This window comes from Triturus cristatus, chromosome 3_1 (genome assembly GCF_964204655.1).
Source record: "Triturus cristatus chromosome 3_1, aTriCri1.1, whole genome shotgun sequence".
NCBI classification, from domain to species: domain Eukaryota; kingdom Metazoa; phylum Chordata; class Amphibia; order Caudata; family Salamandridae; genus Triturus; species Triturus cristatus.
In genome coordinates this window covers 635,523,029-635,667,207 of record NC_140583.1, presented here as the reverse complement: position 1 = coordinate 635,667,207, position 144,179 = coordinate 635,523,029, and the positions used below count along the sequence as shown (strand labels likewise).

Here is a 144,179-nt window from a genome sequence, read left to right as displayed (position 1 = left end):
CTTGACTTTGAATATAAACTTGCAGAGGACAACCGATCCAAACATTCATAGGATCCAATCTCTTGATGGGACAGCATCTTCAAACTAAAGCTGTACAATTTCTTACTAAGACTCTTCTAGTGGGAAATTTCTTCCCACATTTCTTTCAACTCCGTCTTTTCTGATTTTGTTATGTATGACGTTACATACTGAGCAACAGCAATGGATTTATCCGCAACATACTGGATATCCATATTAGCATTCCACATCGACAAAATAACTGGATTATAATCATTAATATACTTTGATTGTTCACTTCTTTTCAAATTTTAAGTATTTTTGGGAGATTTTCTAGTGATGGTATTTCTCACTGCTGACATGAAACTGTTGACTCTTCCTTTGGATATTACTGGACGTGGAAATCCAAAACGACATTTGGTAACATTTGGTATAAAACTTGTCCTTCAACTTGTATTTCCGTCGACAGTATTTGCCACATCGATAAGTTTGAAACCGTAAAACTTGTTGCCTTAAGGTATTTTCTTCTCTTGTTTTTGGTATAGCACATGTAACATAGTCTTCAATAAAAGATAAAACAGTCTCATACGAATCAGTTCCAAATTTGGGTGCATCCTTGATCCAAAAAAGCATATTATATGAGGAGCAACTCTAGCTTGTTACTTCTTTCTCCAAAAGAAATCAATAACTTCTCCAAGTGGAGTATTGTTTTTATTGCAGATAAAAGACATCATAGCTTGAAACCTATGATTAAAATATCTGCACACATTTACAGGATCCAATAAATACAGTTCTCTTGGTATCTTGAATTCAATGTTTTTAATTTTTGAATTTGCTTCTCGAAGAAATTCAAGTAAATCATCCCATGCGTATTCAGCACAGCTTAGCGTAACAAACCACGTAGGAGTTCCTAAGTTCCTTAACATACATTTAAGTTCTCCATGACAACGATGCCAATACTCATTAGTACCACGTTGACACGCCATCAAATTAATCAATTGAGATTGTAAATGATCATCTCTCTGGTGTACTTTGTCCAAGAGTTCCTTTGCAGAAATATTTTGAAGATGAACCCCCATCTTTAATATGTGGTTCACTGCATATGAAAGTCCAGACAAGTCACTTTCAAACAAAAGATGAAATATATATGGGATTCATTGTCGAAATCTTGGATCTTCTGAGTACAATCTTGTTGTCCGATATTCTGATGCAGGAATCTGTACTGGTCGTTCTTCATATCGTTCACCTTTTCCAGTGGGGAAGAGCTGTGGAAAAAAACGAGCTTCTAAACTTTTTTCCCAAACACTCATGGGATTCCCCTTCGCTTTCTTCATTTGGAATAATTCAATAGCATTTCCCATCACTTCTTTGGAATGTAAAGGATGTACACTGTAATGTTCATACATTTCTTTCGTTTTTTTTTACATGTCCACTTTTTCAATTTGGCCACTTGAAATTTCGCTATCATCTCCTTAAAGTATTTCTTCTTCTTCCACATACAAATTTTTGTAGTAATCATTGTTTTTTATGAGATATAACATAGCCTTTTGCACTTTGCTCACATCTACTAATTCTTGCCATATGTTTCGACTCTTCGTAGGAACACCATTAACTAGAATAACTACAGTTTCAGTTTCCTCTTTCTCTACACCAATAGTTTCAATATTTTTTTTAAAATCTAAAGGTAAATACACAACTCTTCCTTTTACTCCTCTTTGTAAATCTGTGGGAGGCAACTTACCTGTTTTAGGCTCCATACAAACAATAGCCTGAAACGGATGCACAGATTGACTCAGAATGGACTCATAAGTATTTAAATCTACCAGCTCTAGAGGAATAGCTACCAACTCTAGGTTATTATGTACAGCTCTAGCTGGCATTTTGTTATCCTCTAATTTGGTATAACAATATTTACAAATACGTTGATCACTACCCAAATCAAAGCAATCTTCTACTAACAAATAAGTTTCAAATTCCTTCCACTTATCATTGTTTTCTTTTTTACTTTTTAATTACAAATCAACATTCCTAGTTTGATTTTTATAGTGAGTTTGTCGACAACAAATACAAACATAATTTGGTCTTTCACAACACACTACCTTAAACTTTGTAATTTCTTCTTGAAACTTCTCAGTACTACTATCTTGTACGTCTTCTTCAACACCTACTTCTATAAATGTCTCACGTTCTCTACACTCTTGTTCAGGACCAAAGTAACAAAACTCTATTTCATCACAAACTTTTTTTACATCAGATACTGACCCATGCAAAAGGGCACTGTTTAAGTGACTTAAAATTATTGCTGGACTTTTTGCGTAATACAATCTTCTGACTAACTTCCGCATTTGAGAGTGATGCACTGCTAACATTCTGAAATTATGAAAAACACTTTGACACACTTTTCTAGAAAGGCAAGCCAGAGAATAACCTTGCAAACCAGTATTTTTTCTCACTTTGCAAGGATCTAGTCCTTGCAGCATCTTAATCTTTTGTTGAACACTTTTTTTACTATATGCTCGTAAGAAGTTTCGTAAAATATCAATAGACTCCTGTCGTATACTACAAATACAACTACAATCCCAAGTATATGCTGGGGCTTTACTATGTCTCCCTAGAACTTCATCAGCATCTCACTTCTTCTACATTTCTAGGAACCATCTTTTCTCTTTCAATTGGACAATCATTCTTCACTTCATAAGCACAACCACTGGTATCAACTGCGTACACTAATGTATTGGTTTGAAAATAGCTCTCTCCATTAAAGAAAGGCTCTGAACTTGAACTGTGCTTCCATTCACCCCAAAAAATATCACAAAAGTTAGTTCTGTTAATTAGTCTCTTCTTTTTACTTTTGACCTTCATAAAATGTATTGCCTTATCTAATGATCAAATTCTGTTTAAAACTAAAATGAATAATTTCCTTTTTAATTCAAAAGCCTTCTCAACAATAGTTTCAGTCTGTTTCTTCTTTTTATAAAATGCTGATCTTTTTTATATTTTTTGCAATCTTTTAATAAATTAAGTACTACTCTATTGTGAATCATTCTTTTCCTTATTTCATCAAATTAATTCTTTCTCCTTTTATCGTAGATTGTTTTTTGAAAACGTGATTTCCCATAAATTTCCCCTTTTTTCTTTTCATTCTTCTTTGTTGTTGAGGTATTCTTTCTACTTTCTACATTGAACAAACTGTTTCTAGTCTTTGAAAGACTTTTAATAAATTATTTTGTTCTCTTACCGCAAGATTTTTCTTTTTTCCCACATGTTGTAGTTCATCTAATTCTTGCTAGTGTCTTTTCTTTAAATAATACTCTTTCTTTTGTGGTTTCCTCCTTACTGTTTTTTTAGTCATGGTAAGTCTTTCTTAATGATGGTGAAGAATATCTGTAAAACAAAAGTAATATTATTAATATAAATCTATAAAAGATACCATTCTATTACTAAACAAACACTTCGACATAAAAACCATTTAAACGCTTTATTTTGAAATCACAATGCATTTTACTGCAGTACACAGGTACTAACTGGATAATTGTAGGAGTGAATGAGTAGTGTTTAGGTGTTTAGAGGACTGCATGGGCAGTGGATAGAGGATTATATAAGTGCATGTATTAGTACCTGGGTCATTGCATACGTACATGGGTAGTGGCTGGATGATTAGAGTACTGCAAGGAAAGAGGATGGTGAATTTATAAGTGCTTGGGTTTTGGCGCAGTGATTAGATAAGGACATAAGACTGGCTGGGTGATTGGAGGACTGCATAGGTAGTAACAGGGAGATTACTGAACTGTATGGGAAGTGCACAAGTGATTGTAGAAGTGCAGGTGTTTGTGCCTGGGTTATTGCATGAGTACATGCATACTGACTGGATTATTAAAGTACTGCAGGCTGAGTGCATGGTGAATTTATAAGTGCTCGGGTTTTGGCGGAATAATTAGATACGGACATGGCACTGTCTGGGTGATTGGAGGAGTGCATAAAAAGTAACAGGGAAATTACTAAACTGTATAGGTAGTGCTCAAGGGATTGTAAAAGTGCATGAGTTACTGACTGGGTAGTGACTGGATGATTAGAGTACTGCAAGGTGAGTGCATGGTGAATTTATAAGTGATTGGGTATTGACGGAGTGATTGGATTAGTACATGGTACTGGCTGGGTGATTGGAGGCGTGCACAGGGAGTGCCAGTGTGATTGCTGAACTGCATGGATACTACCCGGGTAATTGGAGGAGTGAATCAGTAGTGTGTAGGTGGTTAGATGACTGCATGGATAGTGCACATGTGATTGTAGCACTGCCAAAAATTCACAGAAAAGAAGTCACTCGGCCAGAAATTGGAACCGTGTCAACATCAGTGACTTCTGTTCACTATTAACTGCCACTGCCCCTATGGCACAGGAGTCTCTTGACATTCAGGCTAAAAATATCGAGAAGTGGCTTGAATCTGCCAGCGATCATCTTGCCCCCCTAAAGAAAATCAGAATTATGCAACCACATGATGCCCAACGTTGGTTTTCCAATGATTTGAAACTAAAAAATTGGCACTAAGGCAAGCTGAACGCCGGTGGAGACAGGACTATTCCCTGGACCAAAAAGCTCTCTATGTAATACAGCTTAAAGAATATTAAAAAAGCCATTCTGCAGACCAATGTAAAAACAACAGTTGATGGACAGAATGCAGAACAATGTCATACATTCACCCCAGTACAGAGATCTGGGTCTAAATCCATTGTTTTTTTGCTCACCATGCCATTCCAGTTTGAACCCAGCCAAAATCAAATCAGTCTTGACCCTGTGCCTCATGGGAACAGTCCAGCCCGAACTGCCAAGCCAGGTCCTTCCTGGACTGGAAACAAGCATCCTAGGACCGGTTTCAGGGTTTCACCCCTCTTCAGCCAGGATAGCTTGATTCCAGTGGCATTGAGAGCACAGGACCCAGGTCTGGGCATACCCGTCCCACTCGGGGTGACAAATGCAAAAACAACAGTTGATGGACAGAATGCAGAACAATGTCATACATTCACCCCAGAACAGAGATCTGGGCCTAAATCCATCGGTTTTTTTGCTCACCATGCATTCCAGTTTGAACCCAGCCATATGCAAATCAGTCTTGACCCTGTGCAGTTCAGGCTGGACTGTTCCCATGAGGCACAGGGTCAAGACTGATTTGCATATAGCCAGGTCCAAACTGGGGTGGCATGGTGAGCAAAAGAATGATGGATTTAACCCAGATCTCTCGACTGGGGGTGTATGTTTTGATTTGTTCTGCATTCCGCCCATCAATTGTGTGTCTTTTGTATTCTTCAGAGCAAAGCAGAATATTTCTCCTTAAAAATCATAAACTCAGCTAATAAGTCCAAAGATATCTTCTCTATAGTGGACGAACTCATCAATCCAGACAGAGTCACTATGAAACCTGTTCCATCGCAAGCCTTATGTGATTCTCTCAATTTTTATTTTATTGAGAAAATCGCTACTATCAAGGCTAGTATCTCTCCTCCCATGTCTACACTGCCATCTCCAGATTTATGTAAAAATCCACTTTTTCTACACCAAATCCCCCAGTCTCAAAGGAATTTCTTTTCACTCTACTTAAGAGTCAGCTCTGGTTCCCCCACTGACTGTTGCACGCCTCATATTCTACGTGAAGCTTTCCTTACCTCTCTGGATCCTCCCCTTTTATTTCTCAACAATTCGCTCAAATTGGATATCGTCCCCAGTACCTTCAAAATTACTGAAATTGTTCCCATCTTGAAGAAACCCAATTCGGATCCCCTGGTCCTCAGCAAGTGCCGCCCCATTTCTCTGTTGCCTTACTTAGCTAGAATTTTAGAAACCCACGTAACAGACTGCCTTTGTTCCTTTATCGAACAATCTCACTTTCTTGACTCTCGCCACGCAGGATTTAGACCTGCCCATTCAACCGAGTCAGTCATTCTTGCAGTTCTGGATGAGCTCAGAAGGGAAGCTGACAAGGGCCTTACCCAGGCTCTGGTACTCCTGGATTTATCGGCCACGTTTGACACGGCCGATCATGGTCTCCTGCTAGACCATGTTAGCAAAGCATGGGATCCAGGGCCTGGTGCTAAAGTGGATCTCTTCCTATCAGTGACTTGATGAATGATAACCACTTGAAATTAAACCCTGATAAAACTGAGCTTATTCTCACAGGTGGAATTGCTAATTCGTGGAATTCTAACTTTTGGCCTTCTATGCTGGGCAGCCCTCCACTCCCAGGAAGCTCTATTAAGAGCTTGGGGGATCCTGATTAGTAGTGACTTATCCATGAAGGCCCAGATCATCTCAGTGGTCTCCGCTTGTTTTTACAATCTACGAAGATTCCGTAAGATCAGTAGATTCTTAACCACTGAGGCCTTGACTCTGGTCATCTTAGCATTAGTAATTGCACGCATTGACTATGCTAACTCATTATATGCCGGTATTCCAGCATACCAACTGCATCATTTACAGTTGGTGCAAAATCATTCGGCAAGGCTGATCGCCCGCCAGCCTATACAACATCATGTCAAACCTCTGATGAAGAGTCTACACTGGCTCCCGGTGGCCAAACGCTGTACCTTTAAGCTGGGATGTACCATTGTTAAAGCCTTAGCCGGGAATGGTCCAAATTTTATTTCCTCGAGGATCCAGCACTTTATTCCTTCTCGGACTCTATGCTCCTCTAATTCAAATCTGTTGATTACCCCCTCATTTAAACGCCGAAAACATGGGGGGCTCAAATTTGCGGTCTTGTCTCTGCAATTTTGGAACTCGCTCCCTATGGAAGTGAGCTTGGCAACCCCCGATGTGCAGTTCGGGAAATTGCTAAAGACTTTTTTATTTTCTCAGTCATATCAGTAAGCCTACTGTGTTGCAAATGCCACTTTCTCTTTTGCTCTTAGCGCCATGAAACCGCTTGGTGTACGTGCGCTTTTTATGCACTTTTAACATAACATAACATAACATGTGTTAGTGCCTGGGTCATTACATGAGTACATGGATAGTGATTGGATACTTAGAGTGCTGCAAGGAGAGTGTATGGTGCATTTATAAGTGCTTGGGTTTTGGCAGAGTGATTGGATAAGGACATGGGACTGGCTGGGTAATTGGAGGAGTGCATAGGTAGTAACAGGGAGATTACTAAACAGTATAGATAGCACTCAAAGGATTGTAGAAGTACATGAGTTAGTGCCTGGATAATTGCATGAGTACATGGGTACTAACTGGATGATTAGAGTACTCCAAGAAGAGTGCATGGTGAATTTATAAGTGCTTGGGTTTTGGCGGAATAATTAGATAAGGGCATGAGACTGTGTCACGATGGACCACCTTTGGACCCGGAAGAAGGAGATAGCGATCCCTTACCTCCTTACATTTCCCCTGTGTTCTATTTGCAGTCACCCGCGACTGGAGATGGTGTTGAGCCCTTTAATTCCCCACACTTCCTGGAACACACCTCCAGTCATGTGACAGGGTCACATGCTCCAATAGACATCGCCGTAACAGAGGAGACCGGATTTTTAATGGAACCACGGTGGAAGGAAGACGTCCGTCGCGAGGCTGAAGCAGGAGGGAGTCCTTACGGAGGGCATCCGGAGTGGAGGAGCAGCGAGTACCCGACGCGACCTCTCACGCCAACCGTGGGCAGTGAAGAGAAGACGCCGTTCGAGACTACGGGACGCCGGGATCCAGAAGTGCAGAAAAGGGAACCGGACCCTCTCCGGCATCACCAGCTGACCCGCCGCGCTCCTGGAGGAGCGTGGCTACCCGAGGAACGTGACTCCGGGACTGGTTTGGGAAGGGGAGGCCTGCAGGCGGAGGTTCCGGTGAAAGGGGAGGCAAAGGGTGACTGGTCCTTGCCCAAACCGGTTTTCTTTTTTTTAGTACCGGTAGCTTGATTTAAGCAACAGTGTGAACTAAAGAAAGCACACGGTGGTGGTATACTGGGGTCCTTCCCTCACTCCCCTTCTTCCCGTGAGTCTGTTACATAAAACGCCTTGGTTCACTAAAACGCATGTTCTTTATTTCTTTATGCCGAGCTAACTCCAGAGATCCCTCAACCATCAAAAACACCCAGAGAAGAGAAGACCACATCACTTCCCCTGACAAGAAGACGGAAGCTGTTTAACCTCTTGTGTTTATTAGTGTGAAATCGATACAATAAAGAAACCATTGTTTTGACCGAAATTCCTTCTCTGTCCCTCTGTGCCCATTAAACATGGTGGAGAATGCGGGCACACCTCCATTGAAGCAGTAAAATGGAGAACTTGATACAACAACTAATAAAGGGACAAGAGAAACTTGAATGGGCAGTAGAGAGGCAAATGACTGCGTCCCAAGCCGATAGGGAAATGTTCACTATCTCCATTACCCAACACCTGGAAAGCCTCCAAAGGATGTCCGCTCCCCATCACCCGCGTTGGGTCCCAGGGTGGTTTCCCCTCTGTAGCCCTTCAAAAATACGTACCAGGGGATGACCCGGATGCGTTCCTTTTGAATTTTGAACGCACTGCTAAAGTGTCAGGCTGGCCTGAACAAAAATGGCCTTTCTTTCTAGCCCCACTATTAAGCGGCGAGGCGCAGGCGGCTTACCAACTCGCCAATCCCCAAGGCAATACTCCATATAAAGAGGTAAAGGAAATTATACTAGAACACTTGGGAATGGATGCAGAAGCTCATCGTGTGCGCGTCCGAAAAGAGAAGGGGTGCCATGGGGATAGTCCCGAGCAGTGATTAATTTGAGCCGGTGCTGTCCGGTGCTCAGCACCGGCACTTATTTGACAGAGCCGGTGCGATAGATTTCTTTCGCGTGGCAGCGGTGATGAACGTAATTTTTCAAAAAGGCACCACAGGTCTAGGCAACTGTACTTTTTGCCACGTTGTCTGTGCTGCTCTCTCACGCTCATCGATTCATCAAGGCAGGCACCCCTGTCTGGCACACTGGTAACTGGATTTCAACTATTACTAAAAATAAAAGAGCCAGTGGGGTCTCCAAGAAGCGTCTTTATTTCTGCAGTTAACACGCCTTCCCCCTGCCTCGGGCCTTTAAGAGAATAAGAAACGGAAGAAGGCTGGCATTGGTCACGTCTGTTACATGGCACATAGGTCTTCAGTAGCTCCCTATTGGTTACGCAAAACCGAAGGGACTGACGGGGAGGAAGTTTGTATTAGTTCCATTTGTACGTGATTGGTTGCAGACGGAGGACAATTATACAAATGACACAATACTTCACATCTAAAGCCCCAAGCGTGTCATTTTTAAGTGTGAACCAGATTTGTAGCGAGTCGGCATTGAAACCATGCATCTATCGGTAAGTACTTTGGGGCTACAGTAAAAGATGAGTTTATATTACTCAAGGGTCATCACCAGGGCGAAGCAGCTGGGGTTAAATGCCTGGGGCTGTGCATTAGACAAAGTGCAGGAAAAATTTAAAATTCTATTATTTGTTTTTTAAAAAGGTAGCCTCTGAGGGCTCCAAATAAGCCTGGCGCTCCAAGGTAAATTAATCAGTCATCACGTGGCTTGTGAATATACTATGTTTTTTCAGTACAGTGTACTGGGACCTGTAGAATGGAGGGCGAGGAGAATTCTTTCAGTATTCTCCAGATTTTCAGCACACGAAATGATGCAAGACCCGGATATTTTACGTGGTAAAGCACACCACAAGATAGTATAAACGGGAAACCATGGGTCATATGTGTATTCTTGGGAGACAAAACACAAGGGTGCTGTGAGTTCTGCTTGAAAAGGCTCCCTACAACTCATTATTCTGCACAGGAAGGGCATCCTGATGGGGTTTCTTTATTGCATGTGCACCACATCTGAATATTCCACAGGTAGAGGGCCTAGCCTGCACAGTGTCTGTGGAACAATGTTGCTTATGCTGGTGGACTGATACGTTTAATTTTCAGTCTTACCCAATTACATTTCAAAAGAACATGCAAGCAGAGTAATCATTTATATTTGCTTATAATGCAACTATGTGAGTTTTCATCTTCCCGCTACACAGATTAGCAACTGCATCATGGGAAAAAAGCGTACATACTTTTTTGTAATCCGAGAATTACTGAAAATATAAGTTTGAAGCACTTTACTGCTATTATTTATACACCTATGGGTTGAAAGCAGCAACTTGTGGGATAAAGTATTTTATACTCCAGGTGGACAGCAAGCCAGTCCTGTTCAAAAGCCTCTGTGTTGTTAAGTTCCCTGTTTGTGTGTTGAGGGAAGCTTTCATTGCTGCTGCTCTTGCTATGCTCTATTTGGGATCAGAAAGGTGTGCAATAATACCTGCTATATTGTTACTAATGTTTACCTGAGGGACTCTCTCAATTGTATATGGGCTTGGGCATGTGGCTGGCATTTGAAGCTGTTGTTAGGCTTAGCATGACTGCCACATGGTTGGTTGCCCCTTGGATCTGTGACTGATGTATCGCTGACATATCATGGCAGCAACCTAATTAGTACACGCTTGGTGTTTGAAATAGGCATATTTAGTTTAGCAGTCTTTTTATTACGAGTATCACATTTAATTTTGCACTTATTTTATTTTTTTTGCTTCAGTAGTTTTACTTTCTGTGTGTCATCAAAATAAAAGGGTATATGACATCAATTCCTGTAGTGCACCGGGCCTGATGTTCTGTAATGTAGTTTCTTCTATAATCATTGTGGGTGGGACATAGCTCATAGGGCATGTGATGTCACTTCTGGTGCTCCTAACATTTTGGGGGAATTGACGTCTATGGATTATAGATACTGAATCAGAAGTGTATGCATTGGGGTTGTTAATCTGAGCATTGCAGGGCTTAGGCCTACTACATAACTCAACGTTGTGTAAAAACACCAGAAAAGGCAGCCTTGTTGTACAAGTTCTTTACCCTAAATCGCTGTCTTCAAATTCTTGCAGCTCTTACCCTGTTTCTTACCCTGCAGGCTCCCTCCTTCCAGACGACCTATAACCAAAAACATCACCTAGTCATCACCAAGTCATGATTTAAACAGCACTGTCTTTCTCTAAGTAATGTCCAGTTTAGCTCTAGTAACAAATTAACAATATGTGGGTGCTTTCATTGCATAAATGGTGACTGTAGTTATATCGAGGGCTGCTTCCTTTTGAAAAAGCAGCAAAGCAGGGGGAGACAAAGTAAAGGCCCACACTGTCCTCTGGACTCTCATTTCCCGAGCTTAATTCGAGATGGTTGTTGCAGGTGGTGGCCACCAGCATTCGTTTTTGGGGACTGGGACAGAATGATAGAGAAAGGCAGAAAAGGTGTAAGAAGGAGATAGAGAAAGACTGGAAAACAGGGACGAGTGAAGAAAGCAGGGATGAAACAGATCCTGCAAAAGTAAAATAAAGTGACAGGGAACGTTTGTTGACATAAATGTCAGCCCCATGTTCGACAGCGCTGGTAACAAGCTTTTGCCCATATACTTTGAGCCCAGGCACTTATTATTTTACAAATTAAGCACTGGTCCCAAGACTTTGTTTTTTAAATTGAAAACGGTCGCAGATAAGTGGCTACGACCCCAAGAGAGAACCAAAGAGGAGATTATGTCCCTCATATATCTTGAACAGTTTATGGAGGCTCTTCCTTTCCCTACACAGAGATAGCTCCGACAACACAACCATCTATCTGTAGAACAAGCAGTTAAAATGGCAACTACATTTGCCCGGGCTCAACCAAATTCTGACCTATGGGAAAAGCGATAAAACCCTGCGACCCCAATCGATCAAACCAGAAAAGAAATACCCAAAGACCCCTATTGAAACAGCAAAACCCCGCTTGGTTAAATCCGACATAGTGACTACCAAAGGACCTCAATGTTTTGAATGCGGGACCTGGGGACACATAGCCCGTCTCTGTCCACAGAGGAAAAATGTAGAGGAGCCGATGGACGTCAGTTACTTACCCAAACATGTCAAATATACAGAAGAACTTGGGACCTGTTTCTATTTAAGTCTTGTTCTCAATGGAATCCATGTCAGAGCTCTACTCGACTCCGGCTGTAGACAGTTGGTCATCCACTCAGCGCTGGTTAGTCACAAAAATATACTCCCAAAACAACAAGTACCCATTCGCTGTGTTCATGGAGACATAAAAAATTATCCCCTTCCTACCGTCAAAGTCAGGTTACCGGAGGGTAAAGAAGGACAAGTCACCGAGGGGGTCCTTCCTACACTGCCCAAAAAGCTAATACTAGGGACAGAAAACCCCGACTTCATATCTCTCCTCACTCAGAAGATTAAAACCTCTGTCAAGAGAACCCCTGTTCTTCTTACTCAAGCACCCTGGCAAGGGGATCGCCATTTCCGATATGCACAGAAGAATGATCCCACTCTTAGGGCAGCGTGGCAACAAGCATCCTCTCCCGCACCATCCCCTGATACCTATCCCACTTTCATGGTAGAACAAGATTTGTTTTATAGAAAAGGAGGTCCCTCTGACCCGAAACAGTTACTCGTTCCCCAAACCTTTAGAAACCAAGTGCTGTTCTTCGCGCATAGTCATCTCTTAGCTGGGCACACCGAGGCCCAGAAAACAAGCCAAACCATATTGAAACATTTCTACTGGCCTGGCATCCACGCTAACATCATGAGGTACTGCCAGGAGTGCGAGATATGCCAAAAGAAAAACCCATATCGCCCCCCTGCTGTTCCCCTGCAGTCACTCCCCATTATTGGGAAGCCGTTTGAGCGAGTGGGGATGGACCTTATAGGGCCATTACCTAGGTCAAAAAAAGGGAATGTATATGCCCTAGTTATCATTGATTCTGCCACCCGATACCCCGAAGCCTTTGCCATCTGTACCCCCAACACCACCACTATCTGTGAGAAACTGATGGAACTATTCTCCCGTGTAGGATTTCCCTGCGAGATCCTCACAGACCAAGGCACCCCCTTCATTTCTCATCTGATGCAACAAGTGTGTAAATCCCTCGATATCACTTAGATATGAACCTCTGTCTATCACCTACAAACAGACGGTTTGTGTGAAAGATACAATAGTACCATCAAACTAACTCTGAAGAAAATGATGACCGCCGTGGGGGCGGATTGGGATGCGCCTCTCCCATTGGCCTTATTTATCATTAGGTGTCAGACCCAGAGCAGTCTAGGTTGTTCCCCATTCGAGCTGCTATACGGGAGGCAACCGCGTGCCCTTCTTGAAATGACCAAGGATGCATGGGAGCGGGAGGATCCCCAAGAAAATCGGTCCCTCTTGGACTACACCCAAAATCTACATTCGAGTCTCCATAAGCTACGCGAATTCGCCCATGCTAACTTAGAAAAGGCTTGTATACATCAACAGACCTTTTATAACAAAGGAAAGAAGTGGCGACACCTAAAAGTTCATGACTGGGTATTGGTACTTTTGCCTTCTTCCCTCACGAAAACCCGGTCTGAGTGGAAAGGTCCTTACGAAATCATAGAAAAGATAGCACTAACCACATATCGTCTACGATTAAGTAAAACCGGAAACCAGATCTTCCATATAAACCTTCTAAAAAAATGGTTAGGTCCGCCTCCATCGACTGTCTTATTAGGTACTCCTGAAACCAAAGAATCAGTCACCACTCTCCCCGATTTAAACATCAGTGGGACCCTTTCTAAACCCCAGTGAGAGGCACTAGATCCAATACTGTCCTCCTTCGCCCACATATTCACCGACACTCTAGGTCATACACATCTAGTAGAACACTCCATTCCCTCAGAGCCCGGGAAGGTGATCCGTCCCTACCGAATTCCAGCGGCTCAGAGAAAGGCGGTTGAAGAAGAAATCATTAAAATGCTTGCCATGGGTGTCATTCGTCCCTCTCATAGTAACTGTTCGTCACCTATAGTATTGGTACCCAAACCTGACGGCTCTGTGAGATTTTGTATTGATTTTAGGGCGCTGAATGCTATCACTCAGTTTGACTCAGACTCCCTACCAAGGGTTGATGAGTTAATAGAACAGCTAGGTGAGGCCCAGTATATCACCACATTGGACCTCACCAAGGGATACTGGCAAGTACCCCTATCCATAAAAGACCAAGGCAAGACTGCCTTTTCTACCCCTTCAGGACTATACGAATTTACTGTCCTCCCTTAAGGCCTCCACGGTGCTCCCGCTACCTTCCAAAGACTCATGGATGTGGTTTTGAGGGATCACCGTAGATACTAGTCTGCATATTTGGATGATATAATCATATACAGTCCGAATTGGGATAAACATCTGTAGCATTGTCAAAGTGTCCTCCAGGCCCTTGCTGATGCCGGGCTATATGTTAATTCAAAAAAATCCTGGGTCGGCTACCAAAAAGTCCGCTATCTGGGGAATCTCCTGGGTAATGGAATTATAGAGCCACAGGAGGAGAAAGTCAGGGCTATCACCCATACCCCGTTCCCCACTACAAAAAGAGAGATCAGGGCATTTTTAGGTCTCTTTGGGTATTATCAGAGGTTCATTCCCCATTTTGCAGACATAGCCTCCCCTCTGACAGAACTCCTTAAGAAAAACATCGGGGCCAAAGAGTTACACAATCCTCCCCCTTTGGCTCGTCACGCTTTTCAGGAACTCAAACAGGCAATCACCTCCAGCCCTATCCTTGTGGCCCCGGATTTTACAAAGCCATTCATTCTCCAGACTGATGCGTCAAACTCGGGTCTAGGTACCGTTTTATCCCAAATCGCAAACGATAGTGTAGAACTCCCGGGTCTCTTCATTAGTAGACAGCTATTCCCTCGTGAAAAGAACTACCCCATCATTGAGAAGGAGTGCCTTGCTGTCAAATGGGCGGTAGAAAAACTACGCTATTATCTTGAAGGCGCTCCCTTCATTCTATGTACGGACCATGCCTCTCTCCTCTGGTTAAGCCGCAATAAGGGGAATAACTCCCGCGTTTTAAGGTGGTTCCTCTCCCTCCAGTCATTTTCTTTTGAGGTCTGGCACCGTAAGGGTACCTCTAACGGGAACGCTGACTTCCCTTCTAGGGTGACCCAGTTCCCTGAACGTGAACTGGCTGGGGTGGGATGTGTCACGATGGACCACCTTTGGACCCGGAAGAAGGAGATAGTGATCCCTTACCTCCTTACATTTCCCCTCTGTTCTATTTGCAGTCACCTGCGACAAGAGATGGTGTTGAGCCCTTTAATTCCCCACACTTCCTGGAACACACCTCCAGTCATGTGACAGGGACACATGCTCCAATAGACATCGCCGTAACAGAGGAGACCGGCTTTTTAATGGAACCACGGTGGAAGGAAGACGTCCGTCGCGAGGCTGAAGCAGGAGGGAGTCCTTACGAAGGGCTTCCGGAGTGGAGGAGCAGCGAGTACCCGATGCGACCTCTCACGCAAACCGTGGGGAGTGAAGAGAAGACGCCGTTCGAGACTACAGGACGCCAGGATCCAGAAGTGCAGAATAGGGAACTGGACCCTCTCCGGCATCACCAGCTGACCCGCCGTGCTCCTGGCTGGAGGAGTGTGGCTACCCGAGGTACGTGACCGTATCCGGGACTGGTTCGGGAAGGGGAGGCCTGCGGGCGGAGGTTCCGGTGAAAGGGGAGGGGAAGGGTGACTGGTCCTCGCTCAAACCGTTTTTTTTTTTTTAGTACTGGTATCTTGGTTTAAGCAACAGTGTGAACTAAAGAAAGCACGCAGTGGTGGTATACTGGTGTCCTTCCCTCACTCCCCTTCTTCCCGTGAGTCTGTTACATAATACGCCTCGGTTCCCTAAAACGCATGTTCTTTTTTTTTTATGCCGAGCTAATGCCTGAGGTCCCTCAACCATCAAAAATACCCAGAGAAGAGAAGACCACATCACTTCCCCTGACAAGAAGACGGAAGCTGTATAACCTCTTGTGTTTATTAGTGTGAAATCGATACAATAGAGAAGCCTTTGTTTTGACCGAAATTCCTTCTCTGTCTCTCTGTGCCCATTACCGACTGTCTGGGGGATTGGAGGAGTGCATAACAGGGAAATTACTAAACTGTATAGGTAGTGCTCAAGAGATTGTAAAAGTGCATGAGTTACTGACTGGTTCATACCACGGGTAGTGACTGGATGATTAGAGTATTGCAAGGTGAGTGCATGGTGAATTTATAAGTGCCTGGGTATTGGAGGAGTGATTGGATTAGTACATGGTAGTGGCTGGGTCATTGGAGGAGTGCACGGGGAGTGATAGTGTGATTGCTGAACTGCATGGGTACAACCTGGGTAATTGGAGTAGTGAATCAGTAGTGTGACTGCATGGATAGTGCACATGTGATTGTAGCACTGCATGTGTTAGTGCCTGGGTCATTGCATGAGTACATGGGTAGTGACTGGATACTTAGAGTGCTGCAAGGAGAGTGCATAGTGAATATATAAGTGCTTGGGTTTTGGCAGAGTGATTGGATAAGGACATGGGACTGGCTGGGTAATTGGAGTAGTACATAGGTAGTAACAGGGAGATTACTAAACTGTATAGATAGCACTCAAAGGATTGTAGAAGTGCACGAGTTAGTGTCTAGATAATTTCATGAGTACATGGGTACTGACTGCATGATAAGAGTACTCCAAGAAGAGTGCATGGTGAATTTAATAAGTGCTTGGGTTTTGGCGCAATAATTAGATAAGGACATGGGACTGTCTGGGTGATTGGAGGAGTACACAGGGAGTGACAGTGTGAATGCTGGACTGCATGGGTAGTACCTGGGTAATTGGAGGAGCGGATCAGTAGTCTGTAGGTGGTTAGAGGACTGCATAGATAGTGCACATGTGATTGTAGCACTGCATGTGTTAGTGTCTGGGTCATTGCATGAATACATGGACAGTGACTGGATACTTAGAGTGCTGCAAGGAGAGTGCATGGTGAATTTATAAGTGCTTGGGTTTTGGTAGAGTGATTGGATAAGGACATGGGACTGGCTGGGTAATTGGAGGAGTGCATAGGTAGTAACAGGGAGATTACTAAACTGTATAAGTAGCACTCAAAGGATTGTAGAAGTGCATGAGTTAGTGCCTGGGTAATTGTATGAGTACATGTGTACTGACTGGATGATTAGAGTACTGCAAGGATGGTGCATGGTGAATTGATAAGTCCTTGGGTATTGGCGGAGTGATTGGATTAGTACATGGTACTGGCTGGATGATTGGAGGAGTGCATGGGGAGTGACAGTGTGATTGCTGGACTGCATGGGTAGTACCTGGGTAATTGGAGGAGTGAATCAGTAGTGTGTAGGTGGTTAGAGGACTCCATGGATAGTGCACATGTGATTGTAGCACTGCATGTGTTAGTGTCTGGGTCATTGCATGAGTACATGGATAGTGACTGGATACTTATAGTGCTGCACGGAGAGTGCATGGTGAATTTATAAGTGCTTGGGTTTTGGCAGAGTGATTGGATAAAGATATGAGACTGGCTGGGTAATTGGAGGTGTGCATAGGCAGTATCAGGGAGATTACTAAACTGTATAGGTAACACTCAAAGGATTGTAGAAGTGCATGAGTTAGTGCCTGGGTCATTGCATGAGTACATGGATAGTGACTGGATACTTATAGTGCTGCAAGGAGAGCATGGTGAATTTATAAGTCATGGGTATTGGCGGATTGATTGGATTAGTACATGGTACTGGCTGGGTGATTGGAGGAGTGCACAGGGAGTGACAGTGTGATTGTTGGACTGCATGGGTAGTACCTGGGTAATTGGAGGAGTGAATCAGTAGTATGTAGCTGGTTAGAGGTCTGCATGGATAGTGCACAGAGGATTGTAGCAGTGCATATGTTAGTGCATAGGTCACTGCATGAGTATGTGAGTAGTGACTGTATGATTATAGAGCTGCAAAGAGAGTGAATAGTGAATGTATAAGTGCTTGGGTATTGGCAGAGTGATTGGATAAGTACATGGTGCGGAATGGGTGATTGGAAGAGTGCATGTGTACTGACAGGGCGATGACTGCACTGCAAGAAAAGTGCTATGGGGATTGTAGCAGTGCATGAGTTTGTGCTACTGCTTTACCATTCTACAACTACTTATAATGTTACACCTAGTCAAATAGAAAGCAGGAACCGTTCACATGTCTCTGCTATAAGTCTCACCATATTCCTGAAATCATGCATGGATATCTCTGTATCAGAACACTATGTACACCTCATAAATTCACAGAACAAACTTCAAATTTGAACCAAACACCAAACATTATGTGGCATGTTTCAACTGTACCTCTTTAGAGACTTATAAAAACTAGTCTAATCACTAATACCTAAACTCAACATATACACTTCCAAATTCAAAGCAGCAGCAAAAAATTATGTGGTATACTAAAAATGTACATATCCACACACTGAAACAAACTACCATAATCAGTAATCCATATTCCAAAATACACATAATACTATACAGAATCTATATTAAACAACATTTGAAAACATTACAACAAACTGTAGTAAACATTTCTACATTTAAAAATATATGTCAAATTTCAAAGTTCATGATTTATATTTTACCTTTAAAAACAAAGCCAACTCATAATACACCTCACAAATTTGTAACTCACCTTTCAAATTGATGTGTAGATTATGAAGTATCAGAAACTCTGAAAAGATTTTCTTATGCACACAATCAATATAATGCACTGCTCTTAGCAAAGGAAAACCAGGAATGGCAATCTTTCCCTCTCTTTCTCCACACATATACATCTAAATAACAAATCACATTGCTTCCCAGAATATTTCAAATTCTAAAACACATTTCTATTGGTTACACACATGAACCCTTGCCAACTGACTTCTAAATGAACTCAAACTGCTTCTGGAATTTTTTGAAGTCGCGACTCCACTGTGCACCGTAAGCGATGGCACCGCAAATCCATACGGGAGTTCAAAAATATATTACAAATAATGTCACCACTTCTAAAGATAGCACTGACTTGGGAAATCTCACTGTAATAAGGTATTACTTTAATAATTATAACAAATTCACATTTTAATGCCACAGTTAACTTTCAATCCTACCCCCATTCTGCTTAATGCCTGTTTCCATAGTAACAGTTAATGGAACACTCATCTGAATTCACAGGTCACAAGTTCAGCATATTTTCAAGTTCACCACACAATGTTGCAAATACAAATAGCAGGTGTGGTTGACTTTCCAAAATATGAGCTTATCCTAAGTAGTGTACCTTTTAAACTTTCTTTTCTAACCAATAAGAAACATGCTTTTTAGTGACAATAACAGGCACCATATTTTTGAATGTACAATGTTCTTAAACAGCCAATCATTTCTCCTCTTTTTTTTAAACTGCATCTTGACCGCCATTTTCGATACCTCGCATTCTACCAACTGACTACTTCAGCTACAGACATCTTTTCCTTACAGCCAGACTTCCCTTTAAGATGCTTAGAGTGTGGATTGTGGGACACAGCTATGTTTTCTGTTGCAAAGGATATGCTGAAAACAAAGGTATTGACAAAGACCTAGCTTTGCAAAATGTGGACATTAGATTGGATTACACAAAGAGGATTAAAGTGGCACCAATTGATGCCTTTAGTTAAAACCTTTTTACATCTCCAACCCCCTGACCTCATGATTGTCCACTGTGGTGGCAATGACCTGGGCACATTAACTGGGGTAGGTCTGGAAATGCTACTGAAGGACACTTTTGCACAATCGATGTTTCTTTTCCCCAAAAACTGTCTTTGTATAGTCTAACATATGCCAAAGACAGAAATGGAAGTGGTCCAATCAATTCTGTCCACAAATTGAGAAAGCTAGAAAAAATTTCAATAAAGCTGTGTCTGATTATCTCAGAGACCATAGTATGGGCTCCATATACAACAACAATCTGCATTTTGATATGGATGGCATCTACAGAAGTGATGGTGTACATTTCACAGATAAGGGAAACAGAGTCCTTCTCAACAACCTAAGGCTCTGCATCGGCACTTACATGTAGCTACAAAAATCTCCCAATAAACACAAGGGCTCTTTTTAGAGCCACCCAACATATAACTTACTTTTCGAAAAAATGTCTTGATTATTTTTGCTTTAAGTCGCGCACCCACTGTGACTTCAGGAGCCACGTACCCATCGCGTTCACACTAGGGGGTCACGCTGCGAGCTGTGCACCCTTCGTGTTCACACTACGGGGCCGCGCACCCTTCGTGTTCACACTAAGGGGCCGTGCTGAGAGCCGAGCACCCTTCGTGTTCACACTAGGGGGCCGTGCTGAAAGCCACGCTAGGGTCGCGACCCCAATTTTTTTTTTTTTAAACGTCCACTTTCATTAATTTACATCCGCCTCGGGGACCCCATCCCCACATCTACAATCTTTTTTCTAAAGGAGAGAGGCTACGTGGCCCCCATCCCGGGCCACTTTTGGCCCTGGGGACCCCATCCCTCAGGGCCGGCCTTTTGTGTTAGGGACCGCAGCGTTTGAAGCCCCGGGGAGGTGGTGGTCCCCGGGGCACGGGGGTCTCGCGAATCCCTCCCACTCATTTTTATTTCTGTCCCGGGGAGGTAGCGGTCCCCGGGGCTATGTGGGCCTCCTCGGGCCCCCGCTATTATTGATTTGGCAATGCCCCCAGGACCTGGCCCACCCGAGGGAGTCCCGCTGCACTGTGGCAGACCCGAGGTGCCGTCAACTGGTGAAACCATTTTCGGGACAAGAGCGGATTATGGAGGCATTTACGTGTTGCGGAGTAACAGGAGATGCCCAACTACCCACTGGGGTTTTATCGGACTATGATTTGGCATGGGGGTGCACGGCAACTCACTGCAGTAAGAAGAGTGCACTTCAGATACCAGCAGGCCGTGCCAGCGGCCACGCCTACTGGGGGCTGGTATCTAGATGGTATTCAGGTGTACTAAAACTGCAGTCACACGCACTTATTGCTGTAAGCCCATTGAAGAAGTGCAGGAGCACGAAACGCGCCTGGGCGAGACATTTTATTTGGTGTTTGGCAATTCTTTCGAGACTCAAGTGGCAGCCTCCATTAAAATATGAAAGCGAAATCATCTTGTTGTGGGTCCTTCCTTTGCGGGTAACTTTGCGGTATGATGTTGAACGGCTGGCTATATGTGTGTGTAATCCGATCTAATTGCAAATGCGAACTGATCCCGAGAACATGTATTTACTTGTGTGTCTAATTTAGTGACCGGAGAAAGCTAGCGCACACTATGATAGATTGCGGTGCATTCTCTTCAGTGCCCCTGCATACATGGGCTGGTCTGTGTCCGTGCTCCCGGGAACTGTAGAATGGGCCCTTGGAGGTGCAGGTCTGTTATTTTACAACGCCACAGAACCACATTTCTGAGGCACCAAGCGCTATATAAATTATTGTAGCAGTGTGTTGTATCAGTGAGGTTGACATATTTGAATCCGCGTTCCTCAGCAAAAGCCGTAAAGACATTACTACCTGTTTGAAATCTCGCCCGCCCGTCGTAGAGCGCCTAGAGACGACTTCGAAGTCAGTGCGATCTAAAGAAGAGCCCGTATATAGGCTTAGTTTAGTAGATTTTCGTGTTCAGCTCGAGGTGAATGAACCTCGATCGACTGAATGGAGTTGTGAACTGCTTCCATGCAACCCGATAAAATTACTTCGTTGGCTTTGAGACGTGTAGGAAAACAACTAAAACAATTACAGTTACACCCAAAATAAAACATAACAGTAGGCGAATTGGGAAGTCAGAAAAGGCAGAATTCCAGTTAATTGCGGTATTGTTCATTTAATAATTTTAAAAAACCGCAGCTAAATGAACCTGTGAATGGGTGAGGTGCTGGATTGCCAGGGAAGGGCATGCCCTCTCTCCTTTTCCTCCCGGGCGCTCTTTACCAGAGGGGGAGGGGGATTCCGGGGTGAGGGTGGAAGGGATGGGTTTTCCTTTAAGAGTTAAGAAACTTGAGAGGCTGTTTGCTCAACAATCAGAGCAGCGCGGAGCCGCCAGTGTGTCTAGACTAGCACATGGTGGGGGGACAGCCAATGGCTCCAGCGCAGAAGTAGGAGGCGTGTGTGCGTCTCCGTGTGTGTGTGCGCGCTCCACAAGAACAAAAAAAGAGAGCGAGAGGGAGAAAAGGGGAAAACAGAAGGAAAAAACTCTTCAGAGCACTGCTGGAGCAGCCGGGAGCGGCGCCGCCGGGAGGGCCCCTTCTTCAGAGCCAGCCTGGTCCTTCTCGGACGTGCACGGCACCCCGACTCCCCTGCACCCGCTGGGCCTTGGATGCGAGGTCTCGGTTCCTTATAAACACAAGGATTTTACAGGACGTTTCTTGGCTTCCTTGCTCGGCGCTGCAGTGGAAGTGCGGTTTTCCTGCTGTTTTGCTTGCTCCTTGGTAAAGCTGGTGTGCGAGGGGGCAGAGCTCGGAAGCAGCCGAGGGCCGTCTCCATTTCACAGGCTGAGCCCCCGTATCTGTGGCCCTGCACACTCGAAACCTCAGTGTTTTATCCATTGCACTACCAGCGCCCCGAAGACTGTCCACGGCAGAGCAACCACATAGGCGATTGCCTCCTGTTGGGGCCCCTCGGTGGGAAGAGTATCAATTTCAAGCACATGAACTTGAGGGTTCTCTCGGATTTTGGCCATAATTCTATAATTTTGCCACTTTTGGCCACAGAAACTGGAGGGGCTGGTGACGCTCATGCAAAGAGGATGTTGGCACTTTGTGACTCTGTGAGCTGATGGTTTTCCACTTTCACTAAAAGTTCACATCCGGATTTACCTGGTTTTCCTTGGACGTGCTGTGACCCCCACATACGGACGTCACTTTAAACCGAGTTTCTGCGCGCTTCGTGGTGTGCATGTGAGGGATAGCAATGTAGGACACCCCAACCCCGTTTTGGATGATTCCTTGATGTTTGCGGGCTTTGGACGGGCATCTGTTGTTTGCAGTTCGATGGACGGTCTTTGCGGAGGGGCCGGCTGAACGTGTGCTGCCCCCGGAGGGGTGGTGCACGGAGCCCCATGCATCTCCGGGTTCCTGCCCCCGTGGGGGACTAGGGAGCCAGGCAAGATCGGACCCAGGAGCCGGGGGAGGAAGGAGGAGGGAGCAACTCCGGATCCTCGTCGCATGTTCAGGTCCAGACGCTCCAGTCTGGTCCGGCGCCTTTGGAGAAGCCGAGTGCTGCAGCAGGGGGAGCATCGGGCCGGGGGGCGTCATGGGGGCTGCTCTGCCAGTCCCGGGGCCAGGCACGGTGGCGTTGCTGGGACCGACATGGAGCAGAATGCAGGTACTGCTGGGATCTCCTGGGGGCATCATGGAAGCCCTGCTGAGACCCCTGGGGGGTGGACTGGGGACACCTCTGAAACCGACAATGGAGAAACATCTGCGACCCCCGAGGGGCTGGACGGAGGCGCAGCAACGAGTCCGGAGGACTCGGACAGGACGGTGACCTGCTGCCTCTTCCAGGACAACTCTCCCTCGAGCCCCCGCACCCCGGCATCCCCCCAGTCTCCCGCCATGGGATCCCCTAGGTCCCCTGTTCCGCCAGACCCCGAACTGAAAGCCGTCACCTATTCACTTCTCAAGCGCTTACGGACCCTCGAGGCGCTGCTGGAGGCCGTGGAATCCAAAGGAGCGATGGTAGGGGGCTGTGTCCCGCTGCCCCCTCGCTTGGCCGAGTTGCGGGTGGGCGGCTTGCCCGCCTCCCCCCAGTGGCTACTCTGCAAGCTCTTCCGCTGGCCCGATCTTCAGCGCCCTGCCGAGCTCAAGGCGCTATTGGGCTGTCAGAATTTCGGGAGGTCGGTGGATAGTGCCTGCTGCAACCCCTACCACTACAGTCGTCTGTGCGGGCCAGGTGAGCTGGTGACATTGGGTGTTGTGGGAGAGAGGGATGTGGTTGGGGGAAGAGTTAGGGCAGTGTTGTCGGATGTAATGTTGTGTTACTTCTGATGGTGGGCAGTGTGTCTCTGGAGTAGTTACGAGCCACTGCGAGAGGCCATGGCAGTTGTGTGATGGGACATGAGTGCACGAGGTGGCTCGGTATCTCCCCGTGTGGGGGAGGGGGTGTGGGACGGTGCATTTTAGGATAGATCATTGTTTCTCCGTGGGGGAGTACGGGGCACCGTATCTCGGGGGTAGAGGACAGGTAGGGTTTCTCAGGGTGAGTGGTAGTTCTTAGGAGCCGAGCATGGGTGGACAGTGCTGGGGCCAGGGTGTGTGACATTGTCGGATCAAGAGAGGAGCATGGGCAGGGCTTCCGAAGACAACACTCACTGGGAGAGTGCGGGACAGTACTTCTCTGGGTGGACGTTGTTTTTCCGGGGTGGGCAGTATGGGACAGAACGTCTCGGGATGGGCACTGTGTTTTTGGGCGAGAGAGTATGGGTCAATGTTGTCAGTGTGGACAGTGTTTCTCCGTGGCAGAGTACGGGTCATGGTGGGCAGGGCTTTCAATGGCAGAGTACAGGACAGTGTTTGTCGGAATGGACAGTGTTTCTCCGTGGGAGAGCGTGGCTATGTTTTCACATGGTAGGTAGATGGCGTTTCTCAGGATAGAGCCCGGGCACCGGAGTGTGGGCATTGTTGCCCGGGAAGGCTGGGAGTACCCTCGTGGAGTGCTGACCGAGATGGTTTCTTGGGTGCAAGCGATGGGGCAGGGGTATCTGTAGGCTGACGATGGGGCATAGAGTGTCTTTGGAGATGAAGTTGAAGACAGTATTTTCCTAACAAAATGTATTCGGCAGCAGTTTAAGCAGGTGTGTGTGTGTGCTTTTTTTCTGGATCAGATGCCGGGGCGTGCCGTTTGTCCGCCGCTGACAATGAGGCAGGTGATTTGTCAGGGGTCAAGGGAGAAGGAATATGTATTTTTTTTCTCTGGCAGAAGGCAAGGCAGGGCTTTCCCTGGGTCAGGGAGGGATGTGGTATGTGGACTCTCTCTGGAGAAAACAACGATTTTTCTGTGGAAGAGTAGGTACTTGGGTGATTTTGTGGGAGTAAAGCATTTGGTGTCTCAGTGGCAGCGAGTTGATGCTTATGGTGGGTGGGGATTGGGGCATGGCTGCTGGGGAACAGATACATATAAACACAAGTGGAGGGTGCCTTCCAAAACAAGCAGTCACTATGCCCCGCTCACTGTGCAAACTACATGTGTTCTTATAGAACCCACACACGCATGCTAATCACGTTTCATGCTTCATCGTCCGATGCTCACCTGGAAAGTACTCGCCGCCAGGTGGGCTCAGCCTCGCAGTGAGAGGGAGCACTTTGATATTCTCCAGGCGATTAGTGGGATCTCAGGATGGAAAATGTTAAAAGAATCTCCAGGGAACCCCAACCCAATTCTTTTATAAGAGGGGCTGTGTGAGCTGGTCAACAACATAGCATGACACTAGGGCATTTACTGAGCCAGTGTCTATTCTAGGTGGACATGTTTCATCTGGTTCACGCGATGCATTGACTTCATCAGGACCTTTAAGACCCCTGTACTCTTACCCTATGCTGGGGAGTTCTGCATCCGCGCGCGTTCCATGCAAGATCAAGAGATACTTACCCAGCCCTTCTGTACAGGGTGAGTTGATTGAAAACTGGAGATTTTCCATTTCAAGAATCGTGGCAACGGATATCATCCCGCCTCATGGGAGCAAATGCAGGGGCCTGTTGGGATCAAAGGTCACACGTGCACCAATGCCCAGCGCCGACTTCCAAACCCAAGCCCAACTGGTAGTGAGTAGCTCACCAGGTGAGGACCCGGTGATGAAGCGTGCTGCAAGAGTAGCCTGCGGTGAGGGCTCAATTAGAGCCCAGGTAGTGTGTCTGATGAGCACCAAGGAGCAGGGCTTGGTGTCTGCTTCTTTTGGGAGACACTCTCCACTTCTGGTTTATTTAAGTATATCATTTCGGGGAATCTGAGGCACTTTTCTCGTATAACAGTTCCCCTCCCCTCTCATTGTTCTTGGTACTGGGGAACAGAGCATGGGGTAGCTGATTTCTGTGGGTCAAGGGAATAAGGTAAAGGTTGACGGGGTGGTTTCTGCGGGGCAGAGCGTTCTGGAGGAGGCTTCTCTCCGTCACTGGATGGGGTGCGTGTTTTATATGTACTGTGGCTTCCGTGGAAGTCTATGTGCCTTTTGTGTCTGGGGTGGGGCGAATGGTGTGCAGAGGGTGGCGTGTCTGGGGCGGGGAGGAGGTTGGGAGTCTGATGGTTTCTCCGACAGGCGGAATTCTTTGGTATGGTGCAGACGTGCCCTATAGGGCAGTCGGTGTGGCAAATGCCTTCACTGGTACAGGGGCTGAGGCTCATAGGTTCCCTGGGGCATGCAGTGAGGCTGGGCGGTTTTGGGACTGATGAGGAAGTAGTTGGTTTCCCTTGGCCAGGCGTTGAGACCAATGGTTTCTCTAGTTCAGAAAGTGTTGTAAGTGGTTTCTTTGAAATAGAGGATAGGGCAGCTAGCCGTCTCTGATCTGGGAGAGAGGCAGGCTGTTTCTTTTGAGGCGCGAGGCGTAGCTTCCCTGGATCTGGGGGTGAAGCAGTGGTTTCTTCGAGGCTGGGAGTCTAGCAAGTAGTTTCTCTCGATCCAGGAGTACGCTGTGTGGGTTTTTTGGGCTCCTGGAGGTGGGCAGAATATTTTCACTATTTATTTGAAGCAAATCACTCCTCTGGAGCAGTGTTGTGGTTGGTTCTTATCTGGGATAGATGCTGAGTTTGACAGATTCTCCTGTGCCTGGGACAGACATCACTTTTCTCCTCGTGTGGAGTTGTGGACCCTGCATTTTCCGAATAATACCGATGATTTGCTTCTGAAGTGTCCATGTTGTTAAGTCACCTGCTTCACCCAATGGGTACTTAAGCATTTAATGCGTGGGTTGTTCAAGAAAAGATGCAAAGTGTACATCACAATCTAGAAGTGTGCCCAGGGGTGTTCTGATCGGAGTAGGGTGCTGTACCTAGGAGCACTAAGCCCACGAGTGATGTGTTTGTGCATTGCACCTTTGGGCATAGCGCCCCTGTAAGCAGGGGCGCTATGCCCAAGGGTGCAATGCGCAAATCCTATCCTCTGGGTCTCTTAGGATTCTTAGTGTACGGCATATAGAAGTTGTCAAAAGGGTGCTGTACCTTTGAATGCCAGGAGGGTACAGTATGTACCCTTGTGTGCCAAATATCTCCCTTAGGCAGATGAAGAGACTCCTTGGCCGAGTACTGAAAAGGAGGCCACACACACAACTGTGCAGTGATGAACATACGTCACGTCCGCTGTGGTTCTACCTTTTCTTATGACACCCACTGCTCATCCTTTCTCTCCTTCAGCATCTCTCCTGCCTTTTTCCATAGACGTGGACCCTAACACCACCATCCTCAAACAGCCTTTCACTAGGGTTTCTGTACCCTACACAAGAAGCTGCACTTTCACTCATATCCAGCTCTATCGCTTCTGCCTTTCAGTCACCCGCCTGCCACCCCCTTACTGCTAGATCTTTTGGCTGCTTCTGATACTGTTGATTATTGTACTTTAGTATTCTTTGGTAAACTGTGGGCTTGAAATGCGCAATAACATTAAAATGTGTTCTGTACAGGTGCCCCCAAACTAAGTTTCCCGGGGCTCCCAAAATCCTTGACATCCACGTGTGTAGCCTGGGTCAGACTGGGACACAAAATGCGCCCGGGTACCAAAATAAAAATGGCCCCCGTTGGCAAATCTGATGGCTAAAACAAAACGCGGTAACCTTTTTGAAAATTGAGCCGCTTTGAACTTGTAAAGACCCTCTGTAGAGGTGTTTTGTAAGGTATGTGGGAACAAGTGTATTTGTGCTTGCTGCAGTCTATGTTTGTGGTGATTTCATGGACATCAACAGCTCACAAGATAATAAAACGGGCATAAAAACTGGCCCATACTCTGACTTTTCAGAGCAGCCCATCGGGCAGTGCCCGACTGCCCCATACACCAGTTCGCCCCTGGGTGAAGTGCACCCTTGGATTACCTCTGTCCTCATTCATCATGTTTTGTGGGTGGCCTGAGACTCAACAGCAAAGTGACTTTTAGCCGGCAACCGCTCTGACAGGGTTGCCTCCTTTTCGTAGTCTACTTAACCTCTACGGGGAAGTTGTCTCCACACTTTTTTTTTTTACGCCATCTTTATACTCATACCTAGCACCTTCTTTCCCATTGCCTGTGTTTACCCTCCTTTAGGAAAATGGATCTTTCTCGCTGCCATCCATTGCTCGATGCCACTACGTCTGGTCCCCCATGTTAAATTCCCCTCAAAGTGAGGTTCTCTAGTTTCCATCCTTGTCAGCACCCATCATTCTAAATGCCTCCTTCATCTTTCCTTCTAGAACCCGACATTTGCTCACTCCTCTATAAATCTTCTGTTCTTTCCGGCCTGTTCCGGGGAATTGTATTTGATGTTCTGTTTGAATTTCCTAACCCACTACAGCTAAAGCTCCTCCCATTTGACCTGTACTCAGCTCAGTTGAACTGCCAGTCACTCTCACCATCCCACGGTATTTATTGCACCAATTAACAGGATCCTAAAGTTAGTCACTAGAATCTTGTACAACTTACTTATCGTTACTCTCACTTAATGCTGCTACCAAGCTGGGTGGTGCTTTTTCCCCAAACATGGCGACGTGTTCAAAACAGGGGAAAACACTCCCCCCCCCCGCTTCCCAAGATTCAGTGGCACTACAGTCCTACCCTGTGCCATCTGCATGTTCTAGTCCTTTTATGTTAGTCTTTATCTGTTTGTACTCCTAACTAGGAGCCATTTGTGCATACCAGGCACTGAAAAAGCTATCGATTAAAATGATGTTACAAGTGAGAACGTGGAATTCACTAGGTATAGTTAACTGAAGCTATTTTAAACTCGTGCCACCAGCGTGCACAGTGTTGTCATCAATGATGTATTGCTGTTATTGGTGATGTCATAGAATACGTCATGTACAGAAAGAAGGGTACGCTGTTCCCCAAATGGATGGACAGCAAGTGAAAAAAGCCCACCGGAGGGGAATCCTCCTTGTGGGAACTAGAGTCCTCACACACCCAGCAAGCTAGGTGTCACGCTTCATCATATGGACTCACTCCTCGTCGGGTCGGCGGTGCAATACCCAACGGGCACCAATTAAGGGGCTCTTTAGCGGAGATCTTCTGTTCCTGCTGTATGGTGCCGTGGGTGTAAGGGCCTAAGGTGAAGGTGTATATGTGACGAGAGTGAGTGATGTATTAAAAAAGGTTGGATAATCCCCAAAACAAGTTTTAATGGGAAGCTTATCCACCTTTATGAAAAATATACAAGAGTGGCTGCTTGCTGGTTTAATGGTCCAGTGGAGCAATGCTCGGCTCTAGAAAAGTGGTCGACATGTTTCACGGATTGAGCACAAAGGTAATACTCTGCATTTCATCAGGACCTATATACAACAACTATCTACACAGAGTGGTTGGTGGAGGAGTTCCTACCTCCCCCTACTCTTTAAGGCGAGCACGTAGTCCCGCCAAATCTAGTGGAAACCTGCAGGGAGGATGACACAAAAACACAACAGAAATGAACGTGGTGGTCATAACTGGTGTAATATGTGAGGTCTGAAGCGGTGCATGGCGAGGTCTTGGGCTGTAGTACTTCAGTTACTGGTGAATTTCTATGTTTTTTTTTTAAAAAGAGTTTAAAAATGTTATTTTAACTTGCAGTTTCACCTAACTTTAATGTTACTTTAACCTCTGTTTTTTCAGTTAATTTCTAGAGTTTTTTTGTGATGTGAAGTAATATTTTTTGTTGTCATACCTAACTAGGCAAACAGCGGCCAACCCTCACCCTGCAAGGCCTTTGGCATGAGATTGGCAGCCAGAACTGGCACCCAACACCCTACCGGCGGCCGGGCAGCCCGTTCCTGGGGGGCACCCATGGTCATGCAACACCATGTGCCCCCCCTTTTTTTAGGTCTCGCCTACGCAGCGCACATGCGCTGCATAGGAGACCTTTAGCCGTCGTACAGCTCTTTTTCGAAGCCCATACTCGGGCTTGTAACGGCATACGCCTTGCGGGAGTGCGCAGCAGCGCGCCACAAGCACAAGTATGTGCTTTGAAAAAGAGCAGACTGCTTTCCCCAGCACGCGTGCACCCCTCCACCTCTCTCTCCCGCTGCAGCCTGCACACCTTGTTTTTAAAAAAAACTTTCAGCGCGATGCGCACGCTTGTTCTTTTTTTTATTAATCACACGCTTCGCCTTTTCTCTTCTGCTTCCTCCTATCGCAATCTGCTTTTTTATATTTTCTCCTTCTTTCCTCGCCCACTCTTTCCATTTTACTTCAGCTTTTTCCACCTTTTTTCGCCCCTCTGCCTCACACCCGATCTCCTGCCTTCTTTTCCGCCTTATTGTATCCTTTACGTGCTCTCACCTCAAACAATTCTACCCTTCACTTCGAAACTCCCGCTATTTCACCCCTCCTTCCCTCATTCACACTCAATTTCCCGTCTTTTCCCCTTTCCTCTCATTTCTTTTTTTCCTCACACTCCATCCTATCTATATTTACTGATCTCCAGCCCTACTCTTCTCCATCTTCTCACTCAAGTTGCCCATACAAACTTTTCTTCACACGCACTCTGTTTTCCTGCCCATGTCTTACACGCTGCCCCCAGAGTCTCTTCTCGTCGCTGGCAGCCTTGCCTTCTTCCTTCACCCTTCCTTTTCTTCTTCTCACTCTTTTACACGCTCCTGCTTCTCTTTTCATCTTTCACCTCGCATCTCCATCATAAGCTCCCTCCAAACTGTCTGTCTGTATTTATTTTCTCTATCCCCATTCTCTCTCTTCCTCGCGGCTTCCCCATACTCCTCCTCCTCTGTTTAATATTTCTCTTACAGCACCCCCCTCCCTGTCAGGCACGCACCTTCCAATCTTCCCGCCTTTCATTCTTTCTCTCTGTCTTTCCCTTCCACCCTTTTGTCCCTCTTCCACTTTCTCACTGTCAGGCGCTCTCTACTCATTCAATCACGCACTAGATGCATGACCCCCTCCCCCCTCTTTTTTTTAAAAATAAACAAAACTTTTTGGTGTTTCTTGGGTCACACTTATTACCCTACTGTGGAATCCCTTTTCTGTCCTCTGCCCAGAGCAGATTTGGGTTACTGGGCCCAGAAGGGACCAATCCAAGCCTTTTACTATGGATCCCCTTGGGCTTTACCCTAGAAAGGATCCCAAAACTGAGCACCAGGTACACCCTGTTAGCATTTTACTCTAAGGGTACGAAGTTAAAGAATCCAAGGCTTATTCTGGAACGTGGTGTGGGGTAGTAATTCAGAACTCAATGCATAGGGTGACCAGATCTTGAGGGCAGTAATAAAAGAAGGACTCAAGCCTTTAGTCTCACTTTTATATCTTTCCTTTCCCATTTTTTGGCGTAGCCTTGTAAATGTGTGCCTATATGTATGTATGTGTGTGTGTGTGTTTGTGTGTATGTGTGTGTGTGTGTGTGTGTATATATAGATATATATATATATATATATATATATATATATATATATATATATATATATATATATAATCTATATATACACACACACACACATACATTTACAAGGCTACATCTACATTACATTAGCTATGGCTTGACCTCCACCCTGCGCCTACCCCTCTCTCTTCCCAGTCTGTTTCTCTGCTGGGAACAGACAGCTGACTGTGTGTTGCTTGGTAGGCAGAAACAGATAAATTACTTCAATTATTTCAGACTTTGTAGGTGCTTGTGAATGGAGACATGCCTTTGACTTATTCTTGGCTCAAAGACCTAACCTTTGTCCCAAAACCAGGACATTTATTTAAAATTACGCAAAGTGTCTGGCCACCGAGACCAGAGGGGAAATCTGGGACGTCTGGTCACCCTATCAATACAGCATTTCATAACAATCAATAAATCAATGCCCAGACAGTGCTTTTAGGTAAGGAAAAAAAGTACTTTACTTTCAAAGCAGTACTATACATACAAAATTAGAGGGCAGAAATAAGGTACATAGTTATCAAGGCAGCAATCACTGTTTGAGAGAGTTAACTAATATTAAGGTGTTCCCAATGGCACTGTACAACAAGCATTGGCATAGCCAATAGGTCTCGCCTTTGGGACCTTATATGTGTTTAGTTATCCAGCACAATATCCTTGTTTCACAACATCAACTGTTGCATGGCTAAACACTTATAAGGTCCCAAAGGTGAGACCTATTGGCTATGCCAGTGCTTGTTTTGTTTGTTGTTGTACGTTAGTACTTATGTAAAATTATGTGGATTCTGCAATGAGCCTCGCTGTAGTACCGCAAAAAAATAATATTTTGATCCAATCCTCATGGGCATACCTCGATAAACCCCTTATCCTTTATTTCTTGTTTTGTTATCTATGACACAGGCGGCTACATGTTTTCTCTTCCTGTTGCAGCCAGCCAACCAATCTTGTGTTTTGATCTCACGTTACCACGACACTACATACATGAACATTTTGAACCTTAATTTCTCAAAAGCTACTGACCAGATTCAGTCCAAATCCAACGAAAAAGCATGCTGTACTAGAAAAGGCCAGGCCTCCTCTACCTGGCATTACACCTGTGACCTGTAGGCCTAACAAACATATTTTCAACTCCGCCTCAAGCCACTTAGCTGTTCTATAGGATACTGCAGGCCTCAGGGGTACTATGGTTGCGTAGAGTGTTCCCTCCACTTGTATGGCCCCAGAGCTCTCTGAATCCGGGTGCTTTTTATAGTCCTGGGGCTCTTGTGACCAGGTTGTAAGAAAGATAGAATTTTATTGTTTCTGGATATTAAAAACTATCACAATATAAAAACCAAGTCAAAATATATAGCGTGATAATTCAATAAATAAAACAGGTTGCGATTCTGTTGGGGGCCGATTTGTGTGTGTAAGTGGTCTGTTGATAATGTAGTTGGTTGTACTTACTGTTGTTTAGATGTGACTCCTGCATCATGGCTGTCAAGGTTGGGGTACACTAATGTATTGTTTATTGACAGAATGTATTAGATAGTAGCTGTCCAGGCTCCGGTATTGCCCTCTTTAGAGCATTATGGGCATGGGTGAGGGAGGAAGGATGTTGCACTTTCTTTTATTTTGCCGGGATGCGCATCTGCTCGGTGTTATATTTCGAGCATCCTTTTCATTGGTGTTGCTTTGATGCTATTCTGTGTATATTCGGGTGCAGATACAAATGATTGAACGCTCCACGGAGGTGGGTACGCTGCGCCAGCTAGATGGCTTGGGGCAGTTTTGTGCGCATGACTCTGCCCGCAGGCCACGTTACATACACGAGTGTTACTGGCATGTGAATTCAGTATGAGGGACTTCAGGGGCAAGCCAGGCCTAAACCAGACGAGTGCATACAGCCTGGTTATCTGCATGGCCAGGAAAGGGAGCTAATGTGTCAATCAGTGCCACTCAGCGTGCCATACGAGGGGCCTTCAAATGGCGCGACCTGGTGAGCCTGTGAAGCACCTTCAGTGAAAGGTGCCCGGGGTGCCCGCGTGCCACCTGTAGTCTTCTGTTGGGTTTGCTCAACCTTTCACCATAAATAGATAAAAGAAGGCCCTTGAGGTGGGGTTTGGTGGGTGCGCATCTCCGAAGTGGAACCGTGGCAGCATGTACTTTGTAATTACGGTATTGTTAGTGGCAGCATTACTGAGAGGAAGGGTGGCACTTTACGAGCTGTGCCACGAGGTGACGGGCGAGTACATCGGAGAACCCAGCCCTAGGGACACTGTGGTGAATGCCAAGACTGGGAGTGGCTGCGTTTGCCAGTTCGCTGTGCCAGGCCCAGGACGGGCAGCAGGAATAATGCAAATGTACCCTACTGGAATCCTTACCGTAGGCATTTCTTTAGATACTGTTAAAACAGAACGTGGCAGATAACTACGCGTGTATTCTTTATGCAGTAGTAGATTACCAGCGAGATAACTCGGTGGGTTCATGAGTATAGACCAGCCTGCTGGGCGCAGGATTGTATCCCAGCGGCGCTACTCAGCCTGCACCCTCGTGAGGTTGAACGCACGAGTACCGTTTGATTATTAGACAGGGGAAAAAAACTAATTCTCAATCAAGATTATTTTTTTAATTAAGTGCCAACGACTAAAAAATAGCAACTACGGACTAGAAACCGGTGTCAATCGAGAACAAAAGTGCTTGGCTATTTTCTTGGATGGCATCGTTTTGTCAACTCGTCTGGCTGATTTTAGGAGCGAATTCCAAGCATGGCATGAAATACCCGTGAATGCCTCCGTGTCCTCTTCTTCCACATGTTGGTGATACAGGAAGATGATTTTTATCCTCCGACAGGGACACAAGTTGTGCAGGCTGGTGGTAAGGAGCATACATACGGCAGGCACCATGTGCCACTTGGCACGCGAAGCTGCGGGATCAATGCTTGTTCTTTTAGGGCCTGCCACCCATGGGTGCACGTGAGCAGATACAAGTACTGTCCTTGCTGCCCCGTGCTGTAACACCTGCAGTTTTGTTACGTTAGCTTTCGATGATCCATGCAGTAGCGCCTACCATTAATCTATATCACTACCTAGGATGGCGCTAGACAGACCTGTGCAATTAGACAAACCACTTAGCATTTTGGCTTTGTAAATGATGAGCTCTTTGAATAACGAAAAGGGATGTCAGTGCTGCACCTTCATATTTGAGATGAACGGAACGGACCGTGCTGGCACGCTTTTTCTTTTTTGTTATACAGTGCTGTGGAAACAAGTAAGAAATTGTACAATTGGAGAGTATCTGTACTTGCCAGCCTCAAAGCGCTAGGAAGACTAGAGAGGTGAGATAGATGCTCTGTCAGGTGAGAACAGACAGTCTGCAGAATGAGGGTACCACACATAGGGTGGAAGAGATCTCCAGTGCTTTGGAACATGTTATACAAATGCACTGATGCTAAACTAGGCGCGAACAAGACGAGGCGATGCAGGAAGTCATTGAGGGGAGAGGGAAACCTACCAGAGGGAACAAGTGTCATGGGCCGGGGCGTAGTACCGGCCCTTGTGGTACTGAGGGCGGGCTCCTAACTCTTAGAGGTGCCCCCATTCAACCTCCAGGCTGTCAATATCAGTGGCATATCAAGTCTCTGGGCCCCTCAAGACATTCTGTGGGGGGGCCTTATTTTGTGTTGCGCCTTGGACGGTGGAAGAGAGCGGAGCGAGGGCACGTATTTCTTTGAAGGTGGAACTGGACGTCACCGTATGTGGGTCCTTGGACTTCACCCCGCAGAGGTGCATTCACACCGGGTCTCTGCAGGGAGGGCGGCCGCCAGATCAGAGCACCAGGGAGTGATATTCTGGCCCTGGCTGCTAACGGAGTCTGTGGGTTCAAGCCATGGGCCACTTCAAATAAACCAGTAGCACTGAGTGATATGGAGTGAGTGGGAAGCAGGGCCAGTGAAACTATTCAGCAGTGGAGGAGCAAATTATGCTGCACGGATAACTATATTATGCTGCAATAAATGGCAAATTATGTGGCACATTGTGTAGCTATATTACTTTTATGTCATTGCAACATAAATGTGAATACTGTCTGGGCAAAAGTTTGTTTCCTCTTGTTAGCCGTACTGGGCAACATCATGGTGATGCTTTGCAGCATTGCCAAAAGGCAGTGTGCGGGTATGGGAGGCAGATTGGTCCACGTATGTCAAAACCACGGATCCAGTCTGGATCCTTCTTTGTATGACTCTTTGCCTTCTCTAGTGGGACAGTAGGTTCACTTGAAACCATTCAAGGCAACAGCCCCAATAATGGACCAGTGTTGTAAATGAGAGTCATGGCTGGATCCCCAGTTGTCTATGATCTGGCAAGTCTACACATGTTGGAGAAATAACAGTTTATACATGTTCTATACTTGGAAATGTTCTCAAAGCAAAGCTCCTTTTTTCCTTCAGCTCTTCTCAGCCGTCCACTGGTACATGATTGGAGCTGAATGCATGGATTGCTTGTGACTGGTGGATCTCTAGATAGATCCAGGCCCATCTCTGTTCTTGGCCGTGTGATCTTCCGTCCAGCTCTGCACATAGCAATTTGTAGATCTCCTTTCAGGTGACTTTGGAGCTCGCCTCCCTCCCTTCCTCTTTTACAGTTCAGGAATTTGGATTACCAACTGCACAGTGGCACCATGCCCATCTAGAACATTAACATTTTAAACAGTGGGTTATTTTATTGATGGACTTTAATTTCGAAGACTACACACAATACAGTATTTCTGAACTCTAACCCTGGTGTGGTGGCTCTACGCCGCAGTGTTCCACGTGGCTAGAAGCCACAATTCTCTATACAAGGTAAAACTAGTTGGCGTGATGTGAAGATGGGAGGCCGCACCTTTAGTCACACAGCACAATCCTATGTTGGGTTCCGGTAATATCGCATCAAACAGTGGCTAGCATTTCCTGCATTAAAATGTCAAGTTAAGATGCTCTTTCAAAACCTAGTTCATTGAGCTAGAAGTAAGAACCCTTATAGAAACAGCCGTGCACAGGACCGTAGTCATGCAGAGGTGTTGATTGGAGAAATCTACAGGTGTCGCTTACTGCGTTCTGAGGTCCCAACATTGATGTTGCACAGTTGATAAAAAGTCTGCAAGATGGCGATTTGGACCGCATTGGCCCCTTTGGTCTCTACACAAATATTTTGACCTGGTATGCTTTGGAGTCTTGAGTCGACACAAGTGTAAGCAAGCGTAGCTTATGCTTCCTCTCAAGATTGACTCTCGCCCCACAGCCTTGCTGGCTCCTGTTGGCACTCAAAGGAAATTAAGCTCCTTGTTTGGGATGATCTAATGGATTCGTCCCATGGCTCACTGTACATCACCTACATGCTGCCAGGTACGTCAGTGAGTCGGCACTCAGTCTTCCACCTTCTTTTTTCCTTTCGGTGACCCAACAGCTCAGATCTTCCAGCGCTGCAGTACAGCTTGGTCAGGATTTCTTATGATCACCAGTAGACTGTGGACTCCGTGTCAACTGAAGCGCCCTTTCCTCCAGAGTGCGGTGCCACGTGGTGTAGGCGAGGGGTGGGTCCTTTTGCCTTGGGAATGCCATAGGGAACCCGGACGCCCTGGCGGCGTTGACCCGCAGGAAGAGTCGGCCTCCCTGGATGGACCTCGCCAAAGGAAGATGCTCTGTCAGCGGAGGGCTTGAGGAGGGCTTCAAGGTGTAGGCGAGGGGTGGGTCCTTTTGCCTTAGGAATGCCACAGGGAACCCGGACGCCCTGGCGGCGTTGACCCGCAGGAAGAGTCGGCCTCCCTGGATGGACCTCGCCAAAGGAAGATGCTCTGCTAGCGGAGGGCTTGAGGAGGGCTTCAACTTTTTGGCGCAGGTACTGAATGTAGAGTTTTTGTAGAACTCTGCGCTTTTCTTCATAAGACGAGATATGTTTTTGTAAAAACGTTTTCGTGATAGGGAAGCAAATCTACATGTTAAGGTGACTTCTGCCTTCTGCGGTTCCTCTGGGGTCTGGATTTTGCTTTCCAGATTGACTGAAGACAAATAAAAATGTAGCCACAGGGAAACATGCGTGGCCATAGTCTTCGAACTAAAACACTTTATCTTGCAAAAACACAGTACAATTAAAATCTGTAGAAGGCATGTGTAAACAAGCATAGCTGCTTCATGTGAGACACCAAGCTTCTTCAAGGCTGCTCCAGAGGCAAATAGCGGGTGTGTGAATGTAACAACGGGGTTAGATTTTTAACGCTTTAACAGTCAAAATAATGCACCATCCAAATCAAAGGTGCTTCTTGGAAAGAGTGAAAAACGGACTTGCCGAGCCGGGGTTTTATTTCAGACCTGTAATATAAAGATTATGGTCATACAAAGATCTCCACATGACTCATCCTAGTTCCACTGAGCTATCCCACTGCCTAGCCCATGTTCTTTATAATGTATTCATGTGAAATATTTTGCTCCATGTGGGCATCATATAAGAAAATGTTTATAAACTCAGACACAAGAATAATTGAGGTGTTTCACTGGCACTCACCCTTTTATGGAGAGGCTAACTGAATCTAGTACATGGCCTGCTGCAGCACTTGAGAGGCAGACATGTGACTGGCCCGAGCCCCTGCTGTACTGACCTTTCAATGTCCTTTAGTGTCTTGGCCTGTCAAGACATTTTCTATTTTCTTTTGAGGTACACATCCCTCTACGTGGAAGTGAGGTTTAGATGTTGATGGATTTACGCAAGAACGGAGAACCAGATTAGGCAATAACGTTGACTAAATTATGTGGCAAGAAAATGCACATTCTGCGGTATAATGTGGCACAATCTGTGGCAGAATTGTTTTGACATTTCAAGTTAACATATATTATTTACGTCTGGAATTGTTTTCACATTTCAAGTTAACATATATTATTTCCGTCTAGTCAAAATTTCACATTCTTAGTACCAGTTTGTTGCCTGAATACCCAAAGGAAGTGTATTCCAATTTACAGCACTGAGTGTGCAAGGAACAGTTTCCCCAACTTATGTTCCTATAGCCAGGCAGCTTATATATAAGGTAGGACCTAGATCCCTGTTGACGACCAGGCACATATTTGTGTAAACTTTATTTGCCTGAATTCTAGGACAAGATTAGAAAACCCTCTGCATAATTTAAGGGATTGTTAATAGGATGGCCTTTAGTTTGTGCAACCAATGAAGTTGCTTTAACTAAAGAGAAGCCTGGTAATATTTCTTAAGATTAAACAAGAGTATGGCTGTTGAATTCTGTATATGCCACAGTCGATGTATCCTGATCTTGTTCAGGCCTAGGTAGATTGCTTGGTAAAAAATCAACGTGAAAATGAATGAATGAATGCGTCCATCGCACAAATCTTTTGTACCATCGTAAGAATGGGAAGAGCTATCTCCGAGCACCAAGATGATGGTGGCATGATTTGGAATCTTATCTGATAGTCAAAAGAGGGATTATCATCTTCCGTAGTTCGCAGGTTCCTAACCATTTTAGCAGGAGTAGGTGTTGAGCCCATAGACTAGGGTCCCACTTGACAGGGATGACCGATATCTTGGTTCGACTGAATTTAATTTGAGATATAAATTCTGCGTACATGCGCCCCTGTAGCTACACTTGCTCAAGGAAGGTCTGAGGTCTCTGCAGAGGTATGTTGTGGAAGATTGAAAAGAAGTTGCAGAGTAAGTGGCTCTGGGTAGAGAATAAAAATTAACAGGGAAATCAAAAAACTTTCGAGTGCACAACCCACTTGTGGGGTAGAGCTTCCAAGATAAAGGTGATCAGTTGTACTTTTCTCATAAAAAAGAAACCAGTTATTCCATGGCTGTCTCAGCAACTGCATATTGTTTTCATTTATGAATGAGAACTGTATGGCCTGTGGAGAGGAATGAAGAGGATTAAGTCCATCTGGATCAGAATAACAACACCGTTGCCATCTGCAAACACCCAAATGTCATCCGCTACAACGTGCCTCGAGTCTTCCAGGAGAGCTCTCATCTCTACACCGTGTTAAAGCTGAGCAGTGACTACTTTCGCCAGCGTGAGGGTAAATACGGTAGCCTGAATATGTGCCACAAATTGGCTAGGCCAGTGGTACTCAAGTTAGGTTTCTTTGTGATGAGCCTAATACATGCTGCTATCAACTCTGAAGTGGCTACTCCAGAGGAGAACCTCACAAGCTCATCTACAAGGAAAGCAGGCGAAACACCAAATTAAAACACTGCACCTTTTAAAGTTTTCACAATCCGCATTGCTCAGTGAAAAAAAAATGCATCAAGTTTCCAAACTGCATTGCATAAATTTCCGAAACAGTAGAAAGTACATAATCCGCATTGTTTAAAGTGCTATTCTATGGCCATTTCCTAATGCAGAGGTGAAAAGAGAGCCATTGTTCCTTGTCAGGTAACAGTTCTGACCACCACCAGCAGCAGCAGCATGCTGTTCCAAAAGTGGCGGCCACACGTTTGGAATCAGTGGGCCAATGTTATCCTACAGCGGTCAATGTTAGGTCAGAAGGCAAGCGAGTTCTCTATGCTGCACTCTGCCACTAAAATCTTTTTGGGTCGGCGACTTGCTCTTAGGGGAAAACGAGTGCCTTTGAGCTTTAAAAAGTTAGATCCTTTTTATTAATTGTTTGTGTTCACTCCCCTTTTTTTTATTTTATAAAAAACCCACATCTAGTGAAGCAAGGTGCTCCTGATACAGACCAGAATCTCGTCGCAGTGGACAGGCTGGTCCTGGGATGACACTGCACGCCTATCGGCACTGAAGGGAGATGGCCCTTCTGTGCGCTCAGGACATTCGTGTAAATGGGGTCCAGGCTATTGAGTACAGCAGCCTATCTAGGAGATCCTAATACTGGCCGTGCAGGGACGCGACACTCTTCAGCAAGAGCCAGATAGCTGCCATAAGGAGGATGAACACTTTACTGGGTATTCAGTGCTTTGTGAGGTCTGGGAGGGAGCCTGATCAGTAGGAGTGAGTGCAGCAGCACACTATTCCCAGGTACTCATTGACTGATGAGAGAGGCAGCTAAGGGTGCACTAGTCAAGCAGATTCCCACCATTGGGTGCTTAGAAAATGTCTTCTGCAGGTGAGTGGGTCATCCTGTCAGCAGATATGACACATGCTCACCGCACCATTTGAGGGACTTGTCTCAGAGGCCCATAGACTTACTTAGTTGTGGAAATTGCTTGGCTGCCTGTATGTCTTGTATCTGTTGGGGCCCAACTTCAGTGGGCCTCCAGTGGCCGGCTGGAAGGGTCCAGATCTGAACTCTGGCACTGGACACGGCTTTCGGTGGGGAGTCCAAGCTTGATGCACAGAGGCAGGCTGGGGCAGACTTTGGCAGTTTAGGGATAGGTTCCTTCGGTTGTCCCCACTGGGTAAGAAAGTGGGCGCTACATTGGGCATTGCTCTGGAAACATCACATTCTGGATCCTTCGCGACTTCTGGCTCACAGGCCCAGCGCTTATAGGAAGCTTGGAGATGGGCATCCGTCACTGTTCTGCATTGATGAAATTCAGAAGGTCGTGAGCACTAAGGGCCAAGTGTGTCCATTCAGGTGAACTGGACAGGGCTTTCTTGGCCTAAAATGCTTTCTGTGTATGCCCAATAAATTTGAACGTGACCAGACGGAGAAAAAGCACTCCACACTTGTTCCGCCGTAACTTCTCAGTGTCTTTTAGGCTAAGGGGCGTATGACATGTCTGTGATGCCTACAGGTGAATGGAGGATCTCTTGGCCTGGGCAAAAATTTAATTATGTTGGAGTAAACTGAGTAATTTTGGATACTCTTTTGATCCAAAATTACAGAAAATTATGCGATTATGCCCGTTTGTGTAATTGTAGGATTTTGGTGCCCAATTACCCATAACGGGAGCACAGAAACAATGAATTTAGGGAGCGTCTCTTGATGATCGTGTTCTGTTGCATTTTGCACTATTTTCTTAGCACAAAATGCATTCTTGGGTCCATTTTGGGCGTGTGGGTGAAGTTTGCTAAGAAATTAGGCAAAGTGCTGAGTTGCACTTATCGTGTAATTCGGAGGGGAGAGTTTGTGGCTGTTTGTGGGATTTCTGGATTTTAGCAGAGTGACTGGTAGGCATCCAACCTGTACAAATCAGACCGCCCGGTCCCCCGAAAGCAGTAAAGTGCCCCTAGCGGGTCCCCTTCGTACCGCAGGCACTTCCCCTCGGGGTAATACGGTCGGTAGTTATTGCACTGTCCCCTGGTGCCTTACCCTGTGGAGAATGTCCGATACGCTCATCGCACTGCAGTAGTTTACATTTTAATCGTTCAGCCTTAGTTCTATACCTAGTGAGGCAGTACACATTTCTTGTCTGGAGCACCATGCACATTTACATCATCTCTTGGTGTTGTTGGGGGATTTGATGTGCAGGCTGTTAACTGCTCCTTTTGGGTTTTCTTGTGATAGACTGTGCATTTTCCCCTTCTCGGATACCCATGCAGGAGCCTTTAGTTTGTCTTCGGTTTCTCTCTGTGTACCAGTTACTGTCTCTGGCTTTTTCTGTCAATATCTCAGAGCCCCGGTAATTATTTCAATATCTTCTGGGCCAATGTACGTGTCAGTGTCTGCATGGCCCATAGTGCACCATTCCCTGTCCCAGTGGGCGTGCCCGTGTGTGTGTATGGCTGTCAGTCCCACTGCACCAGGGTAGGAGCCAATCATCACTGCTCCCAATGTCTTTACTTCCCTCCGCCGTTTGTTGGTGTCTCTTGTTGCGGTCTGTGTATTTCTCTAGCGAATGTCTGTGTATTCCCTGTCCCATGGTTTGTGTAATTCGGTGTCAATATGTCTCCATTTTCGCTGACGGTGTATATGTCTCGATGTACCACTGTGTGCTGGTCTTCCTGGTCTTTTGGCTTGTGTTGAAGAAGCCTTGCTCCCCTCGCTGTGTTTCTTTCAGAGTGTTGACACGTTAGCGGTGTCCCGGTATGTGTCTCTCTTATCCCGGTGGAGTTGTCAGGTTCCAATCTGAGCATCTGTCTGTCGTTGTCAGTCTGTTCATTGTTTCTGTGTTTATGGCTGCCTGTTCCAGGGTGCACGTGTTGCCCATACTCGGTGTCCCTGTATTGTGAGTGACTGTAGTCCCTTTCCCTGAGTCTGGCTGTCCCCTCAGTCAGTCCATCCCTGTCCTTGCCTGCTCGGTGTTGGTGCCTTCCTTGATTCAGTCTTGATGTCTTTCCAGCCCCCGGTGTCTGCTTGGGCCGCCAGGCAAGGGCCTGCCTGTCCCAGTGACCTCGTCAGTGTCACTGAATTGTCATCCTGGTTTCAGTATATTTTATGTCCCTTTGCAAGGTATATTCTGTTCAGGTGTCTGTCTGCCCGACCCTTTGGAAGTGTTTACATTCTCCAGTGTCGGCGTGTTTCCCGTTGTAATGTATGTATTTTGACGCTTCCAATCGCATATTTCCTATCTCGGGGTAGGAATCTCTTTGTTAACGTGTTATCACGTCACGGGTTGGTTTTGTCCGATGCCGTGTGCATGCCTCTCATTCCCACCGCACCATACGTGCCAGCTTGTCGCAGAGCCACGAGTCGGTGTCCAGGTCTCTGTGCCCACGTCTCTGTGCCCACTTATTGATGTGTGTATTCTCAGACTAATGAAGGGTGGCTCGCGTCCCAGCTTAAGTGTACCAGTGTGTGACTCCATGTCTCGGGTGAGTCCCACGCACAGTGTGACTGTCCCCCTATGCCTTGCTTCAGATGGAGGGCATTCCCTGCCTACCACAAACCCTGTGTATTTCCTGTGCCAATGTGTGCATATTTCCTATCCTAATTGAAGCATATCCCTGTCTCACCTTTTATGTATTTTCTGACCTAGGGTCACTGTATTCTCTGTCCAATTTATTACTGATCTTTTCCGCTTATTGGGTGACATGGTGTTAGTATGTTCTCTTACACAATGCGCCTGTCTCCTTGTCCCAGTGCACTTACATCCAAGCATCCATGCATCATCAACAAAAAACAAAAAAATCACAAGAAGCGCAAAATCTTGGAGCAGTCGAGGCTCTGCACTCCTAATGAATGTTTAGGTGGACTAACCAAGCCAGTTTTCTCCAATAGGAAGACGCTTCAATGCATTTCCCCCATCTTGGATATCCCCAAAAGTTCACGCAGCAAAACGTAAATATACAAATAGTCTATCACAGGATTCCAGTTTCATCCATTGGATCTCCCCACAGAAATCAGAGCGCGGCACCAATATTACTTTTACATCTAAAAATACGTACACACGTCTCCTAGCCCTGAAGGCTCTCCTGGTTACTTGTCACTAGAAGATCCTCGTGTAAACTATGATTTATCACTCAGATGGCAAACAACTGTAAAGATCCAGATGAAAATAACCAAATACTCTTAAGTCTAGGGGTTTACTTTTCCAGAATAGCACAGTGAACAATCATTTCCCCTTGAAATAGAAAATAGGCAACTGCACTACTTGTAAAGGCTGCCAAGATATAAAATTCCCTTCTAGCAACATCAACAACAAAAGAGCATTGGCAATGTCAATAGGTCTCACCTATGCAAGTACTATGGAATTTGCCAACATGTTTTAGTAATGTTGTACACCAGACTGGCTGCTGTTTAGCGTTGTCAAAGTTAGTGGGGTAAAAGGGAATGGCGTGGGGTAGATTAGAGTGGAGTGTTATGGAGTGGCGTTGGGTGGTGTGCAGTGTTGTGGAGGGAGTAGAGTGTCGTAGAGTTGAAGGGCATAGAGTTGAGCCGCATAGTGTGGAGTACAGTGTCAGAGTCGAGTGGAGTGTCGTGGAGTAGTGTGTCAAAGAATAGGGTGGAGTAAATTGGCATGGAATGGCTTAGAGAGAGTTGTGTAGAGTGTTGTAGAGTGGTGCAGTGTCGCAGACTGATATAGAGTGGAGGAAAGTGCTGTAGAGCGGAGTGGCATAGAGTGTCAGTGGAGTCGAATTTAATGGAGTAGAGCATCATAGAGTGGAGTGTCGTAGCGTGGCCTAGAATGAAGTGGCATAAAGTACAGTGGTACAGAGGAGATTGGCATTGAGTGAAGTGGCATAAAGTGTATTAGTTGTGAGTAAAGCATAGATAGCGTAGTGCAGTGGAGTGGCATAGGGTTTAGTGACAGCCAGTGCAGTGCTGCAGAGTAGAGTGTCGAAGAGTGCGTTGGTGTAGAGTGCAGTGGTGGAAAGTAAAGTGGCGTGGAGTGCAATGGTGTAGAGTGACAGAGTAGAGTATGGTGACGTATAGTGTAGTGGTGCAGAGTAGATTGGCATAGAGGGCAGTGGTGTAGAGTGTATTTATTTTTAGTGCAATGGCGGCGAGTGCAAAAGCGTAGAGAGAAGTGGTGTGGAGTGGTGCAGAGTGCAATAGAGTGGCGTAGACTGAAGTGGCATAGCGTAGATTGTTTTAGAATAGAGTGAAGTGGTGTAGAGTGCAGTGGTATAGAGTAGAGTGTCATAGAGTGCAGTAGTGCAGAGAAGAGTTTAGTGGTGTAGAGTGGCTTAAAGTAGAGTAGCAGAGAGTACAGTGTTGCAGAGAATACTGTTGTATGAGTGCAATGTTGCATAGTAGAGTGGCATTGAGAGCAGTGACATAGAGTACAGTGGTGCAGAGTAGAATAGAGAGGCATAGAGTGCAGTGGTGCAGAGTAGATTGGCATACAAGGTATACAGCATACAAACGATAATGCATGGAAATGCCATCACCCAATGTATTGATTTGCTCATAAGTACTGTTCATTTACAGACATTTACATTTTGTGTTAGAAAAAAAAATAACATTGTACAGCCTTCCTCAAGCAGTCCCCAGTGTGATTGTCACATAAATCCTCTCACTTCAAAGTCAGAGAGACAAAAATAAACACCAAGCTCCCTGGAAGAGACAGCCTGACATTTGACTTCTGTCTTTGAATACACACAGCAAATGTGATAAGATCAGAACAAAATTTAAAGTCCTGTTTACAGAAAGCTAGTTCTTGGAAGAATACAGTAAACAAGGTTTGGGCAATAGAAGGGACGAACTTGAGCTGGACAGCATAAAAACCATAACACCAGCAAATAGAAAGCCTGGAAATGTGAGTTACAAACACAAAGCCAATGGTAAGCAATGGGCAGAATGAATTCTTAGGTCAAGTATCTGAAAGTCCACAAGATGTCTTTAGCAATCAAGACAGGTGTGCTGTCTGGTAAGTTGTGACTTTAAAAAACAAGCATTGGCATAGCCAATAGGTCTCGCCTTTGGGACCTTCTAAGTGTTTAGCCATGCAACAGTTGCATAACTAAATACTTATAAGGTCCCAAAAGCGAGACCTATTGGCTATGCAAAGCGGCCGTGCGGCCGTGAAAGTAATTGCGGTAAAGCGCGGTGTGCGCGCCCGCATTCATGCACTGTAGCTCTAGGCTGGCTTGGTAGCACTTTTTGAAGCCCTCTCAATAAGTCTCACCAGACAAGCGCATGCGCTGGGTCAGGCGAGACCTAAAGAGCCACTGAAACCCATCTGGAATTTAGAGGAAAGTTTAAGAGCTGGCTATTCCCAACTGACAATCTTAGCCACCCTGATGTTTCTTCTAAAAAACAGGAAATGCAATAAAAAGAATGCCTGCTCTGTCCACATACAGAAAGACGCTCTGACCAGTTTGTCAAAGATCTTATTGAAGAACACAATCTATCGTACGTGCAGACAGATCTTCTTTCCTCCCAGTGCCTGTGTAATCAAGTACTCTCATCTCACTTGAACACTCTTGCTTTCATTCTACTACTTACCTGCTCACGATTGCATGCACTTCGACAAGCTGCATCCCATTATATTGCAAAAACCCCAAAAAGTTGATTTATGCTCCTCAAATATCTACCTTCCTGTGCCTCACCTGCTACCTTTATTCGACCAGTAATCAAAACTGCATGTCCTCTTGTTTACTTTCCCTTTATATTCCTGTGAATTTATTGCTTCTTGTCCCGCGACCGATTGTCCACAACATCTCCTTTTTTTAAGAAACCAATAATCCACTGACTTGCAATCTATCAGCTCTCTAATCCTCCTCTTCCCTGCTATTTGCTCCACCAATCATTGCAATCTATCAGCTCTCTAATCCTCCTCTTACCTGCTATTTACTCCACCAATCATTTGCATGAACTAAAATACCCCTCTCCCCACTCCTGATATCAGTCTTATCTAAGTTTTAATTCCACCAAATAGAAACTGGGATAAAAGCATGTAGGGTTTCTTTTAAGAACACAAGCCTAATCCCATTACACAAAATACACTTAATTGCCTACTAGCTTTGGATTTCAAAATAGCATGCAACTCAAACACCTTACTACTGCAGAAAAAAGAAAATAATTTTGTGTTTTATTTGTCAGAGACCTAACCTGGCCTTCGTTCTTAGCCTGGCTGCATCTCTGAGAGTTGGATACTAGCAAGTATTTAAAAGGTTAAAACTCATGATCATTGACTGTCAATGCACATTTTTATTAGTTACCTTTTATCGCCTCCTTAGAAACACTGTATATTTTTTTTATGAGAAAGTTTGTATATTTACGTGATAAACTCCATAGCGCAGATTAGTTTTAGCAACTTCTAATTGACTAATAGATTTCTTTTTATTCCTCTCTTTTAGATATATTTTAATAGTTTAATGAATCCAACAATACATTTCCTTATTCTTGTATGTCTTGTAAGTACTATTGCAATACATTCTTATAAGAGACAGGATTGCCAAGCACCTGGCTTGCTTTCATAACAGAGACCGGCTCCTTCCAGTTTTGTCACGCTGGCCTATTGCTGACCCTCACCGTTCCTAGTGCCTTGAGCAATGTGCCTTGAACTGAGGTGAACATCAGACCTACCGTCCACACGAATGGGTACAGTCTTGGTGAGCATTCTTAGAGTCTGTAGGAAAATCAGCAGATGTGGAGAATTTCAATATGCATATTGTTGTTAGCGTGCCATTGCAGACACATTTAGCCAATTATAATGGATTTTGGGGAGATAGGGGTAATGTAATTGAAATTGGTCAGGATTCTGTTATTTCTGATGGGAAGGTGAATTAGTAGCCCCCTGATGCAAGGGATTGTGGTGGCCCGCTCCCTCCACTCGGATGGCCTATAAGGGGGATGCAGAAATATATAGCTGTGCCCCTGTTTTGCTGGATAAAGAAAACATTTCAATAGCATTAACCAATCATCAATAGAGCCCTTTGTGGACTAGGTTTCAATTGTTTGATACTTTGCAAGACTGACCCAATATTTCGACGCCCCGGAAAGTGTGTATCAATTAAATCATAAGCAATAGCACATACTATTAGAGCACCCATAAAAACCCCTGTACGGTGTTTTATAAGTAATCCTTATTGACCCAGTTCTTCTGGGCATCTGCAGCTAGTCAGCTGTGTGGAATCGAAGTCCTACTCTCTATAGCTGGCCTCTTCTGCAGGTCAGAAACAAACAGTTGCTCTCCGTTTCTCATCTTGGGGGGCTTGCTCGTGAGGCATATGTGTAGTCAACACTCTTCTTACAGAGTTCAACTTGTCTCTCCATGTGCAGCCCATTCATCACAGGGCACTACTCCCACCACCCATATATTTACGGCGCAAGACTTTGCTTCACTATGAGATGTTCCTTCAGGGACAGCTGGAGGCAGCACACACTCACCCTTTATCAAACATTTTCCCTAACAAAAAGCCACACGTGTTTGCTTTGCCAGGGATTATTTGATCTAAAGCCAATGATATCCATATCCATCTCAGAAATGATGGAGATCTGGCCTCACCGGCTTCCAGGTTAAGATCTGTAGGCGGGTGGTTGGTTGAATGAGACCAAGGACCAAGGACCCCGACTTGAAATCTCCCGCTCGAGCATCATCGGACGCAATCCGCTCTACCTTGCTGCACCTCCCTTAAGCTGATGTTTTGTTCCATCAGTGCAAGGTTCAGGACTCTCTATTTACAAAATATATATATTTTTTAATTTTGATTGATCGCCTGATTTATATAGATTGCACGTTGCCCCAAGTCAGTTGTGAGTAGTTCTTTAATTGGATTATTTTATGTGCATTCTGAGTATGTACAAGTGTCAGAATATCATGAAAACAGGGCAGGGTGAGCTACTCGTGCCTCATATTCCAAAACATTAGACCTTTTCTGATGTCCAAACTTGATCATTTCACCTCCTCCTGCCCCCTCAGTTACTCTAGGTGCTACTGGCTGCCCATTTTGCTCGGAGTTAAACCTAGGGGCAGAGGAGTGAAAGTATTGGTGCCCTAGCCCTGGAACTTGTTGGGTAATTATATTGTAGCACTTAAGAACGTTTGGCATTCAGAGGAAGTGTGAAATGTGTGAAATGTTCATCTGCCAGCGGTGGCTTTGAATTTGGGGGGGGGGGGTTGCCAAGTATTCTTAATGCTATTCATGCTGCCAGCAGGCGCCACTCATAAATCAGGCAGCTCCGCACAAATTCATTAGAATTACGGTAGTTGATTCAAGATGACCTTGCTTGCTCCCTTTGGCACACCCTCGCTAGTTTTCAAAATGCTTCTGTGTAGCAGTGCTAATAAGCATTTATTTACCCAGCATGTAGCTTCATACTTGCTGAAATGTGGTCCTGGGCATTGAACATAGTCGTTGTCCAAGAAACATAGGAAGACCTGGGCCAGAAACCTGTAATGTTCCACACTGTAGATGCTGTGTTTTAATTTATTTTCGGCATGGCTACATACCGAAAAAGGGAACAACACGCTTTTCCTTTTCCACATAAGTTTTTTTTTTTAACCATACCTTTTATCTGTCTTGTTACTGAGGAAGATTGAAAAAATGATTTTAAGTTTAGCTCTTAATGTCGATGAAGGTACCAGTGGAACCAGTGCCTTAAATGGGCAGGTACTGAGCACCTGCACTTCTTTAATTTGAATGCACATCTGAGCTCTGCTGCAATACATTTAATGAGGGAGTACCTGCACTTTTTTCAAAAGCAGACGGGTACTCGACAGAGTGATTACCTGCACTTCTAAATTTCCATTGAAAGCACTGCGTGGAACAACATACTCCAAGATAAGCGATGTGGCCTAGCAGCCAGATCTGCTGACTTTGGAACTAGGTTCAAATCTCAGCTCTGGCTCAACATTCGGTCATTCTGGGAAAATCACCTCATCGGTCTTGTTAATTTATAAAGCTTTTTAATTTACTCAGGCCAAGTTCCCTCCCCATAAAACTGCAAAAGCAGTATATATTTAGCTCCTTCATTTTAAGCTCAATGACCTTTAGTAAGAAATTGGATTATTATTTGGGATGGGTGACTGCCCTTCTCAACGAATAATCACAGTCCTCCTCAGGATGAACCTTCAAAGACGGCCAATTAACCTGAGCTCAACCTCCTACTAGGTATGGCACAGAGCAGACCGGATTAATTTGGGGAAATGTGTCAAGTATTTATGTAGTACCAAAACAGCAAGAATATAAAAACCATAAAAATCCCAAACCGAATATAATCATCAAAATAAAAAAAAATCCAACAAGGGGAACCGGAGATATAATATTTTTAAGTACAAATAGCCCCAAAAACAAAAACGCACCAGTGAACGTCAGTGGTCGTAGTAGACTGGGACCTAGGCACAGTTTGAGGATTTGCGGATACACCAACTGGATTCATCCTGGTCAAAGATTTTTCTTTCTGACATAGTCTTTTACGGCCCAATGCACCACATAAGCCCCCAGCAACCCCACGCGAGGCCAACAGCAGAGTCTAGTTCAGGTACAGTTGCCACTGGTCAGCTGGGTAGTTACATTAGAAGGCATCTTGCAGCTTGTTGTCTCCCTGTAGCCACCCAAGAGGTTAGCCAGCTGGCCCTGGTAGTTCACTTTTTTTTGTCCTGGGTACAAGAAGGAGTAGGTCTAGTTCATCAGGGCTCCACTCACATCAACGACAGCAGGCCCAGTCCTCTTCTGATCTTCTGCAGGTCCAGAAAGTGTTCTGAAGTGGGTGCCTGGAGAGGCCACATTGTCTGACATTAACTAGTGGGTGGGAAGACTCATGGGCCCGTCCTAACAAATGGGATAAAAGTTCCTTGGGCCAACTCTGCCGACTTGTTCAGTAGTTCCTGTTTGCCTTACTGCAAATAGGCACAAAATGCAATGTGTCAGAGCAATTTCAAGATGGCAGAGGCCTCTGGTCACATGGTCAAATGGTCTCTGAGGGATGAGCTGTGAACGGGGAGTGCACTATGATAATCCTAGAGTGCTCCCACATCGAACACTAAAATCCAGTTTGAGGCAGGCACTGTACCTACAACAAACCTAGAGCTGGAACACTTGAATCATGCTGCAGTGGAGGACAAAGTTATGTGGCAGAGTTGAAAAAAATGATGTTGCTAGAAAAAAGCAAGTTATGCTGCATATTGCGGCACAATGAGTAGCAGTATTATTTTATCATTTGGTTATATTAACACATATTAATACTGTCAGGGTAAAATTCCACATCCCTCATACCAGTTTAACACCTGAAGTAAAAGCAATCAACAACTGAAAGATTATCCGTTAACAATCACAGTACTGCCGCTGCATGCAACAACAAATTCTGCTTTACGTTAAGTAACTTTTAAGCTAGAAACTTTTGTTTGTAAATCCAGAAAGTATATAGCAGGAGCTGGGTTGTGTAGCAAATTCAGCAAATCCATGAATATATGGAAACTGCTGTGGCTACAGAACCGCACAATCCAGTGGCTCTGTCTACCAGCAAGACTCTGAGATGCAGAGTGAAAAATAGCTGATACTTAAATAAAATATCAGGACTGGGAAAGGGTTGCGGTCAATTTTCAGCAACTGTGCAACAGGATGCTGCAACTGACTCCAAACTTGAGAATTCGGACATGAAGCCGAGTTTATTTAGACTTCTTTTTAACTGGGCTTTGGGAAGAAAGGGGTGATCGTCGGGCCCTTATGCTGGACCTGCATAAAACAGTTCCACTGCATTACAGTTGCAAGTTCACACCCAGGCCAATAATCCATTGAGACCCAAAGCGATTCAAAAACAGATGAACGAGACAGCAATGCTGCATTGGAGAAAAATCTGCCTCATCTCTGGATATTGTTAGGCATCAAGTGACATTCAGTGTTCAAAGCATGATCAAGTTTTTGGTAGCCACAAAAAGTTTTAACAGAAAATGACAAATGAATTTGTTAGCAAGGCTTTCTGGCCCAACCATATTTAAAGGAGAGCCCATAAGGAGCATCTTTCGAGGACCAGCCTCCTGAACCTGTTACAACCCATCCAGGAAGAGGCCTCGAGCGTGACGTGGATGGATCAAGGCCTCCTCCATCAGTCGTCTGCACTGCTGCAGGTGCACACAAATCATGCACGAGACACATTATGATCTATTAAAGACTGACATATTTGGGGTGAATATCGGGCAGGTCATCCATCTGAAGATGTATGCCCTTGTTTAAGCCTTTCTTCAGTCATCTCGGGCGGACAAGCATGGTGAACCTATCCGTGCCCCCTCCTTCCCCCCCCAACAATACACTATACAAGTGTCAGTCTGTCTTCGGAAAATAAAACAATGTGTATATATTAATGTTGTGTCCCATGGCATGCAGGGCATTTTTACTTTATTCGTGTCTGCTACTGCTGTGGTGAGCACCGCCAGCCCAGGCGTGACATGGCATTAGAGAGGCAGCTCTGCCATCAGGAAAACCACCATCCACTGACTTGTAAATGGAGCCGGGGAAGAGAGGTGGGTGGACGCGGCAGCCGACAGTTCTTGGTGGCTGTCAAAGCCATCTGCATCAGGCAGGCTGTGTGTATAGGGTGTGTATGTAGGTGTTTTTTTGTAATACATAATGGGTATTTGTACTGTGCAAACATACTGGAGTAGGGCAGTGTGGGGTGGTGAGGTGTGGCTTGAAGAAGATGAGGGCTTGCAACACACCTTGATCTCACTATTTCCATATGGCCAACTACATTGGCTTTCATCAGCAATATTGTATTGCTGGAAATATGCATATATGCGTGGTGGCCACATGATCCTATTTCCATATCTTCACTAAATACTCATGGTAGGGAGAAGGCAACAGTTACAGACCAGGTTCTAAAAACGTTTGCTACCCCTTACACTTCACCTCCATCTGCGTGGAGGTGCGAGAAGTGCTTAGCTATCGAGCCAAAGAACCTGAATGGAAACATGTTCACACTGCAGAAACAGAAGGGGCTTGCCTGTAGCAGTAGTTTTGCAGCTTGAAGCTCGTCTACTATTAAGCTACCTACCTCCCTGGTAAATCACAGTAAAATCGAATTATCTTTTATTTTGCCTAGGTTACATGCTGAATCTCATTTCCAATTTTACTTCGCAGAAATGCAGTTTGTAGATGGCTGCAGTGTGGGTGTGTTGTGGGTTCTAGATTGAGGCCATCATGAGCCACTCACTCTGACCGCACCTGTGGCTAAAAACCCTAAACTTTAATTTGTAGTAAAGTAGATGCTGTTTCAGGCTCAACCTTTCAAAGGTGAAGTAATGCACAACGTGAAGGGATAATGACTTCAAGCTCTAAAACCAGTGTCACTGATAAACATCCTTTTCATCATGCTCTTTCTGCTATCTTCATATTATGTTCTCAATTTCAGAACTATGAGAGGTGTAGCCAACCCACTGCGGCCTGCAGCCTATGCATACTACTCAGCTGGTTGTGCATAAATGATGTTCTCTTGTGCTGTGGGTTGTGAGTGGTGCAATTTTAGTGACGGTGTCAAAACTGCAGACACCACGATGGCTGTCTCTGGTGTTTAAATCATCAGGGGAAAGCTCAGGTCACATGTGACCCAGTATCTCTCCTCTTTTGTTCTTGTAAGGTCCCCACCCCACATTCCTTCCAATAAGTGGCATCATTTTCCAGTGGTAAACATTGCTAAAACTAGAGAGAGATGATCATGTTTGGTGCACTCATCCCCCTGGCCTTACCCTTTACATCTAGGTAGCTATTACCTCAACCTGACAGCATGCTAGCACCCAAGTTCCTATGGTTGATGTTTGAACTGTAAATCCGCCACACCACGGTCATATTATGTTGATGTGGTTGCCATGTTGAGGTCAGGGGATCGTCGGTGTGAAAGTATGCCCCTGTACCCGGTCCTGATGTCATGGCAGTGAAAAATAGTCCTAAAGAGATGTTTGCTAAGTGCTGTAGCAGCCAGCAGCTTAGCCTCTTGGCGCTGTGGCCTGCAAGTGCTTGGCAGTCTTTATCGTCTGAACATTGGTATTTCACTTACTATCTGAACTAAAGAAATCTATGCTCTCCTAATGCACTTTTACCTAGTCCAGCTTGGCTTGGGTGAAATTTTACTAACCCAAAGGCTGTAGCGCTTACCCTGAAATGGCGAATGATTGCCATTTTATGGTCCCCTGGTCTTCCTGTGCCCTTGTTGGGGTAGCTCGTTTATTTCCCTGCCCTCTGCTTTCACTCCTCTTCATGTCCATGTCTCCCTACCACCATGTCCAGTGTGTATGTCTGTGCCTCAAGGATCTGCCCTCATGTCCACCTTCTCAGTGACTTTATGGACCAAAGCCCAGGTCTCTGTCCAGTCATTACTGGCCGGAGGGAGGGAGGGAGGGAAGGAAGCCTGGGGGTAGCTATGAACATATTTTTATTTTTACAAGTACAGAGGAAAATAATTACATATTCACGTTTTAAAATCCATGAGTCGATCAAGTAAAAACGGTTGCCGATGAAATCGGGCTTTAGAGGCGCCTGTCAGTAAAGACACATGTACAGAGTCCAGTCTCTCAAGCGCTTCCATTCCTTTGAAAATTGTGAAATAAACCTTACAGCAGCCCTCGACAAAGTGTGGATAGACCTGGAGACCATGCAGTAGCTGGCAGGAGATGAAGCGAAATATACTTTTATGCTTTAGGGCCAGAACATTATTTGTAATTTTTATAAGGGCAAATGGTCCTTTTTCTTCACCGATAATGGGTCTAAATCCAGCTGTCTTTGGCCGCCCAGAACTTAGGCTGAGTTTGATTATTTTTAAGGGGTACCAAGAAGAAAACGCATGAAGTAAATGTTTATTTTTATGCACGAAAATCGAATGTGGGAAGCCCCTTGGTGTTCAGAAATCGGCAGGAATCACACAAGTAAATGACCGTTTTCCCTAAAAACTGAGTTGTGTTTTCTTATGTGTTTATTTCTTGAGCAACTTTCAGGAAACCGCCTTGGAAAGGGCTGGTTTTGCCGCGGGGGCCCTGGCGAGGGTGGGAGTAGAGCAGATTTGTTTTTTCCTTTCCTCCTCTTTGGCCTGGCATTCTGACGCTCTTTGAAACGAGATCAGTTTCAAGTTGTGCTTTAAAAGCCTTTCCCCCCTTTCCCAAGGAGGTCCCTGCGCTCTTCAGGAGGGGAGCGCTGATAATACACAGTCTGCCTGCTGCTGGCGCCAGCCTGGCGAGCTGTTTATCTGGCTGGCTGCAGAGAGGCAATTACCTCTGTCTCACTTAAAGCCACAGCCTCCTCTTTTAATGCCTTATTTTATGAAAAGAAGAAAAACAATTAAAGGGTTTTTTCCCTGTTTAAAGCTCTCTCGCGCATTTTACACAGAAAAAGAGAACGATTAAAATCTGCTAGGAAAAAAAGTTCGGAAATGTACATTTAAAAAGCTTAGAAGCCCTGTCTGAGGTTAGTAGTCTCGATACGCCCCTTCCGCTCTGTTTTACATTAACTGGTTTCTTAGATGTATTTTTAAAAAGATGTTAGCAAAGTTTCCCACCTCGGTGCTAAAGAAATGGCAACAGTTTGTAACTGCGGAAAGATTGTGCACTCTGCTTCTAAAATGTTTATTAGTGAGCGACTGCAGGAGGTGATGGTTAACTTAGCTGGTTAATGCACCTGCAGTAAAATGTAAAACTAAGGTCACGCGCTTCTAAAGCACGGTATCTGAACGAAAAAAAAATGCAGTGGGTGTACATAGAGCAGGTAGTTAAATAATTTGCGTATTAAAGTGATTGCTTGTGCCACTCAAGGCTACTTGTAGCGCGCTTGCTTCGAGCAGTACACGTGCGTTTGCTTTCCGGGGTACTCTTAGTCTAGGGGTCGTGACATTAGCATTTTTGGTCGAATATTGGCCCTTTACGAAGCTCGCTCGGCAAGCTTGAATAGTCTCTTGGTGGCCTCTGACACGCTGCCTGTCTGTCTGCCTTCTCTCCTGAGCTTCTCCAGCGCTGCTCAGCTAGGACCCGCCCCTTCTTGGAAAAAAACCGTAGTCCCGGAGCCTCAGGCTCCTCCGAGGCAGACATGCTGTCTGGGGCCTACAAAGAACTTTAAGTGGTGGCTGCAAATAGAAGGTGTTGCCCTGTCCAGCCCCAGAGGAACAAATGCAGTTCTGCATTCAAGGTCAAGCAGACAAGAAACATTCCACTCGTATCTGCACATCGCCCCGGCAGCCCTTTTATCGAGGGATTTCAAACTAGAATGGAGACGCCCTAGCGACGAGGCACCCCAGAGTGCTTTCCTAGACTCGCATGCGTTTCGGCTAAAGTTTAAGGGTAGTGATTTGGCGAGGGGTAGTGACGTCACAAAGCCGCGCCGACTTGAAACTGTGGGATGCATACTTTCAGGCGCCAGGAGTCTGCCTCAGTTTGTGGACACAGGGCCACGTAAACAGCTCAGATAGCGTAGAGTCGAGCGTCCCGGTTGTAATAATCCCCAGGGGTGCTCAAAGAGCCTAATAGAACAAAGGCCTAGGTACCTGCAAAAGCTGGCAGTTCACAGGCACTTCTGAGTTCAAAACTCTCCAATGTTTTAGGATGCCATATGAGGGCAAAAACAAACGGTATACGTTTCATATTAGGCCCTGCTGTGGCAGTGTGTGATGAATTTCGGGTATGTGAGCTCTTCTCATCTGACTCGACTGAGACTGTATTTTACTCTTCATGGGTTCTGTGCTCCATGCTAGCGCTCTAAAGTGATAACATGGAAAACATGCTGCATATTTAATTTTTAAAATATTAAACAGTGTGCGCGACCTGACAAACTCAATCCTATTTCCGGTTACTTTTGCTGACTTCCTTTTCGGCAACCGTGACCTCCGTGGAACCACCAATTTTGCAGCATGAATCTTTCTGGATTCACTATGCTGTGCATTATTCCGCCATCTAGTGGTTGGGTCCGGATTGTTTTTTTTTTTGTTTTTTTTCTTGCGGCCCAGGTGGGCGTCGTCATACCACCATTTGGTGTCCTTCGTGACATCGACGCGCTTCCTCCAGAAGGTCCCACCTTTGGTCGCCATCTTAAGATTCTTTTTTTTCCGCCGTTGGGTCTGAATGGTCTGTGAAGGAGAAGGTTGAGGGGGAGGCCCATGTAGCTACCCTACAAATCTGAGTAATCGTGGCTCATGTAACTGCTACAGTTTAAGACATATGTGATGGTAATTTGTAGTGCACACTATCATGCAGGAGGGTATCCTGGTGCTGAGTAGATGCTAGTCTGGCCAATCCTATGGCCTAGTGAGACTATTTAAAAGCCCGGTCTTCAGCTTCTTGTGGACTTCAAGAAGTGAAGAGAAAGTCTTATGGGTAGCAGCAGGACATTCCATGATTTAGGAGCAATGTAGGAGAAGGCTCGACCGCAGAATCTATTTTTCCAGATGTGTGTAAATTAGAATCTGGACAGGCAGAGCTGTCTGTAAGTTTTGTGCAAGCAGATGAGACTGTTGGAGTATGCTGGGCCAGTGTTATTTAGTGCCTTGAAAGAGTGGGCGAGGAGTTGGAATTATGCTAGTTTGTGTCTGGCGAGCCAGTGGTGCTCCTCTAGGTGTGCTGTGATGTGACTGCGGCATGGAAAGTTGACTGATTCTGGCTGCCGAATACTGAATAGTCTGCAGCCTTCACATGAGTTTTTTTTTTGTTGTTGTTGATCCTGGCATAGATATTGTGCCCATAGTACAATCTGCTTGTGGCGAGGGTGAGCGTGGCGCTTTTCCGGATGCTGATTGGGAGCCATTTGAAAGTCTTCCTCACTGTCTCCATGGTATGGAAGCATGAGGCAGTGACAGCCTTGACTTGGGCAGTCATGTTGATTTTGCTCTTGATGATCCCAAATTTCTTGGTGTTTGTAGTGGGCGTGGGTGTCGGCCCTAGCTCTGTTGACCACAAGGTGGAGTCCATGGTGAAGTGCTCTTCCTAAAGATCATGATTTCGGTCTTGTCAGTGTTCAGCTTCAAACAGTTGATCTTCATCCAGTGGGCGATTTCAGTCATGCAGGCATTGAACTTAATCCGGGTACTGGCCGTCTTGTCCTGGAGGGAGAGAATGATGCTGTGTGTCGTCGGCGTGAGCGAGGACGTTGATGTCATGAGATTAAGTCGGGGTACATCCTGGGCGTATGGTGCCAGACTGACTGGGTCCTTCTAGTCAGGAAGGAGCAGATCCATCGGAGTGCTTGTCCTTGGATTCACATACTTCTTGTGGACCTTCCTTGTATCCCCAAAGGTAGAAATTGGCCAGTTGCATTTATAAGCCAATGAAATTAGAGACCTGGCCCATCTACTTATTGAGGAAGTTACTATGTTTTCCCGTTTCTGGCAGGCCCAAATTTGACAAAACAGCTTCTACCCTTCGAAATGATTTAAATATGTAAAATGACTTCATCTCATATCCAAGACATGAAGCCCTCCTTCATCTGTAGATGGAAAAGTATAGAATTCTTGTAAAATTACCCCTTGAACCCTATGAAAATGGGAATTCAAATTGTGAAACACATAATGAACAGTTCTTAAAACAATCTTTCCTAAAACATCTGCAAAAAGTATGCTTCTATGTTAGTGCGCCCAACACTCTCAATCGCCTAGCAGAAGTAATATCTACTAGGAAAAAGGTTTTAAGAGTGAGAGACTTCTAATGTACTCCCTCTAACAGCTCAAATGGAGGATTCTTTCATGCTTCCAGTACCACAACAGGTATCGGACAGTTGTTAGCCAGGCCCCTAAACAACCGAGAAAAAAAACCCATCATCCCTCCGATTTTTCCAAGAACTCCTAATGGACATTATGGATGCCCACTGTACTGCCAGAGTAGCTTCTCTTAGCCCCACTGTAGATCCATTCCATAAAAACTCACGGATGTAAATAAAATCAACAGTGGTGGGATAGAAAGCTTTTCTAGCGCACAACGACCAACAGTGCCCCAAAGTCTTCCATAACATCTAAAGGATTCCTGTTTTAGCACCAGAAAGAGAAGAGGTGAAGGTACGGTTGGTTAACTTCTTTCCTCCGAGATTCTCAGAGCTGTAAACAGAGGAGACCAGGTGACGTGGGGCCCTGTTGGGGCTATCGGAATCACCTGAACTTGCTCCCGCCTCACTCTCTGTAGGGATGCTTTTATCAGTGGAAAAGGAGGAAAGGTATATAGGAGATCCTTGAGTGACCTATACAGCAAAGCATCTTCAGTGCAGGCCTACTTTTCCCTTCCCCTTTTAACATAATTTCAGAATCTTTACATTCCATGTGGAAGCAAATATGTCTCAATGATAGACGTCATCAATGCTCCAAGAGCTCGAACATTTCTGCATGCAGGGCAAAGTCCAGAGAAGAGGGGATCTCTCTGCTTAAGATGTCCGCTACTACATTGTACACTCCCTGTATATGAATCACTGAGAGAGAAATCGGGAATGAGATGGGTACATCCACCAACTCAAGTTCCTTATCACCTGTTGAGTTAGTTTGATCCTTAACAACACATTCTGTGAACTTGGATACCAGATTGCCAGAATCCATGCCATTAGTTTGTGCAGTTGGAATATTGCCCACAAAAGAAGGAAAATAGTTGCTGTTAAATCTCATTGAACCTTTAGCCAGGATAATCACTCTGTAGCTTTCTGTGCCATCAGATCTCTGATATGAGCTTGAATTCTCTTCGTTCTGTTTTCCAGCAACATCACTGTCCCACAATCCATGCTGAATCTTGCTCCTATAAAAGAAAGCTCGTGAAGGGAGTAGATTGAACTTTTTTTCCAATTTATAGGGAATTTGTGCTTTAGAAGTAAGAAGAGTAATCTGTGGACATTGGAAATGACTAACTCCTTAGACGGAGCTTGGATAAGCCAGTCGTCCAGGTATGAGTTCAGAAATATCCTCTGCAAATGAAGAAGAGAAACAAGGGGAGCCAACATCTGTGTAAAAACTCTAAACTGGTAGTGGGAATTACAAACCGCAAATCACAGAAATCTTTGGTGCGTCTTGCGTACTGGGATGTGTAGATATGCGTTCTGTAAATCTATAGATGTAAAGAAGTCCCCTGGATTTATCACTAGTATTCTAGATTGGAGAATCATCATACGATAATGGACAGTCTTGATGCAGGGGTTTACCCATTTTAAATCCAGAATGGGCCTGAATGAACCTGAAGCCTTTTGGACTAAGAAGAGTATTAAATACGCCTTTGTCCTTTTTTTCGAACCTAGCACTGGAATGATGGCTCTTTTTTTCCAACAGTTTCTTGATTTCTTTTAACCCCTTCGATGCTGCGCAGATTCCGCCGCTGTGCTGACGGAATCTTGCGCGGGTGTGGTCATGACGGAATGGTTCCGTCATGAGCACAGCTCAACCGTGGGTCATGACGGAACCATTCCGTCATGAGCACCGAAGGGGTTAATATCGCCAAATGTTTGGGGTTTTCCCTTGGTAACTGAGTATGGATGACACCTGTTTCTGGCAGCCACAATGAGATGTCTATAGCATACCCGTTCTTGACTACTAAAGTAGACCTATTGATTCGGAACATCAATCTCCCAAACCTGAAGATATTTCTGAATCCTTCCCCTCAACTGGTACAAAGCAATAATAATAATACACTCTTTATTGATTGGTTTAAAAAACCATTTACAATTTAAAACAAGACTAAATCGAACGATACAAATGACAATAATATGTGTTAAAAACGGTGGATTTAAAATTACTAAAAGTTAGGGGGACCATTATGTGCTAATAATGGTCTGCTGGAAGACATCGCTCTGGCTTTCTTTTGTTCTGGTCTCCAATTTGATTGTTGAGTCTATTAACTCGGCCGCCATACTAAGATGAGGAGGGTTTGGATGTGGTTATGGTACAAAACCGTATTTCTTCTTGGCTGGCTCAGTACGCTTGGAGAAATCCCTTTTGGGTGAGCATCGTTTCAGCTGATACTTCAGTTTCCTAAAAACGAAGATTTAGCTTCTTTCTTCAAGAAGGATTTCAGGGGGGAAAAAACAAATTTTGGGGAGCATGATTATCCTTGTAAGGCAAAGTGTGCTTGTGTTCTTAAATATCCTTGCGTCCAACTACTCTCCAAATAGCATGCGACCCCCAAATGGAATTTCCAGAAGAGCTATCTACTTTGCTGCCTCTACCTTCCATCCTCCCATCCTTAAGCTTCTTGCGGAAATTAGTGTATACAATGCCATAGCCTTTGTTCTCGTGATGTCAGAGAAAAATCCGCCAACAGCCTGGCCTGCTGTTCAATCGCTGACAATTCTGAACATTCATGGGCCTCCTAGATGGCTACTGCCAACATACCAAAGTCCTTTATTATAGATTTAGCCAAATATGTTGAATAGTTTACTTGCTTTTAACGTGAGATTTTTGTGGCAGAAAACACCTTCTTTAAAGAAGAGTTCAGCATCTTATTCATAGAATCTGCTGGAGAACAATCCTTCAGGTTTATTCAAGTTCTGCCTGGGGGGGGTGTAGTTTAGGCTTGGTGAGGTTTTTTTTTTAGGTGCAGAGATGGATGGTGCGTTGGGTGGTGAGGCGTCAGCGAATTGAAGGCATCCAAAGTCATTGTTTGACAATATGAAGGTACAATTCTGAAGTAATGTCCCCTGAAATAAATCACTGAAATAAATCACTGAAATAAATACCTCAAACAAAAATGTTGCTGAAAGTAAAACCAACAACTGTTGGCGCATTTACACCATAAAAAATAAGCATGCAAAAGCCAATTTGTGCTGCAAATTTCCATTAAACAGTTTAGGTGAGATTGTCTTTCATTGATGGTATTCCAAGAAATCTGTTTTCTATTAAATAACATACAACCGTGCTGGCATAGGCACCGGGGGTGAATGTATGCTCCCCTTTCTCCGTGAGAGGAGTTGGGGGCAACATGGCGATGGTGAGTTAAGGCCCTTTGGCACTTTCACTTTTGGTTTGGAGACCCCTCACAGAGGTGAGACATTAACAAATGAATGAATACACCCAAAAGATGTGGGCACCCAGGAGTCGGTGAGGGCACCCCAAAGTGGGTTTTGATCAGCCCTGGCAAAACAAGAACAATATTTTGGGCAGGTAACTCTGCCAATCCCTCACCCTCCCCCCTTGGGGAGCTGGACACACACAAAAGCTGGGAAAGCTTCCCTCGCATTTAAAAATTGCATGAGGTTTTAGAAATTACGCATTCACATTGTCCTTGATGTCTGCCTCTTAATGTTGCACTGATGTAAAATGTTGGTCTCTTTCTTTTTGCTTGCAGAGTCCCCACCACCTCCATACTCCCGGCTGTCCCCCGACGTGGAGAGAAAGCCACTGGGTGAGTGAGATTTTGATTTGTTGTACAGCAGTGTCCAGTGCATATGTTTTGGTTTTACAGACGTCTCTTGTGCTTTGCTACAGCATGATGCGGTGGACAGTATAAGGTAATGCATAAGCTGTATTGTTATACAGGAAGGTCAAATAGATACTGGTAGACTGGCCACTTTGTCTGGGTTCAAGAGCAGTATCTGGAGGGCTTGGGTGTCCACAAAACCATTATTTGCTCCAAGAGTTGACCGGATGCAGTTATACAGATGTCCATCAGCATTAAACACTAGATTTCAAAGTGAGGTTTATGGAGTAATATGTTGGTAGACCGAGGCCTCCCAAGCGGGGTTCTAAAGCCTACTTCTGGGGATCGGGCCATAAAGAAGCAAGGCCAAAATGAGACGTCCATCTTTGCCCCTTGAATCTCGTAATTGAATGGTCTAAATACCATTTAAATATGAACTCCGCAGCCTTCCATGAACCACCACCACCTCTGCAAAAGGCTGTTCTTTCCTTGAGATTCTACGTTTATGTGGTTACGGGGCAAGGATGATAGTCATTTTAAGGCTTGCCAGTTGTAAAAATGTCCAGTATGTTGTAAACTCTGCTTTTGTACCTCTTTCTCCAGCTTGTTTCACCCTTGATGTGTGCAGTATTGGAAACAATTGGATGTACTTGCATGGTTCAAGCCGTATACGTTCTAATTGTGTGCACAGCACCAACCCACGCCTACTGTCAAGGAGCATCCCATATTGCTACACAAGGTGATAAATTGGTGTTAAAGGTATGGAGTTGGGCCAGTATGCCAGACACACTACCTCATTTAGGAGAAACCCCATAAAAAAGAGACCCTATCCCCAGTCTGACAACCATAAGCTGGCAAAACTCTGATTTGGTGAACATCTGACAAAAAACACAAGATGGAGGTGATAAGCATGATAAAAGACTAATACATAAAGCAGGAGGGGCGGTAAGGATAACATGGAAGCTAGAAGATGTGCTGGAGACAAGGGTGATAGTATGGTTACTAGGGTAGAGGTGCCAGGGTCCTGGTAGGTGTGGTGGATCTGTGGAATAGGCACTGGTAGAGGCATTAGGGCATAGGTTGGAGTAGAGATGCAATGGTTACGAAGTGGCAATAGGGTGGATTTAGAGGTTTAATAGTAAAGGTGGGATTTAAAGAACTAGTTTAAAGGCAGGGGTTTAGGTACCGTAATACAAGCCCAGATAGAAGTTTCAAGGGTTTGTGTATATATAGGGCTTGAGGACCTAGTATAGAGGTGCTAAGTTAAAGGTAGCGAACAGGAGTAAAAAACATAGTCAATGGAGAATTGGGGAGTAACCAGCTACGGTATCTCAAGAAGGATGAAGAGACCTTAAGAGGGTAAATGAGTAAGGAGAAAAAGGGGAGCAAATCGAATTGGTGGGTTCAGTCTGTGAAAGGGAAATAGGTGTTTTGCAGCATGAATCAGTTTCTGGATCCACATGCTGTGCATTATTCAGCCATCTAGTGATTGGGTCTGGGTTCTTCTTGTTGGTCCTATATCCTCTTTTTTTTGTGTTGCTGGGCGTAGTCTGTAGCCATTTGGTGCTATGTCCTTCCTCCTATGACCTCCCTCAGAAGCCCTTGTGCGTGGTCGCCAACTTCATATTTTTTTCCCACCTTTGGGTCAGGAAGCCACAGCTGAAGCTCTGAGGGCATTGAGAGAAGTTACATTGCTTACCGACGGATTGTCAAACAAAAAAGAAGAAAAGGAAAATAACAGAGGTAAGAACACTGAATAGGAGATGGGCCTGCACCGGAAAAGGGAGCAGACTGTGCAAGTCATTTACTACGTGGTCAGAGAATGCACAAAAGGGGAGCGAGAGAACCACCCTGGGGAAACAGAAAATACTCCCTTTAGATTCTGCTGTGAGTGCAACCGAAAATGTGTCCAGAAAAACAACCACAAGGTCTGCAACCTCTGTCTGCTGAGAGACCACGACACTAAGACCTGCAAAGTGTGCTCCAAGTTTAGGCTCAAGACCATGAACATGGCTGCAAGGGAATAACAGGGCAGAATCACCACGCAATCATGCAGATGCAAAAGAATGAGGGCTCAACGCCGAGTGACTGCCGAGTGAGGGAAAGGATAACGTTGAAGAGACAGACATGGCGCAGGCAGAAGGTCCAACATAGTGAAGGATCGTGAAATCAAACAAACTCACTCCTCAATCATTACGCACGCAGCCACTGGGAGAGGTCAAATTCAGAAACTGGGAGCCACACTGGTAGAAGAGGGGAAAATAATAGCAAACACTTGCTTAAAATCTGCCTTCGATGTGGATTACATGGCCAGAAGGCAGATGATCACAGGAATATCCGTGAGGAGACATGCCTGGCTGTGGGTGTCCAAATTCCAAAATGAGGTTAAGGCAACCCACATAAATACAACCTTCACAGGAGAGAACCTGTTTGGAACGGCTGTAAATGACAGTCTGTAGCAGCTAAAAAAGGACAATGACACAGCAAAGGCCATTGGGGCGCAGCCGTTCCGGGTCAACCAACAAGGGGGAACAAACCCAACAAGAAATCCCACGTGCTGAAGAGGCTTCCAAATCACAATAACTCAGCCATCTTATGAGCAGACAGCCCATCAGCAGGGGTTACACCTACTGTGACAGTCTTAGCTGTTGCAGCATCCGTCCTTTGGGAGCAGAGCCTGGGGAAGGTGCAACGTTCCGGAGGAGCAAGCTCCTCCAACAATTGATTTTACGGACCATAAACACTACCACATAACACCAGTTGGGCGGAGAATATAGGTCTTCCTGCACGAATGGAGGTGGGGTTGTCTCCGACAAATGGATACTCCACAATCGTCCAACACGGTTACTGCATAGAATTCATAAGGTGTCCATCGGAGGCCAGACCAAAGACAAGATCACATGGAAGAAAAGAGGCACTGCTTGCAATGAAAAGTTTAGGAACTGCTAGAAACGAAAGCAATGGATAAATTGCCCACAGCAGAAATCAGTTACGGAAACTACTCCACATACTTCCTCACCTCAAAACTGGACAAACTCCTGAGACCAATCCTGGACCACCACTTTCTAAACAGGTTCATAAAAATGTGAAAATTCGAAACGTCCACACTGCAAGAGGTCGTACCGCGACTGTGAGAAAAGCACCACATGACAACCATAGACCTCAAGGATGACTACCTACACATTCCCTTGAATCACAAACCTAAGAAATACCTACGATTCGTTGTCGACAAAAAACACTACAGATTCAGGGTTCTCCCCTTTGGAATGTCAGCACCCAGGGTGTTCACAAAGAGCCTAGCCAAAGTGGCAGACCCCCTGAGGAAAAGGAAAATTTATGTTTAGCCGTACCTAAATGACTAGCCAATAAAAGTAATCTTGTGCTCACAATGCGAAAAGAATACAGGACAGTCATGGACACACTCCACAGACGGTGGCTCACAATAAACTTAGAAAAGTCCTAGGAGCCAGAATCCACATGGTCGAGGGAAGAGCCTTCCCCACTTTCAAGAGGATTCAAGCAGTAATGGAGCAAGCTTTCCTCTACCGCGGGGGTCAGTTTTTGACAGTGAGAGATGTGGGGGAAATAATGAGCATGATGACCTCATGCATTCCGTCGATCCCACATGCAAGACTACATATGAGACAATTACAAGAATGGATCCAGAACCAATGGTCACAGGCAATGGGGAGTTGGGAGAAACTCATTGTTGTAACTCCTAGAGAGCAGAAGGAGATAACATGGTGAAACATGAAAACCATAGAGGTGGGCAGACCTTTCATGCAACCAGCTCCACCAGTGACCATCACTATGGATGAGCCCCACACAGGTGGGGAGCACACATGGAGGAACTACACATCAGAAGACTATGAAAGGTGGAGGAAGTAACCCATCACATAATTTTCCTGGAGTAATGATGGTCTTTCTGGCCCTAAAAGCCTTCCGGACACAGGTAACGGGAAGGAATTTGCTAATCTAGTCAGACAATACAACCACGGTGCTCTACGTAAACAAGTAGGGAGGAACAACATTGTATTTGCTGTCCAAACTAACCAAGAGATCTGGAGATGGGCCTTTCAAAGTGAAATAACCATAATAACGATACACCTGCCAGGCATACAAAGTGGAGAAGCAAACATTCTAAGCAGACCGGTATCTGGCTCACATCAATGGGAACTGAACGAACGAGCGATCAAGAGGTCTTCCGCCTGTGAGTTACTCCAGACATCGACCTGTTACCTACCCCAGACAACACAAAATGCCCACCGATTCCAGGGGAATGCCCTGTTGACAAGACTTGTCAAGGCAATTTGCATAAGCCTTTCTACTGATTCCCCTCATACCTCTAGTGATAAGCACGTGCAAGCTGTCACAGATGACATTGATCCTAATTGTCCTACCGTGGGCAAGACAAGCTTGGCTCTCAAATCTTGTGGTAATGGCACAAGGAAAAAAAGTCACCAGAAATTCATGTCCTCCTCTCCATGTAGGGACGGAAGATCTACCACCCAGAAATGAGCAACCTGAGCCAAGTGCCCTGGCTCCCGAATATAGAGGTTTCACTCTTGAACCTACCTAAACGATCCATAGATATTCTGAAAGAAACTAGAAGGACAAGTACAAGGAAGTGTGCTACACAGTAAAAAGGCAGAGAGATGTCCTGTGGTGCAGAGGCAAAAGAATGCTTCACAACAAAACAGCGGACACCATAGTGATCAGATACCTCACTTACCTGCTGGAAAACGGGCTAGCATATACCTCGCTGAAGATACACCTGGCGGCAATAGTAGCCTACACAAGGGGACAGATATGAAGAAGCCTCTTCCCAGCAATACGACTCAAAAAGTTCTTAGAAGGAGCAAAGAGAGTAGCTCCACCCAGGTCAACACATATACTAATATGGAACATCAACCTGGTATTGACACAATTTAGGAAAGCACCTTTGAACTGGTATACAAGATGGTGCAATGGTTCCTAACCTTGAAGAGAGTCTTCCTAATTGCAATCACGTCACTGCACAGAGTGAACAAGCTGCAGGCACGGACCATCCAAGAACCCTACTTGCAAATACACAAGGACAGGGTAGTCATGCGGACTAGCCAATGTTTCTTTCCTAAAGTCATTTCACTATTCCACTAAACCGCGTGGATATACAAGCAAACACGGAGTCAGAAGTGGGCCAAAGAGTACTGAAACATCTATTTGCAAGCTAAAACTCTTATGACACCACCACTAGGAGTGACCAGGGATACTATTATAAAATCAGTGCACAGCATGTGAATCCATAAAAGGATTCATGCTGCAAAACAAAATGCTTACTTACCAGTTGGATAAGTTTTGCAGCTTGAAGAGTTTTATGGAATAATGTGCAGCGTTCCAACTCCCCAATAAAAACACGAGGTGAGACAAAAAGGGAAAAGATAACACAACATTAAAAGAGACCGAGGAAGCCTGCCAACACAGGAACTTGCCAAGTTGGGAAAAAAGAATCTGAAGATGGTGACCACGGACATGGGCTTCCGGGACGCACATCTGATGTCATAGGAGGATGTACATCACCAAATGGATACAGACTACGTGTAGCAACAAAAAAGAAAAAGAGGAAAGTAGACTAACAAGAAGATTCCGGATCCAACCACTAGATGGCATAATAAGGCACAGCATGTGAATCCAGAAAACTCTTCAAGCTGCAAAGCTACTCCTATTGGTAAATAACCATTTATATCTACTTGATTCTGGCAACAAAAAAAAGTACGAAAGGCATTCTTCAGTCTGAATTTGGTGTTGGGAATGGTGATAATTGGAAAGGTTTAAGGAGCTAAGGGAGGATCTGGCACTGGTGGAAGTATGGGAATCTGGCTCTGATCGACAGCGTCAGGAGCCCCCACTGGTTGGTTTGGTGAGGAGCCAGCACTTATGGGCAGTATGAGGAGCTGACACTGGTGGGCAGTGTGAAACTAGTGGAGATTGTGTGGCTCCGGCACTGCTGTGCAAGATAAGCTGGCAACGGTAGACAGTGTAACAAGTGCAAAGTAGCAGGCAGCGTGAGAAGCTAGTATGGGTGAAAAGTGGCCCTCTGTGAGCATTGTGAGTAGACCTAGGAGGATAGCTGAGATTGACTGCGGGACATTGTAAAGTGCTGCCATCTGCTCACTGTGAGACACAGACACTGGAGAACAGTTCAATGGGATAGCATCGGTGTGGAGCATGAGGATCTGGCATCGGTGTGTAATGAGAACATATAGTGATGTTGGGCAGTGTGAAGTGCAAGTACTGGTGTGGAGCATAGAAGGCTAGCAGGGCTGGGAACTGCAAGGAGCTGACATTTGTTAGTGTGGAGGGGGCAAAACAATCTTAATATTACATCTACAACTGCTGCTAGCTTGTACAATGTAGATGGTTTGGTGCAAGAACGCCAGAGTGGTGAGCTCCTTGTTTCTGTTCTACATTATTTCATATCATGAGATTTTATCGTACACATTTCTAACACTTATGTGAGCTTATGGAAGCAGCTGCATGGAGTCTTTTTGGGGACCCTATTTCCAAATGGTCCCACACTCTGAATAGTGCATGATCCCTGCCTTCCCCTGCCTACCTGAACAACTTGAAAAGGGTGATTGCAATATCAGCATACAAAGAAATGGGTGATATTGGGGAGCAAGTATATTGAGGGGCCACTTTGGTGTGTAAAGAACATTGGGGTATATGGAACATTGCCATAGTTTGTGTGAGGGAAATTCAGCAGGCAAGGAACTGGATTGCATTGACCTGCAAAAAGCAAGTCTGCATATGCATGGTAGGAGAAGGGCCACATCACTGCACAAGGAGCCGGGCCCTGCTGGTGTGATGGGAATTGGGCCCCATTGGCATTGAAAGAACCAGATGCTGTTGGAGTACAGGGTACGGAATCATTCTGCTGTACAAAGAACACTGTCGCATTATTCTGATGAAGCTGACCACATCTGCATGAACGGTTTTGTGCCACGTTCGCACACGAGGAGCTCAATGGGCTAGACCATGTTGGCATATAAGACATTTGGTTATATTGGCATGGAAGAACTAAGGCACCTTAATGGCCAACTTTCCATATTGGTGCACAAGGAACCATATCCCATTTGTGTACACGGCACCCACTCATGATGGTGGAGAAAGGGCTGGACTCTTGTAGGGCCGGATGAAGGTAAAAGGGAATAATTCTGTTTTTAAAAGCAGTGGCAGGGCTGGAGACAAAAGGTTAGATTTCAGATTGAGTTTTGACGGAAAAGCCTCCTATTTCTAGAGAAATACTAAATGCATGGGAGAAGCCAACAGTGGATTTTGGCACATGACCCTACTCTAGATTCACAACAGTGCTGTGTATTTTTCTTCCTTCTAGTGGGTGGGGCAGAAGGATTTCCTCAAACATATGTATAGTTTTTAAACGTAGACGTTGACTGTAGAAGGGGACTGTGTGACTCACAATGTTGACCAAAAGCATACAGTGCCCAGTTCTTTACCTCCGTCGTCAGATTCTTTTTAGGTTTGGTGTTAGCAGGAGACCTTTTGATTTTACTAAATTATGTATAATATGTTTATAGGGGCTCCCAGCCAGCACTATTTATCCACATGAATCTTATTGTGCCATTCACATTTTTTTTCTTCCACCAACCACAGCGTCCAGCCTGGGTTAATGTGTCTGCCCACTTCAGCCATCTGCTTTCTTCACTGTGAGTGATGGCATTCGCTTAAGCGCCTGAGATTACGATGGCAAGGTGTGCTTTTTAGGACTGAAAATATATTTTTGTTTTAGCCAATTTTGAGATTGTCAGAAGCTGGCTAGTTTCTACTAAACGCAAGGTCAGAGAGAAGCGGAAATCTTTTGATTTTACTACAATTATGTATATATATATATATATATTTCTTTTCTTCAGCCAATCCTCTCCTCATCTATTGGTCTATTTTTGTGCCAATCACGTTTAGCCAATGTTTATTGTTTATATTGACGCGGGCCCGGCAGCTCCTCAAAAAAATGCGTTTTTCAAAAACCATGATGAGACAGAACAAGCATTGACAAAGCCATAAGGCTGGCAGCCAACGCCAGATCTATGGGCTCAGCCAATTTGTGTTCCATTTGCACTGGATTCTGAATGAAGCTCTGGGTTAAGTGATGTTGGAGCAGGTTGTGAAATGGAGGTGCAGTGAATCTTGCAGTGAATCTTGCCCTCCTGCTGCATATTTTCATATCCCTCCATTTCAACAAAAAGACAATCATTTTAGAAAGACTGGCGAGTGGACTTGTTAAAACTGCAACTGTAACCGAATATTTGTGGCTTTTTTTCTTTAATTTATGTTTTTTTTTTTTTTTTAAGGGTGAGGTACTAAGGGGAGGGTAGCCCCTCCGAATCCCGCCTGAGCTCATAATTAGAGGTGTGTGGGTTTGGGGCTGGTAGACTTGTTAAAACAAGGTGCGCTGGGCAGGGAGGCGAGAGGAAGGAAGGAAGGCTCACGATAAACAACCTGAAGAATTTTAATAATGGCAATTAAAGTTTACTTGCTGAATTGTTTGTAGGCTGTTACTGTAACCAAGCCCGCACCAGCGCCAAGTCCCAACCTGCTGCTCCGGGATAATACGCCCACTCCTTCCCTCCGCTCTTCTCCCGTTCCCTCCAGAACCGGGTTCTAATTATATTTAGAATTAATCATATCGATTGCGATTACCTATATTCATTGAAACACGGCTGATCAAATAGCTCTTATTGAACAAAATATTTCGTGTTAATCTAATAATGCTGCGTTGGAGTCAGCACGGTTTATGTCTCAGTGTGAGGGCGCTACGAAGTCCAGAATCGGGCGCAAACCGATGTTGTCTCCGTTTTACACGTGTTGGTGGTTACAGGTGCTGTCCAAATTGCGCATCGTTTCGGTTTTTCCCCCTTCTTCAAATTACATCTCAGAGGAACTTGGGTGGCCACGGTGGTGGTAAAAAAAGGATAATACCCCAAAGTGAAACCAGCCACACATAAAATTACTGCATGTTATTCCCCATTGCACAGAGGAAAATCTCTTAATTGGATTTAGAAAATAACAGTCTGATACTACACGGTGATGGGATTTCAACTGGGCGTTTTGTGTGCTTGGCTGCTTGTTTGGTGTTTTGCACTGGCAGTTGCAGTGATGGCGTTGTCTTTGTCCATAGCTATTAGTGCCTTTTGTGCGGGCAGTGCGTGGTTTCCTGCAACCTTAAAGGTTGCTGCAGGCAAAACCACACCAGGACCTTTGAATGCCCCCCCCCCCCCCCCTAGTTTGATTGTTCGACTCAATGGCTCTAATGGCTGCTGATGAGAGGAGTGCTTTTCATTCTTTCAGTCCCAGAACTGTGTTGTGTCTGGCTAGAGCCTTCATTCAGGAGTCCAGTAGGGATGCAAAGGCGATGCCTATTACAGTCATTTTAATATGTGAGGAAGTCACCAGATTGGCCTGAGCGGCCAGCCACAGCCATCCAGAAACGCGTTTCCGCTAAGTATCTGAGAGCTGCGTCGTCTGTCCTCTTAGAGCTTTGTATACTCTTGTTTGCCATCAAATCTCGCGATTCTTTCAGCCATGCCAGCTCCTTACCGTCCCCACAGTGCAGTGAGCTCTCGTCCGCACCTCTGAGTTGTCGGAGCTCTGAACATTTTCCTTTGACCCCTCGAGCTCTGTCCGGGTCCATCGTCTCTGGGATCCACTCTATGCGTTCTGGCTGACTCCCTTCCTTCCCTGCCCCAGAGCCCAGTAAATTATAAACTTTCCATCTGAACACACGAGGGCCCGTCCCGCAGTGAACAAGTGACTTTAAGTAAAGTTACAACTTTACGTTTTTCCTGAGTTATGATCTCTGAACCGTTGTTTAGGGACCTGCATTGGTAAGTTTTGTATGTTCAATTTTTAAATGCACGTTTTTTCTATTAGAGTGTTATAACTAAGATCGACTTGATTCTCAAGACAGAGTCAGCTGTCGATCATTAGAAGATGTTGAACAAAGTACAGGGACAATGGGGTAAGTTAGAACAAGCATTGGCATAGCCAATAGGTCTCGACTTTGGGACCTTATAAGTGTTTAGCCATGCAACAGTTGCATAACTAAATACTTATATGGTCCCAAAAGCGAGACCTATTGGCTATGCCATTGCTTGTTATCTTAACCGTTAACATATAATTCAATATTGCTAGCCAACATCAGCAAAAATGAGTAATAAAAAAATCAAGTTGTTCCAAACAGGGGCCCCCAAAATAGGTCTTCCCCGAGCCCCTAAAATCCTTCCAATACACTAACACTGCAGAGAGGAGAACTTGGATTCACTGGGTGACATGGTGTTTGCTCAAGGTTTTAGTAAAATGACAGAAGCCCAAATCGCGTATTTAAATATATGAAATGCAGTTGGCAGCCACAAAGGTAAACTGAAAGCAACCCTTACAAAGCACTTTAAATTTACGAGTACATTCCAGGGTGAACTTGCGCACTAAGCAGTCTGAGGTGCAGCGAGAATTTAGTGGGGGCTTTCAGTGAGCAGGCGTCGGAGCGCTATATGAAATCTGATGGGTTTCACCGCAGGCCTTACCAATGACGACACACGTGGTCAGCTGACTTAGAGAGTTCTAAAGGATGCTGGGGGCAACAGCTGTACAGTATGAATACATAATTTACGTCTTTTCCTAGTAGCATGTTGCAATATTAACAAGGAAGACAAAAGTAGCGTGTGTCTTCCCGTGGGCTCGAGCTCCCCGTGTGCTGCTGTACGTCAGTCTCGCGCCCAGATTGAAGTGTCACTTTAATCTTGCTAAACGCGGGCTTTGAAGCGGCAAGGGGTGGGGGAGCGCATTCCAGGCGGGGGAGCGGACCCTTTGAAGTAGATGCACGCGCCAGTGGGCTGAAGCGCTTCCCAAAAGTGGATTGCATGGCGGCACGATGCACGTCATTGTGCGCGTGCTCGCCATGCAGTCCACTTTTGGGAGCACTTTTGGGAGCCCCTTACTAGAGTCTCGCATAGCGATTGCTACGCAATAGCTAGGCGAGACCTAAAAAGGAGGGTGATTGGAATATCAAAGACCTTCTTGAGGTCACCTTCACCCGTTAACAGAAGTCACTGCAAAGTATACACATGGAATGATATGAAATCTCATCCTGTTTGTCATGAGTGTTATATGTTTTCCCCTATCCCATTGAACCATCAAACCTAAACCATCTAGTGTCAGATTTGTGTTGGAGAAGACAATGATCAGTTTTTACTAGGGGCGAAACATGTTGATGTGTTTTTGATGGTGCTGAATAAATATCCATAATTGAAAAGACTGGTAAGCATTGCAGTTTGTATTTGTGTATGTCCTTGATAGACATTTCAATATAGATCAGTTTATTTTCAGCACCAAAGGTTGACACTGAATGACTTAGTAGTGTTTGGTACATTTCTGATAGCATTTGTTTATCGGATTGGAACAAGCTGGACTGCAGTTAGTATCAGCCATGGCCCGTGCAGGTAAGAGCGGTGGGCCGTGTGGGGGGGAGATTTCGATGGACTATCATGAGGACAAATGAAATAAATAATTTTCCCTCATCATCGTCTGTCGAAATTGACTCCCACCCTGCCCCACCGCTCTTACCTGCACGGGCCGCGGCTGGTTAGTATCTGATGGATGTGGAAGTAGGCGGTTATGTACAAAGAGATCAAAATTTGGTATGATGTATAAACTTGTGGGCATAACACTTATCTTAATGTGGCTTTTAACATTTGGGACAATGGCACTAAAAAAACTTTTCTCTCAAATTAAATTGTGTGAGGCGTTCAAAGATATGGTAGAGGTTATATGTCAAGATGTAAACCATTATTTGCTGCTAGCAACATCCCAAAACGCAATATTTTTATTCTGAATATTTGCCCTTGGTGAGACGACACTTGCACCAAGTACAAACCCGTTCATGCCTACAACTGTTTTTGTACAGTCTGGTACATTTCAGCCAGGATCAGTGATTCTGTGTTGCCACCATGAAACACGAGAAGTAATTACTTTTCTTTACTATGGAGAGTCCAATTGTTTGTCACCAATTGTGGGGGCTCTTTGTCCTGTACCCCTGCACATCCCCCTGAATGCATGTGATGGTGAACGACATTGCCATTGGGCTGTTTGCCCTTTACCGCTGCACATCACCAGCATGAATGTCAGGGTGACTGGCATTGCCACTAACTACTCTGTTTGTCCTCTACCAATTTACATCTATTGAGTGCATGTTATGGAGACTGGCATTGCCATTTGGCTGTTTGTCTCTTACTACTGCACATCACCCACATGAATGCCATGATGACTGGCTTTGCCCCTGGGCTTTACGTCGGCTGTCACTGCAGATAACCTGCACAGATGTCTAGGTGACTGGCATTGCCAGTGGCTTTGTTTAAGCTGTCTCTGCAATCCCCTGCATGAATGTCAAGGTGACTGCTATAGCCACTGGTCTCTTACTCCTAACCCTGCCCTCCACCTGCGAGTGACATTACCTTGAAGTATGGCTGGGACGGTCAATGCTATTAGTAAGGACTGCCTTGCTTTCTCTATTAAGGGCTTCCACCTGGATTCAGCGTTGAAGTCCTCCGTTGGTATGCACATTTCTGCGCAGAGGTGGGAACTATTAAGTTCTGGTAAGAAATTTGCCCTTTATGCCGGTTCACCCTGGATTTTTCGCCGTTAGCTGGACCTATATTTTTTGTTGGCTGTAAAACTCCGTGCACTTTATCTCTGCCAGTGATCAAGTGCCTGTGCTCTTCTTTCAAATTGGTGGAATTAGCATACCCCTGATTGGCTTATTTAATTTACCAATAAGTCCTTAGTATATGAATAACCCACCTGAACGTGGCAGAATATGCAGGGTGGGGCCGTGAGCATCTTTTTTTACATTGTGTCAAATCCTGCTGGAGTGCCCATTCCTACATGACATGACTGCTGCATTTAACACTTGGAGCAAGGACAGGTTGCCAAAACAATTCTTGTGTATCCACTGCCTGGTTGCTGGAAAACCCTGCTTTGGTCTACCAGACGCCTCTCTGAGTTTATTGTGGGTAGAGTGGCTGCCTCAAACTGGATTTTAGTGTTGGATGTTGGAGAACTCTAGGCTTACCAGAATACACTTCCCACACACATCCCTTGCCCTCAGAATGAAATAGGACACTAGAGTATGGTTTGATAAATAAAATGCCAAAAATCCAATAAAGGGAACCAGACATATGAATTTTTAAAGATTTAAGTAGAAATAGCCACTAGCATAGGCCCAAACCTTGCAGATCAACGTCCACAAGCAGGGTCTGGCATTTAAAGGGTAAACTGGATGACCTGGTGGGCTGCTCGTGGCGAAATAATATCAGACTGGTTGGTTCCCCAGAGGGAAGGGTCCCGACAGATTTCATGGATTCTTGATTCACTATACAGGTTGCACCTGATGGTCTGTCTTCTTACCTCCCCATCAAGCGTGTACACAGAATTCTGGCAAAACACCCACGACTACCTAGGCTGATGGTGGCTAGGATTTGAACTTTAAGGACAGAGGCACAGTGCTACAATCCTCTGGGCACCTGAGTCGCATCACCTTTGATAATGCTTCTGTCCTTCTGTTACCGGACTAAACTCTCATGGTTGAGCGCAGAAAAGCATCCTTCCTGGGAATACAGCGCAAACCAACAGAAGCCGGCCTTAGGTACTCACTCACGTTTCCCTCAAAACTGAAATTGTTGGCAAATGGGAAATCCTACTTCTTCACAGAACCAATCAATTCCATGTCTTCCCTGGACCAGAAACAAGCTTCCTGAAACCGGTTTCGGGGTGACACCCCTTATCAGTCAGGCTAGCTTGAATCCAGTGGCAAAGTAAACAAGGGACCCACGTCTGGGCATACCCTGACAACTTGTGTCTGAAAAGTTTCAGCACTCCATCCATCATCTCCTTGTGTTTGCTTTGTTTGCCGTAAGTTGGCGGGGTATGCCCAGACGTGGGTCCCTTGCTCACTTTGCCACTGGATTCAAGCCAGCCTGGCTGATGAGGGCGGTTATCCCGAAACCGGTCCCAGTAGGCTTGTTTGTGGTCCAGGGAAGACATGGCTTGGCAGTTCGGGCTGGACTGTTCCCATGAGGCACAGGGGCAAGGCTGATTTGCATATGGCCATGTCTGAACTGGGGTGGCGAAGTAAGCTAAAGAACGATGATGGATTCAACCCAGATCTGTGACTGGGGGTGAGTGCCTGAAAAGTTTCAGCGCTCCCTCCATCATCTCCTTGTGATTTGCGCTGGGACGAGCAACTGCAGCACGCCTCGCCCGAGGACAAGGACACCACACCGCGGGGATCCTCCCCAGGCCGACCACGACTGAGAAGCCGATGGTGCTGGGTGAAGGGGCTTCAAGGTGTTGATGGTGTCTATGGGGGCCCACTCTGGGGTAGGCATAAACACAAGAGGATTTTGGTGCATTCGTTTGTGGCCTTCTTCCAGGATCCATATAGAGCTAGCCTCCCTGAAGGATCAGGGGAAGCTTCATCTGAAGGAGAGTCAGTGAACAGTCAGTTTAGCACACCATCCATTTCGCTCCCTGCAGTCATGCCCCAGATGGCTGCCAATATACTATAGCAGTGACCAACATGGTGGAGTGGCTCTCTGAATCAAAAGACCCATATGCTGGTGACTCCTGCATATGGACGGACTAACAGGAGTCCTTCCCTCCCTTCTTTTTCTTTTCCATGCTTTCCCAGGTAACCCCCAACGGTCCAGGTAGAGAGGCAGGACAGGTCTCCACTACAACTGTGCCCCCTCCAGACATTGCCACATTTAAACGCCGAAGGTCCTGAAGCAACCGCTGAGACCAGGCCTGTGTCCCCCACTTTGGGCTCCCAGTGGCCCTTGAGGTGTCACTGCACAGGACCTATATGCTTTATGCACTACGTTAACTGTTTGGGCAGCCACATTATGCTCTGCCGCCCTGGGGTGGGGAGTTGGGAAAGTTGTTTCATTGTTAGATTTGGTGCTCCCCTAACAAATGCACGGTGTCAAAGCCTGGGGACCGCCCACCAGTCCACATTACTGATGATCAGAAATCCACCCACCCAGCCAGCGCCCCTCTCACCACTAGTCAAATCGCCATGGGTAGAGTATCATTCCTAATTTGGAGTGACTGGGACGTGGGCACAGCTGGGAAGTGTCATGTTGTCCACCAATAAATCAGGTGGCGAGAAACCCACATAGCCTTCATGCAAGAAACATATCACCCGGGGAAGGATCAGCGACTCCAGAAGTGTTGGAGGGGTAAATGTATTGGGACAAATTATTCAGCCTTTGGCAAGAGGGCAGTCATTTAGATATGTCACTCCGCAATTTTTAAATGCACAGACCCAGGGAGGTCATATGTGTTTGTGGAAGGGACTTTGGATGGACGGGAGGTATTGCTAGGATGGTGTACATGCCTAATATTGCACAGTTGCGGTTTCTGGCATGCATATTGAGACTGCTGATGAAGTGGTCCCACCTGCCATCAATCATTGGGATCGACTTTAATTACATAATGGACCCCGACCTTGATAGGTTCTGCTCCCGACCCACTCCCCCTGCTGCCACAGTGCACGCAGCGACGCACCTACCACAGTGGCTTACACATTGGTAACGAGTGGAAAGTTGGCAGATCCTGAACCCGATTGCTAGAGAATTTTCCTTCTATTCCCTGTCCCACGATCTACATCTCTGACTCCATCGCATCCTTTCTCATCGCATCTCATCCTATCACATAGCTTAAGGTAACAGGGGTGGAAATATCTAGGTAAGGCCCTCTCCAACCACAATCCAGTACTGTTATACACCGCATGGGGGGACTCTGCCCCCACAGGTGCCTACCTAACACACAGCCCACTGCACTTATGGACCCAGTGTTCCTTGAAACAGCCCGCAAGACTCAAGCTAATTGCATAGCCAAGAAATAGTAGCACAACCACCATGCAACAGGTGGAGTGAAAGGTGATGAAAGCAGTGATCCACTGTCCTTGCATTCATGCAGTCATAAGAGTATAGCGCACCAATAGTTGAGAACCCACAGAGGTGGAGGCCTCATGGGGGTGGGCGCCTCGAGAGGTTGACGTATCGGACAACACAGCGCAAGCTTCACTGTCGGATGCACAGGACCGCCATGCTCAGTTGCTTGCGTCGCTGCGTTGCCTAGACTACAAGGCATGCCAAAACAGGATGCATGCAGCAAGGAACACATCTGGCCGGCTACTGGTGTGGCTGCTAAGAAGTGCCTCAAACATAAAACTGATCACCTGCATCCGCATTTCTCCTGATTCAGTCGCCACCACTCAGGAGACTTTCTATGGTGTGTTCTATGGACACTACCAGACCCTCTACAACCTCGCACCTGTCCAGCGGTAGGCTGCTGTTCAGGAATTCCTGTCCACAGTTGTGCTGCCAGGGATACCCGCAGGGTATAGGAAGCCTTAGAAGACCAAATAACTGAGGAAGAGATATGGGACGCCATCTGTGCCTCCCCACCTGCAAAACCCTGGGCCTTGATAGCCTACCTATTGAATTCTACAAAACCTATGACACCCTCCTAGTCCCCAGGTTGACAGAAATGTACTCGACCGCCATGGAGGTAGAGGCACCTGCCCCCATCCATGAGAGAGGTGCTTCTGGAGTCGCTCCCTAAGCCAGGGCACAAACTGGCAGAGGTTGCTTTATACAGACCCCTATCCATGATAGGCCCTGACTATAATATCCTTATCAAGGTACTGGGGCGCTCCTGTTGGAGCACATGCCCAAATTAATGCACCCGGACCTCAACGGGTTTACAGTGCTCAATATCTGGAGATTGCACAAACCGCTCCATCGCACTGGCCCTACTTGGCACGCTTGATCCTCGATGTCGAGAAAGCATTTGACACCCTGGACTGGGACTACATGTTTGAGATGCTGGGTATCCAAGGCAGTCTCCTATGATTGGTCCTCTCAGAGTAAAGGAGTTTAATCAGAGTCAAGATAGGGTGACAAATCTTGCAGTGGTTCCTGATAAGCAGGGGCAAGCTTTGGGGCTGCCCCTTTTTGCCCTTGCTCTTTTCCCTGGCGATGGAACCCCAAGCGCAGCTGCTACTGCAGTCTCTACACGCCTGAGGCATATAGATGGGTGACCAGCTTCATGCTCATTACATCAGGGATGTGCGCACCGCCATTCTGGATGTAATACATATTCTACACCGCTTCAAAGCCACCTCAGGACTGAGTATCAGCTGGGCTAAGACCTGCCTATTCCTGCTGCAGCTTGACTGCCCTGCCCAGGCCATTGAGGCTGGAGCTCATGTCCTTTGGTGGAAGCCGCAGACCTAAAGGAATCTGGGCACTAGTATCCTCCATTTGGCTTAGGATCTAATAGATAGCAATCTCACAAAGGCGATTTCCTCTCTGAGGCTCCAGATTGCCTTCTGGTGCTCCCTTCCTCTCACAGTGCAGGGCCAGGTGGCGCTCGCAAAAATGCTGATGTTGTTCAGGCTACTCAAGTTCTTTGCCAACCTGGTGCTACGTATTCCTTGTGGCACCTTTCAAGTTGTGAACGCTATGAGCACTACTATCTGCTGACCCAAATCCAGTGACCTCGCAGGACACAACCTAGCAGACGTGGGTGCGGAGACCGAGGCTGGTGTGCAAACCCGGATACAGGAACTATTTCTCCCCTGGACTGAGTTGCCAGCGCCGTCAAACAACCTCCTTCGAGTGGAGCCCTGTCATGTCTTCTTGATTACAAAATGTAAGGCTGCAGGATTCTGACTCCTATACAATTCTGCGTCATTTTGTCAATTTATAGAGCTTCAATTTGTGTAGTTGCACTTACTGTAATCCCATGGGTTCCAGGACCTTTTCTGCACATTCGGGCAAGTCAGGCAATTTATTTTTCAGATTCCTAACATGATTCAACATTGATTGCTTCTGGGCTTGCCCTTTATATCATCTTAACTAGGTGTGGTCCAACTGGTTGAGGTTTTGTGGACCTCTGGGTGTCCCCAAGGCCCTTCTACATAGCAGAGGTTTACCAGTGTACCCTTAATTGGCCCACTGATGCGCATCTAATGAGCAACCGATACATATAACTCCAGTTCTTTCTGAGGAACTCGTAAAGGTCCGAATATCACTTGCTCAGGTTCCAAAGTTTGTGGAGACACACATTTCAGTACACCTTCAGTACAGGTACTGATGTAGTTCTAGAGATCAGAGCAAGGCAGCCCAATTATATTCTGTAACAAATGTTAGCTAGTCCTGACTTGCCAGTGCTTCTGTTTCTGGACCCCAGAACATGTGTTTTTTTTTAAACGTACATTGTCTAGTACAGTAGACGTATCTCCTGCATCAGTTGATCCCTTATCTTCCTTTTTGTTATGAGGGCATGGGAGTTTCAGACCTCCATCTTTGTTCAGCTGTCCTCAGGTCAGACTGCTCCTGAGTTACCTCCTGTGAGGTTACCATAACACGAGTTGACGATCCACTCTGACATCTGGGTGAGGCTGTGAAGGATGAAGATACAAAAAGATTCTTCATGGATGGCAATTGCTTTCGACCCTTCATCTATCAGCTGTTTTTCTGCAGCACTTCAGTTCATAGTATGTCTCTGTGGACTTTGCGGGTCCTCCTCCTGACCTCCTTTACACCATTTTTCCCAACTCCCAAACTGTTTTTTCCATTTCTTGGGATCTTGACTTTAGTGAATGGTGTCTTCAGGGGATCTTCTATGTGTTTATGGAGCTGCGATTCTGTTTTGTATTTATTTGTAGGGGTCAGTGTAAATCGCACCTATTGAGTGCTGCAGTCCGTAACTGACCACTGACATATGGGTTCCTCCTTCCATAACCATTCTGTCTGCCTAGTAATCCAGTTGGGGATCTACAGTGCCTTCCCTTTACTTATCGTTCCTTCAGGGAATCTGGTCCCAGGGTTCTCCCATTGTCAGACACGAGACAGGTTGAAGATGTTGACCGAAGAGAGCAGTTGTCTGGAGAATGTCCAGTATCTGACCTGGAGCCCTTCCATGTTACAATTGAGTTGGACGGGCATTCAATCCAGTGGGGACTATGAGTGAGAAGTTTTTTCTTTGGCTAGTATGGCTTCGTTCCATTCTCTGCTGTTTCCTTAGGACTTCTTTGTTTGTATTGGTTTCTTCTGAGCTCAGCTTCCATTCCAGTGCGCTGCTTGGAATCTTTTACAGAGCTATGACCTTTTTGAGGGAGGGGAATTCTCAACTTAAGAGGGTTTCGAATTTCCAGTCCCCCATGTTCTGCCATGTATCTAAAGTTCTGATTTTCCCTTTGGTATTCCAAGTCATTTGGGTCCATCTGTTTAAGTCTGAATTTCTGCTAAACTTCCTGCTTCTTGTGTTGAAAAGATGTTATTTCGAGTTGATTTCCTCATTAATGCATCTACGGAATATATGGTTTACAGCATGCCTAGCCAGCATGTGGTTGCTGAGATCTTGTAAATGGTAATTGAAAGTGCTATTTATATAGCGCATTACTGCTACTAAGAAGGCGTTAAAGCAGTTTTTGACGAGTAGTAGAATGCTACTCATAAACCCAAGGTTAGAGGTAAGAAGTTAGTATATTAGTAAAAGTTTTTTTGTTTCCTTGTGTATTGGTTGTGGTAAATTTGTTAATTTAGTGCTCATTGAGATCTCATGCATTTACTGTACCGTTTTGAAAGAGATGGATTTATTGAAGTGGATTAGTAAAGGGAAGATTTGATCTTTAAAAAAAAAGAAATTGATACTGGTGGACATGTGCGACTGTTGGATGAATTGGAGAAAGAAGAGAAGAGTTTGGATAAGGTGTCTGGTAGTCAATTGTAATCTGAGAGGTTTGGGATAAGTCAAGAGAGTGGAACTATGCGTAGACATTAAAGGGGATATCAACCCCACACCATCATAAGTAAAAATGAATATATAAACATATAGAAAATATATAGACATACCCACATATCTAAATATATAGCAATGTGTATACATATGTGCACACATAAATGTTGTAATTACAGATTTTTACGTGCAAAGCACAAATCCTACTATATAAAAACCCATGTGTACATACAATTAGTAATATTTACATGCTCAGTCATTCCTGTGTGTTGTTTACAAACATATGGCGTGTTACTAACTAAATACATTTTTGAACCTTAAATGTGCCCTTCCTATAATCATATTTACATACTGTGATATATATGTGTTATCATAAGGGGAAAATGACACACCCATAAGTACACAGTCATCTACTTAAGTAATCTATAAAAAAATGGCAAACCTATAAATCAAGCTAAAAAATTCTTAATAATTTCTTTTCGTTTTTTATATTTTTTGTATATATTTGTTTTTAATAACAAATGGAATACATATATGTATAAAGACAAACCCTCATCTAAATATATAAATGTCACTATATCTATACATATACATATATAATGAATTGCTCCACGTATCTCTACACTCATATGTACATACATGTAACATTATTACTTGGTCCAACCTGCATGTGTATATCCTGAATAACTATACATAGGCAGTATTTTGTTTTTATATCTAAAAAATATTGTTATACCCTTAGGTGCATTCCTTATGATCATATTTCGATACCAATACATATATGAATTGACCTACAATGAAGCACAAATAGAGGTGCACTGAGCACTTCATAGATCCTGGGAGACTTGCCTTGGTGTTTTGTAGTCTCGGAATCATATAATTGCTTGTTTGTTTACATGGTGTATTCATACTGAACTTCATTCAGCTCATAGTCCTGTAAATAACAGGTGTTATTACTCAATTAAATGGTACACAATGTATTGACCTGGGACGGAGGGGAGGTTGAGGTGGCTTTGCTAGGATTGAATCTGGTGACCTGTAGATTACATTGGATATCAGCGGAAGTGTTTACCTTACTGAGCTAATATTTAGGGCGTGGCTGTTAGGCTGATTATCAGTGAGTGTCACTGTGTTGTGCTCTGCTCACTGGCCCTTGCCTAGTGCTTTTCGTTCATTGGCCAGGTTGGTCTGAAAGCATCCGCTCTTTGGTGTACCTCATTAGAAATGATTGTAAGAATTTTATTTATGATTTTTGTTGAAAAACAATGTTTTATAGTTTTTAGGCATTGGCTTCTTAAAATATTATTAATAATAATAATAATAAGCTCAAATCACCTTATCCTATACCTTTATCTTTCAGAAATCTCCGATTGGACCCTGACGTACACTGAGACGGAGCCCACCAACTCACCCTATGGCACTGCCAGCGACTTCTCTGGTAGGTGTCTCATTGCCATTGGCAAAAATTAAGTATGTGGCGGGGATCACAAGCTGGTAATGGAAGGAGTCGGGTCCCCTTCATTAACCTGGAAACTGACAGTTTTGCAGCATTAAGCAGTTTATGGTTGATGGCCGCAAAGGAAAGGAGGCCCAGTGGTTGGTATCTCAACTGTATGAGGCCCAAGAAATACAAGTGGTGTTTTTGAGGTACAGAAACTCTAGATAGCCATATGAGCGGGAGAACATGTAGTACGTGGGCTGGGGCTGGAGGTTACGATTCACCATGCGGGAGAAGACTCAAGAGATGGACTAAGTGGCAATAGGTTGGGGTGTTCTGATGCAGATGGAAAGTTATACCTCAACAAAAAATAATGTCAACGCTTTGATCAGCTCTGGTAAGTGCAGACCACTGAGTATGGCGTTGAGCCCTGAAGGGCCGTATAGAAGGTGTGGTGTCCTACTGTGAAGGCCCCTTTTGTTGGATTTATGCAGTCTCACAGCTTCTTGGCCTCAGTCTCTTATGGAGTGTCCTGTTCTGGAAGAACCTTCTATGTTTTCTGAAGGTTTCATGTGGCCTGTTGTACCCATTTCTAATGCCTCATTTGGAACATTGTGTCCAGTTATTGGAGCCCCATCCATTGCACTGTGTTCTGGAGCTCATTTCTTTTGAAAGATAATTCCACGGACAGCGGAATAAAATGTTGCTTCGTTTATCCTGCCATCACTTATCATGCTTAGATTGAGGTTGCAGAGGTAATTTTCAAGCTTAAAAAGTTTTTTTGCAACCCTATCAAATCGCATGGATTTAAAAAAAATAAAAAATTGTAGTGTCCCTATAGGTGCCGTATTTATTTTTATCTTGTCTGCATCTGTGGCGTTTAGTGCAAATGTAAAGAATATATACCCTTCATTCTGATAGGATTTTATTAGAAGATAGGCAAGTACATCTAAAAAAATTGGGGTAGAATTGTTCACATGTCTGAGAACTCAGTGCTTTGGTCATACCGCACTTTCATATGGTCAGACTGTCAGAAAATCCCTTTCAGTCTAAAACGGTCGTCCTTGATTGAAGTGTGTGAAGACTCATAAAAAGTTTGCAAAATTACACTTAAAAGAGTGAAATATTATTAGCTCCTATCTCACATGACTTTTATTTTTACATCAGGGCACGCCCCATATTAAGAGGTCTCACGCGGTACTAGCAAGACACTGGTTGAGGCTGAAAATGTCCCTTGCAAGAGAAGAGATTTTCTGCATAAACCGGTCTCTTCCTGACACAAAGTATTCAAAATTGTGTAATGTAAAATTTTAATAATTTAGCAGATGTCACCTAAAGAAAAATTTGGGAATTTTGCTGTGGGAATTAAGATTTCACCAAGGTGTAATCCTGCATAGAATTATGCAAAGTTTCTCTTGCTGGCAAAGTTTCACAAAGTTGCCAGTGTTCATCTTAGATAAAGTTGGCAGAGTTTACCAGTTTATCTTCATTAAGGGAAGTTTTTATCTTCGCTGTGAAAGGACCATATCTGCTTCCCATGATAATTTTCTCTGCATGTTTTCATTTTACTAAGCTTTTTTGTACAATGGCGATTTTGTTTCTCTGCTGAAAGTTTCTCTTTTGCAGGGCTTGGACGTGTGCAATGGCTTACCGCAGTAAAGGAAAACGATTCTGCAAAGTTAATCTCACGCAGACATCTTTTTTAGTGTTAAATAGGTATAGGTGCAAGATACATTTTTGCAAACGCCGAGTTTTTTATAACGTGGAAGCGGGAAAGTGGAAAACATACCAAAAAAAAACTTTGCATACCTCTAATCCTCTGACTGGAGAAACATTGTGGGTCAGAAAAGGCTTGAAAACTCGTAATATATGGTCTAATGAGTATGATGGCATGCATGTGTCAAAAGCCATCTTGCTGGCTCATCTCCACTAGTGCGTCTTAATCGGTATTTCGTTTGTCCATGGTGGTCAGGCATAAAAACCTGCACGGCATAGGAAGTCAAGCTGACAAATTCACACTCTACTGTTGCCTGGAAATTGAAGTGGGTAGGAACATGGCATGTCACTTATTAGTCTAAATAAAAGGTGACAACATGTTTTAAAACTGTTGCAAAAACGTAGAGCCAAATGTATGTGGAACTGGTTGTAAACTACCGGTCGCAATTTGCAACCAGTACTTTTGTGATCATGTATTATTTTGCGAATTGATCTATGTGTTAATAGGTCGGTTCGCCAAAAAACGTTTTCTACTGGGTCACAATTCCTCCTACCTCATGAATATTAATAAGGTATGACACAAATTGCGACCTACTAGAAATCGCCACCATCACAGGGATGCTACTGAGGTTGGCTGACCACTATGTCTGTGATTGCTTTTTAATGGAGCTTCTTTTTTAGCTTTTGCCAAGGCAGCACTTGTGCTGTCTCTTCGAGACATGCTGTATACAGGATATGTGAATAAAGCTCCTCCCACTTTCCGCCCATCTTCTTAACTGGCTCCTGTCTCTGTCCTTTGTAAATTGTGGCTTTTCATTTGGCAATAGGCTTAGTAGTCACTCCTTAGTAACCGCCTTGTCTCTTCTTGTAACCTCCCATGAGTACACCCCCTGTTACATGTGTTGTTACTCCCTAGATCTTAATTACAGCCTCAACTAACTATTTTCTTAAAAGGCTTCAGGCAGGACACACACTTGGTTTTAAGCTAGGCGTGCAGTGCTTACTTCACTCACAAGAACATCTCACATTTATATGAGAGCATCTACTAATTTCCCTTCATCAACTCCGTACAGAGTAGAACCTAATCGGGAATGAATTATTTTGTTACATTTCAAAGCTACTAATTTTATATATGGACATAGCTAGTTGAATGTACTCGTGGTACTGTCTTGCATGTAATGCATTATGGGTAGGGTGGATTTACCATATCTTCTGCTGGGTGCAGTACCATATGTGGCCAAAAGAGTTTCCTTGTGAACTCTTTTGGCCACTTATGGTACTGCTCCCTGCAACATGTCTAGATAAATAAATATAACATTAGCATTTATAATGCCAGTAACTCCAACTCCAACAAATGCAAGACCAATTGCATTTCCAATGCAGTAGGTCTCAAATGTGTTAAAGTTAGCTGGTGGTGTTCAAAATGAGAATGTTTTTTGGTTCTGCTTTTTTATACCATTGGCAATAGTGCAAAGCAAATATAATAATTCCACTGCAAACAAAAACAAAACTAAACATTCTGCCCCATTTTTTTTAATTGGCTCCTGTCCCTGTCCTTCGTAAATGGTGGCTTTTCATTGGTCAATAGGCTTAGTATAGACAGAACACAAGCTATGTCCTCTGTAAGGCTGGCAGTGGTTACTTTACTCACTAGCACATCTCACATTTATATGAGACCTTCTATTAATTTACCTTCATCTGCTCCACACAGAGTACCACTTAATCTGGAATTAAAATAATAATTATTTCAAAGCTTCTAATTGTATACATGGACATAGCTATTTGAATGTGTTTGTGGTACTGTCTTGCATGAAATGCATAATGGGTAGTGTTGTGTCGCCATTGCCTGTCCCGATCTTGTCCCAGGGTCAGGTGTGGCCGGATGGGGAAGGGGAGGAGTCGCGGGATGGGAACGGGTCAGTTTGCGCCCGGCCATTAATAAATAAAGAAGGTGTTCCCCAGCACTGCTGGTGTCCGTGTGTTTCTGGGGCATGGGACATGAAAGGTAGGGTAGATTTACCATATCTTCAAAGTTCATGATGCTCACTAGGGACCTCTAGCCACAGCTTGTGCTTTTTGTTTTTTTTGGTGCCTTGCTCGCTAGTGACAACTAGGCACAGCTTGCTGTACTGCACCTACCACATCTCATTTATGTTAGACCTTCTATAAATTTCACTTCATCAGCTCCACATAGAGTACAACCTAACCTGGAATTAATATAATAATTATTTCAAAGCTACTAATTGTATACATGGACATAGCTATTTGAATGTGCTTGTGGTACTGTCTTGCATGCAACCCATTATGGGAAGGGTAGATTTACCATATCTTCAAAGTTGTGCTTTTTTTAAAAAACAAATCACAAGTCGTTGGTTACAAAGTTGACAACAAGTGCACAAGCTATCCCATTGACCTTTTACCTGTGAGGGAAAAAGGTCACGTTAGTCAAATAAATACAGTAAATAACTACATGCACTCCACCTGTCTTCCCCTCCCCTCTCCCCTGTCACTGACCGGTTCCTGGGCATGGGGAAATGGACAGAGGACAGGTAATGGTAAGGGCAGAGGGACTCCTTGGGTCTTCAGCTGTCGTCGTCTTCTTCATTGCCTGTGCCTTCCAGGGTACCCCCTCCGTGTGGGGGTACAAGGGGACCCCTAATTTGTCTAATTTCAAAGCTACTAATTTCAAAGCTACTAATTGTTTCTATGAACATGGCTATTTGAATGTACTTGTGGTACTGTCTTGCATGCAATACATTATGGGTAGGGTGGATTTACCATAACTTCAACGTTTATGATGCTCACTAGGGACCTCTAGCCACAGTTTGTGCTACTACACCCAGACAAGCAGTGCTGGTGTCTTGCTCGCTAGGGACATCTGGCCGCACCTTACTGTACTGCACCGACCACATCTCATTTATATTAGACCCTCTATAAATGTCCCTTTATCAGCTCCACATAGAGTAAACCTAATGTGGAATTAATATAATAATTATTTTGTCACATTTCAAAGCGACTAATTGTATTTGTACTTCGTACTCATAGTCTTTGCTTATGAGGAGCAAGGCTGGCAGTAACTGCGCCTCTTTTACTGCCAGCCTTGTTGTTCATAAGCAAGGACTATAAGTTCAAAGAGCATGTTTAAGCACCGCTTGCAGGTTTTGAAAACAGTTAAATAAAAGACATTGTCTTTTACAATGGCAATAGCTCAAATTCTCGAAATGCGAGACCTATTGCATTGCAAATGCTTGTTTTATATTCAACCGGTTCCCTCTAAGGAAAACGGAATGTGTGTACAAAATAATAATAATAATAATTAAAAAGCATAGCTTACATATTTAAACAGTAGGGAGTAGTCTACTCTTAAATATTTTGTTCAACATTTTCAAAGAGGAAATGGTTCTTAGCAGACTACTTCCCGTTTGCAAATTTCTTACCAGTACCTTTCAATAGTTGGTAAAAAATGAATGTTTTGCAACTAGAATTCCTTTGCAAAACATACATACTACTGCAAATCGCTATTTGGAAAGGATGCCCGAAACACGCCGCTTCAAATGAAAATTTGGCTGTAGTTTCAACCTCAAATTGTGAATCGGTAGCATGTTACTGAATCACAATTTACATTTACATACCAAAATACCCTTTTTCGGTTTAATCTGGGCATTTGTGACCGCAAAAAGTCTTTGTACATCTGACCCTTAATTCTGTGACTGTTGTTTTTACTTCTCATTCAGAAATCAGCTGTTTGATGTATGCAGTTCCCAATTAGAATCTTTTGCAATGTTGTTGGTGTCTATGCAAAGAGTCATTATTCAGTATATCGCCAAGGGACTTCGCTTTGCTTACAGTTGTAGGTTGTACTCCTAATGGGTTTGATTCCATTCTCCATTTTTAGGTGCGAGTACTGTTGGTCAGAGAGAAAAGAAGAAATTGTTTTATCTAGAGTTTTTTTGGAGTGTTCGGCTAGCCATGATTTTGTTGCTTCTAGGCCTATCAGTAGGTTTATTGTATCTTATTCTGTTTATTTGTGCTTAGAGCGGAATCGCATTCGCCAGTTGGCATTTATTTAGGCTTAGTTCTCTGATATTTTCATTTAGTGATTACTCAAATAGGTTGAACGTTTTTGAAACACAAATGGAAGCTTGTGTTACTCCATGTGGTGACAATGAGGGTTCATAGGATGGGTTCCCAAATTTACTATGTAGGGTTCTCCTTCATGGTAGTCATTTGCCCATTTTAAAACGGTACCGTCCCTTTCTATACTGTCCGAATTATGATGAGACGGGTCGGACAGTACCAAATGAGGTCAAGAAGGCCTAGCATGCAAGATCCTCCACTGACTTTAGCTCACCACCGGTCATCGATAAGGTTGTTGTTTCAGTTCTGCATCCTTCTCTGAAACCACATTAACCTCTTCAGTGCCCATGACGAGATAGTCTCGTCATGGAGCACGGTCGCGCTGTGCCCATGACGAGACTATCTCGTCATGAACCCCACCCACTAATGTAACGCCCGGCACAGGAGGGGGAAAGGGCGTGGCACAGAAGGGGTTAATTAGCATCAAGCAGGTTGTATATATTATTGTGCTCTTAGAACTGTAAATTGTCTTTGCTCTCTGTAGGGTTGTGTGACGGTACAACGCAGGTAAAAACATTGTATGCCTTTGCCACGCATTATCGCCCGTTTTTTACCGTGAATGTGCATTTACATTGCCTGCCATTGTTTTTAGATTTAAAAACAATGTATTTGTAGGGGAGACCCCCCCCACCCCTCCAACTTACCTTAAATGCGTGGCATTGGCATGCGTTGTAAATGCATTTTCGCTGCAAAAACATGTGTGGTAAAAGCACAACGAGGTAAAAACCTCGTTGTAAAGGCTGTTTCCCCTCTGTAGTCTGGTTCAGAAACTGTGAACCTGGTCCCATTCTGAGATGTTCTGTGGGGGTGCTTTCTTTTTTAACAGGAGTTTGACTTGACCTTTCTGCGGGCTGCTGGGAATGTACCCTCAGCCCCTGAGCTGTTAATGATTTTCAAGATGTGAGACACTGTGGTTTTGGTTAAGGAGGCGGGAATCTGGGTTTCTATCAACGCATGCGAGTCATAAATGTCTTTTTGCAGCGTGAATCTTTCTGGATTCACTATGCTGTGCATTATTCCGCGATCTTGTGGTTGGGTCCGGATTCGTAGTCTTTTCTTTGTTTTTTTTTTTTTTTTTTCGTAGCCCAGGTGGGCGTCGACGTACACCATTTGGTGCACCTCCCGTGACGTCGTCGTGCTTCCTGCGGAAGTCCCACCTTTGGGGCGCCATCTTCAGATTCTTTTCTCCGCCGTTGGGTCTGGATCGTCATCGGGAAGCTCCAGAATTACACTCGAAGGAAGAAGGAAGAAAAGCGAGTTTCATCGATAGAAACACTAGAAGATATCAGGAAAGGAAAAGATTTCATCAGGAGCGCGAAGAAAGGAGGACCAGCGCCCTTTTCTTCGACGGCCTTGGAGAATGCACGCTCAGAGACCCTGAGCGCAATGGACAAGACGCCATTCAAGTTCTGCCCAAACTGCCACCACAAGTTCGCGCAGAGAGACCAGCATCCGGTCTGCAACCTCTGCCTACCGGTCGATCACCAGAGTATCGACTGCAACGCCTGCTCAGCCTTCGCGCCGAAGACACTCAGGGTGAGAGAGCGGCAGAGAAGGGCCAACGCCAGCATGGATGGCAAGGGGAAGCCCCCGACGCTCTACGCTCTGGGCCTCTCCTCGGACGAAGAGGACAACGTCGCCGAGACAGCCGAAAACTTCACGGTCGTAGAGACCGACAAGAAAAAAGAAGACGAGGTAAGAGAATCGTCGAGCGCAAAACAGAAAGTACCTCGACAACACGAGGGTGACTCGAGAAAATCTGAGTCAAAGTCCACGAAGGGAGCCCCGGCGCCGAAAACTTCGACGTCCAAAGGGGGAACCACGGACAAGAGGCCGAGCGGATCCTTAGATAAGGACTCCCTGGTGCCGAAAGACGCCGAAAGGCAAGGGTCGTCGAAAGCATCCCATGAAACGGGCCGATCGACGCAGAAAGAACGTTCGACGTCGACGCAAGTTTCATCGAAAAGACCCGCGGTCGACGCCGAAAGCATCTCCGAGATGGAAAAAAAGAAGAGGCGACTCGAGGCCGAAATGGAGAACATCCTTCAAAGAAAGAAGGAGTTCGACGCCAGAATGAAGGAATTCAAGATTCCAACGGTTCCATCAGCGGACGTCGAGGAGGTCGAAGACGAGTTCGACGCCGAAGGGCTGACAAGGGAACTCGAAGAGGAAGAAGAGCCCTATTATGAGGGAGAAGCCGAGGAAGAAGACCAACGGTCGTTCTACGAATCGGCGGCATCTACCAGCAACGACGTCGAATGGCACGATCTCGACACCGAAAACCCGGAGGAGCCCGTGGACACGTACCCTTCGAGGCCTTCGCCACCCGACGACATCGGGGTCTACAATATGGTGGTCAGGAGCGCAGCAATGGCCTTCGGCGTCAAACTCGACGAGGAGAAACCGAAAGCCGATTTTCTCGTCGAGACACTGCTCCCCATCCAGACAAGGAGCCAGTTCCTCCCCATGCTACAAAGCGTGATGAATCAGGGGAAAGAAGCCTTCAAGGAACCTGCGACCTGCCGGTCGATCACGCCCAGGACAGAGAAGAAATATAAGCACTCCTCCCTGGACCCCCCTTACATCAAGGGTAGTGTGACCGCGGACTCCATCATAGCCTCCACGGCCAGGAGAAGGGCCAACGTACCAGCAACTTCGGGCCCACCCCCGGATAAGGAGAGCAGGAGGATTGACCTCACAGGAAGAAAGGTCGAGAGGAACGCCGCAATGCACTGGCGCATGGCGAATTCAAATGCACTCCTCAATAGACACCAATACCAGCACTGGGATGAGATGGGGGAGTTAGTAAAGCACCTCCCCGAAGAATACCGGCAGAGAGCGAATCACCTGATAGAGGAAGGCAAAAACATCGCCAACTCCTGTATAAAGACGGCGTTGGATGGGGCAGAAACTTCAGCAAGACTCATGGCCATAGGGGTCACAGAGAGGAGGCATGCATGGCTAAGAATCTCGGGATTCAAACCGGAAGTGCAGAACAACATCCTTGGCACCCCCTTCAATGGAGAGACACTGTTCGGAGCAACAGTGGACGACAAGCTCACCCAGCTGAAAAAAAGAAAACGAGACGGCGAGGTCCATGGGGGCCCTGCAGCTGAGGGGAATGAGGCGAGGAAATCCCTCGAAGACCCTACGGTAGGGGAGGAAGCCAGCAGGGGACGTCGCACCAGGCGTTCCAACAAGGTCAGCAGGGTGAAGGTCACGGACAAGGTCAGCAGAAGCAAAACTGGCAATATCAACCTCGGGGCCAGTCCTTTCGCGGGAGAGGGAACGGACGTGGCCAAAGGAGGAGAGGGGGCGAACAGCCCTCGACGAAGTGACTCAGCACGCAAGAGGACGCCTACCCTCGCCAGGACCCCAAGGGTGAGGCGCAAAAAAGTGTCATCAGGGGGAAGAGAAAATTCAAGAGCCTACGAGCATACGACACCAGTAGGCGGAAGACTGAGGTTCTACCTTCAGGAGTGGCGGCGTATAACCACAGACAAGTGGATACGGAACGTTGTGCAGTACGGGTACTGCGTAGATTTGGAGAAAAGACCTCCGAACAGGAAACCAAGGGGAAGACTGAGATCGGCCCAAGAACTGGCAATACTCAGAGAAGAAACGCGGAAACTCCTGCAAAAGGGAGCCATAGAGACAGTACCATTCAGAGAACGCAACAAAGGGGTCTACTCAAACTACTTCGTGGTTCCGAAGGTAGACGGAGACCTCAGACCCATACTAGACCTCCGTTGCCTAAACAAGTTCATCAGAACGCAAAGGTTCAAAATGACTTCACTGCAGGAGGTTCTGCCACAGATAAGAGAAGGGGACTTCATGGTCACCGTGGACCTCAAGGATGCCTATCTTCACATCCCAATAAACAGAAGGCACAAGGGCCTTCTAAGATTCAACATCGAACAAGAACACTACCAGTTCACGACCCTGGCCTTCGGATTAAAATCAGCACCAAGGGTCTTTACAAAATGCCTGTCGGCGGTAGCGGCGCACCTACGAAGGCAGGGAATACATGTCTACCCCTACTTGGACGACTGGCTGGTCAAGGCAAACTCACGCGGAAAGTGCGAGAGGCACGCAAAACGCGTAACAGACACCCTCACAAATCTGGGATTCTCGATCCACTGGGGAAAATCATCGATGGAACCGGAGCAGGTGAAGATTTTCCTGGGAGCAAAGATCAACTCCCGCAACAGTACAGTAGTGCCCAGCGAGAGGAGGACAGAGGCTCTACTGAAGGAGGCGAAGCTCTACCAGAAGGGGCGAGCTCTGACAGTGAGGGCTGTGAGCAAGATGATGGGGATGATGGCGTCCTGTATCCAGCTGGTGCCGAATGTACGCCTGCACATGAGACCATTCCAGGAATGGCTACAACAACAATGGTCACAAGCAAAAGGAAGCTGGGAGGATCTAGTGGTTGTTACGCACGCAGTGCAGGAGGAGATAACTTGGTGGAACAGAGACAACATAACAGCAGGGAGAAGCCTGACACCACCAATCCCAACAGTGACCATTACCACGGACGCATCGCAGAAGGGATGGGGAGCGCACATGGACAACCTCAGAGTGAGGGGTCTATGGGCCCCAGCAGATGCGGTCCGCCATATCAACTACCTCGAGTTGAAAACAATCCTGCTAGCCCTGAAGGCATTCCAGAGGCACCTGTTCAACAAGAGGGTGTTGGTCCAAACAGACAACACCACGGCGATGTTCTACATCAACAAACAAGGGGGGACACAGTCGTTCCCGCTCTCATCCCTAGCTCAGGAGATTTGGAGATGGGCCATACCTCTCAGGATAGATCTACTGGCAATTCACCTACCGGGGAAGGACAATGTGGAGGCAGACTGGCTAAGCAGGCAGACCTCAGCATCACACGAGTGGGAGCTCAATGGCCAGGAGACGGAGAAAATCTTCCGGAGATGGGGGACTCCCACAATAGACCTTTTTGCAACACGCCACAATGCAAAATGCCAAAGCTTCGCGTCCAGGCAACCAGATCAGCTATCCAAGGGAAATGCCCTATGGATAAGCTGGTCGAGGACATTTGCCTACGCCTTTCCACCGATACCCCTGTTGCACAGAGTGCTCGACAAGTGCAGAAACAGCAACATGACCCTGATCCTGGTGGCTCCCCAGTGGGCGAGGCAGACATGGTTCTCACAAATTCAAGAAATGGCACAAGGCGACCCATACAGGTTCGCGAGGAGGAAGGACCTGCTCTCAATGCAAAACGGAGAGGTCCTGCACCCAGAGCCAGAGACCCTCAACCTGGCGGCATGGCTCCTGAAGACCTAGAGTTCGCACACCTAAGATTGCCGCCGAGCACGATGCGAGTGCTACGGGAGGCGAGGAAACCAACTACACGAAAATGCTACAGCGCAAAATGGAAGAGGTTCACTGTGTGGTGCCGGAAAAAGGGCCTGCAAAACAGAATGACAAGAGACTCAACAGTACTGAGGTACCTCACACACCTTCTAAAGAGTAACCTCTGCTCGAGCTCACTAAGGGTACACCTAGCGGCCATCGTGGCCTACACCAGAGGTGAAAAAGGTGGAAGTTTCTTCAGCTCGCAGGTGGTGAGGAGATTCATGGAGGGAGCCAAAAGGATGGCCCCCCCGAAAAGGTTGCCGCCGCCGGCATGGAATCTGAATGTGGTCCTGACGGAGCTCATGAAGGCACCGTTTGAACCCATTCACAAGGCAACACTGCAGACGTTGACTATGAAAACAGCCTTTCTGGTGGCCATAACCTCACTACGCAGGGTGAGCGAGCTTCAAGCACTAACGCTGCAGGAACCCTACATTCAGATTCACAAAGATAGAATAGTCCTGAGAACTGACCCACACTTCATGCCCAAGGTAGTGTCGGCGTTCCACATAAATCAGGCTATCCAGATACCAAGTTTCTTCCAAAACCCGACTACAAACGCAGAAAAGGCACTGCACACCCTCGATGCCAGAAGAGCGGTGATGCACTACATTGAGAGAACCAAGGAACTCAGGAAGTCGAAACAGCTGTTTGTGTCCTTTGCTACTAGCTTCTTGGGTAGACCAGTGACTAAGGGCACCATCGCAAGGTGGATTGCCCTCACTATTCAATTCTGCCACAAACAGGCTGGACAGGAGCTAGCGGAGGGGCCGCAGGCTCACTCCACAAGGAAGAAAGGGGCCACCGTGGCCTTCCTGGCGAACACGCCCATCCAGGACATATGCCTCGCGGCAACTTGGGCATCTGTGCACACGTTCACGAAACACTACTGCGTGGACATTCAGATGAACAAGGAAGCACAGGTTGGACAGAAGGTGCTTCAGCACATTTTCAACGACCAACGCTCATCTACCACCCAGCCGCCACAGAACTAGGAAAACCGCTACAAAATCGATGCACAGCATAGTGAATCCAGAAAGATTCACGCTGCAAAACGAATAGTTTCTTACCTGTCGGTGTAGTTTTGCAGCTTGAAGATCTTTCTGGATTCACTAGCGAACCCACCCACCTCCGCCAGGAAGATGAGGCTGGAGGAAGAGGGGGTAAAATGGGAAAGATCAAACAAATACAAACATACAGATAAAGGGACAAGAAGGATTAATCAATCGCCTAGGGTTAAAAAAAAAAAAGAGGAAAGGAAAAAAGAACCCGAAGATGGCGCCCCAAAGGTGGGACTTCCGCAGGAAGCACGACGACGTCACGGGAGGTGCACCAAATGGTGTACGTCGACGCCCACCTGGGCTACGAAAAAAAAAAAAAAAAAAACAAAGAAAAGACTACGAATCCGGACCCAACCACAAGATCACGGAATAATGCACAGCATAGTGAATCCAGAAAGATCTTCAAGCTGCAAAACTACACCGACAGGTAAGAAACTATTCGTTTTGATAGGTTATATTAGGGTATTCACTGAGATGGGTTCAAAATTATGACTCGCCATTGGTGCTCAATCTTGTGACTATTATATGCAGTCCACAAGATGCCTTTCTTGACCGTTAGCAGTTTGGGCTAGCAGATTCGTATGAAATGTCCTAGTTTCGTTTAGAGGCGCCCAGTATCGCTGGCTGAGTTTAAAGATTTTCTTGATCAAGTCAGTTTTTTGGTTTATTGTGTTTAATTGCCGCATAATATCCAGCCTATCCCAGCCCCTGATTTTTCTTCTTCATTACGGTCGGGGGGGGGGGGGGGGAGGGGGGGCTGAACTTTTTGTTTTCTTTTTCTTTTTGATGGTTATTAATGGCGCTGACTTATCTGGAGCCGAGGCAGTTCAGTTTGTTGTTGTATAATTCACATCTTTACCTGATTGTGAAAGTAATGGTGTTGCAATGTTTTTGCCGAAAGTGAGAGGTACATACTGGAATGAGAGGGGGGAAAGGTATTTCTTGGAGTGGGAGCCATGTTGTGTGGCCATGAGACCGTAAGCATGCTCCTGAAAGAGAGAATGCAGCTATTGGTACTCGGACGGCTGAGTTGTCCATCAGGCAAAAAGTACCCTCCTTAGAATATGTGGTTTGGGGGTTATGTAGAGCCTTAACACAAGAGGGATGGTCCTGAGAGAGAGAGCTGGCATTTATTTATCCTGGGCGGTGTGTATGCCCACTCGGGCATATTCTCATGAGAGATGAGGCTTTTCTTTGTGCGGTGTGGCTAGTGTGCCATGGACCATCCTCCTGAGAGAGATGAGGCATCTTTGAACTGTGGGGTCGGTGTGCCCTTGAAGCATCCATGGCCTGATAAAGAAGGGTCTTTTCTTAATGCTGGAAGATGTGCATGGCCATGAGCCAGGCGGTACAGTATTGAGAGAGCGAGGGGGTTTATTTTTGTACTGTGATCTTTGTAGGTCGAAGACAAGGGGCAGTGACCGAGGCGATAAGGCTGTGAGGGAGGCTGTTTGCTTGGCACAGAGGACTTGGGCTGCCCGCATCAACCTTAGTGAACACCTTTTATACAGAGTAACCACTTTTCTACGATCTGCCGGAACTACTTCCGGTTTGATGGTCGACTTTATTAACTTGTCGACCTAGTTAAAGTTTAATACATTCTATAAATGTTAGTATTTTACCTTTTTTTAAAAACATTAAAATGTGAAATAAACATTCATGCGATGCAGGCAGAAAATGAATATCATAATTGTGACATTGCTCTACTGTATTTCGTGTGGTTTTATGAAATCAAGACGGGGAACCGCTTCACAGTTGTGAGGCGGTCACTAGAGTGTGCAGACCTTCCTTGGGCTAGTGGTGGTCAGTGCATCTCGCTGTGGCTTCTGTTCTGTGAAGCAGTGCACTCAGACGTGGCAGTAGTGATGCCAGAGCAGGGCATTGGCTGGGGTGTGAAGTGGCATGCCTATCAGGAAGGCACATCAACAATTGAAGGTTCGACACAAATTTTCGCCTAATTTTTTAATTCGCCTAGTAACTTTTTTTCCTGCAAAAATCCTCCAAATGCATCCCTGTGAATAGCTATGTTTGTTTCTGGGTTTCATATTTTAATGAGCCGGCTAGCATTTTTTTTTGTAAAGATTTGAGCTATGTTCTCTACCAGGGGAATGTTTCTCACAGCATGAATTACTTCTTTGGGGAGGGACGTGTCGGACAGAGATGTTATATAAGGGAACGACCTTAATGCCTCTCCCGGCCCCCTTCATCCACCGCCCCTGGGAGCCGCCGGGTTGTGATCCAGGATGCCGACTTCCCGTTTTCAATAAGGCTGTGAATTGTTTATTTGAGGGAAGAGACCAGGCCTCAGTCTCGCATCCTGCCCTGCAGCCGGGTCAGGCGCCTCCGTGTGCGAGCAGAGCCTGGACCCGCGCCAGAGAGGAGCCGTGCTCGAGGGAAGGGAGCCGTGCTCGAGAAGGGAGCCGTGCTCGAGGGGAGGGGGCCGTGCTCGAGGTGAGGGATCCGTGCTCAAGGGGAGGGGGCCGTGCTCAGGAGGAGGGGCCGTGCTCAGAAGGAGGGGCCGTGCTCGAGCCTCGAGGTAAGGGATCCACGCTCAAGGGGAGGGGGCCGTGCTCAGGAGGAGGGGCCGTGCTCAGGAGGAGGGGCCGTGCTCGAGGTAAGGGATCCGTGCTCAAGGGGAGGGGGCCGTGCTCGAGGGAAGGGGAGGGGGGCCGTGCACCAAGTAGGCCCTCTGCTCAAGGAAGTAAGTACTACTGGAACAGAGCCGTGCTCTGCAAACGCAGGAGATGGGCGCCGTGACCGGAAGCTTTGCTCCAGGGATGCGATTCTCTCCAGGAAAGGAAGACTGTCTTACTAAGTTACTGTGCTCCAGGATTGGCAGCTGTGATGTACGAAGGTACTACACTCCTAGAAAGGAAGCTGTGCTCCAGGATGGCACCATGCTTCAGGAAAGGAAGTCCTGCTACCCCAAGGGGTACTATATTCTCAAGGAAAGGAAAAACGGCCTACAGATATATTGTGATCAGGAGAGGAAGCTGTGCTCAGAGGCCGCAGCCATGCTAAGCTCCTGGAAAGGAAGCGAAGATCCGAGGTGCCTGTGCTGTAGAATAGGAAACCTGATCCGAGAACACTATCCGTCTACTTTAAACCTTTGCTCCAATATATAAGGCCATTTCCACAGAATGAAGCTGTGCGCCATAAAAGGAGCAGGCTCTAGGGAAGTGTACTGTGCTTCAGAAATGCCAGCCTTGCTCCAGGAAATCAGAGGAACAAATAAAGAGGATGCACTTTAGGAAAGGGGGTAGTGTATGACGAAATTAGGCTGTGTTCTGAGAAATTAATCTGTGCTGAACGAACTGAATCTGGGAAATGAAGCTATGCTTCGAGAACGGCAGCTGTGCTTAGAGAATGGCAGCTGTGCACAGGGAACGGCAGCTGTGCTTCGAGAACGGCTTACTCTGGGAATGGCAGCTGTGCTTGGAGAACGGCAGATGTGCTTAGAGAACGGCAGCTGTGCTTCGGGAACGGCAGCTGTATTCCAAGAACCGCGTGATCTGTGAACGGCAGCTGTGCTTGGAGGACGGCAGCTGTGCTTTGAGAACGGCAGCTGTGCTTTGAGAACCGCGTGATCTGTGAACGGCAGCTGTGCTTGGAGGACGGCAGCTGTGCTTTGAGAACGGCAGCTGTGCTTCGAGAACCGCGTGATCTGTGAACGGCAGCTGTGGTTGGAGAACGGCAGCTGTGCTTCGAGAACCGCGTGCTCTGTGAACGGCAGCTGTGCTCTGGGAATGGCAGCAGTGCTCTGGGAATTGCAGCTGTGCTTCGAAAGCGACAGCTGTGCTACGGGAACGGCAGCTGTGCTTCGGGAACCGCGTGCTCTGTGAACGACACCTGTGCTTCGGGAACGGCAGCAGTGCTCAGGGAATTGCAGCTGTGCTTCGAAAGCGACAGCTGTGCTTCGGGAACGGCAGCTGTGCTTCGGGAACAGCAGCTGTGCTTCGGGACCGGCAGCTGTGCTCTAGAAAATCAGCCTTATTCCAAGAAGGTATAGTATTCAGTAAAGTTGCTACATTTCAGGGAAGGAATAAAAGCTTGAATAAAGGACTCCTCCAAGGATGGAAGATGTACTAAAGAAAAGAAAGCTGCGCATTTAGGAAATGCTGTGCTTCAGGAAGGTACTGTGTTCAAGGCTGTTTCTGTGCTTCAGGAAAGAAATCCGAACTTGAATAAGGAACCGAGCTCCGAGGACAGAAGCTGTGTTTAAATAGCAGACGGTTTGCTCCCGTACACTGCGCTGCACGAGGAAAGGCTGCACTCCTGACAGGCCCCTTGCCCCCGGAAAGGAAACCAGATCTTAAAGTTTGTGCCTTACTCCAGCGAAGAAATCTAAGCGCTGCAGGAGCCGTGTTCCAAGGACAGTTCCTTCTTCAAAGAATGAAAGCAATGCAATGTAGAAGGTGCCACTTTCTAGGAAATGAAGACTTAAGATGTCATGTCCCGTTAAAGGCTACACGTGGTCTAAGGACAGTTAGCAGCTTTGTCCCATATAGGAGTTAGACCTTGTATTAATTGTCTTTATCTCCTGACTTGTATAAAGTGCCCGATTGTCTCCATTTGAATCAATTTAGAGCTCTGTTAAAGCTCGGATAGTTTTGGGGCCATAGGACAGGACCAAGCACTCCTAGGAGATGGAACAATGCGCCACTAAATCATTCTTCCGTTACTGGCGAGAATCGCATCCCTAGTAATCTGCTCCGCATACGGTACTGCGCTCTGATGAGATCATCCCAGACAGGAAAGGATGGAAGACCTGCTTTGGGAAAGAGAAGAAGCTGAGCTACAGAAAAGGGAGCCACGTTTCTGGAAAAGTGGGTGAGCAACGCTGTTGTGCGCCAGGAATGGTGTCATCTTCCAATAAAAGAAGCCATGCTTCAAGAGTGGAGCCCATGCTCCAGGAAAGCAAACCATACTCTGAGAATGAATGGCCTAATGCTTCCGGAAAGGAAGCTATGGTGCAGGAAACAAATCCACTTCCTGGTCCTGTGATGGTCTGATAACGGTACCGTGCTCCAGAAAAGTAAGCCATGCTTCAAGAGTGGAACCCATGCTCCAGGAAAGCAAACCATACTCTGAGAATGAATGGCCTAATGCTTCCGGAAAGGAAGCTATGGTGCAGGAAACAAATCCACACCCTGGTTCCTGGTCCTGTGATGGTCTGATAACGGTACCGTGCTCCAGAAAAGTAAGCCATGCTTCAAGAGTGGAGCCCATGCTCCAGGAAAGCAAACCATACTCTGAGAATGAATGGCTTAATGCTTCCGGAAAGGAATCTATGGTGCAGGAAACAAATCCACTTCCTGGTCCTGTGATGGTCTGATAACGGTACCGTGCTCCAGAAAAGTAAGCCATGCTTCGGGGGGGGGGGGGGGGAATCGGGCTTCTGGGAACCCTGCTTCGGTATGGTACAATGCCTTCGGAAAGGTAGCTGTGCTCTGGGAAGAAAACCATGCTCTGACTTGGCCCTTTGCTCCAGGGAAGAAAGCTGTGCTCCCAGAAAGAGAAGCCACCTCTGACCTTGTCCAGTGCTCAAGGAAAGCAAGCAATGCTCCAGGACAAACAATGCTCTGAAAACGGAGCCATGCTCCAGAAAAGTAACCCACGGTTCAAGAAAAGACGATGTGGTCCCAGAAGAAATATATGCTTTGGATATGGTGCTGTGCTCCGGGAAAGCAAGGCTTGCTTTCAGGATAGGGTTGTGTTCCATGAAAGGACGCAGACTTAAAGGACAGTGTGTTCATAGGGCAGTCCCGGGTCCCAAAAAAAGGGCTTTGGTCACATAAAGGTGCCCTGCCTGCCTTGGAAAGGACACTGTGCTTTGTACAGGAAACGGATACCCGGGCACGACTCATCTCTTTGAAGCTGGAGTGCTCCAGGCAAGCTGCAAGCCGTTCTTGGCGGCCGGGAAAAGCCGTCCCGAGTCCAGGACCGCGTTCCGAGAGAGCAATACCGGGAAGGCACCCTTGCTCTCGGACAGCAGTGTGCCGCAGGAGAGGACGCGAAGGCGCTGTACACCGTGGCAGACAGCCGTGCTGCACGACATTACGAGGTTCCGGGGATATTGCGGTGCCCTAGAGATGGTCACCGAGTGGTCCGTGCCTTGCGTCTGCAGTTTGGGCCCTGCGTCTCCTGTGTAGGCTGCACACCGCCTGCCTGGGGGCGACCGACCCAGTTTCCTTTTCATGGGGGTTTATGGGTTCCATGCCATGCTGTGGTGGTTTCCAGACCGTGTCCAAATTTTTCTTAATTATAATCTTGGGCTCAAGTCTTGGCTGAGCTCCGTCATTAGTGTGTACTATTTGAGCGGGTCATTCGTTTTGTTAGCCTGTGCATAGCGCAGTACCGTTGTTTGTGTGATGCTGTAGCGCCTTATATCTGCCAGTCGTGTACTACGTTTATTGGGGTTCCTTGAGTGTACACGCACCGTATTTTGTATTTAGCCGAGAATGCAGCCGTTTTATAATAATACAGTGTGATTTTGCATAGCTCCTAATGCCGCAGTTTATGCAGTTTCCAAGCGCTGTAAATTTGGGCGTTTTGTTCCTGGAACCGACCTTCTGTGCGAGGGCCACCCAGTGACGGCATGTTCCGCTTTTGCGAGTGACATTCCTGTGTCCTGGTTATGGGGGTGGGGGCGTTCTTGGGCTACACGCCGTAGCTCTCTCGGAACCCCCTTCTCCTCACCCCGCAGGCCCACAAACCAGAGCTTGCCCACCCTCCCCCCACCACGATGGCTCCCTCCTTTCCAGCCCCCCCTCCCCCTCTCTCCCACTTGCTTCTATCCCAGGGCATTGGGTTACAGGAGGGATCTCGGCTGCAGGAATGCGCGGAATGCAGGAAACACCGAGTGATTTACTCTTAGACAACATTATTTCAACATTTAATTGAAAAGTCTCCTTTCATCTTTAAGGCATTAGTGGTGGAGCTGGGGTCAGAGGGCATTCCTGCCCACCCCTGTCACCACGGGGGGAGGTGGGCGTTGTAGCGGAGTCTCTCAGGCGGCTCATGTTCCCTGACCTCTGAAGGGTTTTTATCGGAGAACAGACTCCCAAACATACACCCAGCCAGGCATTCTGGGGGCCCCTCGCACCCGGGTAACAAGGGCACGGGGCGGGGGAGAGTAAGGGGGCGATTTTGAGCTCCTCTGATGCCCATCTCGGCAGCCGGGGGTTGCTATCGTCTCTACAAAGACCATGTACAAACTCACTATACTATTATATTATATGCCCTCTCGCAGGATTAGGGGACGTGGGGGGGCAGACGTCGGTGGGATTTTGCGGGTATCTCAGCAGCACCGAGGCCCATTGCGGAGCAGCTGGGTAAGTGGCCCGTCACAAAACGGTGAGTGTGAGGAGGGGGTAGACTCGTCGATGGGACCCACCCATCGCTGATTAAGACTGTAGATATACTGACGTTGGTTATGCTCGTATGCTGAGATGTTACCCCTTGACATCCTAGACCCCCAGCGCAATCCCCGGTTGCGCATCCAGGACCTCGACCAGAGAGCCATCGCCCACCAGAATGTCCGCTCCCGCGCTCCGTATCCGTCTGGTGCTCCTGTCCCTCCTCCAGACCGACCCCTCCAGCAGGCGTCTCGCGCGCCAGCTGACATACATTCCACTAAACTGCTTTCTTTTCTTGTCTGAGTAAATGAAGGAAGTAGTGCGTGCCGGAGCAGACGCACTCTCGGAGTTCAAAGGTCGAACAAAGCGCCTGGGTGTACTGAGAGGGAGGCTGGGTGGGGCTGCTGTGTGATGGCGCTGACGCACGAGCTGGCTCTGATGGCCAGAGCTGCAAAGAATATGATGGCACGCAGGAGCGCCAGGTCACCCTACTGTTTTCACACGCACCAATCCATCTACATACTTCTACATCTACCTTTGACTCAATCCCCTTGGGAGATAAGGGAGGGGGGGGGGGGGGGGGGGGGGGAGCAAGCCCACACAAAACCACTTTGTGTGTGAAAGGGCCGCTTTATTGAAACAGGTGCATATCACAATTTCAACCCTTGGCAACTGCCTTCCAAAACTAAAAACTTCACTATACAAGAATTTCCTGACCCCTTGTTCCTCCCCCCACCCCTACGATCCCCACATCAGATCCCCCACCCCACAAAATACAACATAACATTCCATAACCATAATCTTACCCAATCCTACACAATGTAGCATTTCCAAATCCTAAACTCCCCTGACCCTAATCCCTAACTGCCTTTGTGCTACTGTAACTAACCAACCTCTAATCTAAATTTATCCTACCTGGTTACCCTTTCCCTGCTCCTGCTCACAAACTACCAACATTTAGCAAAAAATTGCAGCCAATCCCGGCCAACTGTCAACCACCCCGCTACCCAGAAAAAGGTGGTAGTGTAGGCGGAGACGCCGCCTCTCCCTTTTTCTGCCCCCCCACAACAACACCCCAACTCCCTTCTCAACGCCTATAAATACCCAGTAACCTGGCCAACACCTCTCTCAATTCCAATAGGTACAATTCCAGCCGGGATAAATGGACCCCGTCATCTCTGAAAAAATCCGGTGTGTCATACCTAATATCTTTATGCGCAATCCTGCAAATCCCCGACTGCCGACAAAATCTCACCATTTCGTGTTCAACTCACACCTGGCCTTGTCCACCGCACTCGGGTTAACCGCCCCTTTCCAAACCCTGCGAGGAACAGACTCTGTCCAGACAATAGAACAACAAGCCCACTGATCTTTAATCAAAGCGAAGTCCCTCTTCATGCAACGCATAAGTGCCAAGCCCGTCTCCATGCCCATATCGTTCTCCCCTAAGTGAAGTACCAGCACATCCAGGCACATACCAGCCACCAAAATCCTGTTGAGAACCTGTAATAGCCCGTTCCACCGCATACCACCCCTGCCACGCCTACCCACAGAAAAGAGATCTTTATTAAACCCCAAACTTTCCCCAAAATAACTTGAGCGGGCCTGGAATTGCGCCCGTTTCACAAAAGAATGGCCGACAATCCAAATGGACATCTCCCTGGCGAGGGGACCCATCACCGAACCTGCAATGAGAAACATGAATGAACAACAGGAAAAAGGGGGAACCCCCCAGGTACGCTGCGCACATAACGCTGATAGCAGTCCGAAGACCACCTGCCCAACCTCATAATGTCCCCTCGCTCCCAGCCTCTAGAGTGAGTTTCTGAAGCTGCGCCAATCCGAAAAGAATGGGTCCCAAAATCCTTACCGTCAATCCCAAGCCTGCCCAACGCTTTCCGCAGTAGCGCTAAAAGCTGTGAAGCCTTGACACACCGCACGTCCCCATGCCCAAAGACAAAACCCCCAAAAGCCCCAGAAAAAGACCTCCACCTCAAACCCCATTGCTAAGGACAAACCTGCGAAGCCAGTCCCTTTTGCAAAGAAACCCATTTTCCCCTGCCTCTCTGATCCGTCTTCGCCTTTCTCAGCCATATGTGAACCTTATCAGCACTAAAAGAAACCTCCCTCCAAGACAGCCCCTGCTCCGCTTTGGTTCCAAGCAATTCCGAGACTCGAAAGGCCCCGAAAAACATCCAGGACATCAGTGTGGAGAAAAGAACCACTTCCCCAACATCAAAACACAACCCAGGCAACACCCCAATCACCCCCTCCAACAACTCCCATGACAAAGGATTCCGCACCCGGGATGCGCGTCCGCATTCCCGTGCCCAACCCTCCAAAATGCGAGCCCCAAGTTCCCCCGCGGAGGGGGCATAGCCCCACAATAATTTCCCAACAAAAGCAATCCCCGCCAGTTTGCCCTCTATCGTGACCTTCGTGAGACCCTTCTCCACCAAGTCCAAGATAAACTGAAGAACATCCTCCTGTCGAGCCGCCAAAGAGGCCCGCCGCCGTGCACCCGAGCGCAAAAATTCCTCCCATGCTGCCCGATACGCTGTTTTCATGGAGTGGGCTAGAGAACCTAGAACCAGTTGCAACATCCTGTGTTGCCTACGTACCACAGCTGGTGCGGCATTCTGGTCTGGGTCCTGTCCGCGTCCTTGGCGAGCCCACGGAATCTCTCCCACTGTGAATGAGACAAAGCATCCACAATGTCATTGTCCACACCCGGCACATGCACCGCGCGAAAAGCAACATCATGCTTCAAACACCCCAGCACGAAGACCCTCAACAACTTCAAAACCTGCTCATCTCAGGCAGACTGGCGATTTACAATGTGCACCACCGCCATATTATCAATTCGGAAAGTGACTTTCTTGTGCGCCAAAAGTTCCCCCCATAGTGTGATTGTACCACCAGAGGGAAAAACTCCAAGAAAGCAATGCTCCTGCCCCCTTCCAACCACTCCTCAGGCCACTGCTCGGCACACCACCTCCCTTGCCAGTACAAACCAAATCCAGTATTCCCCGCCGCGTCCGAAAAAATGTGAACATCCCATAACATGTCTGCCTCCCTCATCAAAGGTATGCCATTGAAATGTCGCAAGAAAAACTGCCACATCCTCAAGTCCTCCCGCTGACAGTCATACATGATGATGCGGAGGCCTCTGCCCCGCAAGTGCCCTACAGTCTACAAAAAGTCCTCCCTACTCTGACTACCCGACAAGCAAAATTGAGGTGACCCAGCAGCACTTGAATGTCTTTAACCGTGACCTTATGTTTTGCCAACATTATCTCCAGCAGCCCCAACATTTGCTGCTTTTTGTCTGCCGGAAATCGTGCCTCCATCAACCGGGAGTTCAATTCCTAAGAAGGAAAGGGCCGTGCTGGGTCCCATAGTCTTCTCCGGTGCCAACGGCATGCCCAGTCCCCTCATGAGTTCATGGAAACTGTCCATAGCTCTCTGGCAGTCCGCGGAGCCTGAGGTGCCAACAGAAAAGAAGTCATCCAGGTAGTGCGTAACTCCTTGGTGACCCGTCCATTCCGTAAACAACCATTGTAGGAACGTGCTGAAACACTCAAAAAGCGCGCATGACATAGAGCAGCCCATCGGCAACGTACCAGTGACCGCCAAACTGGATGCCCAAAAGATCCCAGTCATCTGGGTGAACTGGAAGCAGCCGGAAAGACGACTTTATGTCGCACTTTGCCATCATTGCTGTTGCGCCCGCGGTCACTACCAGTGACATGGCTACGTCAACAGATGAATAAGAGACTGTGGCCTCTCGCTCGTCAATGAAATCGTTCACCGAACCCCCTTCAGGCCACGACAAATGTTGAATGAGACGAAACTGACCCTGCCCTTTTTTGGGCACCACTCCAATGGGTGACACAATCAAATTAGGTAAAGGCCAATCTTGAAAGGGACCCACCATGCGGCCCTCACGCACTTCCTTATCAAGCTTGTCTTGCACTATCTGAGAGTGCTCTCTTGCCGATTTTTAGATTGTCAGTCCCTCTCCTCACCTTTGGCCCCTCATACCCCAGTCTGAAACCCCAGTCGCAACCGCTCCGCAGCCTCCCTTTCCGGATACCCCTGCAAGGCTGCCAACAAGTTATCCACATTAACCGGTGTACGAGCCCTTGGGCCCAGGCCCCTTAGCCCCTCTCCCATCTGCTGCTGCTGACCCCCTGCCTTAAAACCTCCCGTCTGCCACTGCTGGGAGCCCTGCAACTGCCCCTGGCCGCCCCAACAATTGACCAAAGCGTGTCTTCTTCCACACCCGGAGCAATCGTGCCGGAAACGGCAGTACTCCCTGGCACACAACTCTTTGTTATAATCCCAGCAAGCCCCTTTTGCCCCGGCTGCCCCCTGCCTGCTCCCCCTCCCCCTCTACGGGTGGGGCCTCCTCGAAAGGGCCGATACACGAGCGGGAGCCCGCTGGCTGTAAAAATAGTTTATCCAGACCCCGCTAGCCCCATCGTATGTTGCCTCAAATCTGTATCAAACTCTCCCTATTTCGCCTCCGGGTCCCACGCCATGCGTGCCCGGAACTCTTCATCGTACTGCGCCCAGGCTTAGCTGCCCCCCGTAATCTGAGCCTTCCTGATCACGTCCATGTATTTAAACATGGCCACCGACCTGTCTGGGAATTTTTCGCAATACACGCTAGCGTAAATGAGAAAAGCTGCCGTCCAATTCTCAATCGTTAATGGCACCTTTGGCCTTTTAGCCAACTCGAATTCCTCCTCTTTCGAACCCTCTTTTGCCCTCACCTCCCTATGGAGGAGTTTGAGCATCTCAACATACTCCCCTTTCCAAATCTTTTCCTTGGTGGATAACATTAGATGAGCGCCCAAAGGCTTAGTAACCCCCATGTATGGCAACCGTTTAATTTTCACCTCCTTACTCTCCAACTTGGTCTCCCCTTCCCCCGTCTGAATCTCCCCCGTCACCTTCTTGTCTATCTTGCTCTCCACGTCTCTGACTGTCTTACCTGACCCTTTGACCGCACTCTTACCTGCATCCTCAGTTCCTACCCCAACATCCACCACATAAGCACCTTTGTTCAACCTACCCCCGCCCCCTCCTCCCTTTCAGCCCCACACACGCCCACTGACACCATCACAGGATGCCCAAGCAATGACGTTTACCTGGCGCCAAGGACTCAGTCCGCCGTTCCACCCTGCGTCCTGGCCGAGGGGCCGAGCTGTCCTCCCATCGCGATGTCCGACCCGTGGGCAGCGCCTGGCGTCGTGACACCTTGAAAATACTAGACACAACATTACTCTGCCCCCCTCTCCCTCTACGTCAACATATCGCACCTCTCCCTCTTCCATACTATCCTCCTCATAATCTAGCTCCTCCTGCCTCACGCCCCCAGCGCTCCCCGCTGGTGGCGCAGAATGAACCCTACGAGAAAGATAACACTCGTCCTCCGCGTCGCTCCGTCGTCCGCGTGGCCCCCGGGACGATGCGTACCCGTGGGTGTTGGAGCCGGCGAGCCCGTCCCGGGCCTACTTATGCCAGCCACGCCGGGATCCCGCGCCGGTACTGGGTACGCCAACCAAGGTTCCACCCTCCCTTCTCCTTGGTGCCACTGGGCTGCTCCCAGCCCTACCAAGTCTGGCACCCCGTGATGCTCTGGTTGTCGCTCCACCGCCTGTAACAAAAAAGGATGGTCTGGTGTGCTGGGCCTACCTCTCCTCTCTCTCCCATCTCAACCCCTCATACTCGCAGCCCCCAAAGTGCTCGCCACCCATGCCTGCCCTACCGCGCTTAGGTCTACTACCTCCTCCTCATCCCCCGTCCCCCTCCCTGTCACTCCACACCAAACCCCCAGCCCGCCCCCGCCAGCTCGGCCCAACCCCATCCTCCTCTAGATCCCCTCCCGCCAACCGCGCCGCAAGTCCTCCCCCCCCCCCCCCCCCCAGAAACCTTGGGACCAGCCCCCGAACGAAACCCGATATGCTCTCCCGACCCCTGTGCTCCAGAAACCCCCTCCGCCCACGATAAAAAGATGTCCAAACCCACCCAATCCCGTTCGCTTGCGTGTGACTCTGAGAAGAGGTGACTCTCCCCCGTCCGCCTCACCCCCCACCCCCTCAGAGACCACTATCTCCCCCCTCAAGGTCTGCCTGCCCCCGCACCCCCACCCCGCCTGCCAAGGGGGCCTGCGCCCCTAGCCCAGGTACCCTACCCACTCTCCCCGCTGCCATAGCCACCTGCTGCCCCCCCCCCCACGGTCGCCAACTGTGTATCTAACACAAATTGGCTCCCTGCACCTTCCCAGGCCTCAATAACCAACCCCCTACCTGCTGCCTTAACCGGGGCCGCTCTTCTCACATACGAGTGGCCCCTCTCAAATTGTGAGCGCGGAGGGGAGCCACGCGACGCGCTCTGCCTCAGATTCAGCCTCTGGGACACCTGCTTTAAACCCGCGTCAGAATCTCCCCCGCCCCGCCTCCCTAAAGCATTCCGGGCAGTGCGCTCATTTTGCATGCTGCCCGACTGCCCAATAGCCATGATGTCTAGTGGGGCCGCTCCACTACCCGAGCGGCCCTCGCCAGCCTGCCCCGCATTCCGGGCAGCGCGCTCCTTGCGCATGCTGCCCGTGTGCCCAAACGCTGGATTGTCTAGCGGGGCGCTCCACTACACGAGCGGCTCTCGCCCGACTGCCTCCACATATATCTCTCCCCCGGGGCCGCTCCTCTGACATCTGAGCGGCCCCCAGCAACCTGCAGGCCTGGTGGGGAGACGCGCAATGCGCTCCCTCTCCGATCCGCTTTGCCCTCCGCAACTCCCCCCGCGACCCCAACCGACACCGCCCCCACATTCGGGGCCGCACTCCTAAGATCTGCGCGGCCCCCACCGCTCAACTTACTTTTAACGGCCTTACGAGGGGGCGAGCAGGCAGCGACGGCAGCCGCCACCCCGGCCGACGCGCGCCTCACCGGGCGCAGGGGCGCGGCAGCTGCAGGGATCAGGAGATCCATCCGCCCCGCCTCGCGGCGAAGCCGCAGCGCCTCTTGAACACTATAATCCCCGCCAGCCATGACCATCGCTCACAACAGGAAGCCAACAAAGGCACCACAGAAATTCTTACAACCTGACAAAAACCTATCTAGGTCAGCGCTCCCAGCCACCAGGTCACCAAACCTAAAATGGTGGCAGGGGAGGCGCGAAAATGGAATAAATACCCCTTAGGCTACATATACAAATATTGGGCTACAATTGGGCTAGTCCCAATGTAGCCCAAAAACATACAAAATGGCCGCTCGCCGGCCAGTACCCCCCACCCCCCCTTCCCCAATCTGCCCAGGGGGCAGACCTCGCAGTGCTCGTCTGCCCCACAAGCCCCCATTTTCCAGTGGAAGCAGGGACTGAGGAAAAGCAGCCATGAGTGTCTGCTCACCCTCGGCCAGGCTTCACAGTGAGAGAACCTGGCGCTGGAGCCAGGTGGGAGCGGGGCCCGGGAAACTATATTAAGGGCTGGCACTGGCGCGATGTGAGGCGCATCCACTGAAGGGTAATACGAGGAGCGTGCACTGCAGGGCACAGTGAGGAGATTGTGCTGGAGGGCACTGTGAGGAGGTTGCGTGGGTGGAACTGTGAGGAGGTTGCATGGGTGGAACTGTGAGGAGGTTGCACTGGAGGGCACTGTGAGGAGGTTGCGCTGGTGGAACTGATAGACGCTTGCACTGGTCCGCTTTAGAGGAGATGGCATGGGTGGGCACTGTGAAGGGCTTACACTGCTGGACACTGCAACGAAGTTGCGCTGGTGGAACTGAGATGCTTGCACTGATGGGCAGTGGGGCTCACTGGTCCTAATGAGCAGTATCAAGAACTTCATTGGTGGGCAGTGGGAGGATCTTGGTCTGGAGTGGAGGGTGTAGAGCTTGCATTGTGAAGAGTTAGCACTGGAAGGTAGTGTAAGGAGTGTGCACTGGGGGACACGGTGGGCAGCTGGTTCCAATTAGCAGTATGCTGAAATTGATGGACAGTGTGAGGAGATTTTACTATCGGGTAGCCTGGGTAGTTGGTACCAGTGGGCAGTGTGAGGGGTTTGCATATTTGGGCAGTATGAGGAATTTGCCTCGTTGGGCAGTGTGGGGATACTACACTGGTGGATAGTGCGGGGAGTCTACACTGGTAGGCAGTGTGAGGAGCGTGCACCGAAGGGCAGTATGATGAGTTCACACCGGTGGGCAGTGTGAGGAGTCCACACCTGTGGGCAGTGTGAGGAGTCCACACCTGTGGGCAGTGTGAGGAGTCCACACCTGTGGGCAGTGTGAGGAGTCCACACCGGTGGGCAGTGTGAGGACCGTGCACCGATGGGCAGTGTGAGGAGCATGCACTGAAGGGCAGTATGATGAGTCCACACCGGTGGGCAGTGTGAGGAGTCCACACCGGTGGGCAGTGTGAGGAGTCCACACCGGTGGGCTGTGTGAGGAGTCCACACCGGTGGGCAGTGTGAGGACCGGGCAGTGTGAGGAGCGTGCACTGAAGGGCAGTATGATGAGTCCACACCGGTGGGCAGTGTGAGGAGTCCACACCGGTGGGCTGTGTGAGGAGTCCACACCGGTGGGCTGTGTGAGGAGTCCACACCGGTGGGCTGTGTGAGGAGTCCACACCGGTGGGCAGTGTGAGGACCGGGCAGTGTGAGGAGCGTGCACTGAAGGGCAGTGTGAGGAGTCCACACCGGTGGGCAGTGTGAGGAGTCCACACCTGTGGGCAGTGTGAGGAGTCCACACCTGTGGGCAGTGTGAGGAGTCCACACCGGTGGGCAGTGTGAGGACCGTGCACCGATGGGCAGTGTGAGGAGCGTGCACTGAAGGGCAGTGTGAGGAGTCCACACCGGTGGGCAGTGTGAGGAGTCCACACCGGTGGGCAGTGTGAGGATCGTGCACTGAAGGGCAGTGTGAGGAGTCCACATCGGTGGGCAGTGTGAGGAGTCCACACCGATGGGCAGTGTGAGGAGCGTGCACCGAAGGGCAGTATGATGAGTCCACATCGGTGGGCAGTGCGAGGAGTCAACACCGGTGGGCAGTGTGAAGAGCTCCCTGTTGGATGCTTCGCACCTCTGCATTCGCACCACACAATTCTATTGGGCTCAAAGAGAAGAGCAGCAACGCTAAAACAATGCTAAAACTTGGGAAAACGCACCAAAAATGTCCCAGACGGAAGCTTCAACTCACCAGTGGGGTGTACCCTGAACCATATCCTCACAAGGGGCCGTGATAACCACAGACTGTCAAGACCAACAAAAGTGCCCCTTGTGCGTCAAATAAAATGAATAATTCATTTAGCATTTCATGTTATACAATTAACAAACGAAGTACCCTATTCATTTCCCCTTTAGGGTGGGACAATTGAACCCCATCACCACTTCCTTCTAAAAAACAGAAATACAAAAATACAACACATATGGACAAAGTTAAAATACATAAATATAAATGTATCTTTCCATCCATCACAGGGATAGAATATCATGGAAGTTCAGCCCTAATGATTTTACAAAATCGAACTTTAATCTCCTGCATTATCCAGTTTCGGTACCACCCTCCAGAATTCATTTTGTGTTGACCTTTCAGTCCCCTTATTGGCAATTCATAGAGACCATCCACAGGACTTGATGGAGGTCCAGCGATTCAGTGGTAACCAGAAGATTAGAGCAAAGCTAGAATTACTTAGCATTGCACTGCCAGCTGCTGTTAATTTTCATTGCCGGTGTTCACATGAACCACTCTCCTCCAGCCAAATTCTTATCCATGAACTGCCAAGCCATAGCGTAATCTGTCAGACTTTCTGTGATTTTAACTTTGCGCTAATCAAGGCTCCATCAACCTTAACATCGGGAGAGAAGACAAGGCCTAACTCAAACAGGAGCATCTCAGGTAATAGTCCAACATAAAAATATTTTCCTTGAGCATTTGAAGAGACAATGGGTCTCCCAGGAGGGTACACCATACTTTTACAGACCTTTGGCAGTAGAAAAAATCAAGGGGTTTTGGGACAATCCTTTCTGAAGAATAAATATTCATCAAAGTCCAGTATGCCCTTACTGCACCATAATATCCAGCAATCGTAAAAAATCATTTTTTGATTTTTTTTATCTGTCTGAACGTTATGGTTTCATAGCATTCAGATTGGTCTAGTTGCCTGTGCGCTTCTCTCTCATAGATATCAGAATCCAAAACTACAATATTACTACCCTTATCGAATCGTATATATTTTCTAAGACATTTGGGGCTCACCACCTTGAGAAAGGCTCAGTCAAGCCGAAACGCGTTGGTGCCGCCATCATGTTCTGAAAGAAAATAAATATTGGATTTAAGGCTGCCCTGGAGTGCCAGTCTTTGCTTTGGGTTTCCCGAAGTGTTTTGGATATATTGAGTGGGGAACCGCACCTGCACACCCGCATGAGTGACGGAAGGGGTCCCGCGACAGTGGCCGATTTGGCAAGATATATCACACAACAGTATGACAGAGAAACTTTTTTATTTTCATATTCTCATGCTACATTAAGTGTGTCTGGCATGTAGCATAAAAATTAAAGACATCCTCGGCCATGCTGGAGTGTGTTGCAAGGGGATCTTGGTGTTTCTGGCCTTGGGTGATGTGCTCTACAGGGGTTGATTCACCACCCCATTAAATCCTGCTGTGCCGCCTGACTTAATTCAGGCAGCAGAGTAGGAGACTTTTAAAGACAAATCTGTCCCTGGTGTCATGAGGGTTGTTGTGAACGTGAGCCTTCACAGCACAGTGATACAATTTTGTGCTCATCGGACCCTCTCTCAAAATGTGGACATGTATTTATTTTTGTAAAGTGTCAAGAGGTGGAGACAGTCATCGAAAACCCGGGAATGTCCAGGCTTATCCGGGACGTCTGGCCACCTTAGGGAGGTGTGTACAAAATTTGCATAATTACACAAACATTTTGTGAAATTACATGAAATGCAAAACCACTATTTAGCGCTGTATTTTAGTGGACACAAAAATGCATTTTGCTCTAGAGTGCAAAAAAAAGCAGTGAAGAACAAACAGCCACTCGCATTCTAGTTGTTTATGCTGGCAGAATTTTGGAAGTTTCGTTTAACATGAAATTATACGAGATTATTACAGCATAACAGAAATGTGTCTCAGCCCCCCTCCGAACTTTATAAAGAGATTTGTTCTTTCTCTAAAATTTCAGCTCAAGCGGAAGTGATCATGTGAAGATGACATCAAACGAAATGACACCACTGGAGGTTTCTCTGTATTTCACGTTTTGTAAGGGGGACGGAGCAAAAAGAAAACCAGCTTCCCAATACTCGAGTTCTTGTTTCACAGAGCAGATGCGAGGATATAGGAAAGGAGCTTTAAATAAGACAGAACATTCAACTCAAGATGCAGGAGGTGGGTTTAGGACTATTGATGCACAGGGCTTTATGGCGCTGTGATTGGCGAAAGTTAGCTATGCATGGGCCACATACACCTGCTAACCAGGAGAGGGCAGCATGGAGCGTTCTGCACAAGAGACACCACATACAAATATCACCTTGTGCAGAAAATGCACAATACCAATATTTAGGCTTGCCTCTAGTTAGCCCATACATTTAAATAGGCTAGTCGTAGCTGACATGTCATGCCAGTAACATAGTTTGCGCTGTAAGTTGTTGTTTTTTAGACACTGGGCCTCCCACTCTCGTTCCATCAGCCCCACTATGCACTAGTCCTGCACATCTGCCTGTTTTTATTTGGCCTTGAAATCCTGAAGCAAAACTAGCACGTTTCTGTGCCCACGCCTTCCATTTGTCACAGCCGCATGTGCCAAGTCTCACTGTGGTGATACCACACTGGCCTTATTGGTGCTTCCACTCGGACATCCCCAAGCGAAAGCCTGCCCACTACACACCGGGCTACTTGTGCATAGGGTCTAGGCCTGTGCCCTGGTGCTAGTTCCTTTACAAATTATGTACATTTATATAGCGCTTAATACCCCTGATGAGGCGTCGAAGTGCTTTTTGCCAATTTCCTGCCAGATAATGCCCACCCCAGGTATACCCTAAACTTCATCCTCAACTCTGGGTCATAGGCAAATAAGTGTCTCTATGAAGGGGCGATGAGCTGGTGCCCTGGCCCCCTCTGACTTTATGGTGAGGGCTGGAGAAGAGCCTCCTGCCTCTAGTGCTTGATCGGCCGGGTGTCCCTGACACAGGATCCCATGAGTTCTGTCGGGTTCTGATGTGTCTCCCTGTCGTGCCCCTGTTCCCTTGTGCTCTCTCCCTCTCCCCTTCTGCTCCTTTCCTTCCTGCCCGTCAGGCGAGCAGGCCCCCTGCTTGCAGCCCACGTTTGCTTTGTCTGTGAGGAGCTTTTTTGAGACTGTCTGACCTATTCGGAAGGTGCTGGTAGAATGAATGATTGTTAACCATGGTTGTTCGTTGCTCGTCTGATTGTTGGACATATTTGAGAGATGCCAGGCTGTGATTGCTTACCATCTCTGTAAGATGTCGGTCTTTGAATGTTAAACATGTCTGAGAGATGCCGGCCTGTGATTGTTGAACATGCATCAAAGCCATGAGGTACCCTCTCAAGCCGCAGTAGAAACCACTCCCCAAACAACGCTTGTCCACAGACAAAACAGGAAATGCTGGCCAGATATCCCTGCACCCTCACGCACACAGTGCAGCACCACAGCCACATAGTTTGTGAAGGAAAGCTCTCCAACAGAAAACCTTGTCACGCACAGGAGAAACAGTTGAGTCCTAGAGTTACTTACAAAACACACAGCAAACATGCACACTCTGCGAGCTCAGACATACACAGCGACCACCATAAGTTGTAGCCGAGCAGACCCATGGTTGCACAGATCCGACAGAAACATGCATGTCTATGTACAGGCCTAGACGCGTAAGGAAAGGCACTACCAGCCTCCCAAGGACACGACTGGGCCCTGCCAATGGCAAACACATGCGTACACATTCCGAAACCGTAGCATGACATATATAAGAGCATTGAAACCCGGTCTACCGTGAGTTATAAAGCAAAACAGCACGGATGGAAACCAGCCCATGTTAATTACCAGCCAGCTTTTAAATAGTGTATTTCCATGATATTCTAGTGTTGCAGCATTTTTATACAATGTAGCCATCACCTGGAAAAGTTGGGAACTTTATTTACCCAGGCACAGTCTTAGTATGCCCTACAGTCCCACATACAAAGGTGTAGGCTTTCGTGATATAACCTTAAATACCCAAAACGGCGAGGGCTTAGATGTCCCAGCCAAAGGGCTGGCCTGGAGCAAGCACCATCTCTAACCACCTTCTGTCCAGTGGTCTGTAGGTAAATAGTAGGTGAGAAAGTTTCCAAGCTAGGCACCTTTCCTAGTGAAATTAACATTCATTCCACAGTCAAACTGAATACGTACATTGGGCCGTCCATCTGTATACCTCCAGATATTTTTATTAAAAATGTTCTACTGCCCATACACTAAATTGAGATTTCTGTTTTCAGCCCTTTATTTCTACTACACATTATTTTTTCAACAATTTACTAACAGAGCGGCTTTTTTTTCTTGATCTGACGCACATATTTATATGTTTATCATGTTAAAAATTGAGCCACAGCTGTTCTGTTGTTTTTCATATTTATTTCGCTGTTTGCTCAAGTTCAGTGGATGAATACAAAAATGCCAATCCGTTCTACTCCTGCGCCCTGTTCTCTTTCCCCAGGGCCATTGAATTTGTGACCTACTTAGACAGAGGATTGGTGCCTATTTTCTCCCAGGAAAAAAAACCAACTCAATATTTGTAGTCTGGTGCACACATCAACCTTCCAGTGGATAAACAGCTGAACCATTGCCCCATGTTATACGCCGTAGTGTATGGTAATTTAATAGCCCAATTTTTCACGGCCACTGACTCGGAGCCGCAAAGTCAGCATCTAGGGGCATCTGTCTGATCTCAAGAAGTATCGAGAAACCGTGAGTGTGGAGAGACAGACAACACTTTCTTCAAGATCATACCTGGAGAGGAACTGAAGAGACAAACTAGTGGTCAGTCCAGTGAGTGAGTGGTCGGATCATGGCCCTTAAAGCTCCAATATGCACCGGTCCTGGGATCTGTTGCTCGTGCATACCCCACAAGTCTCGAGCAAGGAAGAAGAAAGATTAGGAGAACCCATATAACTGTGCTGAATAACTTGTACTTTGTTACAGCGAAGCTCCTTTCTACTACAACATTCACTTTGTGAAATAGGAACATAAGTAATGGGCAGACATGCCCACCAGACAGCAGCCTTTCAGTATCAGACTCCTTCGGTCGTTTTGACAATATTTCCCCTATCTGCTATTTTGCCGGAAATGTACGGGCTACCAGTTATATTTGTAACTGCGCGGCTGTCAGTACTTGTGCATTGGTCAGCTGTTTTGCAGTGTCATACCTGGATCAGTCATTTAGCCAATAATTGGTCTCCAGCAATTGTGCAAGTGATCATCAGTAATGTGGTCACATATGCTATTGTTAGATATTTGGCCACCCTCCAAGCAAAATTCCCCTGTTGCTTCAAAACGCTTCTTATTCAGGAGAAATCAACAGTTTTCTTCTGCGCTTTCTCGTCTGTCTGGTCCTGCACGCCACACCTTTGCTGTGGCCTTCACATCGCCATGATGGATGCCACCCACCCCTAGTTCTTGGTACATCTGTAGAAGGTGTTGTCTGGACTTTGAGGTGACTAGCACCCCGTACCTATGTGCATGTGGAGTCCCATGGTCATAGCCGACTGCAGCTAGGCACAACCACCATCTAGTCCATAGTCTAGAAGACTAGAAGCAGGCTTCAAGCACCTTCCTATCCTGGAGCTGCCGGCCTGCCTGCTGCTCCTGTACTGCAGCCATGCCACAGTCCCATCTCCTACTGACTTAAATCTTCTAATACTTATGCACTTTCATTTTTGTTTTCCATGCTAGATTTCACATCATCTCTTCCAACCTTCAACCTCACCATATCTAGACTTCTCCTCTCTGTGGATCGTTTTCACAGCTGAGCTCAGAGTCCCTTCTCTTTCCTAACTTTGACCAATGTCTTGTCTCTTTTTACTTTGTTTCCTCCATTGGATCCTGTGTGACCCATTAAATCTCCAACCTGATTTCCTTCCAGAAACATTTGCTCAGCAGACCGTCCTTTCTTTCGCCTCCTTCCCATACCCAGCCCCTGCCTTCAGGCTCATCTAAATATAAATTTGAATTTTTCTGACTTAATTTCTCACTCTCTTGATGTCCATCCACTTCAGTCTTTCAATCTCTCCCACAATCTCGCTCAATCCGGCCTACGTACAATTGAACGGGCACACCGGGCAAGTGGTGGGTCAGCTAGGCCCCATGATGAAATAAATGATGGCCAAGCGTGGGAGATCAGACATCATAATTCACCTGGTTGGGAGTGACCTGACGACACTGGGCGGCGTGCAACTGCTGGAAACCATGAAAAAAAGATTTAAACTCAGTAGCTATGGTATAGGGTCCTGCTGGGGTCATGGGGTCTGAGACAAGGGGTGCGGCAGGGGTGCATTGTCACACGGTGCAGTGGAGAAATCCGGGAGGACACTTAATATTGAAAGTTCGATATTTTGCAAGCACTTGAGGTTCGGATCTGTGAGCCATGGCGTGATCAACCTAAAAGCACCAGGTTATTGTGGGAATCCGTCTCTCCGGGGTAGGCATGCAGATGTTCATAGACAACATCTTGAGAGCCATCGAAATGGTGAACTGCCATTAAAAAAAAACTCGAGGAAAGGGAGAGGTGCCAAGGGGCATCAACCCTTTAGAGGCATGGTGGTAGAAAACCCCAGGCAGTGATTGATACCCCGCAGACCCTGGGATGCCAGATGGCAGGAGCAGCAGGGTAAGAGAAAGGGGTGCCCAGTAACGCAGACTGTACTTGCTGCCCCAAATCCAGCCTTGGGAGTCGGGGACCAAACTGACCGATGGTAGCAAGTTGAAGCCAGGAATATGCAGGGTACGAGAAAAGGAGCAAAGACCCCCCTTACCAATAACAAGTAACAAAGGCTACAAAGTATGTTTGATATATGTGAAATCACAATGAAAAGTGTTTGCCTGGCAGTGATGTTCTTGCCTGCGAGCGGCGACTTGAGATGACGTGTTTGTATGCATAATAAACTGCAGCCAGCACACTCCACAATATGCCTCGTAGCTTACAACAGCCTTGATGGGGCTAATGTGGGCTTGTAAGGCCTAGTCCTCTCATTGCATAGGTTACGAATCCCTTCCATTTCTATCACGGCGATGTTGATCACTTGTGACACAACTCTGCAACTTGCAGGAAAAAAATATTTTAAACTCTTTAGCACCATTCTTGCATCTCATCCTCAATGACTCTTTTTCATTCCTCCCCCAATCTCATCTTTGATTATGTTTAGTCTTTCCTGTGTTTGACTTTGCTGTTTGTTTTACTTCTCTGCGTTCCATTCGGTTTATCAAGTATTTCCCCCCATCTTTGCTGCCTCTTGCTGCTGCCTTTGAATATTTCCCTTCGGTCTTAGGCACTGAGCTTCATACATTTCGTAAAGCAGCTAACTTCATCGCCGCTCCTTCAGGCTTCAATAGCTTCTTCCCATCCCATGCATACACAGATCCCAGATCGGGGCAGAAGTTCTCTTACATGTTATGTTAGCCCGGTTTGTATGTTGTTGAACTACCAGGTCTTTAGTTTCTTGCGAAAGGTGAGTACTGAAGGAGCGGTCCTGATGTGTTGGAAGTTTATTCCAGGTCTTGGCGGCGATGAAGGAGATGGAGCGCGCTCCTGAATTGCTTCTGCAGTTGCGGGGACCCGTGTCCGGGTGAGAGAGGTAGAGGACAGCTGACTGGATGGATAGAAGGATTAGAGTCGGGCATTGAGGTATGCTCGTCTGGTGTTGTGGAGGGCTATGTAAGCGTGGACGAGCAGTCTGAACTGGCGGTGTTTCTGGTTGGGTAGCCAGTGTAGTTCAGTGAGGTAGGGAGTAATGTGAGCACTTCTGAAAACATCTAGGATGAGTCTGCAGGAAGTGTTTTAATGGTCTGGAGTCTTTGCGTAGCTGGTTGGATATGGAGACATGGAGTGCGATACCGTAGTCCAGTCTGCTGGTTATGAAGGCCTGGATGACCATGCGTCTCGTGTGTGTGTGGGGCCAAGGCTTAATTTGAGCCTGGGGTTTCTGGTGCTGGGCACTGGCACTTAAATGTGACCACAACAACAGTTAATTATTAATTCAATGTACATTAAAAATGACTTGCCAGCCACCAACGCCATTCTTACACCTTTGGGGGCATGGAATAGTCAGAATTTTCACAATTGTCGGAGTGTTGTAGTTAGTATTTGTGTTGTTACTGTCATTGGCATCATGGCAGGGACAGTGTGTGATGCCAGCTGCAATGGCCTCCTGACCAGCGGTCGGGCACTTATGTTTTTTTTACAAATTAAGCACTGGTGGGGAGCCATTTGAAAACCTTGCAAAGCATCTTGAGAATGAGGCAGCAGGATGCTGTCACAGCATTAACCTGTTTATTCATTGTGAGTTTGTTGTTTAGACTGATGCCAAGGTTTCTTGCTTGGTCTGTGGGGTCGGCGTGGGTCTTAGTTTAGATAGCCATCAGGAGGAGTCTCATGGGGAGCTCTTGTTTCCATTCCATTGCTTCTAAAACATTGAACAACCTCCCAGTCCACACCAGAGCCCCCTCCTCTCTTCCTGAATGTCTGCAAGAAGATGAAGACCTGTTTTCAGTTAACCAACCTACCCTAGGCAGGACTAGGCACACACACCTGCTCAGAGCCAGGATACACTCTCCGTGATTTTGTGCTTCGCAAATACACATAGCATAACATATTTCCTAACTATATCACTTCCTCCTTCATTATTTAACGGCCCTCCCCAATCTATTTCTGTGTATAGCGTCCTTCAAAGGATGACCTAATTCCACGTGTGGTTAAAAAGCCTTCTCTTAACTTACCTGTTCCCTGAAATTCTTTCCCTCTTCCATCCGGCTTTGACTAATTGGTGCACAACACATACAATCACATCAACACATATTGCCAGTGATGATTACCCCATCGGATACTTCATATTTCACCAATTAGAAGCTGTCACTCATGTTCAGGCGGACTGCTGAGCCCATGTATTGTTTTAACTTTTATTATTTATTTCAACAGTGCATAAATATCCAAGGTGAAGAGTTTATAGTCTAGTATGTATGTATCCAATGGAGAGCCACTGCCAATGAGGCATGAGAAAGTCTTGCCCCATTTGGACGTAGGACACATAATGAAACAATTTCCCTTCTCTAAACATGGCTCCTATGTTATGGTAGTTTACGATTCTGGTATTTGTATATTTTGGGGATTGTGGGCTCTACTTTTGTGCATTACCGTAATGCTGTCGGGAATGTGAAAAACTGCATTATTCTGGCTTTCTGAGAGTAGGTTTTTGCTTATTTCTAGGGGGTTCTGAAGTCAGGGGGGGCATTGCATTGGTTAGCAGTGTGTTGATGAGCATTCAGGATACGCTTTTCCAAGATATGGGCATGCAAAACATGCTGGTATTAGTAGGGTAAGCTTGGAGCAGAGAGGTGTGTATGCGTAGCATTGAGGGCTACCTATTTTCAGTTGGTTTCTCTTTGGCACGGTGGTGGGTGTGTACATGCAGAATGGGACGGCAATTGATATAGGGGCTTAGCATAGAGGGCAGCTGGCAAGGAAGGAAGGTGGTGTTTTGAGAGGGACAAAGTACCACTGAGATGACCTTTTGCTTACTAACATATGGGGAAGGTGGATGCACACTTGCAGAGGTAGCAAGGTGGGGCAAGTCCTTTTTGTTTTTGTGTAGCGAAATAGTGCACTGTTTACTAGTTCCTTTGCCTCTTAGTAATGTCAGTCACTCGATATGCAGAGGTTCATCTGCAGGTCATAATTGTATTTCAAAAGAGGAAGCTGCAGATTGTGGGTTTCCCAGTGGAAGGAGCACCTTTGTGGTATTATCTCACATGTAATTTTGGTCAGTGGGCCATATATTGAGTTGTGGTTTTCCAGGACAAAATGCCCTAATATAGCACCCACTGGAACCCATTTTAGGAATAGTGGAAAGGTCTTGTGTGCACTGTCATCCCTACTGGGGCTAGATGAAAAACTTGCTGCTCCTGGTGTGCAAGACAAGTTATTGTGGAAGTTTGTGAAGTTATAAAGCAAAATTCTATGCAGTGTCAATTTTTTTATAACAAAATTATTTGACGAAGATTCCAAAGAAATTAGAGGGGTAGAGAAAAGGTGCCCTCAGCGGCATTGGATATACAGATCACCAGCAATGGTATTTCCCCGCTGACATTAAGGACTAATGGCCGTCCTGAGTGACGGTGACACCAATAATCCCCAAAGCGAGCAGTGCCCTCCCATCTTGGGAGGGGCATCCAACTGCAGGGGATGGGAGTTGGGTGAAGAGCAACAGTCTTGAGTGACGTTGAGAAACTTTGCCTATCTTTGCATATGGCGACGGTTCTCGCTTCATGAAGGGCAAAGCGTGAGGCTGCCCTACCCTAATGTAATGTCAAGTGTGTCAGGCATTGTTTTTTTTTAATGCCCTGTGTTACACAAGGTTTCTTTTCTCTCCCATTGTCAGAAGGAACCGTTCTAATGATTCTCAAGTATGTTGCCCACTGTACTGGTTAAATGCACTACTGTTGTGACTCCCATGAGGGTATGGCATCCTTCTTTTAACAACTTGCTATGTTACATGACCCTCCCAAGCGTGTTTCTCAATAGGTTCCACTACATTAGTGTAATGTGCCCATGACATATCTCCCAAAAGGGCTGAAATGTGGTTTGGTGTTTTCCATATATGGCAAATAACTCCGATTTTGAGTTTGCCTCATTAAAATGGGGAATTACATGCAGAATTTGTGCTTTCTGCTCCAACTTCGACATGCTTCGGAATTTACCCGTTATTATATCCTCCTATTAATGTTGGCATGTTTGACGTGCCAAAATGTACCTGGTCCAAATTGCTGGATGTTCAGGGATTACTGCAAATCTCCTAATTCTAAACCTTGTGCAAACGCTTGCCCGGAATATGTAATCATGCCCCATGTATTATATGTTTTGTTAGTGCATGTCTGCCAGTTACTTGGTCCTTTAGAATTTTGTGCGGGTTTGCCCAGAAGCACTTGTAGGACTTCCCATGAACAGGCCATGTCCAATAAGGGGAGGGTGTTATGTAAGTTTTCAGTGAGGTGTGACGTTGTGACCTTCTTGAGTGTGAGGTGTTTATAGTGATGTCTCTGCAGAGTGTATCACAGTGGGGGTGCATTTCATTTGACCTTTGACCACGTGTCAGCAGTGCCTGATAGTCTGTCAGCTTGGGGTCTTAGTAGGACACATGCTGAGCTGGGCACGGCTGTACTTTCCTAGGTGTTAGTGGAATGTTTGGGTGAGCGGTTGTGTGACACATATGAGTCTGAATGCATTGCTGAGTGTGTACATTGATTCCACTGCTGCTGCTTGCTAGCTTGGATTTCTGTGTAATCTGACAGTACGGGTTTTAAGTTGTTGCCTGGGTTCATCGAAATAAGTAAATCTCTCTGTGAATGTGATTATCTCAGGACAACACTCGACCCTTGCCCCCTGATTCTCTTGTCTCTGACTTGTTCCCTTCAGCCTCCTTTTCTGTGTGTGTGTGTGTGTGTGTGGCCTCCTAACATGCTTGTAATATTTGTATATCTGAGACTTCTAACCGTAGATTCCTCCCCTTAGAATTATCCCGCACGTCCGACTGGGGATAATTCTACATTAAGGAATCTGCAGCTAGATAGAGCCTCTACCAGATAAGGTTTTATCGAAGGTAAGTAACTTGTCCATTACAGCAACAGGAATTACTTGCCCTCTTGGTACATTACATTTTTGCGGGTAGAATCCTGTTTACCCGTTGGGTGGTCTTCGTGGGACGTGGAGGTGGGGCGTCAACTTGGTCCGAGTAGCGATGTTTTTAGGGAAAGGAAGGATCTGGCAATTGCACCTAAGCTGACTAAGCTAGAATTCTATTGTAGTGGACTCCTGCAAGAGTGGTGGTGTTCAGGTCTTATTGCTCTGTACTTACCCTGTGTCAATGAGGACACTGTTCTGTGTAGAGGTTTACCTATGGGAGCTATGGGATAGGTGGGTTGATATACACAAAATAAACCAACAGGTAGGTAGTTGATCTGATGTACAGGTGTAGATCAGCAGAGGAAGGCATGCTCTGTAACCAGTGGGGTTCTGCTGTCTAGGTGAGGGGTAGCTCTTCTGTCTGTGACGAACAAGGGGTAGCTATGCTGTTTGAAGTGAGCAGGAGATAGTCAGCTGAGCGAGGGTTTGCTCTTCCAAAGATGAGAGATAGCTCTGGGGAGGCATAGTTGTGCTGGTGGTAAGTGAGTGATGGTTCTGGGTCCTACGGGATTAGTCATCTCAGCAAAAGACGGGTCTGCTGTGGAGGCACGTCTACATTTGACCTATTGCTATGGTGGATGTCGGGGAGAGGTAGGGGAGACCCGCTCTCTCATTCGAACATAGAGGCTCGAGAGACCGCTCATCGCCATGTTGTATGCCCTCTCTGATCTTACTGCAGAAGGACCTATGCTGCCAGCGTGGCTCCTCCAGTGAGTCAATAGTTCTGTAATCCTGACCAGGGTTGCACAGACCTTGGCATGCATTAGAGATGTGGTAGAGGGAACAGGGTGCAGAACTCGGCCAGTTTCTCTCTGAGAGAAAAACCGATGTCAATAGCTGCAAACCTAACGGCTTAACTTCTACGAGCTGCCACTTGAGGTCTTAAGTTAGTAGGACACATCCCTCCCCTTTTCCTACTGGTGTGTTAAAGACTATTTTCTTTCAACCATGCAAATTCCATATACAACATTGTAACTGCCGGGTGTGGCGCACCCTGATATTTGCAGTCGTTGATGGGTAAAAAAGTTGTTACCAGTTTCAGGTTTGTTGCAGAATATTGTTAATACTTCCAAAAGTGTTACATGCACTTTTTCACTCTAGCTCGGTGCATATTATTCTTTCTTCCCCTCCAAAGTGTTTAATATTTTGTTGTTTTTGCTCATGGGTGTGAAACACACACTCTTCACTCACTGGTATGTTTCTCTGTTTCAGTCCTCTTTAAATAACCTGAAGAAAATAAGCTTCGCCTTGGGTGAAGTGGGAAATTTGTCACTATCTCGATGATGTGTGAAGAGCTGGGGCAATTCATGATTATTTGGTGGCAATCAAGGTGCTTCAAGGAAATACGGGGCAGTCAGTGGCAATTCACGATGAACTGGGGCAGTCCCGAAGATCTGGTTCACTCCACTGTCATTTGGGACAATGAACAAACATCTTGGCAAATTCATCGCAATCTGATGGCACATCATAATTTGTGGTGATTCATGAAGATTTGGAGATGATTTATGAAGGCTTCAAACAACAAAATTAGGGAGTGAAGAGGTAGTGTCTTCTAAGGACACTAGAGGTGGATACGTCCTCCTCTAATATACTGTAATCAATCAAAGAGATCCACCGTAAAAGGGGGTTTCTAAAATGAGGTTCCTACTGTGTTAAGTAAGTGTGTTTCTCATCCTGGAGTGGACGCACTCAGGGTTTGCTTAAATACCCCCACACACACCAAAAAGGCCCTTGGTGTCATACTTCATCATAGGGCTCTTCCAGTCTCGCAATTCGGGACGGGGCGTGCTACGACCTGCGTCTACGCGGGAGCACTGTTGTTACAGAACTATGTGTGGTGTAAGGGTAGTGAGAGGAAGGGTCTGGAGTGAATATAGAAAGTAGTTATGTTAATTTGATTTTAAAAATTCAAATCACTATCCAGCAAAAACCCCAGGTTTTTTACTTTTGAGGTTGGCGTGGGTGCTAGACCTGATCTGATGGCCACCAGTTGTGGGACCAATTTCTGGATTTTTAACAAATTGGGTGACCTCGTTTTTTGTGGAGTTCAAAATTAAACAATTGCAGGCCATCCAGCTGTTCACTGCACTCATACATTTATTAAACGTATCACCGGGCCCCACTTTCACCCTTCGCCACTGATACAATAATTTGAATATCGTCGGCATACGATGCCAGGGAGAGCCCAAAGGATCAAATCAAAATGGCAAGTGGAGTGACGTAAAGATTAAATAGGGTTGGGGATAGGGAAGAGCCCTGAGGTACCCCACAAGGCAAACAGAAGGCTCCTGAGTTAAAAATCCCACTTGACACCGCTTGTTGGTGACCTGGCAGATCAGATTTAATCAACACCAATGCTGAATCGAGGAAACACAAATTCTGCAAACGTTCAAGAAGTACTTCATGAATCATGATTGACTGTATTGAAGGCTGATGAAAGATCGAGCAAAATCAGCACCGCATTACCTCCCTTATCAAGGGATGATCTAATTTCCTCGGTGGCTGTGAGCAGCGCAGATTCAGTGGTATGATTTTCTCTGAAGCCGAACTGCGTATCTTCTAGAAAATGATTAACCTCCAAGTAGTAGGAAGGTTGGATGTTCATCACTTTCTCTGCTAACTTAGCCAGAAAGGGAAGCCTTGCAATAGGGTGATAAGTATTGGAATCAAGCGGATCGAGAGTGGGTTCTTCAGAAGAGGAAGTACCGATGCAGCTTTCCAGGCAGTAGGAAAAACACCTGTTTTAAACATGATGGAAAAGATAGCTGCAAAGTAAGGTGATATAACTTCAGGAACCAGGTGAATCACCCAAGGGGGAACACAGGTCTTTGGAGAACCAGATCTAATCAAAGCTGTGAGTCAACAATTTGTGCTGGAGAAGGAACAGCAAAGTGCCTAGAGCTTGGCGAATGAGTTAGTGGATAACAACGATGTGCCACTGTTGTACAAACTGTTAAAGATCTCTAGGAATTTCGCCTGAAAAGTTATGGCTAGAGAGTTGCAGACCTCTGAATTAGTGGTAGCTGTATCAGCTCCCTTCAGGACAGTCAGTTCTATTATTATTTGAAAGAGAAGAGGGATTTGGAGGCATTAGTATATGGCTTTATTTGTGCTGTGTAGTAATCAGTTTTAATTGATTCTTTAGAACTACTAAGGCAAATTTTGTATATCACTCTCTCCCCACTGCAATAATTAGATCGCCATTTGCATTCTTGTCCCCGGCACAACCACTCCAGCTCTTTAATGATATCATCCAAGGAACCTGCCCCGCCTGCACTCTGTAGAGAGCTTGCCAGATTTACAGCATGGTGCTAGAATAGGAATGCTGTGTAGTTTCAAGAAAGTATGTTTGGAAACTCGTCTTTATGCTATTTCCAAACCTATGTTTAAGTGCTGGAGCCCAATGTTTAGGTCTCGCACACAGATCACTTTGAGCGGTCTGTTGTCAAAGACCTAATGTGGACAATAACAATACTTACAGGGGCGTTGGCTCAGTCCTTTGCTTACCCACGTTTGTCTTTCTTTTCAATCTCGTTTGCGTGCATATTTATAAAAAGCTTTCCTTCCTCTTCTTGTGTTTAACCCTCCCCTTGAGCTAGCTTCTTTAACATCCTCTGATAGAAGGACTTCTGCCCTTCTATCGCTCCACATCAGGGAACTAGTTTTTCCTTTTTTTTTTTTAACACTCTCTGGGAGTGCAGATGTTTCCTTTCGCTCTCCAGGGCATCCTCTTGCCCACTTCAGATCCTCACCCCGCACTCTGAGTTGCCCCTTCCAAGCTCATCCATTGCTACCCCCACCTCTCCTTCAAATTTCCTCCGTGCAATATTTTCCTACCTTCTTTCTGCCTTTGTCACAGTTATCCTATCTTCATTTTCATCCTTCTTGTCCCCTTTGTCTTTTTTTCCTCTTTTCCCCTGGGTCAAGGACTGATAAGAAAAACAATGCTCTGGTCTGCAAATATGAGTGCCAGCAGCCATCACCTGCAACAACCGACACTGATTAAAGAGTGCTTTTTTTAAATACGTACTCTGGGTACTAGCCCCAGCCTTGCATGCTGAAAGCAATCTGGCATTTTGTTACGTCGAGATGGGAGATTGTATTGATGTAAATGCTAAAACCATAAATGGGGTGCAAATGGACTACAGGTTGTTTCTATCAGGAACTCCTATGGTTGAAAGCAGAACCTAAGAACTAGTTAAGGGGCTTTTTATCCATCAACCAGCAGAATCCAATTAGGTTCTTAAGTTGTGCAAAGGTAGCTTCCTCTTAATAGGTTGTGTTATAATGAATGGCTAAGGGCATTATTTAAATTGTATTATATAAAGCACATTCTGTGCATAATTCTGCCCTCTACTGGCGTGACTTTGAATAGTAACTTGTATTTCTAATTCTGAAATATTGGGCGTCAACTACAGGCCTTTCTCAAGTTGCCTCAATGAGGACTCCGCACTCGCCCCAAAAGCCCACAATGCCACACCGTCCAGTGCCACTTTATAGAATGTTTTTAGGTCGAGCCTGGGCAGCGTGTGCACTGCTCTGCAAGGCATGCTGTATTAAGGTATGGATGTGAAACTCCGCCCACTTCCCGCCCAGTTTTTTCATTGGCTTGTGTCATTGTCCATTGTAAACTGAGGCTTTTCGTTAGTCAATAGGCTTAGTAGTCCCTCCTTAGTACCACCTTTTCCCATTTTGTAACCTCCCATGAGGACACCCCCTTTTCCGTGTGTTGTTGCTCCATAAGCTTTAATTTCAGCCTCTGTGCACTATTTTCTCAAAGAGCTTCATTCTGCCTGCTCTTGCCTGCAGAAACAGGCAGGACACGCTCTCTCCTAACGCATTTGCAATGCAATAGGTCTTGCATTTACTAGAGTTTGAGCTATTGCCATTGTAAATGACAATACCTTTTATGTATCTGTTTTCTTTTTAAAACACATTAATAAAAAGTATTTTCATTTACAATGCTAATAGCTCAAACACTTGCCAAATGCTTGTTCTACAGTTGTGTTTAGAACTCCGCGGGACGAGCGAAGAAAGATATTCACCCAAGCAGGAGCCTACCTCTCGGAAATCAGAAGGGCTTCTGTCAGAGCATGGTCTTTGCTCTCTATTTAATAAGCTATTCCCATGGATGAATGTACACAGTATAATCTTTGTTTTCCATAAGGCTTCAGATACACCAGGTTCTTGGCCTGTGAGTGTTGTAAACGCTAAAGTGTGAAGATTTGTTGTTTGCAGCAGTAGATATCGCCTGTGATCTTGAATGCCAAGGAAGACCGCCTTGACCGTGTTTCTGACTCCATAGAGTAGCGCACTGAAGTGGGAGAGGCCAGCGGCACAGGGGCTAAGAAACTTGTGATCTTGACCAAGATAAGGATGATGCCTTTGAAAATCCATCTTAGATATAAAATGCATGCATTCCTCGAGTAAGCTGGTTAGCAAAAATTGTTAACCTCCTCAAAAGAACACCAAAAGGCACCTCCAGCGCAGAAGAAACTGAAACAAAATGGCACCAGATGCCATGTTGATGGTGTCGGCCTAGAGGCTCGCTGCCAGCCCTGAACCATCAGCCTTGAAATATCAAAGGCGACCGTGAGAGACCGTCGTAAGCGACAAAGCCCGGCACCAGCTTCATGTTCCATAAACGAGCCTGGGGAGTCATTGAGGCTGATCAGTTCCCTCTGGAAAACGCCTAGTGTTCGACATTGAAGAAGTTCTGAGACATTTCGACATCTAACAATTGGGATGAGATCTTAGCCCCGTCTGTGGAGATGAGTGTGAAAATCTATAGGGTGACTATATCGCTTCATTGGTGTGCCAACCCTGACTTGGTGATGGTCACCACTGCCAGGAAGCACGTTCAACCAGGCTACACTGCTGGATCCCCGGCAGGCAGAGATGAGACTAGAGACAGTGGGTAAGGATGCGATGCCAGGGGCCGCCATTTCATGTGGATTACTACTGAGCGCGCCGGCAGGGTAGCACACAGGGAGGAACTTGTAAAGTCTTCACTGGAGGAGCAGTAAAGGAAGGCAGATGCTATTGTTAAGTAGAGCATTGTAATTGCAAACACCTGCATCTGGACCTCCCTGGATGCCGCAGACTCCGAAGAGCAGGCAGTTGGCTGGATGCGTGTGTGAGTCATGGCGAGAGTGCCTGGATCTCGGCCAGATGTGCAGGCACTAAACATGCACTTTGATGGAAATCATTTGCTCGGGCGAGGAGTCAACGAGATCCTAGAAAAGATTAAAAAGGGAAGCCGACCCTCCACATCAGTGGGAGCTTTACAGCTTAGGATTCCTATTCTTATGTAGGACCCGCAGGCAAGAGAGCAATCACACCAGAAACCTTCAGTTCCAGGCTATACCAGACATGTAGGTTGTCGCAGACTCCTTCATTGCATCAATCTGAAATGCCCCAGAAAGACTTATTTCAGGGAAATATTCTGTCTTCTGCTTAGAAATAATCACCCAAAGAGGCAAGGGCTTGAAGTTTCACTTTCCTGTACATCAACATCCCCACGGGGGGGGGGGGGGGGGGGAGGGGGGGGTACTGAAGCTCTTCCTGCAGACCTCGCAGATCACCTGAAACACGTAGGTACTGCAGACCATCACCTGGGGTGACTTCATGGAATTCATATAGACTTCAATTAACCACAGGCAGAGGCGCAAGATCATGAAACAAGATCATTTTCAATGACTTGGATTTGAGCACTCCAAAAAATGGAGCTATCAAGGGAGAACTTGCAGGGGAGGTAGGAGAATACTTCCTGTTCTTGAAAACATGAAACCTAAGGCCAACACTAGAAACCCTTTAAGAGTTAAGTTGTGCCATCTGGAGTAAAATCAACCTCTCAAGTATTTAGTAAATATCTATCCAGCCATCTGTCTCAGCAGAGAAGCCATGCATGTTTACCCTTATCTGTGCAAGTGGTTGGTAATGGGGAATTCTTTTCATCAATGTCAACAAGACACTAACATGATGGTTCAAAAGTTATTTCAGCTGAATTTCAAAGAGAACGTAAAACAAATCCCGCTCTACTCCCACACCACAGAAGGGATTCTTCGGAGTAGATGCACATCAGATAGGTTTAGATAGGTTAGTGTATGGGAGAGAATGAGCTACGTTATCAGATGCGTCAATCTCTGACCGGTGAAGATGGTCCAGCAATGGCAGTGATACTTGCCCATCATGGGTCGGACATGGCTTAGAAGTTGCCAGTATAGCCGAACTTACTCAAAATGTGTACCTAAGCATCAGTAGCTGAATTCTTGAGTTCAGATATTTAGATATCTGCTGCAAGATTATACTACATGGGGAGGTGGGAGCACTTTGTGGTATAGTGTTTGCACTTTGTGGTATGGTGTTTGCACTTTGTGGTATGGTGTTTGCCTTGCTAACTGACGAACAAGACCTATTATGACACCTTCTGCACTTCCACACTTAGTAGCCGAGCATTACTATATGCCCAGTTGCGGTACATTGAGACGTATAGACAGACGGGTTACAGCAGGAATGAAAAAACACACTTCAAGTCAGAGCTTTTCTAGAGGAACTTACAAGAATGACTGCACCATAATTGCTACCATTTTCAGTGTGGATTCTGTCTCACTAACTTAATGCCACCTCCATTTAAGTCAGTGTAAAACCCTGATTGAAGTGTTGCCTTTCAATGTGGCTCTTTTTTTAATTTTTTTTAGAAGAATCACTTCCTTAGGCAGGTTAGTGATTTACCGGCCCTCACAATTCAAGAACTCTTAATACAGTTTTACTAGGACAGGGTTGTTGTACAAACACGCCCAACAGTATTGCCATTTACCGCTTCCTCCTTCTTCCATCCCAATCAAGCAGTAGTTTCCAACATTCTTTCAAAACTTTCAGTCTCCAGCTGAGTGGCTGCTGCACACATTCCATGATGGGGGAGACGTTCAGAAACACTAGATGCTTCTTCGTAGCTTATGGAAATCCACACAAAATGAATGCCATTACCAGAGTGGACCCCACTAAATGAACTAAATTATGTGGAAAGAAAAGCTAATTATGTGACATAATGCGGCACCCTTTGTGGTTGTACGGCTTCACTGTTTTGTCATTTTTCCCACTGTTTAGATTGCAGGGCAAATATTTCACCTCATTCATATCAGTTTAACCCTTAAGTACAGTAACTAGCAACTAAAAAGTGTCCTGCCAACACACAGCAAACGATCAGCCACTGCAACACGTGCCAATGTTTTAGTAACTTTTGATCTATTTGAGATAGAAACATTTTGTTTTTCTTACAAATCTTCAAAATCTGCAGAAGAGGATAGATTATGTGGCAAGTGTGGCAAATCCATACTTTTATGTGGATAATGCTGCAGACTTGTATAACTTCTGATGTCATGGCTATCGACGGGCAGATAGCTTACGGTAACACGAAGACCACGTTTTACCCAGAAAAAAACTGCAGCCTTCGCTTTCGCATGCAACCCACCTGAGATCAGTCACTCCTACCTGAGGGGTCGCTGCAGCTCTCAGCCTGCGGGTCCTCTCCCACCTGAACACTGGGGTTGGAAAGTGCTTCCCAAAGCTGTTCGAGTCAGAGCTTTGTGCAGCTAGTATTGTGCATGCATCACACATTCATTCTCCCTTCCTAGCACAAGTGCGCTCCGCGGCATCACCCCGAGATTCCATACTGAAGTGCTTCTGTCCCACACTTGCCCCTTCACCTCCGATTCAGCGTCGGCGTGAACACAGCACTCTGGTTCCAATGAAGTGCCGTAAGCACTTTGCAGCACCTGGACTGCATACTAAGTGCATTGTCTTTTTGTGTACAGGCCCCTGTCTTTTTGTCTAGTCTTTTTATTACAATTGCAGTATTTCCAGAAAGAAACTCTTGGGAGCAGCGAGCCTTGCAGTGGCTCAGAATGTGTGGGGTTAAGTGGTAATATCTCAATAATATAACAAAAACACACTTGTAGCTAATGGACTGAGCAGGCTTTTAAAGAGGTCTGTAGGTTAAATAGATGCAGGTTTACATAAGTGATGCCAGGCCGCATAATTCGGGAGATGAAAAGCCACCATATCAGCTGGAGCTCTGCGGATTCGATGCGACGCCCTCAGCCTTACAGGAATGCAGCGAAGAAACCCCTGGGTCTGAGAGAAAGCAGAGGCTCGGGGCGGTTGTACGACGGTACAACGCAGGTAATTACCGGAACAACGCAGGTAATTACTTCGCATGGCTTTGCCACGCATTGTTTAGTGCGCATGTTTTTACCGCGAATATGCATTTATAACGCATGCCAATACCACGCATTGTTTTTAGATTTAAATCCTATGTTTTTGTGGGGGGAGATCCAACACCCCCCCCCCCCCCTCCCCTCCAACTTAGCTTAAATGCGTGGTATTGGCATGCGTTGTAAATGCATATTCGCGGTAAAAATATGCGTGCTAAAAAATGCATGGTAAAGGCACAACGAGGTAAAAACCTCGTTGTTAAGGCTGTTTCCCCTTGGGGCGGATATTTAAAAACACAGAGTAACTGCAAATAGTGAGTGCCAGGAACAGAAGCAGCGGGGACTAAGCCAGGGCAAAGAATTGAAGCGAGCTGGGGCAGACACAAAGGAGCAACTGTGATGAGTACACCAGGGTGAAGCCTGAGACCCTGCAAGGTATGTGTGCACAGGGCCCAGACGCCTGGGTAGGGTGGATGGCCCACTGGTCATTGGCTGTTGACTACCAAGAGATGCTTCTGCTGTAGTTCAGAATCCAGCAATGGATGAAGAATTCAGCACAGAGGGTCGGCACGCCTGGTTTACAAACTGATGCGTTGTCATTCATAAACCCATGTTACTTATTGCGCTTAAGGAGATGGTGGGAACCAGGATCCGGGGCCCTCACAGCCGAATTGTCAAACTCTGCCTCAAGGTCCTAATCTGATAAACTTGCATGCAAATATATGAGAAGACGCAATTGCACATATGCGTGGGTATGTATGTATAATGTGTGTGTGTGTATATATATATTTACATTAATGTAAAGCACCGTCCACTAGAGGTACATTTATATACATTGGTGATGTTATATAACTCTTGCAATGCACTAATGGATCATTAATCGCTTTTACTATTGACTTACTAGTCACCACCCAACTCTTGCAATGCACTAATGGACCATTAATCAGATTTACTATTTACTCAATAGCCGCCACCCAACTCCTGCAGTGCACTAATGGACCATTAATCAGATTTACTATTTACTCAATAGCCGCCACCCAACTCTTGCAGTGCACTAATGGAACATTAATCAAATGTACTATTGGCTCAAAAGTCGCCACCCAACTACTATTTACACTTATGGTGGAAAGTCTGGTATTGCATTATTTGGACATGACGGTATGCACTAAAGATGCCTCCCTTTTTCATTGCGAGCCTTCGTAAATTCATTGTGTTGTCCTTCCACTGGTGTTTGATGACAAAGACCAGTCCATACTCTGCTGTCTCTGGGGTGCCTTTAATATCCCTTCACCCCAAATGGAGGTATTCGGGATGAAAGCTGTAGCCAAAGTGGTTAGGGGTGCACAAAGGGGAGGCGGTCATGGACTACCTAGAGTATCAGAAGCTGGGCTTTAACAACGTGTATTTGGAGTTGGAAACTCTGGTGGCCTGGCATTCACCGGGCTGCAAAGGCCAGTGCATCAATGCAGTCTCTGGAGCAAATTGATGGGACCAGCCTGTGTGCCACATAATAGGAGCTGACAAGTGACGGCTTGGGGGAAAGAGAGTGGGGGGCTTGTCATACATTGTCAGGGAGCTTAGTGCCCACATGACGAAAGCACTGGGAGCCGTGCCCAAAGCGGCACTTGAGGGCACTTCAGATTTTGGATCGGAATGTCAAAGAATAAGCCATCTTCCTGACTTCCCTCACACCACTCGCATACACTCGAACACCCATTCACAGACTCCACGCCTCAGACAGGGTAAACACACACAAACACATGCCCACCCACCAAGCAAAGCGGTGATCATATCCTTAGAGGACTATCGCTTAGAGCTGCCAAAAAGCCAACGTTTTTGATGCAGACGTCAAGGGTATCGGATAATTGTAAAAGTTGCAGCTCGTGGGTTTGTCAGATGTTCTAGTTCTGAAATAATCACAGGTGATGCGGATGCAGGTTTATTCAGACCTGGTCAGCCAGGTTGGCTTCACACGCTGTGGGTGCTCTGGGATTTGAAGTGTCATTGCCCGGATTCCTTGCTTTGTGTGGCTGATTGTGGATTCTATGGCGCTGGCTCTCCTGGATGAGAACTCATCTTATCACCGCAATGAATAGGACAAAGGCTGCTGGAATTAAAACGCATGACCCGGGCGTTGCTCTTCATTTTCTGCAGGAGAAACATACCAAGTGATTTTTTTTATGACGTCACACTTAAAGCAATGTGTGCAGTGCAGAAGTTTGAATGATCTAAGCTCAGCCATGTAATGTCCTGAGCAGAGTCCTTGGAATTAAGGTACAGCTTGTCATGTGTGATATCTACAATAAAGGACAGCTTAGCTGTGGTTGTTCGGCTAATGTTACTGGGAAAGGTAGGGAGCAGAGGTCATGGTGTTTATGTGTGATGTTGTTACTAAAGATCATAGGGTTTACATCAGTAATGCCCCGGGCACTAAGTTCAGATTTCTCATGTATGATGAACAGACACGCCCATGGCAGTAAACTAAGGTTGTTAATTTGTGATGCCTTTAAGGAAGTCCAGGGACCTGGGCTAAGGTTGTTTGTTCTCTTGGAGTGGCATTATTAAGGCTGGGTGTTAAGGTACAGTTGTTTATGTGATATCACAATAAAAAAGCCAATGTTCAGATGTAGGTTTTTTTTTTATCGGTGATGTCATCTGAGTTTGGAGGTTGTTAATTTGAGATGTTATCAGTGTAAGTTAAAGGACTGAGTTAAAATGTTCAATATTTATCAGTTTGAGTGATAGTGCTGGCCAGGGGGGTTTGCACATAAGCTTGCTCTTCGAGTTAAGAGCCCCCTGCTGTAGTGATCTGTGCAAGTTTGCTGGCCACGTGTTTAAAAGTTGGGAGGGTTGACTATGTATTTGGAAGACCAGTAATTTACATTAATATAAAACGAATCACATTCCAAGTGAATCAGTACAGTCCAAGGCGCTTAGCCAAGGGTTGTTCATTTCTCATGTTATCCCTAGCAGCCAGGACGCTGATCTAACAGGGTGTTGAACCTCACCTTCTGAATCTCAATGATCCAGGCCTTGTTTAGAGGTGGGTGACAATAGGTCATCTGCCAAAGATCGGTGGATGCCCCACCTGCCCAACTCCTGGTTCTCCCATCTCATTAAATGTCTAGAGCCTCCGCTGGCTCCTCTGAGGGAGACACCTTCCTGTGGTCCCAACTGCAACATTCCTGCTTTTGGAGGTTTTCTTTGAAATTTGGCAAAATTATGGATGCTACCTAATGCCACTATTGCATTGAACGCCGGCTAGTAATGAGCAATTTCACTGAAAGCTGTGCCGCCGAGTCGGCAGCAGCACTCTTTATGAAAAGTCCCCCTTAATCAAGCAGGGGTGCAGCGCTGCAGCGAAGGCGAGTCGTCTGCTGCCCCATCGCTTTAGTAGCCCACCCAGCATACTTTAAATCTATGGGTCGCTGAAATGTGGGACTTGTGATTACAAGCTTCCAGACGTAACTTCCCACATAAATGGATGAAAGAGGGAAATCTGAATAAAAGATGGACCCCATGTTTATTTTTCGGGCTTCCCTTGTTTTGTAAAAGTGAACAAAAATCACTTCCTTTGTGTGTGACTTGAGTGGATATACGTCGGGTTGCTTTCAAATTTGCTGAGTTATGCATATATTCATTTTTATTTAGGGCCTTATTCAGTGGAGCCTACCAGGCGGAACTGCCTGTTTGGTGGCCTCCCCAATTTTGTGGGGGCAAAAGTGTTCCAGTGGACACAATGGAAGCACTTTCGGTACCACTGCAAAATCCAGGCTCACCAGCCTCCCAAGCAAGCTGGACTAGCCGAGATTTTTCAGGGATTGTTTACTGTAACAACAAGCGATGCAGAGTGCTTGTTAATTGTTTTATGTATGTGTTATATGTTATATGTTATAAGTCATGGGTTTTGGGGAGAAAAAACAAAATTCTTAATAAAAATCTACTGAAATTAATTTAAAAAAAGAAAATGATAAAGCATTGTCCCTTGGAACGTTTGGAGATTTTACAAGGACAGCATAGCTACTTTGTGCCATGCCGGGCAGAAACAAATTGTTGGAGACCCAGCCTTAATACCCCTGGCAGCCAGATGCAATTCAGTAGATGGTCCTTCAGCTGCTTGCCCACCAGAAAGGGGCTTCATAGGCAGAGCTGACTGGGGCACTGCTGTCAGGGAAAACAGCAGCTCATTCCCTTGTAAAGGAGGTGGGTAAATTGTGAGTTGAGATGGGGCCCTCTCAACGCCCACCCCTACACAGCCCTTTGATGTTTTTTGCACAAAGGCTGCCTTTTCGCCAGAGGGGAATTCTACCCATATCATCTTGCATGTTGTTTCCTTTCATGGTGGCTGGGTGGAACCACTTTAGTCTGGGTTCACATTCTCCTTCCTACAATAATCCAAGCCATATCCTCATTTAGCGTAAAAGGCCAATTATTAGGACAGGGCTGAAAAACATTTGATCAACTTTAACATAACATTTAAATGACATCAAAACATCTGTAATCTGTCAATCCCTCTTCCACCAAATTTTCACTCCAGTGCCCCAAACCATGCTTCATTCTTTCCCCCTTTCACTCCCTGACCTCCTGCCATTTTCCAATGTCTTTCACGTCCCTTCCCAAACATCCTCCAGTAAAAACTCTTTGAACTGTTCGCAGAATCCCTCACACCGCCTTCCTTTTGCCTCTGCTGCCTTCACCCCCGAGGGGTGGATCTGCCCGCATGTGACTCTCCAACCCCCAAACACCCTCGCAACCTGTCCTGTACTGGTAAACGCTGTTAACGTTATCCCCATAAGCCATATTTTGCAGGGTGGTGGTCCTCTTTTTTTCTTTTATCTGACCCTATCCCCTGTGGGGCTCAAGAGTCAGGAAGAGGCAGAACACACCTCTCCTGACTCCTGTATAGCTAAACTTAAACCTGCTCCTCCCACCCCCCTCCCCCCCCAACCTACCTATCCTCTGCCTGGCCTTGCTCCCTGCAAGAATTTCCCATGGGTTAAGATTAGTCTGTGACATTCTCTTCCGCCCCCCCCCCCCCCCCTCGCCGGGGCCCTTCATTCACATCTCTTCTTTTGGTATTTGCTCTCCAACTCTTCTGGTTTTTAGGCTTTCCTCTTATGTATCCTCAGCTTCCCTGCCACCCTTTCTCTCATCCTCCCTCCACCATATTCACCTGCCCTGACCTTGGTGGGTTTTTATTTTTATTCCTGCTTCCGCCCAGGTCTGCGTGCTCCCCGTTCTCTCATGCTCCCTCGCTTTGCCTGAGCTGTACCTTTCCCACAAGCCCCGTCTGCCCTCCTTTTCTGTGACGTCATCTTATAATAATTTTTTTTCTTTTTGTTTTCTTAACTTTACTGAAATGTTGTGTTGTTAAAACAAGATTCTTTTTTCCACCTTTTGTCGTGATTTCTATTTTTGTGGTCCGATTTTCCTGAACCGTGACGTTCTACGCAGAGCATGTTTGTTCGGATGCTGGATGAATCACTGAATACACACAGGCGTCTGTATTGTGTAAGAAGGATTAAGTGAAGGTAGTTGAGGCTCGTGCTGGGAAGGGATCAGTGGTGCTTACATACTAAGTAGGACGTCGTGTTTGATGCTGTTTGAGCACCAAGCTGTCGACATTGCAGCTTTTGAATGCACTGCCAGTACTTATTATGCAGCCGAGTCGCACTCTTGTGAACTTACAAGGAAACAAGATGGAGACTCCATTCACAAAATTGGAAATTGTTACCTTTCTAAGAAACGTTAGGACACTCCAGAGATGTATTTCCGGAAACGAGTGCTGTGTTTGTGTCTGTTGGGTTTCACTGTTGCGGGGTTTAAGATAAAAATAGTAAAGATTAAAACAACTGCTAAGCAGGCCATTAGTAGGAAAGTTTAGTTGCGTGTGCACATTCATTTATTCTTTTTTATTGAAGAACATTCTATAAAATACATCACTGCCAAACATGCAAGAATTACTTCGAGGTTTAAACAGAGATGAGAATTCTGGAAATCTCAAAATGCATAAATAAAGATTGAATATAGGCAATACACCAGTCAAAAATATTGGGTTTCCTTATTATAAGATTAACGAAGGAAAGAGAGAAGGAAGGGGAAGGAGAGAGAGAGAGTGAAAGAAGAATAGAAGTATTGGGTCAGATTGTGATATAATTAAAAAAAAAGTAGCAAGAACAAATATAATCTATGCATAAATGCAGGTCAAGTACATATAACAAAAATAAAAAATGATAGTTATTAGCTGGAATGAGAAGAATTATTAGTCATAGCAATACAAGATAAATAGTTTGTGCCAACCATATCCTTTTGCGTTCGTTGATAATTGTACTGAGCTGAGGTTAAATTTGTCTAGCCTATGATGATGGCACACTAAATTCCACCAGCATGGAATAGTGATCTTGTCTGTGCACTTCCAGTTGGACGTGACATGTATGGCAATTGAAGTCAGAAGATCTAACAAATTCCCCAAATTCTGTTGGTAGACCAGACATCGTGCATGCTACCCAGAAACAGAACATCATGTGAAAGGTGTATAGGAACCTGAGTAATAGCATTAATTTTTTTCTCAAACCAGAGACCAAAAATTTGAATTTGGCAAGAAAAAAACGTATGAACAGATGTTCCTGATGTGTCAATTGCATCGCCAGCAAATGACTAGGTGAATAAGTGTAGCCTTAAACAGACAAACGGGAGAGTAAATCAATCTGCTGTTTTTAAAAAGTATGTAGTTTGTGTGAAAGTAGCTTGTATTACAGCTGACAACTCATTATACTGGGTACCATGGTACATGGGAGAGTGTATGAGGTTGATAACTCATTGAATGACATAAAAGAACCTGAGTGGAATAACTGTGGGATGAAATGCATTTGTTCTTCCAAGCTTTCCATCGCAGAGTCTTCCCTTTTTGTTTACGCCATGTATTATGCCAAATGGGAAAATTTAGGAACTTAGTGGAGGGAGTGAGAGGAGGAATGGGAAATGGCTTCAATAAGGTGGAAGGAAGCCTGTGAAACAGTTACGGGCAAGCAAAATGTAGGAGGATTGGGCATAGAAAGAATGTATTGGTGTGGAAAAGGAGAGCTAAGAGGGTAATCACTAAAGGTTGGAAGCATGCCGGCCCCCCTGCAATGGCCGGATGGAGGAACTCTTTTGTATGGGCGCTAGTTGAAAGCACGTCATTGCACAGGGAGGAAATAGCGGGACTGCGTAAATACCCTATTGTCCATCTATCGGACGCTATACTGACGGACCAGACGCGTACAGACGGGGAGGGGGGTGTGGCTCCTCCCAGGAGGTTGAGAGACACGATGGGGTGGACGCAGGCATGCCTGAACTCTCCAAGAGCCAAGGTAGCGATCATACAATTGCTAATTCTCTTAATCACCAGGAGGATGGGGGACCCATATACTTCAGTATGGCTACTTAAAATACATATTTACTCTATGCACACTAATCAGTTTGTGACAATGTTTTTCTTTGTTTGCTTTTATGTTTAATTGTAAGATTTATATGAATAACAAATTGTATCTTATTTTACCACAATTTAGCACGGAGCTATATAGTCGGGTACAGTCATGGATGTGTAAAGTTGAGATAGGATGGCTCATTTTCTCTGATTTATATGGGCACTTAAAAATGGTCCTTCTGTTAGTTGCTACGTCAAATATGCACTCTGTGATCAGCAGCTGGCCAAGTGGAGTTAATGTACATTACAGTTAGCGACTGCACTGGAAATGACTGCTGTCCCTCTCCTGTGCCTGTACTGGTTACCTGTCTATTCTTCCATCCGTACAAAATCAATTACCTGTCGCTCCTTTCCTCCCTTCCCTTTCCTCTCCCCTCCATTTATGTCCACTGTACTTTGTTTGACAAAATGCAAATAAAGATATTTAAAACAAAAAACAAAATTGGTGTGGGAAAGGAGACAGAAGTGCACTTTCTAGAGTGAACCATAATTTATGAGGAGTGTCGGTATATCGGGACAGATAACACTGTATTTGCTTAATGTCAAAAGCCATATGATAAGTAATGAAGTCAGGGAAATTTACTCCACCAGAAACCTTGGGAAGTTTTCATTTCTGTTAAGAAATTTGAGGTGATTTACTATTCCATAAACATTTGGGGAGGAGTTTATCAATCAAGCCAAAAAAAGCCTTAGAGGTCTCAATAGGTAACATTATGAGAAAGAAATTAATAATGTGGTGGAGCATCATTTTAATAGTCTCTAAGCGACACCACCATGAAATGTATAATGGAGACTATTTCTGAGAAAAATGGTGGAGTTTAGAAAGGTTGTCTGTATTTGCTTTAACAGTATCCTTGAGAGTATTACAATACCATATTCCTAAGCATTCAATTTTGATGGAGTTCCAGGAAAGTCCCAGATCAATAAATAGTTGTTTGATGCAATATTTCTTCAAGCGCATGACTTCAAATTTATCAATGTTTAATTTGTAATCCAAAGCATCAGAATAAAGATTTTCATTAAAAAATGCACACAGAGAGCACTCTGGATGAGACATAACTAGAAGGATGTCATCTGCATAAGCAGTAAATGTAATGTGAATGTCATTAACTTTAAAACTGAAAAAATCGCCTTAATTGATGGAGGAAAGGTTCCAAAACGAATACAAAAAACAAAAGTGACAAGGGAGAACCCTGTCTAGCTCCTCTGTTGAGATGGGACTAAGGGGATTGCATACCATTAACTATAACAGCTGTGTGGTGAGTAATACAACGAAGAGATATGTTTTAGAAAGTGAGGGCTGATTCCATGCTACGGTAAAGCTTTCATTAAGAATCACCAGTTTACGCTATCAGCGTACACACCCATGCCGTAACTCGAAATTATACTATTGCGCACACCTAACCACATGTTTTTCTGTTTTACAGATGCCATGATGTCGCCGACATCCGGTGCCAAACAGAGCCACTGGTGTAGCGTGGCGTACTGGGAGCATCGCACACGGGTGGGCCGTCTCTATGCCGTTCACGAGCAGTGCGTAAGCATCTTCTATGACCTACCTCAAGGCAGCGGCCTGTGCTTGGGACAACTGCAACTGCAGCACCGCAGCGAGGCCGTGTGCCGCACGCGCAGCAAGATTGGTCAGGGAATCCTGCTGAGCCGCGAGCCTGATGGTGTTTGGGCCTACAACCGCAGTGAGCACCCTGTCTTCGTCAACTCCCCTACCATGGATGGCACTGACGGCCGGGGCCTCGTCGTGCGCAAAGTGCCTCCTGGCTACTCTGCCAAAGTGTTTGACTACGAGCAGCCAAGACTCTCACACCGCACTAGTGAGCTGGGGTACACAGACGGACCCTTTGATCCGAACAGCGTCCGTATCAGCTTTGCCAAGGGCTGGGGGCCTTGTTACTCGCGACAGTTTATCACCTCGTGCCCTTGCTGGCTAGAGATCCTTCTCCGCACTCACCGATAACCGGTGCGCCACACAGAATATCCCAAATTATCACCTACCTAGATTTAATATAAAGTTTTATATATTATATGAAAATATATATTATACTTGTAAATAAGGGGGGCATTTTTACTGTGTCACTATTTATGTACTGTGCAATGTGTGTTTGGACATAAAGCAAAACAAAAAATGCACTTTGTCTGAAAAGATACTTTCAAAGGGGGGGCGATGCAGCAGAATTGGGCCACAACACCTTGTTTGATCTGAATTGTGTTTTTTCAGATGGTATAGAAATACACAGAGACCTATGCCAGCCACACTTTGATAATAAAAGTTTCTCTGTATGGGTTATTTTGTAACTATGTATTTATTTTTTCGTATGTTGCACTGCGAGAACCTTTATACTCCCGGCTCGTCTAAGGTAACCCACTAGAGCATCTCAGACACTCTGCCCTGCGGTTGGAATGCTTACAGAACTATTCGAGATGAGTCACTGTTCTGGTTAATTTACTGTGGCGTTGTCTGCTGCCTTGTAGTTTGTTGGGCGAGCCATGGTGTTCAGGGGAGAGTTTGATGGAAAGCTTCTGCTGGGAGAATGTTGTAGATTTTAGTCTAAATTATGTTAAGTGTGACCTTGGACTCCTAGGTCGAGATTTTTCTGGGCCCTGGTCTGCATGGTGAAGTCTGCTGGAGGCCCTGGTATTCCATATTGGAAAATGTTAGAAGCCCAGTCTTCATGGAGAGGTTTGTTGGGGACCACATTCCGTTGGGCAGGGGTTTGTTTCTTGCCCTAGTTTGTGGGAAGGAATGTGTTTGGGGCAACAGTCTGCTAGGGGAAAACTAACGAAGCCCTCCCTCATTTGAAATGAGGATTTTTGTGAGGACACCTCTTGATGCAGTTAGTCTAGGTCTACCGGAGTGGGGTTTGTAGGGAAGCTCAAGGCTGCTGGGTAGAGTTTGAGAGTCACCTGTCTGCTGGCAGGGAAGTAGCCAGAAAATGTAAATGCTCTCCACTTAAAACGAAACCTCCACTGACACAGAGATCAGCACAAGTAAATCTGACCCTTCCTTTGATTGTTTCATTTACCCTTACATCCACCCATCTATACCTTCATCCTCCTATCCTTGCATCCACCTCAAATGTTGCATGCTTTTTCACTTTTCTATCTTTGCACAATTCTTTCATCCTCTCTTATTCCCATCGATTTCCTGACCATTTTATCCATCCATCCTTCTTACTCATTCATGCATACTGCCACCATTCCATCCTTCCATTGGTCATTGTGTTCATTCATAATGCCCAACCAGTTGGTGCGTCCTTAACATTTTTTCTGCCCTCTGGTTGGTCATAGAGAACAAGAACAGAGTCGTTCAGTACGACCAATGGCTGAACACCAGAAGTAGATGCTTTATGAATGAGGTTTCAGGAATTGATTAAGAGTATTATTCTCAAGTATTAGTATTATTCCACAAGCTCAACTGTTTAAGGGTTGTGCTGTGAGTGGCAATGGTTTCAAGTGGCGCGACCAGCATAGTGTGTTACTGGTATTACGTCAGGACTGTTATGAGTGAATGAAGACGCAGCTGGTGGAAACGACAAGCCAAAGACACGGAAACGCCGTGAGCTCGAAGCCATGGTAGGTGGTTGGAACTAGGTGTTATGTAAACGGAAGCTAAAACTGAATACTTGGGGGAGGAGTTGCCTGCAATGTTCTATGATGGCAACACTAACTGC

General features: G+C 46.2%; 1 protein-coding gene across 1 annotated transcript; it reads left to right on the top strand.

Annotated features, from left to right (window-relative positions):
- The first annotated feature begins 22,888 nt into the window (after positions 1-22,888).
- On the top strand, positions 22,889-142,795 carry SMAD6 (SMAD family member 6). Its single transcript, XM_085644603.1, has 4 exons — positions 22,889-23,752; positions 61,836-61,892; positions 83,128-83,205; positions 141,921-142,795. Exons 1-4 carry the CDS (start codon positions 23,026-23,028, stop codon positions 142,463-142,465), a joined length of 1,407 nt encoding a protein of 468 aa, XP_085500729.1. The 5' UTR covers positions 22,889-23,025; the 3' UTR covers positions 142,466-142,795.
- The last annotated feature ends 1,384 nt before the right edge of the window (positions 142,796-144,179 follow it).

Bases quoted from the DNA above. Each gene is read 5' to 3' on its own strand.
- SMAD6 (XM_085644603.1), top strand. From the start codon at position 23,026: ATGTTCAGGTCCAGACGCTCCAGTCTGGTCCGGCGCCTTTGGAGAAGC. The intron at 23,753-61,835 runs GTGAGCTGGTGA...TTTTGCTTGCAG, and splicing joins CAGTCGTCTGTGCGGGCCAG to AGTCCCCACCACCTCCATAC. The intron at 61,893-83,127 runs GTGAGTGAGATT...TTTATCTTTCAG, and splicing joins CGTGGAGAGAAAGCCACTGG to AAATCTCCGATTGGACCCTG.